The 127,754-nt window shown below is 39.0% G+C and overlaps 9 protein-coding genes across 10 annotated transcripts; 7 read left to right on the plus strand and 2 right to left on the minus strand.

Moving 5' to 3' along the window:
- Positions 1-1,528: 1,528 nt before the first annotated feature.
- Positions 1,529-19,906, plus strand: LOC117254724 (uncharacterized). The gene is made up of 15 exons (XM_033623120.2): positions 1,529-1,616; positions 3,207-3,263; positions 3,575-3,643; positions 4,061-4,117; positions 5,274-5,342; positions 5,608-5,691; positions 10,316-10,449; positions 10,889-10,989; positions 11,085-11,215; positions 16,252-16,386; positions 17,449-17,847; positions 18,602-18,670; positions 18,846-18,979; positions 19,104-19,204; positions 19,300-19,906. Exons 1-15 carry the CDS (start codon positions 1,577-1,579, stop codon positions 19,439-19,441), a joined length of 1,722 nt encoding a protein of 573 aa, XP_033479011.2. The 5' UTR covers positions 1,529-1,576; the 3' UTR covers positions 19,442-19,906.
- Positions 19,907-20,999: 1,093 nt separating this feature from the next.
- On the plus strand, positions 21,000-31,324 carry LOC144461835 (uncharacterized). The gene is made up of 7 exons (XM_078165519.1): positions 21,000-21,223; positions 21,754-21,843; positions 22,125-22,199; positions 23,073-23,141; positions 29,387-29,529; positions 29,641-29,741; positions 29,926-31,324. Exons 1-7 carry the CDS (start codon positions 21,106-21,108, stop codon positions 30,071-30,073), a joined length of 744 nt encoding a protein of 247 aa, XP_078021645.1. The 5' UTR covers positions 21,000-21,105; the 3' UTR covers positions 30,074-31,324.
- Positions 31,325-31,499: 175 nt separating this feature from the next.
- LOC117255098 (CD209 antigen-like protein C) lies at positions 31,500-42,645 on the plus strand. Its single transcript, XM_033623678.2, has 6 exons — positions 31,500-31,653; positions 32,242-32,331; positions 33,653-33,721; positions 39,100-39,242; positions 39,327-39,427; positions 39,606-42,645. The coding sequence occupies exons 1-6, from the start codon at positions 31,536-31,538 to the stop codon at positions 39,751-39,753; spliced, it is 669 nt and encodes a 222-aa protein (XP_033479569.2). The 5' UTR covers positions 31,500-31,535; the 3' UTR covers positions 39,754-42,645.
- A 731-nt stretch (positions 42,646-43,376) lies between these two features.
- LOC117255097 (CD209 antigen-like protein C) lies at positions 43,377-50,165 on the plus strand. Of its 2 annotated transcripts, none has more exons than XM_078165521.1 (6): positions 43,377-43,583; positions 44,099-44,188; positions 48,717-48,794; positions 49,075-49,217; positions 49,295-49,395; positions 49,556-50,165. In XM_078165521.1, the coding sequence occupies exons 1-6, from the start codon at positions 43,466-43,468 to the stop codon at positions 49,698-49,700; spliced, it is 675 nt and encodes a 224-aa protein (XP_078021647.1). In that variant the 5' UTR covers positions 43,377-43,465; the 3' UTR covers positions 49,701-50,165. The 2 variants fall into 2 exon arrangements, with proteins under 2 accessions (XP_078021647.1, XP_033479567.2); XM_033623676.2 differs by having other exon boundaries at positions 43,381-43,583; positions 48,717-48,785; positions 49,556-50,162.
- A 3,341-nt stretch (positions 50,166-53,506) lies between these two features.
- Positions 53,507-59,022, minus strand: LOC144461826 (CD209 antigen-like protein C). The gene is made up of 7 exons (XM_078165506.1): positions 58,838-59,022; positions 57,104-58,232; positions 56,766-56,855; positions 55,953-56,036; positions 55,620-55,762; positions 55,274-55,374; positions 53,507-54,828 (listed from the first exon to the last, which is right to left on the minus strand). The coding sequence occupies exons 2-7, from the start codon at positions 57,144-57,146 to the stop codon at positions 54,681-54,683; spliced, it is 609 nt and encodes a 202-aa protein (XP_078021632.1). The 5' UTR covers positions 57,147-58,232; positions 58,838-59,022; the 3' UTR covers positions 53,507-54,680.
- Positions 59,023-66,226: 7,204 nt separating this feature from the next.
- Positions 66,227-70,372, plus strand: LOC144461839 (uncharacterized). The gene is made up of 7 exons (XM_078165520.1): positions 66,227-66,462; positions 67,076-67,165; positions 67,448-67,522; positions 68,828-68,896; positions 69,137-69,279; positions 69,434-69,534; positions 69,735-70,372. The coding sequence occupies exons 1-7, from the start codon at positions 66,345-66,347 to the stop codon at positions 69,877-69,879; spliced, it is 741 nt and encodes a 246-aa protein (XP_078021646.1). The 5' UTR covers positions 66,227-66,344; the 3' UTR covers positions 69,880-70,372.
- A 16,886-nt stretch (positions 70,373-87,258) lies between these two features.
- LOC144461866 (uncharacterized) lies at positions 87,259-91,404 on the plus strand. Its single transcript, XM_078165542.1, has 7 exons — positions 87,259-87,494; positions 88,108-88,197; positions 88,480-88,554; positions 89,860-89,928; positions 90,169-90,311; positions 90,466-90,566; positions 90,767-91,404. Exons 1-7 carry the CDS (start codon positions 87,377-87,379, stop codon positions 90,909-90,911), a joined length of 741 nt encoding a protein of 246 aa, XP_078021668.1. The 5' UTR covers positions 87,259-87,376; the 3' UTR covers positions 90,912-91,404.
- Positions 91,405-95,812: 4,408 nt separating this feature from the next.
- LOC144461867 (CD209 antigen-like protein C) lies at positions 95,813-101,328 on the minus strand. The gene is made up of 7 exons (XM_078165544.1): positions 101,144-101,328; positions 99,410-100,538; positions 99,072-99,161; positions 98,259-98,342; positions 97,926-98,068; positions 97,580-97,680; positions 95,813-97,134 (listed from the first exon to the last, which is right to left on the minus strand). Exons 2-7 carry the CDS (start codon positions 99,450-99,452, stop codon positions 96,987-96,989), a joined length of 609 nt encoding a protein of 202 aa, XP_078021670.1. The 5' UTR covers positions 99,453-100,538; positions 101,144-101,328; the 3' UTR covers positions 95,813-96,986.
- Positions 101,329-108,532: 7,204 nt separating this feature from the next.
- Positions 108,533-112,678, plus strand: LOC144461868 (uncharacterized). Its single transcript, XM_078165545.1, has 7 exons — positions 108,533-108,768; positions 109,382-109,471; positions 109,754-109,828; positions 111,134-111,202; positions 111,443-111,585; positions 111,740-111,840; positions 112,041-112,678. Exons 1-7 carry the CDS (start codon positions 108,651-108,653, stop codon positions 112,183-112,185), a joined length of 741 nt encoding a protein of 246 aa, XP_078021671.1. The 5' UTR covers positions 108,533-108,650; the 3' UTR covers positions 112,186-112,678.
- Positions 112,679-127,754: the final 15,076 nt, after the last annotated feature.

Genomic DNA, 127,754 nt, shown 5'->3' on the forward strand with positions numbered 1-127,754 from the left:
TTGTGTCACTAAAAAAACATCGGGAATGATAATGTAGAGGAAGGTTTGCCTCCCCTGAGCATGTACCCAAGAATCTGCATACATTACAACTGCAGCAGTCACAGCTTCTAGTTTGAGTTGTGGAAGAAAAACAACTTTCTGAAATGAGGAAGAAGACCATTAGAGATAGTGCTCTATTTATGCAGTGATGAACATAAAAGAAGAATCAGATCAGAGACGAGCATCAACAACACCTTCATCACTCTCCAGTGGCTAAAATACACAGATGGCTTACGACGAAGAAGAACCTGAGAGCTCAATGATATATGAAAACGTCTCCGCCAGGAACGCTGCATCAAAGAGCCACTTCGTTAACGACAGTAAAGCACCTGCTGCAGTGCCTGGTGAGACAGAAATCCTAACAAATTAACAAGTTTGAAGTTCAGTTTTTAAAAGCAACACAAGCAACATCTCAATGTCAAGCATGCTGAATATTCCTTTTATGTCATTTTGACCATTTTTGCATATTTCCATCTTTTATTGGCTTCTTGTTTTATTTGACTTAATTTTCAAGAGTGTGATGTTTACTTTAAAAGAATACTTAACCCTCAAAATGAGCATTTGAGTATCAGTTACTCAGTGTGTTACCTTGAATTCGTAAAGAAATATTTGTTTTTTTTCTCATGCCTACACGGTGAACAGAGAATCCAAAAAAGGTAAACATTTGTCATGATTTAAATTAATTGTGGGCCACTTTTATCAACAGAAAAACTATTTCAAAATGTCCGCTTACAAATGTTCATGTGTCTCATTTAGCTGTATGCTCAGTACTTTACAAACACATGTATTTTCACTTAAAAAGATGCAAGCACTTCACCAACGAGTAGCCCACGCTGAGCCTACCTGAGCACACTTACACACGTAACTGAGCCCAGGAAAGCTACTCTGCCTGCATGAGACTGTTTGTACTGACGTGTTTAAATCGAAATATTTATTGAAAATGCATGTGTCTAGGAAGTACTGACCATTCAACTGGATGAATTAGACTATACTGCACAAGTGTTGTGAGTTTGTAAAGTGTGTATGATATAGATTTACTGTAGTTAAAAATGGTTGCTAATGGATTCAATTCATGACAAATGTTCACCTTTTTTGGATTCTCCGTTCACCACAGGCAAAAAAATTAAAAGAAACACGCTATGAGTAATTAATATATGAGTGATCATTTTGCAGGTTAAGTATTTTTTGAACCACTTGTAAAAGTCAGTTTAAGCTGACTCAAGATAGTATACACATATGTAAGTTTCCTCCTAATTCAACACACTAATACATGCAGCATTAATCAAATGTTCAGAAATGTTAAGTGATATGTTTACAGCAGAAAGATTAGTATAGTAACCTGCATTGATCTGCAAGTTGATAGGTGGTCCATAAGGTTGTGGTTAGGGTTGGATTATGTCTCCACAGAATAGATCTAAGACGATGTAACTTATCTGTGTGTGTGTGTGTGTGTGTGTGTGTGTGTGTTTGTGTGGTTCTACACACAGGACTGAAACTGTACAGAGTGGGAGTTTTGATCCTTGGACTCCTCTGTATCATGCAAGCTGCTCTCAATATTTCCCTCCGTCTTGCTCTCTGTAAGTCTTCTAAACTTCTTGTTACTTATTTAACATCTCACTTCTGTAACAATAAAGAGGAAATGGTAACCACCCAAGTTTCGGTAATTCTCACACAAGCTAAAACGATCACTTGCCCTGAGTGCTTTCGAGAAACCAACCCGGTCTCACTCAGAAGTCATTGAAACCTTGGTCAGTGACAGTGCCGGCCTGTGGCAAAGGCAGTGCAGGCAAATGCTAAGGGAGCAGTCATTCGTAGGGGGCACCACAAATGGGGGAAGAAAAAAAAATCAAAATGTTATCTTTCACTATTGTTTATTAATACTATTACTACTATTATATTGAAATATTACATAAGGCCATAGCAACATATAGCAAAGCCTACTAAATAATAGAGAGGCCTTTTTTTTCTGGGTTCCTGCCGTCCCCGGGCCCCCGGGCCCCCGGGCCCCTGAATCCAGCTCGTCACACTTTACCTGCTCTCTGGGGGAGATGAACAAGTTATCCATCATCAAGTGAACCCCGAAACATGCTGTATCATTTTCAGTTCAAAATGACAAACGCTCTCTGGTGCCCACTTAACTACCACTACACCACTGAGAGGAGCCGGTGGCCACAACAAACAGTTAACTGAGGTTGCATCAATTTACATTGTGAAGTGTTCAAGCTCTATTCAGTAAAAATGAATGTTGGATGATGGTAAATAATTACGTTCTCATGATTTGCTCAATGGAATCTTGTAAGTGTAGCTTTTGGCAAGAAACTGGCAAGAAATCCAACTGTTTAAAGGAGAAATTTGTTGATGTTTTCAGCACTATAAAATGGCTTTTTGCCATAAAAAGATGTTTTTCATGTGAACGAGGTTTATGTTAAAGGTTATTTCATGCATATTATTACATTTGTGCTCATACAACGGTAGTGTAATGAAAGACTGAATGACTTTTTAAAAGTGTTCATTCATTTTCTTATTGTGGAGATTTCTGTGTTTTCCTGTCACGAAAGACGAATAAATAACATTCATATTAGTATCGGCCAAGAGTTAAAAAATTGATGCATCCCTAGTTCAATTAGAAAGTTACTTTGTACATTTTATTATTATTTTACAATTTCATATATTATTTTATTGTGATTCTTCTAAACAAGTTACTATTTTTAATTATTTTATGTATTGATTATTGATTTATATGATTATTATAACACATGTACACATGGAGGAGGGGAGGGCTCACTTGCAAGGGCTGCCACCTACTGCCACCCAGGGTACCTTCCATGACATATGTCCACATGGAAAGTCCATGAACAAACGTTGATATGTGACGAGGTCGGAGTGGGGATGTGTTGGAGAAACATATTTTAATCACTGTGCAGAGGGGGTTGGGCTAAATACCCTGAAATTCATGTCAAAATTAATTTGCACCAGCGAAACAATCTGCTTTACACATGCACACAAGATTCTCACAGTGAACCTTTTATTATTTCTTTGTATTAAACAATAATTTGTACTAGATTCTTTTTTTTTTTTTTTTTTAAAAAGCCAGCTTTAATTTTATTGTGTGAATCATCTCTCTGGTTGTGGACATAATCAAATTCTGTTGGTCACTTCTCCACCAGTTAACATGGCCAAAAATGTGACTGAAGAGAGAGACGAGTTGAGGAGAATCAACTCTGGTAAGTAGGTGATGAAACTCCTCCAATGATCAGGGATTAGATCTGAAGGGTTGTACAGTTAGTCCAATCAAGGTTAAGTATAGGTGTATACGTGTTAAATATTGTAAGAGTCTCCCAGTTAAATCCTGTTAGTGAGGACTGATGAGATGATGTTATGATGTGGACAGAAACATGAGAGCCAAAGAAAAATGATATCAGGGTGACTGTTACAGTGACAAGATCCCTAATGATACAGTATTAGATTCAGAAGAGGACACATACAGTCTGTCATTGATAGATTAACACAACAGACAATGAAAATTCTGTTTCAGATATTGAGGCCAGTTGCAAAAACCTGACTGAGGAGAGAGATGACCTGAAGAGGAAGCTGAATCACTCTGGTATGTATGATGATGAAATCAACAATCAAAGTTTAGATCCCAAAGGGTGCAAGTCCAGTTTGGGGCAAATAAAACTGATTATTTTACATAAAAAGTTCCCAGTTATATATTGACACTGTGTTATAGTTTCTTTCAGAGTTAGCAACATTTAGTAACACAAAAGAAGAAAGTTAATGTGATGCTCTAGATATTGAGTACATGCTTGTGTTCTTGTTTGTTAAAGTGAAATGAAACCCTTAAAACTTAAAGCCTTTCAACCTTCATGTGATACAGCACACATGCAGATTTGTCATAGGTACCACCTTGGCCCTTTGTTTTGTAGAAAATGCAAGAAGTTTGTCTTCACATTAAATGTAACCATACAAGCTACTATGATTCTGTTGAAATTCATGTTGATTTCTTCACTCAAAATGACAGTTTCACAGCAAAATTCTCTGACTGAAGAGAGAGACAAGTTGAGGAGAATCAACTCTGGTAAGTAGGTGATGAAACTCCTCCACAGTGTTAATTTTGACAAGAACTTTTAATTTCATTTTAGTCTTAGTCACTCACCAAAGACTGGATTTAGTTAAAGTCACATTTTAGTCTTTTAGTTTTGTTTTGTTTTAGTTAAAATTTAGTCAGTGGAAATCAGTTTTAGTTTTAGTCTCATTTTAGTCTTTTGACGTAATTTGACAGTTTTGTTATACTGTAATAGATTTTGCAAAAGGATGTTTGTCACTGTAGTAAAAACTCCATTGTAAGCATACCTTTAACTATTTGTTTAGTCATTTAAACTAAGAATGTACCATTTTACTCTTGTATAATAAAAACGAATGTCTAAGGCTTGTTAGAAAAAGTGCAATACATAATCATGTCCTTCACAGGTTCTTGTTTATTTTCTGTATATTTGTACAACAAATGACTTACAACCTGCAAGAATAAAGCTCCAGTCCTCTTAAGACATCAGAAGAAGATCATAACAGCTTAACTGTTATGCCCATTTTAATTTACTATTTTCTTACAAGGGCATCAAAACCTAGCCAACACATTTAATCATATGCCCATTTTAATTCAGTGTTTGTTAACACTAGGACCGCCTGGATTACAGCGCCCCCTCCAAGGGCCGCACCGTCTGCCAGACCGTTATATGTAACTTCATTGTTTATGCTGCCCGTGTGCTCAGAAGCACACAAAAAATGCATTTTTGAGTAATTTCTGATATTTATGATAAAATAAAAAAAATATTACAGACTATAGAATAGGACTGACAACCTCTCCAATGTCTCATGTAAATTAATTAACACTATTTGTTGCCTTTTTATAATGCCTTTTTGTGTATGTATCACTACAGTGAAACCTGACACATTTTCAGCCAGTAAACCTGCAGTCCAGCATATATTAAGTCATAAGATGCGAGATGATCTCTACAATAACAGAGACCTTTCTGTTAGTTAATTTTGTTTATTGCCAAAATAATTTTTTTACCACAATAACATTTCTAGGAAAGGATGAGATCCAAACAAAAATGTTATCAGAGTCACTGTTACAGTGACAAGATCCCTAATGATACAGTATTAGATTCAGAGGAGGACACATACAGTCTGTCATTGATAGATTAACGTAATAGACAATGGAAATTCTGTTTCAGATATTGAGGCCAGTCGCAAAAACCTGACTGAGGAGAGAGATGACCTGAAGAGGAAGCTGAATGACTGTGGTGAGCATAATAATGAAATCAATAATCAAAGTTTGGATCCCAAAGGGTGCAAGTCCAATTTTTGGCAAATAAAACTGATCATTTTACATAAAAAGTTCCAAGTTAAATATTGACGTGTTATAGTTTGGTGTTATAGTTAGTAGATACCACCTTGGCTCTTTGTTTTGTAGAAAATGCAAGAAGTTTGTCTTCACATTAAATTTAACCATACAAGCTACTATGATTCTGTTGAAATTCATGTTGATTTCTTCACTCAAAATGACAGTTTCACAGCAAAATTCCCTGACTGAAGAGAGAGACAAGTTGAACAGAGCTATCCAAGGATGCCGGATGGAACTGGAAAAATTATGTGAGTATGAGGATGAAACTTTAATTAATCATCCAAAGGGGTACAAATACAATATTGGACAAATAATGATGTTGCATATGGTGGATTCCTGTCAGCGACAAAAAGACTTTTAGCTTTTGATGATTCACTGCTGTAAATTAAAAACACAGAAGAGAAAAATGGTTGTTCATAAGTAGCTGACATGCTGGACAACCCAAGCAACTTTTTAACCTGCCCAAATTTTCCATCTCGTTCCTGCTGCTGCTCATTTGGCTGTTGTGGAGGTAGAGGGCTCTGTCTCTCCTGCACTTCTTTCAGCTGTCTTACTCATTTTTTATACAAGATTTCATGAATAACCTATATTTTATACTGCAAAAATACTAATTACTAGTCCATACCCATTGAGTGCACAGTTGCCCACATACAGTTTCACATGGTGTGTGTTTGGGACATGAGTGTAACTTTCATTTCAACACTGTGGGGGACGGAGACACATTAGGTGAGTGTCTGTGCCTAAGCATCCGGCATATAATGCTGATAGATAATGTCCGGCTGCCCAGTGGCTAGCAGGTTAGACATAGTGGTTAGCTATTATGCTAGCATGCTGGCTGGAAACAGACGATTATTTTTGCTCCATTTTGAGCACATAATACTCAGTCCGTCTCCGAATCTCATGGCTGTAAGTTGCTCATAACGTAGGCTCTGGCCTCTGATGCGTTATCAAACGATTTCTGCTCACCTCCTGGAGTAGTTATCCAAAGTATAGCCGGGTACGAGATGCCATACTTGACCTCGGGGCAGCGGCGCAGCAGCCCCCTGACCTCATTGAAGGCAGCCTGCTTCACCCTCATGGAGGGTGTGTAGTTGGGGTAAATGTGGATCCGCCTGTTGTGGAAGATGGATCCCGCTGCCGCAGCTTTCCGCAGGACGTCCACCTTCTCCTGGAAGTAGAGAAACTTAACCACAATGAGTCTAGGCAGGTTACCATCTTTCCGCTTGGGCTGCAGACTCCTGTGAGCCCAGTACAACTTCGGAGAGTAGTTGAGGGCTAGCGCATCTTGTAGCATCTTAGCAACAGCAAGCTCTGGTTGCGTTTCACCAAAGCCTTCATCCATGCTAATGATTCTGCAGTTGTCTCTCCGCTGCCTAGATTCCAGGTCTTCTATCTTAGCCACCAGCTGGTTTACTTGGGAGGTGAGTGATTTCACTGTTTTTCCCAGTTCGACGACCATGTCCGAGTAGCCATTAGCCCCGTCCTCCAGGCTTGCAATGCGCGTAATTTCATCTCTTCTAAATATTGGAGGTGACATGTCCCCTGCACCCCCCCCCCCCACCCCGAAAGTTATGCCTATGGTTTGGGATACAGGTCATAGAAAATTGGAGATTAAATAGTCAACTGAACCCATTAAGAGGAGCAATGTATACAGACAGAGTTTTTGTGAATTTGATAGTATGATTGCTTTTTTGATTGTATGATTGCTAATAGTGGGATAGTTAGTGGGCTAAAACTATACATTAGTAGTTGAGGTAGCACGTTGAAAGGCAGATAGTTAAAGTGTTTATATGTTGTATTGACTTAAAAGTGGGGCGCACTGGTAGAATGACTGACTGACTGACTGACAGAATGACACACTGACAGTTTCCATGATTATGTACAGCATACCATACCATGACTTAGTCGTACCAAAAATTGGTAGACATTCGGCCACAGGGGGAGCCACAGCAATCAGTCACATTTTAGCCATTTTTAAGCATTTTTCTGTTGTTATAGCGCCACCCAGTTGCCAATTAGAGTTAACCCTATGGGCCCTAGGCGTTTTTGGGGTATTTTTACTGCCTTTACTTTAAAGCTCATATCACAGTCATTATAAAGGCTACTGTATGTAGCCTTTATAATGACTGTGATATGCTATATCTTGTTGTTTTCAGGACAATGTGGGCTATCGAGATTTGCCATCATTTCATGTCCTTCTATGTGCCTGCATTTTACATTAATTTTTATATCAATGAAAAAAACAAATCTGTATTACTAAATTCTTACATTTTTACATGTATCTCAGCATAGCAAGTTGGACGTTGACATATTCTGCCATATATGAAGAGGGGAGACTCTCTGGAATCTGGCATTATAAGAACCATGATGGTGGGACATTCTGTCACTTCACAGCTGTCCAAAACATGTGGTTTGTGCCAGGCGGACATGATTGCCAGTATTTTTTCAATTCCGCTGACTCATTCACAAGTCATTCACAAGAAACATGCAATATTTACATCTAAGATCATAGAAAAATAGTCAGCCAAGTGCAATGATGTCCTCCAAGATAATATTTGTTTTTCAGTTTCAGTTATATATTGGGGAGACATTTTGGGCATTGGTGGGGGGACATGTCCCCCTCAATGTATATGGTGACTACGGCCCTGTCAGCATGTATAATTAGGCTACAGTTGTCTGGGTGCGCAAAGGTGAAGTGGCTGGTCTTGTCATACAAAGTTTGATGGAGTGTCAACTGGACAATATGGAGATATTTGCATCTTGAAAGCCGGACTACAAATGTGGATAGACAGGGAGAAACACACGCAAGCCTAAGACGTGGTAAGATACGATATTCCTCACTATATGAAGTGACTGATAACAAGATCTGTATAATGGATTGTTAAGAAATTCGTCAGGTTTTTATTTTGTAGACAATTGATCTGGATTTATAGCATGATGGGATGACAGCACAATGATGTGTGTGGTATCACTGGAAAGCTCTCCTGCACTTTCATGTGATATGCGTGGCATTTCTGTGCGAGCCTGCATTTGCGAGTAATCCATCCAAGAGTAATGTGTGTGCAAAGCTGTATGAAAGCTCTGTTATACATAATTTTTTTCTAACTTTATCATTGTTTTTTGCTGTGAAAACATTGGACTACCGACAAGTGGTCTTGTCGGAAAGCTACAATTCCGCTGTTTCACGTGATATGTGTGGCTTCTCGCTATGACGCACAGTCACGGAGAAAATCAATAGAGAAGAACAGGTGTGAATTTGGACGCACTATGCGTCGTTCAGGCCCATAGGGTTAAATTTCTCCAGTCACCTTGAGGCGTCCTGTTCTACATATCTACCAAGTTTAGTAAAAATCAATATGGCACTTAGGCCTAAATAAGAAATTAGCTCTCTAGCGCCCCCATTTTGTTTGATGGGATCAATAATGGAGGGGTCCCCTCAGATTATGTGTGGTCATATGCCTACAAAGTTGCGTGGTAATCGGTGAAACCCTTGAGACGTTATACACCTTTATGTGATGAGCCACGCCCTCCACAATATTCATTGGCTTATAGAAGCTCAGTTTTAGTAAGTTTTCCGACTTTTGCCAAGAGGGAACTTTAGATATTGGTCCCTAGATTATGTTCACCGAGTTTCATGCAGATCGGTCAAACTTCCTAGGAAGAGATCGATTTTAAGTGTTTTTCAAAAAATTCTAACTGGCGGAAAATCTGTATAACCGGAAGTTATGGGTTCTTGAGGCAAATTTGTTCCTCATGAGGAGAGGCATCTCTGTGCAAAGTTTCATGTCTCTACGACATACGGGGCATGAAATATGCCCATTCACAGTTTGCAATTTCAATCGGTTGCTATAGCGCCCCCCTTTGGCCAATTGATGTAATATTGCTTCATTCGCATCCTCCCATGACCCTCTACCACTGTGCCAAATTTCACATGGATTGACCAAGTCAGTGAGGAGAAAAACATGGAACAGTCACACAGACAGACACACCCACAGACAGTTTTCATCATTATATAGTAAGATAAGATAAGATAAGATAGTTAAGTTTAAGTTAAGTTTATTTACTTTATTAATCCCCCTGAGGGGAAATTCAATGTTTTCACTCTTGCTTGTCAATTACACACAGGTCCGAAAGACACACACATGCACAAACAGGACTTATACATGCACAAAGTGGAGAGATGTCAGAGTGAGTAAGATATAGTAAGATAAGATTAGCAAGCCATATACTGAAAGTTTAACCAGTAAGAGAACACACACAAAGAGAAGAAGTGAATACAAGTGCACATTTTTTTACTTCTCTGTTTTACATTTCTTTACTTATCTTTTCTTCTTCTTATCACAAAGAACCAAGTGGTGCTGGGAGCAACTCCCATTTCGAGCAAATGAAGCATGAAACACTTCTGGTGCTCTTGTCTGTTCCACATTAGCCTGTAACCTATAAACTATAACCGATAACCAAGTGTGCATGCCAGTGTAATCATGCACGTGGTCTGTCACAAACAATGTGCTGTATTTTAAATATCAAAACCAATTTCTCCTTCCTCTTTCATTTATGGCCTCTTGATTTTTTTAGAGTAATTGTACATTTTAAGTTAAATTTTTAATCCATGTTGTAATTGAATTGTACGGTGTAACCCATTTTACTTTGAAGTTAAAACATATGTCCCAAACTAGAGACTACACTACAAGCTGCAAAATGAATGGTGTAATAGATTTCTAGAATTTAAAGACTGCCTTTGGGGATACTCACATATTATCCCCCTGTGGTTGGCTTCATGGGACATTTATGACTATTGTCACATTCAAATGTTTGACTTTACAGTTGTTCCTCTGTTTCCCTAAAATAACAAAGTTGTTATTTTTCACAAAGCTCCAGCGCGATGGATGTATTTTAGAGGCAGTTTCTATCACATTTCTTCTGACCAAAAAACGTGGCAAGAGAGCAGACGAGACTGTCAACAAAAAGATGCAGACCTGGTGATTATCAACAGCAAAGAAGAACAGGTGAGGGTGTGTGTGTGTGTGTGTGTGTGTGTGTGCGCACGTGCGAGAGAGTGTGAGAGAGAGAGAGAGAGAGAGAGGGAGAGAGAGAGAGAGGTGTCTCAGTATCAAAAAGACAGACTAAAGTCATGAATACATATTTAGGGCTCCATGCTTACGACGGTTTGTTGGACCATCACAAAGGGGTGGGGCTACGCAAAAGGTCAATTGCAAGATGGTACATGTCTTAGAACTTAAACTCCATGTTTTGTGTGTGTGTGTGTGTGTGTCTGTGTGTCTGTGTGTGCATGTGCCTGCATGCATCTGTGTGTAAGACAGATGTAGTGTAGAATAAAATGAAAAATACTGAATGAATGCAGGGTTAAGTGAGGTGGAGGATACAATGAAATCAGTTTAATTTCTGCTATGGTGTTTACAGTTTGTGTCTCTCTTCTCAAACAAGGATTTCACAAGACAATTCAAGAAGTACATGTGGATTGGCCTGACTGACTTACAAACAGAGGGGACATGGAAATGGGTGGATGGGACTCAAGTGACCAAAAGGTTCACACTTTTTTTTTTATTGAAATCACTGTCTTGTGTTTCTTTGGGTGTGTTGTCTAAAAGGAAAAAAATATGTTTATATATTTTCATTTCAGCTACTGGGGTCCTAAGGAGCCTAATGGTGGGAGTGGTGAAAATTGTGGGGAAATGAAGTTTGATTCGGAAAACAGCTGGAATGATGGAAGCTGTTCCCTTTCACACTTCTGGATGTGTGAAAAGAAAGTCCGTCCATAACTTTGCATCCACGCCCACCAGACAGAGCAGAAAACTCAGGACAATCAGTGCATTTCTCAATTTTCAGCTGAACATAAGAAGAGATTCAGCTGTTTTCATGTTGTTTTGGAGTTTCAGTATGAACTTAGATTTTCAAAAAAACCTCAACCTCAACTTCAATATACTTGTTTGTACACGCTCATAATTTTCAGGCGCAAGCAACATTTTCTGATTTGCCTGCCTTTGTGAATCCTGGTAATGACTGTGCTGCAGGGAAGTGGTGTGTTCACATAGGAGTACATAAAAACGAATATACAACTAGGTTCAGATGCTTGAGGTGCTTTTGCTGCAAAAAAAAGACAGAAAGACTGTAATATGCTATAGATTCATTGATTCATTGCTAGATAAATATCTGCTGTTTCCTCATTAGTTGACATCATACGCTGACTGAATTTATATCTGTGAATGTTTACCTTAAATTTCCAGTGTGTAGGATTTAAGGACATCAGTTAGCAGAAATGGTATATGATATTTGTTGTCTTTGTGTTTTCATTACACATGCGCGTGCGTACACACACACACACACACACACACACACACGTAAATATATATGCTGAGCCAGCATTTTTACCTTTCAATCAACAAGAGTACTGCGCACTCAGTTTATTTTACAGTAGGCTTAAAAATACACAAGTCTGCAATACTTAGAATGTACTGTAAAACACGTGAAAAATTGTGAAACTTGAACCCTTTTCAAATAAACTACTTTAAATGTCCAAAACCTTTTAAAGTAATCGTTCCCTAAATGTGACAAGGTTCACTTCCCCTTTTGATATATTGATATATATATAAGTTTCCTCAATTGTAAACGCTGTCAGTTGTTTCCAGATTTGAGCCAGTTAAGTCAGTTTCAGATACATTATTAGCTCCTAGTTCAGTAATTGTTCTGGGTCAGTTGTAGTTCAGGTGCACCTGATAAAAATAAAAACAAAGGGAATGTGGAGCTTGTGACATAGTCCTGCTGCACTGGTATCAAAATGAAGGAGTAAGAGAAAAGCTGTTTTCCTCATTAGAAAGGATGAAGAGGTTCAACAGTGTCTCACCATCTCCCTCGTCAAGGAGAGAATTCAGAAGATCCAAGGCACTTCAGGGACACCCTGGTCTCACTTTCTGGGGGTCAAAATATGCCACTTGGGCAGTGTCCCTGCAGCATCTGTAGAAGATGTACTTGGCTTTCAACCAACTCCAAATAAACTCATTGGTGTCATTTTTAGCAGGGAAGTCTGTTAAGAGAGGGTGTGAGACAGTTGGATGGGTCCAACAAGCACAGGACTTTGACCCCGAACACCAGTGTCCATGTCTCATGTGAAACTAAATGTAAATGTAAATGTACTTTATTTATATAGCCCTTTACAACAACCCACAGGTGAACCAAAGTGCTTTACAGAATATAACATACAATTTAAAACACAGAATAAAAGAATAAAAGAATAAAAAGAATAAAAGTATTGCCACACTACTGGGTATTAAAGGCCATCCTGAATAAATAAGTTTTAAGTCTTGATTTAAAGAGGCCCAGGTCAGAGATGGCACGCATGTCGCAGGGGAGCCTATTCCAGAGCCTGGGTGCAGCAACTGAAAAGGCTTGGTCACCCCAGTGTTTATACTTAGACCTGGGCACTTCCAGCAAAAGTTGGTTGGATGATCTCAAAGCCCTGCCATGCTCACGATCAGTTAAAATCTCAGACAAATAGGATGGGGCAAGGCCGTTGAGAGCTTTAAAAACAAACATTAAAAGTTTAAAATCAACTCTAAAATGGACAGGAAGTCAATGGAGAGAATAGAGGACTGGGGTAATGTGCTCTCATCTACTAGTGCTAGTTAACAGATGGGCAGCAGCATTTTGAACAAGTTGAAGGCGGCTAAGAGAAGACTGGGAGATGCCAACATACAGTGCATTGCAGTAATCTAGTCTGGAGCTATGGATAGCTCTCTCCAGGTCGTGACAGCTCAAGAATGATTTTACTTTGGCCAGGAGACGTAACTGATAAAAGCTTGTCTTTACAACATTGTCAATTTGTTCATCCAATTTCAAATAACTGTCAAAGATCACTCCCAGATTTCTGACAGTAGGACTGAACGATGAAGACAAGGCGCCAAAGCCAGTCATCACAGTATCCCCAAACACAATGCACTCTGTTTTGTCTTCATTTAAATGCAGAAAGTTTTGGGCCAACCACTGCTTGATGTCAGCAATACAGTCAAGTAGGGAACTTTGTGCATCAGTACCTCTAGGCTTCAATGGCAGATAGATTTGCAGATCATCTGCGTAACAATGAAAAGAAAGGTTGTGCCTGGCTATAATAGACCCAAGTGGTAACATATATAACGAAAAAAGAATAGGGCCAAGAATAGAACCTTGTGGAACCCCACATGAGAGAGAGGCACTGGAGGAGCAGGAATCACCAATCATTACAGAAAAGGTTCTATTGGACAAATAAGACGTAAACCACTTAAGTACAGTGCCGTGAAAGCCAACATAGTGATTCAGGTGTGACAGGAGGACTGTATGGTCCACTGTATCAAAGGCTGCTGTGAGATCTAGCACAACTAAGACAACAGGGCACTTGGCATCAACAGACAGTACAATATCATTGTGCACCTTTAACAAGGCAGACTCAGTGCTATGATGAGACATGAACCCAGACTGGAATTTTTCAAAAACAGAGTTGTTTTCCAGAAAGGACCGTAACTGTACAAAAACAACTTTCTCTAAAACCTTAGAGAGAAAGGGCATATGAGAAACAGGTCTAAAATTTGATAACGTGTTAGCGTGTTTAAAGGCAGCTGGGACGGCTCCTAAACTAAGGCAGGTGTTCACAAATACCAAAAGACCAGGCCCAACAGTATTAAAAGCACTTTTTAACATTTTGGCAGGATCAACATCCAAACGTCAGTTAGTAGGCGTCAAATATTTCACAATGTCAGCGAGGGAGGGGAGAGAAACCAATTCAAAGTGCTCAAACACAGCAGAGTGGGCTGGGGCAACAGACAGATCTTTATCAAAACTCTTGTTGGTAGCCTGTCTGACGGAATTCACTTTGTCAACAAAAAAGCAAAGGTTAAGGTTGAGTTAATTTTTCACATCAGTTGCTTGTCAGTCGTTAATAATTTGTTAGTCACATGAGTTGTCATGAGGACGTCATTAAAATTTTCAATATGCCACTTTAACATAATTGCAATTATGAATAAAACTGTTTTTAAGACTGGCAATGTGTAACCAGAATAGCCAGGCTGTAGTGCATAGACTGTAACACCATTCGGCAATAGTGCAAAAGTACCTGATAAGCAGCAAAATGAAATGAACTACGATACGAATTTTTATTAGTCAGTATAAAAAATGCAGACATTTTCTTTAGATTTAGCTTAGCTTTTAAGCCTGCAGTGCCTTTTTAAAAAAATAATATTTGTATGATTGTTTTAGTTTTGAAGATGCGGTTAAATATATCAATCCGATATGTATGATTCTAAACAAGAACAGGATCTTGAGCCATGAGGCCTGTGTGGAAAGTACAGAAATATTCACAGAGAAGATTCCTGTAAAGGTTTTGTACTCATACTGCTGACTTATCAGAAATAATCAGAAATAACACATTTGAAGTTGCCTAATGTGGTGTAACGATGTAATAATCAGATAATCAGTTAGGATAATGTAAAATTAAAAAATGAGACTCACTTTTTCATGTGTTTTCATGTGTATACATGTGTGTGTGTGTGTGTGTGTGTGTGACGGTTACCAGACACAACCCTTAGTGGGAATCAAAGACAGACCAGTTACAGACCAGTTACAATAACTTGACCAAAGAAAGAGACCAGTTGCAGACCATAAGACTGAGATTATAATACTGTCATGGTAAACAGATGGGAGCAGTCTCTAAGTGTTATAATAAATGATGTTGAAGTTACAGGTTTCACCAAACAGCCATTTCTCTAATTGTCAGAGAAAAAGAAAGATGTTACAGTCAATAACCAGATGTGATCTGAAGCTTGATTTCAGCAGGAACCTGGTTTTCACTGGACAACTGGGACAAGAATTCGGTCATGGCATCCAAAAGTGATTAAAGTTCAGTGTACTTTGTGTGAATAACTTGCAGGGCAACCTACTGTAAATCTACCTGCACATGATGCTATGTCTCTGCTAATATGGTGAGTATCCCAGAAGTGTCTGTTCTTTATTGGAGATGGTAAGTTACACTAATAAGATGTAGATTTGGCAAACCAACCACCAGCCCTCATCCTTGAGGTCTGTCCTGTTGGAGAACTGAAACTAACTGCCTGAAAACATTTTTGATCAGACATTAACCATACTTCTGTGTGGATCAAAGCTGCTGGTCAGAGGAAAGGTGTCACACCACAGTCCAGACTTTTTACATCCTAACTCTAGGTTACGCAGCCTATAAACTATCAGGGCTTCCCAGAACATATGAGCCAATCCACCTCCATGACATATGGCATTTTACACTTGAAGTAACCCATTCTATTATGACTTGTTTCTTGAAATATTACAGCTTTTTCTTGTGATATTATGACTTAATTCTTGAAATCTCAGATTATATAGTGGCTCTGTAACAAGAATGTCAAAGGGAGAAAGAAAAGTATGTAAGATTTCCATTAACTTTAGAGGACATTGTTTATGGTGTTGAACTGACTTGCATTGTTTTGCTTTTTTTGTGGGTGTGTGATGAAAGTAGACACACTAACATAATCATGCAGTTTGTGTCATGGAAATATAACTGAAATAATAAGGCAGAGGAAAGCCTCCCTGGAGGATGGAGATTTTCCAGGACCTGCCCATGTTACAACTGGAGCCATCAGAGCTTTTAGTGGGGGATGAGATAGAAAGATGACATCTGAAAAATGAGGAAGAAGAGGGTGGCAGCTGGTGTTGTTGCGTAAGCAGACAAACATATAAGAGAAATCAGATCAGAGAAGGGCATCATTTGAAGAAAACCCTTTGACCAACACCTTCATCACTCTCTAGTGGCTAAAATATGGAGATGATTGTCCTTGAAGAGGAATCTGAGATCTCAGTGGTTAATGAAAACCTCCATGATGCCTCAGCAGAGAATGCTGCATCAAAGATCCACTTTGTTGAAGACAATGACATGCCTGCTGCAGTGCCTGGTGAGACAGAAATCCTATCGTTTTGAGGTTCAGTTTTAAAAAGCAACACGAGTAACAACATTAGCATTAATGTTAATCATATCTGGTACACTGAACTGAAGTTTTATGTCATAAGTGATGCATTGGTTTTATTTGGTGGATATTTGTTCCCGTGGGTTTTGGTGGTCAGTGCTGGTTGATTTAGCTTGGACCACCGTAATTTTCACGTCTTTATGGATAACTATATTTTACCTTTGAAATTTGAATAGGAAAAAGATAATGCAAACCTAAGAAATTCAACACCCCAGTGTTAAGTGTTGTGTATGTAATTTTAATTTTAAAAATATTTTTGTATTGACTATTTGTGCATTGTACTGCATTATGAAAATAGCTTTAGTTACATTTTGTGCACTTGGAATCATGCTGCAAAAATGGAAACAAAGAAAATGCTGCAATACGAAACAAAAAGCCCACTGTAGCATTTTTTTTATTCATTTCAGTGACACAGTGATTTACACAGTGATTGTTCAGTCACAATCTGTGCAATAAAGAAGTGCCTTCTTTTAAAGAGATTTTTTCTTTGACCCTTAAGTAACAAAGTGATTCTGCTGGGAGAAAAATGTCATTAGTGTTCTGATCCAAAGAACTTGAGGTGTGTGTTTTGGTTGTATCCGTTAAAAAAAAAATGAAAAAATGAACTTACTATAGACAATTGTCTGTTGTAAAAAAAAAAATAAAAAAAATCCTGCACAGTAATCAAATGTTTAGAAACTTGAAGTACAGTAATATTATTATAGCAGGGACTTTAGTAAAGTGGTCTGCTTTGTTCTATGAAGTATTGGGCAATACTTAGATTGAGGTTATGGTTTCATCTCCAGAAAATAATAAATCATAGTAACATCTGGTTGTGCTTGTGTGTGCGTGTGTGTGTGTGTGTGTGTGTGTGTGTGTGTGTATGGACCCCACAGTTGGGCAAAAGGGAGAAAAATGAGTATGTGTGTGTTTCTGTGTGTTTACAGACTGGCTGTTTTGAGCTTTGGACTAAACATTTACCTGTGTGACAATTTTGTATTTCACCCTCAGGTCTTGAAGAAGTGGGGAACAGTTGCTGCAGAGATACTGCAGTGTTTCTAGTGTGTTTTGTCTCTCTGACTGGACTCATACTGTCTGTTTCTAGTGTTAATTTGTTTGTTTATACATCAAAGACAGTTACCAGACACAACTCTGAGTGGGAATCAAAGACAGACCAGTTACAGACCAGTTACAACAACAACCTGATTAAAGAAAGAGACCAGTTACAGACCAGTTACGACAACCTGATTAAAGAAAGAGACTGGTTACAGACCAGTTGCAGCAACTTGACCAAAGAAAGAGACCAGTTACAGACCAGTTGCACCAACCTGACTAAAAAGAATAACCAGTTACAGACCAGTTACAACAAGCTGGCTAAAAAAAATGGTGATCTTCAGAGAAAGCTTGAAGGTAAGCAGAGATGATATTTCTAAGGAAACTGTGGGCGACTGCTGGCTGCTGAAAAGCTGACGCTGAGCTGTGATGCTTTATATATTGCTGGAGCTGAACAGCATTGCTTGATGTCTGTGAGCTTAATTGCATTGCTGGCGTAAAAGAATACTTTGCCCACAGAATGACTGTTTGTAAATAAGTCAAGCCATGTTACCTTGAGTTCGGGTTTAATAACAGAAAAACTATATGAAAACATCCATTTACAAACTCTCACACAAAGCGTGCAGTATAATCCAAGTCTCATTTATCCAGTCGTATGCTCAGAACTTTCCAAACATACAATTTCACTAAGAATAAAAAACCTTCAATTTTGGAGTCTGTCTTTGAAGAGAGCATAGACACATTTCACTTTCAGTTCAGTTTTAAACAGTAAGGTTTTAGTGAAAATGCATGTTTTTGGAAAGTACTGAGCACCACCCTCTGTAGAGCTTTACGAATGAGGGCAGTGCATTGTCATACTAGGTGGTGATGCAGCCAGTCAGTGACATTCATTGACAGTGGAGTTTTTGATACTCCTACCATTTGTTATAGAAAGAGAATTTGTGCTAAACTAACACATGTAGAGATGATGAGATTCAGTCACAATCCATTTATAGGATCACCAGTGATCACTGTTACAATTACAAGAACGCTAATTATACACTTACAGATTAGGAAAAGGAACACTGTCATTGATAGATTAACACGATATATGATGGGAATTCTGTTTCAGGTATTGAGGCCAGTTGCAAAAACCTGACTGAGGAGAGAGAGGAACTGAAGAAGAATCTGCATGACTTTGGTAAGTACGATGATAAAATCAGACCCTTGCTGCAATTTACAGCCTGTGAGCCTTCATATAATACAGCAGACATACAGGTTTATCAGTGATACCACCTTGGCTCTTTGTTTTGTAGCAGTGCCATCTGTAAATTCTTGTTTTTAGATGTAAATTAATCTTTCTTTTTTCCACTAAGCTTCGGAAGGATGGATGTATTTCAGAGGTAGTTTCTACAACATTTCTTCTACTGAGAAAACCTGGGCAGACAGTAGAGATGACTGTCGTCGAAAAGGTGCAGACCTGGTGATTATCAACAGCAAAGAAGAACAGGTGAGGGTGTGTGTGTGTGTGTGTGTACAGTGCCGGACCTGGTACATTCGGCACCTCAGGAAAGCTTTCCCCAGTTGGCTTCATTTCTGTAACGTAAACGATTTGTGTCTTTTTTTTAAACAAGGAATTCACAAGACAATTCCAGAAGTACATGTGGATTGGCCTGACTGACTCGGAGACAGAGGGGGTGTGGAAATGGGTGGATGGGACTCCAGTGACCAAAAGGTTCACACTATTTTAAATTCTAATTGAATTAACGCCTTGTGCTTTTCTTGTTGTGTCCTCTGATAAAAGTTTATTTGTTTTTGCTTTTATTTCAGCTACTGGGGTTCTGGGGAGCCTAACAATAAAGAAGATGAAGACTGTGCTGAAATAAAGTATCATGATAAGGAAAGCAGCTGGAATGATGGAAAGTGTTCCCTTTTACACTTATGGATTTGTGAAAAGAAAGTCCTTCCATAACTCTGCATCCACGCCCATCAAACTCAGGACAATCAGTGCATTTCTCAATTTCAGCTGAACATTTGAGGAGATTTCACTGTTTTCCTGTTATTTTGGAGTTTCAGTGTGAACTTTGATCTTTGAAGCAACCTGAATATTCTCATGTGGACACACACATTATTTTTCAGGTGTAAAAAAACAGATTTAAAACCTGCTCATGACTAAAAGTGGCCCATTAATATACATAGAAACAACTGTTCTTCTAGGTTCACTGCTTTGGCTGCAGAGAATAATGAAACATGCTGTACGTTGTGCATGCTTTGATTCATTGCTGTATTAATGTCTGCTGTGTCCTGTAATTGTAATTTCATTTTCTTTGTGTATTCTTTGTGTTTTCAAATACTTCAGAATGTCTAGACCTCTTAACCTCACACCTAGATACAAAATCCTGCAGGATACGCCAGGTGTGAAACACACCCTAGGGGGTCGGAGCCAATAGCTGCGGCAGACAAAAGAGTTTGAAAACAATGGGTAGGGGCACTGCTCCCTGCCGCAGACAGAAGGGTGTGAAACACACCGTAAGAGGCGTTCCTCAGGTATAAATGTTTAGGCTTTCCTATGTTCGGGGTTCTTTTTCGTCATTCTGACCGCTCGTGTGATGACTGACCTTTTCTTTGCAAAGAAAATAAAAAACCTTGTCGGCCGGCAGAAGTCTCTATTTCATTATTCACCAGCAGCAGAGAATTTCCGCAACAGTCGGGTGTCAGACAGGATCAGATCTGGGAAATGGGTTGGCAACAGTGTATCTTGACACTATATGCAGCCATGTTCTCATGAAAGGAATGTGAGTGTTTCCTTTTAGGGTGTTTTCAAAAGAGAATTGGTGCCTCTGCTATGAATAACCCACCCCTCCACTGGTGACAAGCTTCTCACTCCATCTTTAAGGTGTCTGCTTTTTTTTGTTCATCATGTAAGAAATTCAGGTTTAACTCTCAACATTTAACTTGAAGAAACAGTCCTTCCTTTAAGTGAAGAGCAGTTCTCACCGTGCAGGAGGAAGTGTATGTTGGTACATTCACTGACCTCTGGTGACCACATGTTCTTACTTCTCTTTTAATGTCTATTGTCTAAATGTTGAGTAAGTGTTGTTATACTGGTTTAACATTTGCAACAATAATGCCAACAATGATAAAAACAGTGTGGGTGGGCTTGTTTTTAAATGAAATGTAAAATATGAGGTCTTTCTTGGATAGTAGTGTAATTGGATGGCATACTTAAATCTGTTCTGCAGACATTACTGGGTGTAGTACAGAGCTTATTTGTTCAGGATTTAGATTCAGAAAAAGGAACTTTTTTATGATGGATATTGATGATAATGTTTATTGTGAGTATAGTCGTACAGTAAGAGATAGTATGAATCTCAAAACTTAGAAAATGTCGTCTAATTGTGATGTACTGAGATATTTCCAGCTCTGGTGCAGATGTGAGAGGGTTGAGTTGAAATAACACGTCATCACTGAAGCAGTAATAACCTCTGTATGATGAAGTTGTTTTACTCAAGACAGGAAAAACATTTACTTTAAAATGAGGAAGTACATGAGTGCTTTGCAGTTTATGCAACATACAAAAGAAGAAGCAGATCACAGAAACCATCAGTAAGACATCCATCACACTCTGAGTGAAATATGGCCGTCTATGAAAATGCATCAGAGATCACTGTGGAGATGATGAACCTCTCTGATGCTTCAGCCAGGACTGCTGCCTCCAAGAGTCACAGTGATGAAGATGGTACCACAGTGCCCGGTGAGACAGAATTGCTATCAATGTTTGGCTGTTTGAAACATCAGAGTAACATCACAAGGTCACACAGGGTATACTGTCATTTAGAGATTTAAGAAAACATCGTCCAGAGAATCTGTGTTTGTAGGTTAAGTGTAGAAGTGGAAACGTCCTTTTAGTTTCATGGTCTTTATTTATTCATTTATTTTTATCAACTCTGTGACCATTTAAACATTGTTGTATTTTCATTTATTTTTTTGAATGAATATCATGTTTACCTTTTGACTGACAGTTTACCCATTTCAAAGATGATATCTAATAATAGAATTTCAACGAGACCTTTTTGGTGTTTGACAGAAAGTCAAAAAAAGAGTCTGACAACCAGCAGTCGTCCCTTTTTAGTCTTCTTGCCTTTTTGTGGAAGTTGTGTATGGTTAGTGTTTTAAGTGCTTAGAAAGCTGTTAATCAAGTAATGCACTGTGTGTGTGTGTGTGTGTGTGTGTGTGTGTGTGTGTGTGTGTGTGTGTGTGTGTGTGTGTGTTTTCCATACACAGGAGGAAAACTGCTCAGATGTGTTGCTGTGAGCTTTTGTCTCCTGTGTGTCCTACAAGTTGCTCTAAACATTTCCCTCCGTCTTGCTCTCTGTGAGTTTTATTAAATTATTACATCATATATTAATTAATATGAATTCATTTTCTAACAGCAGAGTTGAAGTTTGTCACTACAGGTGTTGCCATTTCCTGTGTGATACCATGGGTGTGTGGTTTGTTGCTGTATGACAGAATTGTTTGTTTTACAGATACATTTAACTTATAAAAATACCTACAGCTTTATGGAAAGATTCATGTTATATGGAAATTCTGTGTTAAAATGAATTGTCTCTTTAGTTGTGAACATAATCTGATACTGTTGCAAATGATGTTAGCCCCTCCACCAGGGATTGATGCCAGTTTTAAAAATCTGACTGAGGAGAGAGACGAGTTTAGGAGCATCAACCTTCGTAAGTACGATGATGAAACTACTCCAATAATTTGGATTTAATGGATCCAATACTGTGCATATAATACAGTGTTACAAGTGTTACATGTCATCAGAATAATCCCAGTTAAATCTTCTGCCAAGAGGACTGTTATGATGATCCACTGTTATTAATTTCACCTGTAAGTTATTGCTGGACATCTCACTCTAAAACCATGGGTATGAATATGTTGCTCTAACATCCTCCACAGGGTAAATGAAAACAACCAATCAGAGCCGAGGAGTCTCTAATGCAGCTGTCAATCATGTCAGTCATGACTGGTGAAATGTTGTCAAACTTTCCAACTAAGCAGCGCGGATCGAATATGAATCAAGATCAGAAACATATTTAGTGCAGTGTTTAACTGTAAAATGAGAAAGTGACTGGAAACAGTTGAGCTGAAAACAAAGCACAGCCCAGGAGCTGGAGCAAATTTATTTTTTTACAGCTAAACAGTGCACTAAAACTTATGAAAAACATTTGTGGCAAGAAATAGGCAATGCACTGACAGAATCTTGATTCATAACTGCGGTCATGCATCGACAGTTTGACTGTAGATCACGAGCAGTGATTGACATGATTGACAGCTGCGTTGGAGACTCCTCGGCTCTGATTGGTTGTTTTCTGTGAGCCACGTAAGATTCTAACAAATGCCCTCAGAAGCACCATGAGGAGAAACCTGAGTAGATCATGTGTTTTATCTACTTCTGTGTGGATGTCGTGACAGTTACAAACTGTAGCTTTAACAACTAAATGTCATTAATAGATCAGTTTAATGTGGACATTCTGTTTGAAAGTAAACTTTCTTTTTAGTTGTGAACATTCTGTTGTAAGTGACGATAACCTCTCCACTAGGTATTGAGGAGAGTTATAAAACCCTGACTGAAGAGAGAGATGAGTTGAAGAGGAAGTTGAGTAACTTTGGTGAGTATGATATGGAAATAAAAAAACTTACATATCATGTGCATAATTGCTGAATAACTGGTGACGTCAGTTGGGGTGACAATACTTTACAGAATATGTGACATTCCAGGTTTTAATTCATCATTCATATTTAATATAAAAGTAAAAATAACTCCAAGTCACAATTTTCATCCATCCATCCATCCATCCATCCATCCATCCATCCATTTTCACCCGCTTATCAAGGCCGGGTCGCAGGGACATCAGGCCGAGCAAAGCATCCTAGAAATCCCTCTCCCTAGCAACTGCTTCCTGCTCCTCCTGGGAGACCTCAAGGCCTTCCCAGGCCAGATGGGATATGTAATCCCTCCAGCATGTCCTGGGTCTGCCCCGGGGCTTCCTACCAGTGGGACGTACCCGAAACACCTCCAGCTGGAGGTGCCCAGGTGGTGCCCCGAAGGGCAAAATGTGGCAGGAGAAGATGCACCAGCAAAAGAGATGACCGTGGGCTTCAGCGGATTATCAAACAGAGAAGATTCAAGAATCTGGCAGAGATCCAGAAAGAGTGGAATGAGGCGGGAGTCACATCTTCAAAAACCACCACATTCAGACACATCCAGGAGATGGGCTACAACTGTCGGGTTCCTCGGGTCAAGCCACTTCTGAGCCTGAGCCAACGTAGGAAGCGTCTCAACTGGGCCAAGGAGAAGAAGGACTGGACTGTTGGCCAGTGGTCCAAGGTCCTCTTTTCCGATGAAAGTAAAGTGTGCCTTTCATTCGGGAATCAAGGTCCAAGGGTTTGGAGGAAGACAGGTGAGGAACAGAACCCAAGCTGCTTGAGGTCCAGTGTGAAATATCCACAGTCAGTCATGATTTGGGGTGCAATGTCTGGTGCAGGTGTTGGTAAACTCTGCTTTCTTAAATCCAAGGTCACCGCAACAGTCTACCAGAATGTTTTAGAGGACTTCATGATTCCTTCTGCTGAGGCTCTGTATGGAGATGCAGATTTCATCTTCCAGCAGGACCTGGCCCCTGCCCATACCGCCAGAAGCACCAAAACCTGGTTTGATGCCCATGCCATCACAGTGCTTAACTGGCCAGCCAACTCGCCGGACCTAAACCCCATTGAGAATCTATGGGGTATTATCAAGAGGAAAATGAGGGACACCAGACCCAAAAACAAAGAAGGGCTGACAGCAAGCATCAAGGAAATCTGGGCTTCCATAACTCCCAGGCAATGCCACAGGCTGATTGCCTCAATGCCACGGCGCATCGAGGCAGTGATTAAGGCAAAGGGATTCCCAACCAAGTATTGAAGATTTTTGAATTCCTGTTTTCGTGGATTTTATGAGCTGGAAGCCCAAATTATGTAAAAATAAACAAATAAATACTTGAAATCGTTAAAATTGTGGGCCCTGAATCTATAATCTATGAAAGTTTAACTTTTTGAATGGAATTATGGAAATGAAATAACTTTTCCATGAAATTCTAATTTTTTGGAAAGGGTCTGTACCTGAACCCCCTCGCTTGAGGCACTAACTCTCCCCCAACCCAGAGAGGGCAGTCCAGCGGTTTCCAACAGAGAACCATGGATACAGGGAACATAGTGAAAAACAACCACTACATTATAGTAGGTAAAGAGGCAACAGGATTTTTGACAGAGTAATAAATCGTCCGCATACAAGGATAGCCTATGTACCACACCCTCTCGTGTCACACCCTCAAAAGAGGTAGAAACACGTAGAGCTGCAGAGAGAGGTTCAATGGCCAGCGCGAACAGGAGAGGGGATAGGGGGCAGCCTAGAAGTGTGCCGTGTTCAAGAGCAAAATAACTTGAGCAGGTGTATATAGATATGCTCCACTTCGTGATAATAGTGGAGCCTCAGGATCAGCGGACAAGGTGGTTCCCCTTCAGTCGTACGTTGTCGGGGGGAACGATGACAACGGTCGATTAAGGGCTTATGTTTGAGGGAGAGCACATCGGTGAGCAGTTGAGCAGCAAACTCCCGGGGTCGTGGGCCGTCCTTTTACTTCTGGGACTCCTGTTACTGTATGTGGATGTTATTCCTGCATGATTGCCCTTCCAAATCCTTACACGTATCTGACAGCAGTTTCAGCTGTCAGGTCGGCCACCTGGGTCTGCAGCTGGGAGATGTCATCGGAGTGCTGGGTTGCATCTTTTTCAACTTCTTCAATGGTTTGGCTATGCACTAGCACTGGAGTTTTGATTGCTGCCATTGCTGTCTGTGTGTCTCTCTTCATTGTTAAGATTTCGTTTTTTAGGTCAGCAATAACTGACCCAAAACGAGCATCAATTGTGGCACAAAAGTCTTTTTTATTTTGGGCCATCACCTAGGGATGGACAATATATATCGTTAACGATAATATCGTCATTGTTGTTTTAACAATGTGCAAATTTACGTTATCGAGTATGCAAATGACTTCACAAAAACAACTGAAAACACATGTTGAAACCCCACACATTCACTGAACAAGAGTTACATAACTTGCGTGCAGCAGCACAACGCAGTACGCCTAGGTGGTCACATGATCTCTCACTGGCACCTTCCCGGCAGGTTAGCCTGCTGCTAAACAAACATTAGCAAGACAACATAGCAACACCGCCCACAGATGCTCCAGCAGCTTCGGAAGACGTGGGTCAGCTGTAGTGATAGGTCCCAGCCTGTCAGGTGGGAACTAAGGTCATGCTGTATTGTGTTGCAGGGGAACAATTAAAGGGTTGCTCAAGTACCTGAAGCCTGCGTGGTTCATGAGTGGTTTGCGGTTATACCAATAAATAACTAAACATGGTGTCAGAAGTAAAGTCAGACGCAAGCGTCAGTACTAGTGACTTAGTCTGCATAGGCCTATAGCGACATGCAAAAGTGTTTAGTTTTAGGTCAGGATAGTTTGCAGTACTGGAAGACCATCTACAGAGCTACCTAGCCTAGCCACAGTTAGCTGAACGAAGCGGCAACGTGGCACAGTTTCAAGTCTCCCCGCCGGAAAAGTTCACCTTCAAGGTTGAAGACTGGCCTAAATGGATTAAACGCTTCGACAGATTCCGCAGTGCTTCTGGATTGGAGATGCAAGCAGAAGAGAACCACAGGAATGTGATCTTTGAGAGAGCAAAGTTTAATCAGCAGCATCAAGAAACGGGCGAGACAGCTGACAGTTTAATTACGGCGCTGCACTGCCTGGCAGAGCACTGCTGTTATGGTGCTCTACATGATGAGATGGTGAGGGACAGGCTTGTGGTGAGTCTGCGGGACAAACGCCTGTCTGAACAGTTGCAAATGGACCTGGAATTGACGCTACGAAAGGCCGTCACCAGAGTCAAACAGAGTGAGCAGGTAAAAAAGCAGCAAGAAATGTTAAGAACATTTTTCCTTTAAAACATTGTGTCCATTAATATCATCCATGAGAAACAATTAACGAGCTATAACTCAGGCTGTTAAAAACACATATTTAAAAGAATATCATCTAATTATCGTTATCATCAAAATCCCCCAAAATATCGAGATATTATTTTTTGTCCATATCGCACACCTCTACCATCACCTCGCGAAGTGTTTTGAGAGCTGCAAGCACCTTATCAGCCACGATACTGCTCACTTCTCGGGTGTCCTCACTAGGTGGGGCTGGCGTCTCCCCCCGTCGCTGCACTCCTCATTGATTTAGGTTTCACCATAGTCAGTCACTCGGTCACTTGGGTTCCACAGACCATTAGGATTATTAAGTGAATGGCTGCAAGCTGGACAGATTTTAACTTGTTTACGGATGTTTTTAAAACAAAACTGCGGAGCTAATGGGAGATGTGACTAGTCCCTCATCCTGCCAAACTGGAAGCCCCGCACAAATGTCCACTGGGACTCAACAATGAACTGATTAAAGTTTGATGGTAAAAGGCCAAGGTGTGACCCTGTTTACATGTCATTCTTGTCAACGTGATATCTAAAGAAGGCCTTGAGGAAATTTCATCACATTTTGCAAGAATGTCCATTTGAAAGTCACAATGAACTGATTCGATTTTGGCGGTCAAAGATCGAGGTCACTGGGACCTCAAAAAACTCTTTTATTCCTTTTGGCCATAATTCAAGAATTCATATGCTAATTATTAAAAAAATTCACAACAATTTTTTTATGGGATAAAATTATGAAATGATGACATTTTATATCCAAAAGGTCAGAGGTCAGATTCACTGTGACATCATAATATTCTGCAAAAATACTTTTCTGGCCAGTATTTAACATCATATCTCAGGAACAGGAGAGGAGACATTTGGTCAGATACTGAATTGGTGACACTAATCTTAGGTTTCCATCTTGAAACTGTGCTGATTGTAGAGATCTTCCGTGCTTCCAGGTTGAAGATGTGTGTCAAGCAGCCACGTTTTAGAATATGTAGCTTCTTTGCAGTAACAACTAGATTTGATCCTGAATGCTCTGTTTCTGTTTTTTCTTTTTTTTCAAGTCAGGCTGACGTCTACGGAGCCCCTAAAGTCCCCAAAAAAGAAAAAAAACTATTTCGAGCGCACGAGAAAAGCTAACTCGAGTGCACGAGATAAGCTAACTCAAGCGCACAAGATACTAAAACATGAGCTCGACATACAGACAGGTCACTGTCTGAGTCAGTACCATGGCTGTGTACTATTTATAGACAAGGTTACGTTACAGCGCAGCCAGGCAGCATTGGCTCTCTGCCAAGTTTTCCAGCGCATCTGCTTGAATATCAAACTGTATTTTGTGAATACAAACTATATGCTGATGTTGTAAATAGTACAGGCTATAAACAGTAAGCAACATCTAAAATGATCCTCACTAATAGCGAATAATGAATTATAATGTAGCCTAATAAATCTATACAGTGCGACCACTAGATAACTGCCGGCTGCTGTCCAGTACACAAGACACACTGGTCTCTGTGAGCTCGTACATCATTTCCAGTGCATACTGCCTAATAAGGTAGGTAGTAATTGTGTAGAACAATTACTGTAAAACACTTCTGGGGGGGGGAGGGGCGGGGGAAGCACGCACACTTATCAATGATTAAGGATTTGATTTGAAGTTATTTTATAATAACATAGAGGTATAAGAGAACTAGAATGTTTTGCTAAGAAAATGAAACTTTGATAACTAAATCAAGCCATTTAAGGAGCAATATAACGCTGTCTGCAGGGACGAACGGACTGCATGATGGGGTCAAATGGATCATGTGCATAATTAACCACAAAACAAGCAAATACTTCATCTTAATGACATATAACACTCATTATGCTTCAGCTGAATCCTCTAAGCAAATGACCATGTTGAATTGAAATTAGTTTATCATGTTAAATGTCCGCAATTGTATGAAATTGCTCCAATGCCTTAACCAATCTTTGTGCATAATCACACAGCCTGGTATGCCCTGGCAAACACAGTGGGACTATTTTCTGAAAGCACAGAGCAAAGAAATGTCTTTTTTCTCCCCCGGTCTGCTGTCAGCAGGAGCGGCGGCTGCAGCAGGGATTTCAGCACCACGGACAGCACACGTACAAAGACCTGACAAGCGTCTCCTTTAAATGTGTTTGCTGCTAGAGAAATTATATATAATACATGAAGACAGTGACATATTTTCAATAAAAGACAATGAGTTGAATGTTCATTTCAAGCTTTTGTAGTACAACGAATTTCGGAATTGTGCGAGTGACGGAGAGCGGGGGGGAGTGTTTGATGCAGGAAACTCGATATGGACTTGAAAATCAATTTCGGAGTGGGGGTGGTTCGGAATGGAGGGCTGTCCCCTGTTGGGACATTATGTGCGCACAGCCTTTCACCACCTGGATCCTAAAATAAACACCTGTTTTATTACATAATCATGCTTCTGTGTTGCGCCATTCAAAAAGCAAGAATTACGGTTTAATACTCTTAATTATAACAGCCATGAGATACTAACTCAAGCGCACGAGATAAGCTAACTCGAGCGCATGAGATACTGAAACTTGCGCTCGACATACAATTATTTCCCACGCTGCAGTTAGTATCTCATGTGCACAAGAAACTATCTCGTGTGCACGAGATAGTTTTTTTTCTTTTTTGGGGACTTTAGGGGCTCTGTAGACGTCACTTCGTGGCTAAAATTCCTCATCTTAACAGGATGTTTTTGTTTGTTTTGGGTTTTTTGGCTGCTTAAAGTGCACAAGTGCACAGGTAGTACAATTAGTTTTGCAGTGCCCTTTTTATTTCTTTGTTGAATACTGAGATTTTTTTTCTTCTATCAACAGCTCTCTATTCAAACCAAGGATGGGTGTATTTCAGTGGTAGTTTCTACTATATTTCTTCAATCAACAAAACCTGGCAAGACAGCAGAGACGACTGTGTGCGAAGAGGTGCAGACCTGATGATTATCAACAGCAAAGAGGAACAGGTGTGTGTGTGTGTGTATGTGTGTGTGTGTGTGTGTGTGTGTGTGTGTGCATGTGACAGTGGTTATACATGTATATTATATGTTTTTTGTTTGTTTTGCTTTAATGACAAGGAATTCACAAGAAAATACCGACAGATAATGTGGATTGGACTGACTGACAGAGAGACAGAGGGGGTATGGAAATGGGTGGATGGCACTCTGCTGACAACAAGGTACACACATCACTCTTTTATTCAAATTTAGACATAACAGTACCTAAGCTGACAATTTCACTGTCAATAAAACATGATTTTCAATGATTGCTTTTACTTTAACTTAGTCACATTCTGTTTATTGATGTTTATTAAATGATTGTTCGTGTTCTTTATGAAAAGCATATTTGTTTTTTCATTTCAGCTTCTGGCACTCCGGGGAACCAAACAATTATGAAGGCACAAACGAAGACTGTGTGGCAGTAAACTACCATGATTACAAAAACAGCTGGAATGATTTAGAATGTGTAATTAAAAACTTCTGGATCTGTGAAAAGAAAATGACTCTGTAAATCTGGACACAAACAAACCAATGTTGTTACATCGTAAAACAGATTTATTTTCAATTGTGATTTGTAATTAATTAAAGGCACAAACATGTTTTGATTTGGGCCAGCTGTAGAAAATGTTCACATCATTTGACTAAAAAAATATCAGTCAAGGAGGTTGATTATTGATTACATTACATTATAATGCTTGAAGATCATTTGGAATGATGGTTTGTGAATTATTGCATGTGATTATTATCAAATTCTAGGCTAGCAAGAGTAGTGCAACAACAGCAAATAAATAAGTCCAGGGGCATGCTCCTCTGGGAGAAATATATTTGTATATATTTGATTTAAAGGCATCAATCTGGTGAATTCTGAGAGCCAAGTTATGATGGCAGAATATGCCTAGATTTCAACATCTTTGTGCTTTTAATGTGTGAAAAATGTTCTATTTTTTTTGGTAAACACACTAGTGGTAAGTTATGGTGAAGGGTTACACTTAAAATAGGAATTAGTGGTTAAACATTTCAGTAATCAAAAGAAAAATGACTTAACGTACCTCTGGAGGGCTGATTTATTTTATTGTTTTTTTTCTGTCTTAGCTCTTTAGAAACTACAGTTATATCATTTGGCACTACGGACGCTTCATATCCAGGCCTATAGAACAGGTCTATACCTTGTCTTTTTATTAAACAAACTAAATAGCCTTATGTTATTTATCTTATTTATACCATGGCATGTCATTTCTGTCTCTACATGGTGGCACGTTTACAGTTCTCCCGTGCTCTCTGTATCGTGCACGGCAGAGTTTCGCCCCAATGCCTACACACACATGCACACACACACACACACACACGCACACACACACACACACACACACACACACACACACACACACAGGGTGAGCACACTAGAGGGCGGCTCGGGCCACATTTTCCTGACATCAGTAAACATTTTATAATTCTCTTTATAATTTGTTTTTTGGTCACCATGTAAGATATTCAAGTTTAACTCTCAACATTACTCTGACTTTTTTAAGACAAACAGTCCTTCCTTTAAGTGAAGAGCAGGTCTTACTGTATAGGAGGAAGTCTATTTTTGTGAGCACTTCTTCTCACTTCTGTAGAACTTAAATGTCCATTGTCTAAATGTTGAGTAAATGTTCATTGAGCCTGTATCTGTTCTGACAGTTAAGTTTGTATTGTATCTTTTTGGTTATAGGAGCTTAACTTTTGTGACAATAATGCCAATAATTAAAAGGACTACTGGGTGTACAGAGCTCATTTGTTTATTTAATGTTGCTGAATTTGAGAAGGCATAGAATCTCAAAATGAAAAATATGACATCAGTGAAATTAGTGTGAAAAAAACATTTACCTTAAAATGAGGAAGTACATGAGTGCTTTGCAGTTTAAGCAGTGTACAAAAGAAGAAGCAGATCACAGAAACCATCAGTAAGACATCCATCACACTCTGAGTGAAATATGGCCATCTATGAAAATGCATCAGAGATCACTGTGAAGATGATGAACCTCTCTGATGCTTCAGCCAGGACTGCTGCCTCCAAGAGTCACAGTGATGAAGATGGTACCACAGTGCCCGGTGAGACAGAATTGCTATCAATGTTTGGCTGTTTGAAACATCAGAGTAACATCACAAGGTCACACAGGGTATACTGTCATTTAGAGATTTAAGAAAACATCATCCAGAGAATCTGTGTTTGTAGGTTCAGCGTAGAAGTGAAAACGTCCTTTTGGTTTCATGGTCTTTATTTATTTATTTATGTTTTTTTTATTTTTAACTCTGTGACCATTTAAACATTGTTGTATTTTCATTTATTTTGTATGAATGTCATGTTTACCTTTTGACGGACAGATTACCCATTTCAAAGATGATATTTATTACTGGAATTTTGATCACATGGCTGTGACATTATACCAACGAGACCTGTTTGATGTTTGATAGAAAGTCAAAAAAGAGTCTGACAACCAGCAGTCATCCCTTTTTAGTCTTCTCGCCTTTTTGCGGAAGTTGTATATGGTTAGTGTTTTAAGTGTTTAGAAAACTGTTAATCAGGTAATGTATGTGTACGTGTGTGTGTGTGTGTGTGTGTGTGTGTGTGTGTGTGCGCGCGCGCGCGTGTGTGTGTGTGTGTGTGTGTGTGTGTGTGTGTGTGTTTTCCATACACAGGAGGAAAACTGCTCAGACATGTTGCCGTGAGCTTTTGTCTCCTGTGTGTCCTACAAGTTGCTCTAAACATTTCCCTCCGTCTTGCTCTCTGTGAGTTTTATTAAATTATTACATCATATATTAATTAATATGAATTCATTTTCTAACAGCAGAGTTGAAGCTTATCACTACAGGCGTTGCCATTTCCTGTGTGATACCACGGTTGTGTGGTTTGTTGCTGTATGACAGAATTGTTTGTTTTACAGATACATTTAACTTATAAAAATACCTACAGCTTTATGGAAAGATTCATGTTATATGGAAATTCTGTGTTAAAGTGAATTGTCTCTTTAGTTGTGAACATAATCTGATTCTGTTGCAAATGATGTTAGCCCCTCCACCAGGGATTGATGCCAGTTTTAAAAATCTGACTGAGGAGAGAGATGAGTTGAGGAGCATCAACCTTCATAAGTACGATGATGAAACTACTCCAATAATTTGGATTTAATGGATCCAATACTGTGCATATAATACAGTGTTACAAGTGTTACATGTCATCAGAATAATCCCAGTTAAATCTTCTGCCAAGAGGACTGTTATGATGATCCACTGTTATTAATTTCACCTGTAAGTTATTGCTGGACATCTCACTCTAAAACCATGGGTATGAATATGTTGCTCTAACATCCTCCACAGGGTAAATGAAAACAACCAATCAGAGCCGAGGAGTCTCTAATGCAGCTGTCAATCATGTCAGTCATGACATGATTGACATGATTGACATGATTGACAGGATTGACAATTGACAATCTGACACAACCTGTCTGACAATCTGACACAACCTGTCGGTCATGACTGGTGAAATGTTGTCAAACTTTCCAACTAAGCAGCGCGGATCAAATATGAATCAAGATCAGAAACATATTTAGTGCAGTGTTTAACTGTAAAATGAGAAAGTGACTGGAAACAGTTGAGCTGAAAACAAAGCACAGCCCAGGAGCTGGAGCAAATTTATTTTTTTACAGCTAAACAGTGCACTAAAACTTATGAAAAACATTTGTGGCAAGAAATAGGCAATGCACTGACAGAATCTTGATTCATAACTGCGGTCATGCATCGACAGTTTGACTGTAGATCACAAGCAGTGATTGACATGATAGACAGCTGCGTTGGAGACTCCTCAGCTCTGATTGGTTGTTTTCTGTGAGCTACGTAAGATTCTAACAAATGCCCTCAGAAGCACCATGAGGAGAAACCTGAGTAGATCATGTGTTTTATCTACTTCTGTGTGGATGTCGTGACAGTTACAAACTGTAGCTTTAACGACTAAATGTCATTAATAGATCAGTTTAATGTGGACATTCTGTTTGAAAGTAAACTTTCTCTTTAGTTGTGAACATTCTGTTGTAAGTGACGATAACCTCTCCACTAGGTATTGAGGAGAATTATAAAACCCTGACTGAAGAGAGAGATGAGTTGAAGAGGAAGTTGAGTAACTTTGGTGAGTATGATATGGAAATAAAAAAACTTACATATCATGTGCATAATTGCTGAATAACTGGTGACGTCAGTTGGGGTGAAAATACTTTACAGAGTATGTGACATTCCAGGTTTTAATTCATCATTCATATTTAATATAAAAGTAAAAATAACTCCAAGTCACAATTTTCATCCATCCATCCATCCATCCATCCATCCATTTTCATCCGCTTATCCAAGGCCGGGTCGCGGGGACATCAGGCCGAGCAAAGCACCCTAGAAATCCCTCTCCCCAGCAACTCCTTCCTGCTCCTCCTGGGAGACCTCAAGGCGTTCCCAGGCCAGATGGGATATGTAATCCCTCCAGCATGTCCTGGGTCTGCCCCGGGGCTTCCTACCAGTGGGACGTACCCGAAACACCTCCAGCTGGAGGCGCCCAGGTGGCATCATGATCAGATGCCCAAACCACCTCAACTGACCCCTTTCGACACAAAGGAGCAGTGGCTCAACTCCAAGTTCCCTTTGGATGTCCAAGCTCCTCACCCCACCCCACAGAGGAAACTCATTTCGGCTGCTTGTATCCGCGATCTCAATCTTTCTGTCATTACCCAGAGCTCATGACCATAGGTTAGGGTTGGGACGTCGATGGACCAGTAAATTGAAAGATTTGCCTTCCGGCTCAGCTCCCTCTTCACTACGATGGACCGGTGCAACAACTGCATCACTGCAGAAGCTGCACCAAACTGCCGATCCATCTCATGCTCCATTCTGCACTTACCCGTGAATAAGGCCTAGATATACTTGAACCCCCTCGCTTGAGGCACTAATTCTCCCACAACCTGCATGCTGTGATGGAGTCAACTGAACCACATCATCTGTGAAAAGCAGAGATGCAATTCTGAGGTCCTCAAACCAGACCCCTCCCTCCCCCTGGCTGCGCCTGGAGATCCTGTCCATGAAAATCACAAACACGATCAGTGACAAGGGAACAAGCCAAGGCCAACACCCACTAAGAACATGTTTGACTCTATGCCGAGTATGTGGACACAGCTCTCACTTTGGTCATACAGGGACCTGATGGCTCGTAGCAGCGAGCCCGGTACCCCCTAATCCTGCAGTACCCCCCACAAGACCCCCCGAGGGATCCTTCTCTGCTGAGCACAGCCTGAGACAAGTCCTGCTTTCCCTTCCTGAGGCATCAAACAGTCTGTGAGAACTTCCTTGAGGCCAACCAAAAGTCCTTCTCCATAGCCTCCCCAAACTCCTTGCACATCCAGGTTTTTGCTTCAGCAACCACCACAGCTGCAGCCCTTCTGGCCATACAGTACCTGTCTGTTTCTCCGTCATTGCCCACATGAACATTAAAGTCCTCCAGAAGAACTATGGAGTACCCAGTCGGCACCCCCACCAGGACACCGCCCAGAGACTCCAAGGAGGCCGGGTACTCCGCACTGCTGTTCAGTGTATACGCACAAACAACAGTCAGAGACCTTCTCTTAGCGACCCACAGTCACATCAAGGCAACCCTCTTGTTCTCCGAGGTGAAACTCAACACAGTGGTGCTCAGCCAGAGGCTTGTGAGTATCCCCACAATTGTCCAACACCTCTCACCCTGTGCAACTCTGGAAAAAGCAGGACTTCCACCCCTCTCCAGGAGTTTAGCTCCAGAACCAGTGCTGTGCATGGAGGTGAGCCCAACTATATCTAGTTGGTACTGCTTCACCTCCCGCACCAGCTCCGGCTCCTTCCCCACCAGAGAATTGACATTCCACGACCGCAGAGCCAGTCCACGATGCCTGGGATCAGCACGCCCGGGGCCCTGCCCCTGCCTGCTGCCCAGCACAAAATGCACCTGACACCAATGCCAGTCCCTGCAGGTGGTGGGCCCACAGGGTGGCGGCCCCATGTTACTCATTTAGGCTGAGCCCGACGGGGCCCCATGGCCCAAGACCCGGTCACCAGATGCTTGCAGGTTTATTTCTGTGTGACAGAGTGGTTTGTGTTGACAAATATCAAACAAACTATACCTGTCACTAATTCATTTCATTTCATTTATTCCTTTTGACCCCTCCCCGGGGTATAAGGGGCAGACAAAAAAAATAACATTAACAAATCAGAACAGGCGGCAGCCAATGTACAACAAAATAAATAAAACAGAATTTGTGTACATACATACAAGTCAAAGCAAATCAAGAGAAACTATTCAAGATTTTCTTTAAAAGTTTCAACAAATTTGACAAGACCTTTACTTTTCGAGATGACATTAACTTTTGAAACTTATAAATATTTGGATTTGCTCTATAGAACTGTCCGACCAACTCTCTTCTCTCTTTATCAAAAAAAGAACACACAAGTACATAATGATATTCGTCTCCTCGATTGCCAGTCAAACAAAGAGTACATTTCCGGGGGACATTTTCACGATCATACCTGCGCTCAGAGATAGGTAACTTATGATTTCCTCACCGAAACTTAGACAAACAAACTCTTTCGGCAGGTCTTAACATAATCAGATAAGGTTCAAAAGTGAAATCAGTTTTAAACAATTTATAACTATCACATAAAGGGTTACTTTGTAATTTCTCATGCCAGCTCTGTAGTTCCATGTCAGATAATCCACGTTCAGTCATTAATTTTAAATATTTAGGGTTCATCCGTCCAGCGTCATGCCATAAGTACAATAAACCACAATCATCAGGAATATTTTTAACTTTGGAAATCCATTTACACTGAAAAATATTGTCATCATACAAAGTCTTGAAAACAATAAACACAGTCAAAGAGATTTTTGCTGTATTATGACTAATTAAATGTACCCAAAAGTTAATTATTCTCATGTTTACCTTTAAATCTAAACTATTTCGACCAAACTCTCCATAAATAATACAATTTGCTGTGCGTTTATTAACATTAAGTAAACGTTTCAAGAAAGATCTGTGAAGCATTTCAATTTGGTCAAGTTTATGAAATCCCCAGACTTCACTTCCATATAAAAGAATAGGCACTATAAGCTGGTCAAATAACTCACATTGTATATCAACGGGTAACTGTAATCTAGTAACTCTGTTTTCCAAGGAGAATAAAGCTCTTTTAGCTAGTTTAACTTGCTTAGCTATTGCTTTATCAAATTGTCCATTAAAATTAAATAACATTCCAAGATAGTCATACTCAAAAGTAACTTCTAATTTATCTGAACCAAATTCTGGGAGTATCCGTAATTTCCCCCTAGAGAAAATAACAACCTTTGTTTTGTCTGTGTTGACAGTTAAATACCAGTTTTTACAATAAGAAGCAACTGCATTTAATGCGGCCTGTAATTCTGAAGGAGTCTCTGCCGGTACAATCGTATCATCCGCGTAAAGCAGGACATATAATTTCAAATATATCCTTATTTCACCATTCATCACAATGCGGCATTCAGTTGAGAAAAGTTGTAGTCCATTGTACCATTGACTCACATATTTTTCAAAGTCATTTAAATATAGTGCAAACAATAGTGGTGATAAATTATCCCCCTGACGCACTCCTACATTACATACAAATTGTTCAGATAAATCATAACCAGCTCTAACACAAGATTTGGCATTCTCATAAATATTATGTATCACATTTAGTACTCTTCTGTTTATACCAAGTGCAACTAATTTAAACCGTAGTGATGACCTATCTACCAAATCAAACGCTTTTTTATAATCAACAAAAGCACAATACAGTCTTTTTTTCTTATACAAGTACAATTCAACCAGTGAGTGAAGAACAAAAATATGGTCAAGGGTTGAAAAGCCTTTCCTAAACCCTGCCTGCTCTTCTTCAAGAATTCTTTCAGACTCTATATAAGCAGTTAGTCTGTAATTTATTACAGCCGTAAAAAGCTTACCAATACAACTAAGCAAAGTAATACCTCCGTAATTTTCAGGATCATCTACTGGTCCCTTGTTTTTGTATAATGGTTTTATCACTCCTAAACACCAGTCAGTGGGGAGAGTTTCTTAAAATATTCAGCAAAGGTTTCTATAGATACATTTCCTAATCTTCCAGATAGTTTACCTGCATTTAGAATAGACCAATATTCATTACTATGAGATTTCTTAAGTGTACGAAGTTTCCTATGTAAAAAATCATAGAACTGCCTTGAACATTTCCATATGATGGATTTATACTTTCTAGCTATACATTTTATTTCAACTTTACATTGAGCAGAGCGGTTAAATTTAAATATATTCATAGATTTAAAATATTTTCTACGGGCCTCAACACATTCAGCATTAAACCAGGGTTTTCTCTTCATACACTGATGAAGAATGTGAATTCTGTCATATAGTGATTTGTTGTGGACATGCTCTGATTCTTTTGAAAATCATTGTAATCTCTCTACTCAAAATGGCAGCTTCACAGCAGAGTTCCTTGACTGAAGAGAGAGACGAGCTGAAGAGGAAGCTGAATGACCTTGTTAAGTTTAGGACGAGTCTCATACAAGATCTGATGAATCTAATTCAAAGTGGAAGACCAATACTAATGTGGCTCAGTATATACATCTTTTGTCATTAATTCCTCTATTCAAATTGATTGAGAAGAAAACATGTGCAGTAGCAAAACACAACAAACACGCAATTTACTAACACAAAATAGTTGCTACACATCAGTGAGGATCTAATATGCTTTTCCTTATTTTGTGTCAGGAGTTCATATTAAACGTCACTTAAGTTTCAAAATGTATGTCAAAGTAATCCCTGTGAGCAAAAACCTCAGGCCTCAGACCACTCTGAATAATGTGTTTCAAGAAAGCACTGTGCATGTTTATGAGTGTAGACATAAAGCATTATGACTACATTATAATTCACATTAATGGAATACGGAACGTCTGTTATAAAGTGATTGGTTGTGGACCATTCTCGGAACCCATCGGCTATTCGGTGTCTGACTTCCGGAAGACAGTGATACAGCCTCTGGGGGCAGACCCCTGATTTTTTGGCATTCCGGTTTGATTTGGGCGGAGGAGGCGAATTTCCGTTTCCGACTTCCATTTATATTTAAGTAAATATGCTGAACCATCGCGATGGATTCATAGTTTGCAGTGCCGCCTCGTTAGTTCACCGCACGGACCGTTTAACCTGGCAACAACTGCAGCCGGCTCAAACGTGATTGATCAATATCATGCGGACTTCAAAAACAGCCTACAACCGGAAACCAGGGCTCTTCCGCTCTTCTTCTGGAGGCAAGATCTCCGGGGTTTGCCTACAGACTCTACATTCTCTGAATGTAGAATAAAACAGAAACAGAGTGTTCAGGATCAAATCTAGGTGTTACTGCAAAGAAGCTACATATTCTAAAATGTGGCTGCTTGACACACATCTTCAACCTGGAAGCATTTATATGTCTTTTTCTTTCTTCTATCAACAGCTCACTATTCAAACCAAGGATGGGTGTATTTCAGTAGTAGTTTCTACTATATTTCTTCAATCAAGGAAACCTGGCAAGACAGCAGAGATGACTGTGTGCGAAGAGGTGCAGACCTGATGATTATCAACAGCGAAGAGGAACAGGTGTGGGTGTGTGTGTGTGTGTATGCATGTGACAGTGGTTATACATGTATATTATATGTTTGTTTGTTTTGCTTTAATAACAAGGAATTCACAAGAAAATACCGACAGATAATGTGGATTGGACTGACTGACAGAGAGACAGAGGAGGTATGGAAATGGGTGGATGGCACTCTGCTGACAACAAGGTACACACATCACTCTTTAATTCAAATTTAGACATAACAGTACCTAAGCTGACAATTTCACTGTCAATAAAACAAAATTTTCAATGATTGCTTTAACTTTAACTTAGTCACATTCTGTGTATTAATGTGTTGATAGTTCGTGTTCTTTATGAAAAGCATATTTGTTTTTTCATTTCAGCTTCTGGCACTCTGGGGAACCAAACAATTATGAAGGCACAAACGAAGACTGTGTGGCAGTAAACTACCATGATTACAAAAACAGCTGGAATGATTTAGAATGTGTAATTAAAAACTTCTGGATCTGTGAAAAGAAAATGACTCTGTAAATCTGGACACAAACAAACCAATGTTGTTACATCGTAAAACAGATTTATTTTCAATTGTGATTTGTAATTAATTAAAGGCACAAACATGTTTTGATTTGGGCCAGCTGTAGAAAATGTTCACATTATTTGACTAAAAAAATATCAGTCAAGGAGGTTGATTAGACATTATTGATTACATTACATTATAATGCTTGAAGATCATTTGGAATGATGGTTTTTGAATTATTGCATGTGATTATTATCAAATTCTAGGCTAGCAAGAGTAGTGCAACAACAGCAAATAAATAAGTCCGGGGGCATGCTCCTCCGGGAGAAATATATTTGTATATATATTTGATTTAAAGGCATCAATCTGGTGAATTCTGAGAGCCAAGTTATGCTTTTAATTTTAAGTTGTGCTTTTAATGTGTGAAAAATGTTCTATTTTTATTGATAAACACACTAGTGTTATTTATGGTGAAGGGTTACACTTAAAATACGGCTAAGGATTAGTGGTTAAACATTTCAGTCATCAAAAGAAAAATGACTTAACGTACATCTGGAGGGCTGATTTATTTTATTTTATTTTTTTCGTCTTAGCTCTTTAGAAACTACCATTATATTATTTGGCGCTACGGACGCTTCATATCCAGGCCTATAGATCAGGGGTCCGTTTCACAAAGCAGGTTTAGTGAAAACTCAGAGTCTGTTAACCCTGAAATGAGGGAAACTCTGTGTTTTCTGTTTCAAAAAGGGAGGTAACTCAAACCAGAGAAAGAGGGAGGTAACTCTAGCCTGTTTCAGAGAGAGAGGTAACTTAAGCTCTTGGTCAGTTACCGTAGTAACAGACTCTATGAACCTAACCTGGTCGGGAGCAGGTTTTTCTCAATGAACCTCGAGTTTCTCTCTGTCTCCGCCCTCTTTGAGAGCCACACACTGCATTGGATTTCCTCATTCATTCAATCAGCAGGCAAGTTTTGGTGTAGCCTAGTTCTGCCGACTGTCATTTTAAAAAATCATTAAAAAAATCAGAGTCAGTATATTAGAAGTCCATTAGGCACAGTAGGTGGCGACTTTTTTCACTAACATGGCATGTCCTTTTGATAACGATTGTGTGGATGAAGGTGCAGCATTACTGCGCAGAGAATTAAATATTCGTTGGGAGATGGTTATCAGACTGCGCATAGATGTTCTAGCATTTCCACACAATTATCTTTTTGAGCTGTACCGTTTCACGTCACAGTCCATCATCTACATACACAACCTAATCCGTCCTTACATTTGCAACATTACCAATCGTAGTCATGCTCTCACATCCCAGCAGATATTGTGTGTTGCACTGCGTTTCTTTGCAAATGGAAGTTTTTTGTACAATGTCGGAGATGCTGAGCACTTGAGTAAGGCAACTGTATGCACGGCGGTTAGAAAAGTGTGCTCGTTTTACTGGCATCTGCCTTCTTTCTGTTGGCTGAGTAGAAGTCTGTGTTAGTTTAAATAGGCTTAATTATTTAACAGAACATAATATAGATGAGAAGACATTTATGTGTGTGAAAACAGCATTATGTTGGGGATAAAACAACTGCACAGTCAAACAGCCACTTAATATTTACTTTGCAATGTAAAACATGATCAAAATGAGGTACCCCCATGAGATTATGCCGAGGTCTTACCTGTTTGAACAATGTTTTTATATTTCATCCTAAGCTGCTGCCAAGTGCGCTTCTCCCCCGCGGGATTGCAGCTAAATGAAATAAATTAATAGGCTACCATTCAAGCAGTTTTCCCCTGTAATATTATTGTGATTGCAAAGGACTACATTTAAACTTACGCACTGACCCAAGCAGCAATGTTCTCCCACGCCGTCTCCCTCTCCTTTGCAGCTGCAGCGGTGTTGCACTTCTTTTTGAAAACGTGTTCAAACTCACCGTATGAGCGCATTAAGATTTATAATTCTAGTGGGGTGAAAAACGCAGCCCTCCTCTTCCCTGTTGCCATGGTGACTCGTCGAATCGGAGCTCCATTTATGCTGGCTTTTTATAGTTGTGGTGCACGCGCTTAACTCCAGGTGAAACTACTCCGAGTTGATTAAACTGATTCAAATCAGCTGTTCTGGAACCGGAAACTCAGAGTTTCCTATCTCAGAGTAGATCAACTCAGAGTTCAGGATTAGACTCAGAGTTTGTTGAACCTGCTTTGTGAAACGGACCCCAGGTCCATGTCTTTTTATTAAACAAACTAAATAGCCTTATGTTATTTATCTTATTTATACCACGGCATGTCATTTCTGTCTGTACATGGTGGCGCATTTACAGTTCTTCTGTGCTCTCTGTATTGCGCACGGCGGAGTTTCGCCCCGATGCGCGCGCGCGCGCGCACACACACACACACACACACACACACGACATATAGTAGTTATATGGCAACAATGCATCTTGACGCTATGCAGTCATGTTCTCATGAAAGGAAATTTCCAACAAAGAAATGGCACCTCTGCTGTAAATAACCCACCCCTCCACTGATGACCAGCTTCTCACTCCATCTTTTGAGATATCTGCTTTTAAAGTATGAACCCTTTCCTGACATGGTGAAAATGTATCATATGACTTTCTTCCTGTTGAGTATATGCTGCACAATAACTACAACCGATGGTTTCGCTTCTGTTGTCTTTTCTAATTACGTAGGGGGCAGAAGCAGAGAAGGAAAATATCAACAGACAAGTCAGAAATGGATCAGAAAATAACATTTGAGCAGCACTAGATGCCTATTCAAAATAACAGGTGTAACCAAGTCATGGTTTAAGAGACGTTGTTGTGAACATGACAGACACACTTCTGTTGTTTTTCAGGGATTAGATCAGTTCTCACTGTTTGCAGCACCTGTTTTAGAAAACCCACCATCTTACCTCCAATTCTTCCAGCCAGGGTTGGAAATTAGCACCAGTCACCAGCCAAATATGCAAATATCTGCTAGATTTGCTTCAGTCAGCCCAAACACCATGGTAATCTATTGAGTGGCTGTTAGATTTTGGAATCTACTAGCCACAATTGCAGGTAGACAAAAGTGAATTTCCAACAGTGATGACTTGTTTTGTGTTTCAACAGCAGATAGTATTCTGTGTTGCGTGTTGTGACTATATCACAATAACAGCAATGAAAAGTTCGTCCCAGTGTGCTAACAGATCAGGAATTAGCTAGTAAACATTTTATAATTCTCAATGAAATAATTTCACAGTTGATGCATTGTCTCTCGTGTTTTTTGTTCATCATGTAAGAAATTCAGGTTTAACTCTCAACATTACTGTGACTTTTTTAAGACAAACAGACCTTCCTTTAAGTGAAGAGCAGTTCTCACTGTACAGGAGGAAGTCTATTTTTGTGAGCACTTCTTCTCACTTCTGAGTAAATGTTCACTGAGCCTGTATCTGTTCTGACAGTTAAGTTTGTATTGTATCTTTTTTGGTTATAGGAGCTTAACTTTTGTGACAATAATACCAATAATTAAAAGGACTACTGGGTGTAAAGAGCTCATTTGTTTATTTAATGTTGTTGAATTTAAGAAGGCATGGAATCTCAAAATGAAAAATATGACATCAGTGAAATTAGTGTGAAAAAAACATTTACCGGTACTTTAAAATGAGGAAGTACATGAGTGCTTTGCAGTTTAAGCAGCGCACAAAAGAAGAAGCAGATCACAGAAACCACCAGTAAGACATCCATCACACTCTGAGTGAAATATGGCCGTCTATGAAAATGCATCAGAGATCACTGTGGAGATGATGAACCTCTCTGATGCGTCAGCCAGGACTGCTGCCTCCAAGAGTCACAGTGATGAAGATGGTACCACAGTGCCCGGTGAGACAGAATTGCTATCAATGTTTGGCTGTTTGAAACATCAAAGTAACATCACAAGGTCACACAGGGTATACTGTCATTTAGAGATTTAAGAAAACATCATCCAGAGAATCTGTGTAGGTTCAGTGTAGAAGTGGAAACGTCCTTTTAGTTTCCTGGTCTTTATTTATTTATTTATTTTTATCAACTCTGTGACCATTTAAACATTGTTGTATTTTCTTTTTTTGTATGAATGTCATGTTTACCTTTTGACGGACAGATTACCCATTTCAAAGATGATATTTAATACTAGAATTTCGATCACATGGCTGTGACATTATACCAACGAGACCTGTTTGATGTCTGACAGAAAGTCAAAAAAGAGTCTGACAACCAGCAGTCGTCCCTTTTTAGTCTTCTCGCCTTTTTGTGATAGTTGTGGTTAGTGTCCTAAGTGCTTAGAAAACTGTTAATCAGGTAATGCACTGTGTGTTTGTGTGTGTGTATGTGTGTGTGTGTGTGTTTTCCATACACAGGAGGAAAACTGCTCAGATGTGTTGCCGTGAGCTTTTGTCTCCTGTGTGTCCTACAAGTTGCTCTAAACATTTCCCTCCGTCTTGCTCTCTGTGAGTTTTATTAAATTATTACATCATATATTAATTAATATGAATTCATTTTCTAACAGAGTTGAAGTTTGTCACTACAGGCGTTGCCATTTCCTGTGTGATACCATGGTTGTGTGGTTTGTCGCTGTATGACAGAATTGTTTGTTTAACAGATACATTTAACTTATAAAAATACCTACAGCTTTATGGAAAGATTCATGTTATATGGAAATTCTGTGTTAAAGTGAATTGTCTCTTTAGTTGTGAACATAATCTGATTCTGTTGCAAATGATGTTAGCCCCTCCACCAGGGATTGATGCCAGTTTTAAAAATCTGACTGAGGAGAGAGACGAGTTGAGGAGCATCAACCTTCATAAGTACGATAATGAAACTACTCCAATAATCTGGAAGAGAGGATGGGACTTTCTATGGTTGAATTCATGATTTATTATCATGCATTATCATGCAGTATTTTCAACTTCCTGAAGTCTAGTGTACATTAGGTGACAGTTTGCGTCTCTGGTCTGTATTTGCTTGAGAGAATAGTTCTTTAAATGCTGTAGTTAGTAACTTAAAAAAAAATACATTGTGTAATATTTGCTGAAACTGTCACTTATCCACAGTGTTACATAAGACAGATATTCTGTAAAGAATTAAAATCACGTACTCTTTCTCCTCGTATTGCTTCTAATGGCAGTATCACACAGTAAATGAAAACAACCAATCAGAATCGAGGAGCCTCTAACGCAGCTGTCAGTCATGGCTGGTGAGCTGCTATCAAACTTTTCAACTAGGCAGCGCAGATCAAATATGAATTATACAACAGTTAGTTCCGGCCCTGCAATCTGATTGGTCGAGAGACAGTAAAACTGTGACGATATTGGAGTACAACATCACGGTTATTTCACTGTGTATGTATCACTCCGCCTCACAGCTGATTGCAATCAACAATCAAATCAAAACTGATGGTTAGTGTCAGTTAGGTCAGCAGTTACGTTACATCCCTGGAAAAGTATTTAAACAAACTTCCACCAGATGCAAATGCCCTTTATCTGAAGCCCAGGATGACAGCAGCTCACACAGACAATATCTGGTACACTAAAGCTCCACTGGGAATAAAGTTACTCGCACAGATGCTGCCGAAGTTGTGTAAAGAGGCAGGGACAACAGCTATCTACACCAATCTCAGCCTCAGGGCGACTGCCATACAGAAGCTGTCAGATGCGGGACCTGAAGCGAGGGAGATCATGACAGTGAGTAGGCACAGGTATGATGTTGTTTTAACGTAGCCTATGTGTAAAGTTAGTCTTCTAATTAGGAGTCGGGCCCTAAAGTATAACGTTTGTCTTGCAGGTCTGAGAGCTCGTTAAAAAGCTACTGGAAGCCATCCATGGAGAGCAGGAAACGATGGAGCAACACACTGTCAGATCAGAAGGCAGAGTCGGCGTTGCCTGTGAAGCCACAGTCCACCATGCAGTCACCAGAGACTTATTTCACCGGCTGCACAATTAATGGAAATGTGCAGATAAATGTGTATAAAGAGTAAGTGCCTGGCGCACCATGTTTATGTTAACGTTACATAGCAACGGTGACAGCGGAGGGTCCTGAGGGAACTATTTTTGTTGGCGGAAGACAAATAAAATGCTTAAATTATCTATTTTGTCCTCATTTTTCAACATTTCTTAATCAGCCTTGCTTATTTAACTGTTCAACTGTTGTATAAAAGCAATATCACACTCGAGCTCATGATGTTATACTCATATATCGTCACGGCTGTGATTGTCGGCCTCGTGCCTATGACCGAATCACAGCCGTGATGATATACGAGTATAACATCACTCCCTCTCGTGTGAAATTTCTTAATCAAGATTCTGCCACTGCATTAACTATTTCTCACATCAGATGTTTTCAGAAACATATATACTGTTTAGCTGTAGAATGAGAAAGTGAGTTTGTGACCCGGCCACTATGTTGGAAACAGTTGAGCTGAAAACAAAGCACAGCCCAGGAGCTGGAGCAAATTTTCCATTTTACAGCTAAACAGTGCACTAAAACTTCTGAAAACAATTGTGGCAAGAAATACGTGACGCAATAATAGAATCTGGATTCATATTTGATCAGCGCTGCTTAGTTTGACAGTATGACCAGCATTCATATTTTATCAGCTTGATCAGGTTGCTGGCTGAGACTCCTCGGTTCTGATTGGTTGTTTTCTGTGAGCCGCAGTAGATTCTAACAAGTGCTTTAGAGGCCGTTTACACGTACACGGTGATTTTGATGAACGGAGACATCTTCCTTCGTTTGTGCCCTTCGTTTACACGCAAACGGAGATTTCTCCTCTGAAAACGAGTCTTTCTAAAAACTCCGGCCAGAGTGGAGATTTTGGAAAACTCTGGTTGCTCTTTTGCATGTAAACTGAGATAAACCGAGATAAACGGAGTTATAGGCAGCCGACGTCACAGTATGCGCCGGAAGTTGCGCCTGTGTCAAAAGTGCGACCTATGTTGCTATGGTGACAATGGATACATGGAAGGCTTAAGCTTGTCGTTACACTGCCACCTACAGGTTTGGCATGCTCTTGTGTATATACAGTACAGGCCAAAAGTTTGGACACACCTTCTCATTCAATGCGTTTTCTTTATTTTCATGACTATTTACATTGTAGATTCTCACTGAAGGCATCAAAACTATGAATGAACACATGTGGAGTTATGTACTTAACAAAAAAAGGTGAAATAACTGAAAACATGTTTTATATTCTAGTTTCTTCAAAATAGCCACCCTTTGCTCTGATTACTGCTTTGCACACTCTTGGCATTCTCTCCATGAGCTTCAAGAGGTAGTCACCTGAAATGGTTTCCACTTCACAGGTGTGCCTTATCAGGGTTAATTAGTGGAATTTCTTGCTTTATCAATGGGGTTGGGACCATCAATTGTGTTGTGCAGAAGTCAGGTTAATACACAGCCGACAGCCCTATTGGACAACTGTTAAAATTCATATTATGGCAAGAACCAATCAGCTAACTAAAGAAAAACGAGTGGCCATCATTACTTTAAGAAATGAAGGTCAGTCAGTCCGGAAAATTGCAAAAACTTTAAATGTGTCCCCAAGTGGAGTTGCAAAAACCATCAAGCGCTACAACGAAACTGGCACACATGAGGACCGACCCAGGAAAGGAAGACCAAGAGTCACCTCTGCTTCTGAGGATAAGTTCATCCGAGTCACCAGCCTCAGAAATCGCAAGTTAACAGCAGCTCAGATCAGAGACCAGATGAATGCCACACAGAGTTCTAGCAGCAGACCCATCTCTAGAACAACTGTTAAGAGGAGACTGCGCCAATCAGGCCTTCATGGTCAAATAGCTGCTAGGAAACCACTGCTAAGGAGAGGCAACAAGCAGAAGAGATTTGTTTGGGCCAAGAAACACAAGGAATGGACATTAGACCAGTGGAAATCTGTGCTTTGGTCTGATGAGTCCAAATTTGAGATCTTTGGTTCCAACCGTCGTGTCTTTGTGAGATGCAGAAAAGGTGAACGGATGGATTCCACATGCCTGGTTCCCACTGTGAAGCATGGAGGAGGAGGTGTGATGGTGTGGGGGTGTTTTGCTGATGACACAGATGGGGATTTATTCAAAATTGAAGGCACACTGAACCAGCATGGCTACCACAGCATCCTGCAGCGACATGCCATCCCATCCGGTTTGCGTTTAGTTGGACAATCATTTATTTTTCAACAGGACAATGACCCCAAACACACCTCCAGGCTGTGTAAGGGCTATTTGACCAAGAAGGAGAGTGATGGAGTGCTGCAGCAGATGACCTGGCCTCCACAGTCACCGGACCTGAACCCGATCGAGATGGTTTGGGGTGAGCTGGACCGCAGAGTGAAGGCAAAGGGGCCAACAAGTGCTAAACACCTCTGGGAACTCCTTCAAGACTGTTGGAAAACCATTTTAGGTGACTACCTCTTGAAGCTCATGGAGAGAATGCCAAGAGTGTGCAAAGCAGTAATCAGAGCAAAGGGTGGCTATTTTGAAGAAACTAGAATATAAAACATGTTTTCAGTTATTTCACCTTTTTTTGTTAAGTACATAACTCCACATGTGTTCATTCATAGTTTTGATGCCTTCAGTGAGAATCTACAATGTAAATAGTCATGAAAATAAAGAAAACGCATTGAATGAGAAGGTGTGTCCAAACTTTTGGCCTGTACTGTATACACGGGTAAGTGTAAACGAAGATCTTTTTGAAAATGGAGATGGTGGAATGTCCGTTTATGAAAATAGCTGGCAAGGTGTAAACGCCCTCTTAGAAGCACTGTGAGGAGGAACCTGATTAGATCATGTGTTTTATCTACTTCTGTGTGGAAGCGGTTACAGTTTCAGCAAATATGACAATAAGTTATTTTTTAATAAAGTTACAAACTGTAGCTTTAATGACTAACTGTCATTAATAGATCAGTTTAATGTGGACATTCTGTTTGAAAGTAAACTTTCTCTTTAGTTGTGAACATTCTGGTGTAAGTGACGATAACCTCTCCACTAGGTATTGAGGAGAATTATAAAACCCTGACTGAAGAGAGAGATGAGTTGAAGAGGAAGCTGAGTAACTTTGGTGAGTGTCGTAAGGAAACAAAAAAAGGAACATATCATGTGCATAAAAAATAGTCACATGCTGTTACAGAGTATGTGGTCAGGCCTCACAACGTTCTAAATAATGTGTTTCCAATACATTTCAGACAAGCTTTCATCAGCTTGTGACTAAAATTACTTGTCCTAACGTTTTTGTTTGTTTGTTTTGTGTTGTTTTGTTTTGAGCAGGTAAAAGTGCACACATGCGTTCAAAGTAGTTTTTCAACGTATTTTTGTTGTTTAGAAATGTCTGTTCTTTCCTCTAACAACAGATCATTATTTGAACCAAGGATGGGTGTATTTCAGTGGTAGTTTCTACTATATTTCTTCAATCGAAAAAACCTGGCAAGACAGCAGAGATGACTGTGTGCAAAGAGGTGCAGACCTAATGATTATCAACAGCGAAGAGGAACAGGTGTGTATGTGTGTGTGTGTGTGTGCACTTGCATGCGTGAGACATTGTTTAAATATGAATTTCTCTTTTAAAACAAGAATTTCACAGGACAATACCAAAAGATAATGTGGATTGGACTGACTGACAGAGAGACAGAGGGGGTATGGAAATGGGTGGATGGCACTCTGCTGACAACAAGGTACACACATTACTCTGGAGTTTTAAGAGATTATAATTTCACTGTCAACAAAAAATAATATTTAATTGTTGTTTTAACTTAAACTTGTCCACATTCTGTGTGTTGCTGTTCATGAAATGCTTCTGTTTTGTGTTAAAAGCATATTTGTGTTTACTTTCAGCTTCTGGAGATCTGAGGAACCCAACAATAATGGCGGAAATGAAGACTGTGTAGAAACAAATGACAGTGATCACCGAAATACCTGGAATGATGCATCATGTGAAACAAAAAAATTCTGGATCTGCGAAAACAAAATGGCTGTATAACTCAGGGCATAACCAAACCCTTATGATGTTGTCTCATCATTAAACATATTTATATTCCACTGTGATTTTGAAATTTTTTTGAGGGCAACAACAAATGACATCGTCCTGCAGATAGGGGCATCGGAGTAGAAAACGCTTTGTTGTGTACAAACAACATATTTTGTCCTTTAATTTTAGGGGCTGATGTGCCTTTCAGTGTGAGATTTGTACATATATTTTTAATGTGTCTGTATTTGTTTCTTTGAGTGCGATTGTGTCCAGACAGACTCCAGGTAAAGATCATCAGGTGACTGGGTTTTTGCTCATGCTTGCTGTCTTTTAAGCCCCCTTGTTTTATCTGGAGATACAGATGCATTTTTATTTCTTTGGGTCTAAATTTTACTACTTTTATATTGGATTGTCTTGCTTCTGCATTTCATTTATTTCTTTAAAGGTACTTTGCATTTGATGCTAGATAAGTTCTGTGTAAATAAATGTATGACATTATTGCTGTTTGGTTCTTCTTTACACTTTATGTACATACATTTTATTTCCCTGGGTTAAAACAACAGCTTCAACTCACCTGATCACCTGATGTTCTCATGGTTCAGAATAACCCCATCAGTTATTGTGGATCTTAAATGATATTGACAAATTTCACCAGAACACTTCTTTTATGAAGAGAAATCAAATATGTACATACATATATTATAATCATGACCTGCAATTCTCCCACAACAGAAGAGAAAATTTTCTATTTTTATACACTCAATCAGCAAGTTTTCTAACACAATACTGGCATATAAAGACGTAGCCCTTTGCACACCAAGACCATTTTTTATTGAGATATGAAAAGATTTTTTAATCCATATTAATCCAGTATTACTGGATCTCAGTGCTGCATTTGATACGGCTGACTACAACATATTGTGACATCAACTGGAAATCTGGGTGGGACTTTCTGGCACGGCACTAATCTGGTTCAGTTCCCACTTAAAGGATAGAGACTACTTTGTGTATATAAATAATTATACATCTGAGTGTACAAAAATGACGTGGAGTTCCCCAAGGCTCCATTCTGGGACCTCTACTGTTTAACATCTACATTCCTCCACAGTCTCAGATTATGGTGGAAAAAATCCATCCATCCAGCCAGCCATTTTAATCTGCTTAGCCAGAACTCAGGGGGCAGCGGGATGACCAAAATACTCCAAATGTCCTTCTCCCCAACAAAGCTTCCTCCTGGGGGATCCTGAAGTGTCAGCAGGGTCAGATAAGGTATAATCCCTCCAGCATGTTCTGAGTCTACCCCAGGGCCTCCTACCAGTTCGACCTGCAGGAGACATCCATGAGGCATACTGTTTGATGGCCAAACCACCTCAACTGGCCCCTTTTGACACAAAGGAGCAGCGGCTCTATGCTGAGCTCCCCTACGGATGTCTGAGCTCCTCACCCTATCTCTGAGGCTGAGGCCAGTTACCCTCCGGAGGAAGCTCATTTCTGCTGCTTGAATCTGCAATCTCATTCTTTCTGTAACTACCGAAATCTCATGACCATAGGTGAGGGTTGGGACTCAAATGGACTAGGAAATCAAAAGCTTCGCTCTCTGGCAAAGGTGAGGAAATAAAACAAAATGTTACCATAATTATGCAGATGACACACAAATTTACATAACCATATTACCAGGGACTTTGGTCCAATACAAGCTCTGACTGAGTGCATTGAACAAATCAATTATTGAATGTGTGACATTTTTCTCCAACTAAACAAAGGCAAAACTGAGTTAACTGTTCTTGGAGCCAAGTAGCAACAATTAAAAGTCAGTGCTCAGTTGACGGACCAAGCCAGAAATCTTCATTTAGTCATGGACTCAGACCTGAATCTCAATAGCCACATTAAGACAATTGCAAAGTCAGTCTATTATCACCTTAAGAACATATCAAGGATAGAACGACTTGTGTCTCGGCCAGATTTACAAAAAAAACCCCACTGTCCATGCATTTATTTTCACTAGACTTGACTACCATAACTGTCTTTGCCGAAAAAAACTGATCAGACAGCTGCAGCTGATTCAAAACGCTCCTGCTTGAGTTCTCACTAAGACCAAGAAACTGGATCACATCTGTCCAGTTCTGTTCTATCAGTTTCAAAATACTACTGTTGGTTTACAAAAGCACTGGATGGTTTAGGTCCGATTCAATATGAAATCAAAAGCTGCATTTAAGTCTGCCTTGAGAGATGCGGGGGAGCATTTGATGACTGTGATAATGAGACCAATTTCTCAAGAATAAACATTTGATTCCCAACCACAGAAGTGTAGATTTAAATGTCATGATTCTCTACATGCAGGATACCTGATTACAGACTGAACTTTACGGTCTTTCACAGTTATGAGATACAAATCTGCATGTTTCCAAATTTCTTGTGATAACATCAACACAGCAGCAAAAAATGCGCTGCCTGAGGAAATCAAAGGAAGTGGAGGTTTGTCACTGAGGGTGATGAACATGATACTTTAATGATGGAACTCACTAACACTAGAAAAGAAGTTGGATGTCGACCTGGTGTTTAGACGAGGACACATATGAGCACACATATGTATTATATTACATCATAAACCTATGGCAGTAAGGGTAAGGACATCCTTATGTTGCTGTGTCATTTTAAAAACACACACCTAGTGTCAACAACAACAACAACAACAACAACAAAAACCTGACTTCATCAGTCTCTATTTCTTAGGCTAGATCTCCTTCTTTTCTATACTTTGACAAGAGAAATCACATTTATTCAGGGAAATCATTAAGGGATGATGGCTTTTAGACATCATTTTGTTATCTGTTTCTCTGAACACTGAAGGTACAGACGACAACTTGATCAAGAAGTTAATAGAAGGACATCATCAAAACACACAGACAAATAGTGTTTTCAGATAGATCAATTAAACAAACTACAAAAAAGATGGAATAGGCTTTCCAAGACCTACCAAAGAATAACAAAATGATAATGTATTGGACACCAGGGACAGTGGTGACAGGGGCAGTTGAATTCCTTTCAATAAGAAACAAGTTGGAGTGATTACATCACTCTGCACATATTCAGTGAGATTGTCTTCTTGTTTACAAAAAAGCAGCCACATTTAAAAATTCCCAGAGAAAATAATTGGCAAATGTTTTGTGAATGGGTTTGTTTGTTTTTTGGTGTTATTTGTTTTTGTTGGGTTTAGTTTTTTGTTTTGTTTTTTTCTTTTTTTCTTTGTTTGTTTTGGTGTTGTTGTTTGTTTGTTTGTTTTTAGGTAAAATTTTAACTTTGGATACTGTGCTGAGATCAAATGTCAAGGAGTCCAAACAAGTCTCATCAGAATCAGCGTCTTTCAAGCTAAAAATAAAAATGATACACATTTGTTAAACTAACAGTCAGGGTAGTTTACAGTAGGTGAGGCTGGGGATACTGGGACAGTTTTAACGCCTTGTTACAACCATCTCTGAACCAAGTACCTCCATTTGTATTTAAAAAACCTGAAGACCTGAACAGACTTGATTACATGCTAAGTTAATGATGATCAGTTGCATGCTAAGTCAGTGGAAAAGCAGGTCATAAGATAACAGGAAAAAAACAGCAAGAGGCAGAACATTTCCTGAGGATGGCACAGATGGAAAAAAAATCAGTGCCAAATAATTTTAACTGTGCTGATAATATTCAGTATAACAGCACGACCTCCAGTGTGATATTGCTTTTATACAACAATTCTACAAGCACCATTTTAACGATAAAAAGCCGCAACAGCTTATGATTTGTTTGTTTATTTAATGATATATTTAGCTCCACCAACACACATAGTCCAGCAACTGGAACAATACTGTTGCCAAGCAACACACATAACACTCCTGCGCACAAGCTTGCTACTTAGTGTAAGCTAGGTCTACACTTTACCACAGACCAGCTACTTTGTATCATGTAAGCTACATCTGTGTGTTTCCATTTATTTTGCGACCAATGAATGAATAGTCACAGTAACATGAACAATAAATAATCTTTTCATTTTGAGTATTTGTTTGATTAATTATGTTTATTTATAGACATGTTACAACCATCCCTGGCATATGTGACAACTGTCTCTGTACACTGGGAACAGTGGAGTACACAGTTGTAACAGTGGAGTGACTGTATTTAAAACAATTTTGCAAACTGTGCATAGCTCAGAAATCCAATAACTCCATTGTTTTAGTAGCTGATGCTTCAAAGCTTATAATATAGCAAAATTGGCTCTTTCAGGATAAACGGTTTTTGATTTATTTTCTGAATAAATCAAAAACCATTTATCCTGAAATAGCCAATTATAATATAAATGCAAAATCAACTTCTAACCTATCATAAAATAGATACAATTTATTCATAAATACACAATGTGTTGGGCTGTACACAAAGCAGTGAGTAAAGCAATCATAGATTTACAAAAGCTCCTCTTGACACTGCTGATGAGTCATTAAAGGGTCTACCGAAGGTTAGACAATTAAACAAATGAAATGTATCTGCACTCTGATGTGATTATATACACTTTAAAGACTTGATGTTGTCAGAAGTGATTGCAGAGTTGAACTTGTGACGATTGCAATATAATCAGGTTTTATATGAAGATGATAATGATGGCTACTGACAAAATAATTAATTTAGTAATGAATCGATCAATATATTAATGATATATTTCTGTCTTCACTAATTTTTTGAACAATAGCAGACATTTTGACTTGTCAGGAAAGCACAGTGTAACACTAATGGCTCTGTTCTATTCAAGTGTCCCAACAAATGGTGACACTGTGACAGTGAGCCAACACACCAGGACCCTGAAAGTGAAGCAGTTACATGGACTTTAGCCATCATTCATTTTATTATTGACACCTGTGTTTTTCCTGTGGTGACATGTTGGTGTTCGTACATGATGATGAGACACTTCCCCTGCAGCTTATCGATCGCCAGTCTAGGGCAGATTTGGATGCTGAGTCATGGAGCCACCACCTTCTCACAGATCCAGAAGTTTTGCTGTTTACATGGTGAATCATTCCAGTTGTATTCCCTGTCATAAAGCCTTATTTCTCCACAGTCTTCATCAATGCCTTGATAGCTGTTGGGCTCCCCAGCGTTCCAGTAGCTGAAAACAAACATCAAAGAATGTTCTTAGCAGGAAACACAACCAAAGAAGCTGGAGTGAAGTCTTGGCGGGTCGCCTGAGTGTTTCAGCATTACAAAAAATAATTTTAGTTTTTTGGTGACCCAAGGTGTAAAAGAGTTTATTTGAACAGTGGTGCAACAGCTTGGCCTAAAGAAAGTTAAACTGCTCAAATCTTTGATCAGCCCTGAATGAAACACCTAGAAGAAGCTGAGTGATTCATAATTTCCACCTCTGCAACACATAAAATCAAAGGTGGTGCAGGACTTCCTCCCCACTCACCTACTGGAGTGCTGCTCAGCGGCAGTGCACTCAGTACTGCCACCAGCTGGAAGTACTGGTGGCAGTAGTAGGAAGACCAGTTCCTTAATATATAGCAATACTACATATTAATCATTATCTTTAATAAAAAAAGGAATTTATGAACCTTGTGTTCAGTGCAGTCCCATCCACCCATGTCCATGTCCCCTCTGTCTCACTGTCAGTCAGTCCAATCCACCTGAGCCCTTTGAACTTTCTTGCAAATTCCTTGTTTACAGTAAGAGCGAGAGAAAGAGAGAAAAAAAAAAAAACAATATAAAACATAAATGAAATATTACAATTTTAGCCACTCTCCACCCAATCTGGAAATACATCGGTAAAACAAAAAAAAAAAAAAAAAAAAAAAAGGATTTTTTTTCTTCCTTTACAATGTAAATTGCAGAATCTGTCTTGAGAGATTACTTGACCTTTGATTTGACTTCCCCTTTTTCTCTCACAGCCAAATTACTCACCTGTTCTTCTCTGCTGTTGATAATGATCAGGTCTGCACCTCTTTGCAGACAGTCGTCTCTACTGTCTTGCCAGGACTTGTTAATAGAAGAAATGTAATAAAAACTGTGGTTGAAATACACCCATCCTTGTTGGGAGTGATTATCTGTTGAAGAAAGCAAAATAATAATAATGATAAATAAAAATGATGCTAATAAAGTTCACATAGGAAGTAGTATAAGAATATAAGAACAAAAAAACATGTTGGCCTAACAGGAGGTAGAAAAACATTTTTATAATGCATCTTTTTATTCCCATGTTAATGAGAATGTATTTGGTTTCTTCCTCGTACTCACCAAAGGTGATCATCTTCCTCTTCAAATCTTCTCCCTCTTCAGTCAGATTTTTGATAATGGCCTCATAATCTAGCATTTTTGCATCTGTAAGAGCAGAAAGATACATTTGTTCTACTGTAGTTAACCCTCCGTAATAAATGCTGTGTTTTAGTTGGGTGCCTCAACACACATGAATAAACCTGAGCTCACTGAATAAAAGAGAGTCTCAGATTTCCATTCATACCCAATTTATTCAATACCAAGACTGTTTAGGGACCCAGGATGCAGAAATTAGGCAGAACATAACATGTTTATACTGCATGATTTTTGCCCCAAACTGCATCATATCAATATAAAGGGAACATGTCTGTAAAGAGGAGACTCGTGGGTACCCACAGCTCCCATTTTTATTCAGATATCCTGAGGTGAGAGGTCGAGGGACCTCCATGAAAATGGTCACGCCCATCTTCCTCTTTGCCGAGAAGGTGGCGTGATATGGTCGATAACACTGGATTCCTTAGGTACCTATAGTCCCATATATCCCATATATCAACACTGAGGTTAGGGTGTCATGGGAAAAGACACCTACTCTTGTGTTAATTCTAGTTTATGTACACACCATACAGTATGCATGTGTATGTTTGGTGTGGGGCTGTGTTCATTTCATCTGCAATTCATTACTCCTGAAACTAAGTTGGCTCCACACTATACAGTATGTCACATAATCATCATAGCTGGTAAGTGTGTTTGTAGTTCCAAGCTTTGGTCTTGTAATGTTGAGATGGTGAATTTAAGTCTCAGGGTGAAATTACAGAGAAATGTAAGATCACTCACAGAGAGCAAGACGCAGGGAAATGTTGGCAGCAGCTTGTAGGATACACAGGAGTCCAAAGCTCAGAGCAACCAGTCTGAAGAGTCTGTCCTCTGTGTGCGGAAAATCAAACATGCAAAACCACCATAATTATTATTAGGCAGTCAGGTGTGATATTGTGTTCTCTGATCTGCTTTCATTTCACTTCTTGTACACCCTCTCCTCATTAAATAGATTAAAAATTAACTTCATATGTAGCTTGTTGCCTAATTATGATATTTTCTGAATCAAAACCCCCACACCTGACTCTGATAAAAATGATGCCCTCCAAACTCACGCTCTGTTACTGAAAATGACTTACTCCTGGATGAAGCATCAGGCACGCTGTCATGGTCCAAAGTCATCTCAGCCTCCTCTTTGAGACAAAACTCAAAATATTTAACACACCAAAATATGACAAAGATGTGTAACAGTGTCTTCTGAGAACTGCGCTGAACTGCTTCTTCTTCTTCTTCTTCTTCTTCTCTGTTTCTGATTACCCCAGAGATAACACATTTATCACCTCCGCCCTTCAGCAACCTCACTATCTCTTACACTTGCACATTCAAGACGATTTCCTCCATAGATTCATATCAAATAAAAACATCACAAGGTCATCAGGACGCACACACATCCATAACTTATTTATAGGTGCTTTAATTAGGTAAAAGTTAACTTTAATTTAATTTAATTTATGGATACATTTATATACTGTAGGTAGAATAAGTATTATTCGAATTACAACCTGCAGGAACTGAATCAGAGTAGCAATAATATTATCACAATCTTGTAATGATTCTCAGTGATCGAAGCAGTGAAACCAGCAGTAAATGAATGTGTGTGTTTGTCGAGGCTTATCTGTTTGTGTCTGTGTTAATGAGCCACTTTATGAGCAGCTTGTTTATAATCAGTGTTTCAGTTGTCTTGGAGTTTGGTGGCCAAGTTTTAAGACCACTGTCTTTTCATAGATCCAAAGCCGTTCATTATTTTAGCTTTTTTAATCATCATAGAACTTTATTTCTCTTCATGTCTGCCTTCATGACTGTTGGTGCCCCAATAGCTGACATCTTTAACATCTTTGACCTGTCTTTTTTTATGATCTTTCAAAGGTTCATATGATTTAACTACACACTTTCTGACAAACTGTTTCTATAAAGGTTAAGTCACTTCAAATTACATTATAACACATTCATAATTTCATCAGAGTAGAAATGTCAATTTTAAAAAAATCCTTCATAGGTTATATGAAATTTTAGAAGCAGGGCCGTGCCTGACCAATTTGGCACCCTACGCAAGATATTTGCTGCACTTTTCTCCACTGGCAGTTTGTGTGTGGGAGGGAGATCCACTTGAGGCTGCATCACTTGGTGCTGAGGTGGATGAGGTGGCTGCAGTTACATTAGTAGGCCCAGGATTTGCAGAGGTGGGGGACAAATACTTCAGAAGTGCATCTAAAAAGAGGTGATACATATTTTTGACAAACTGGGCTTTTACAATATATTAATCAAATAGCTGTTGATTGTGAAACCATCATGGCATAACCATAATAGCACCTAACATTACAGCCTGCCTCGATCTAATGACATTTTAAACACAGCAAACAGCCAAAATATAAAAAATGGAACTGTAACATCACAAATTGGACAAATCTGAAAATTGGAAAACATAAATATACAGTATATGAATATATGCCTGGTTGGTAAACAGTGAGTGGTTTGTGCAGCAGCACACTAAACATTAAAAGAAAAGATAGGCCAATATATTCAATTATGTTGCTTATTCATTCCATCAAACACTTTGAGTCTTTCTTTCCAGCTTTCTCTAAGATGGGAGCAACATTAACTGACATTAACTCTAGATGAATGCTTAAAGTATTCCTCAAACAAGTGGCTAATGAAGTCGCAGTAACACTGACGTTACGTAGTAACGTTAGTAGCCTAACCGCTAACCATTAGCGGCTAATGAGCTGATGTTAGCTTGCAAGTGCTTAAGTAACTGTAACTTACGTTGTGTTTCTACCATTTTAAATGAAGTGTTCATCACATCACATCATTACCTCGGTCTCGTTCACGTTTCTCCTCCTCTTCTTGTATTTGTTTTTGTACTGCGCCCCAGAGAGCTTCTGCCTCTTCATGACGATGGCACCCGGCTGTCAGTTTGTCACTCAGCAGCATCACATTACAGAAGACGGCAGGTAGCGGGGGGAGGAGGAAAGGGGCGCGGTTAGGGACCGTGGCGAAATTGATGCTGCCTGCCAGAGAGGTAGAAGGATGCCAAGCAGGCAGAAATTTAAATTAGAAATATTATTTCATCATTACTTAAAGACGTATGGCTATATGTACTGTTGTTGTTTTGTAGGGTATTCTTGTCTATTTTTTCGAATAGAATGGGAAAGAACAAAAAACACCTCACTCCCTGGCGCCCTCTGGCATGCTGGCGCCTATAGCATTTGCCTGACCTGCCCTATGGGCGGTACGGCCCTGTTTAAAAGGAGTCCTGCTCAGGATGACCCTGACAATGTGCATGTCAAATTCCATATGATTTTACTGTAATTTTAATTTGAATTACAGTATTTTTAAAGGGAAAGGCAACTTAAATGACACTAGAGCAGTCATAATTTCCTCATGTTCATTTATCATAATCCCCCTCTGATTACATCAGGTGCAGGACAATGACAACAGCATGACTCTGTTTGTTGTAAGGTTCCAATATGAGTTGCTCAACAGGTCATGTTAAAGATTATGTGTATGTATATTGTTTTAAAATAGTGTTTTATGTACCCCTTAACTTTGGGCACCTGCCCCTCTGAGGGTGTCTGCATGGGCCTGTTATACACAGTGTCACCAGCAGAGGGCGGTACGCACCCATCTAAGGGAACTTCCAGAAACAAATGGGAACGTCCAATCAAACAAGACTTCAGTTTTAAATGAGAGACAATAGTTCCTTCTCCCTGTTACTGAAACCCACAACAAACACCAAAACTGACCCAACGGTGTAGGAAAACAAACTTTCTGTTGAGGGCGTCGAAGGAGAGGATTGAGAGTGAATCACCTTATCATCTTACTTCATCTTTGGTTGTTGGATTCAGTAGTTTTGGAATAATCTGATTTGTGACTGAATCAGAATGGCAAGTAGTAGGCTAGTGGTTCATTGGTGGATGATGAAACGGAGGCTGAATGGACACAAATTGTGAGTAATGGGAGAGAAAGTAGGTACAGAAATAGCCAGATGACACAGTCAGGAAAAAGGGCATTAGAAGAGGACGAGGAAAGGTGAATTGTGAGAAAAAGATTATGATGGAAGAATTTAAGGTAATTCTTATATAGAAGGTGGGAAATGAGATAACATCGGTCAGCCCAATTACTCTGACGAACGGTTTGAGGAAGGCATTTGGAGATACTGGCCTACTGAAAACACAACCTGTGAAAATTGCACTACAAGAAGATGTTCAGCCCTATGTAGTGGCCACGGCACGCCGAGTCCCTATACCCCTGTTAAAGGCAGTGAAGGAGGAGCTGGACAGGATGGAGGCCAACGACATCATTGAGGCTATAACAGAACCAACTGAGTGGTGTGCGCCGATGGTGGCTGTCCTGAAAAAGACTGGAAAATCATGCATATGTGTTGACTTAAAGAGACTGAATAAAGCTGTCAAGAGAGGTTCATTCTGCCGACATCTGAAGAGATGATAGCTCAGCTGAGTGGCTCCACAGTTTTCTCTTCCTTGGACACAGCTTCTGGATTCTGGCAAATCCCTCTGGATAAGGATAGCCACAGGCTAACCACGTTCATAACACCTTATGAAAGGTACTGCTTCAAACGTCTCCCATTTGGGATTACCAGCACCCTAGAGATCTTTCAAAGAAAAATGGTGGAGACACTGGAAGGGTTGCAGGGAGTTGCAGTCTACATGGATGACATTGTTATCCATGGGAGGGATATGGGTGAGCACAATGAGGGGCTGCAGAAAGTCATGGACTGTCTAGAGTCAGCAGGCCTGAGGTTAAACACAGAGAAGTGCATGCTGAGAAAGACTGAGTTACACCAAAGAGCATGGATACCAAGAGGCGACGCTCCGTTACATTTCTGCTAACAGCCACTAGGGGCGCTACCCGCCATTTTGGGCTGTTGAGCTTGGACTGTTGCGCCCAGACAACATGGAAGATGTCAAGGAGAGAGGAGAAAAAAAGTAAAAGAAAACAGTGTAGTGCAATTAACTGCAACAACTATCGGTGGAACACTCCGCACCTGGCCTTCCACCGTTTCCCGAAGGATCCCGACAGAGGTGTACGTTTTAAAGTGTTTTAATATCAATTTAATATGCCAGTTTTGGTGGGAAGATATATGTATATATATATATATATATATATATATATATATATATATATATATAGGTCTATATATGGCCTCTTGGACCATTTATATCAGAACTGATTGCTGCTTTAGCATTAAAATATATCATATTAAAATAGCTTATATATTATTATTATTATTATTATTATCATTATTATTATTATTACTGTCCCCTTACTGTACAAACTGTAAATAAATCTTTATTCCTGACTATGTGACGTCACCATTAATGTGTTTCTAGTTAAAATATTGATTTTTTTTTTTTTTATTGATTTTTTTTTTGGTAGATTGGCTTATGGGGTGATTTTGAAGGAGTAATTAAGTTAATCTTCTCATAAGTGGATGTAATATGTAGAGATGCCATCTCGGCCGTTTTTCCTCATTTTGTTTTTTTTTAAAGTCTATATTTTGCTGTGAAAAAGCAGCTGTGACCAAGCTATCACGAGATGAGTAGCATTGTAAACATAATTAATAGCAATATTCTTCAGTTTGTCTGTGTGTTTTTGTATGCAAGTGGGTCTGCTGCGGTCTGCTGACGGTCCAAAATGGCGGCGGTAGGACGAAACCATGGGCGAGTCTGTTGCTATGGGGTGTTCTATTGAGCTTCGCCTTTTGGTATCCATGCTCTTTGGTTACACTTCCTGGGTCAGGTGATCAACAAAGATGGCGTGCGACCTGACCCAGTTAAAGTGTCAGCAATCAATAAGCTCACCCCGCCTGAAAATGTCCAAGAGCTAAGGAGAGCCCTTGGAATGATAAACTACCTGTGGAAATATATTCCTGACCTCGCCACAGTTGGTCAACCACTGTATGAACTGTTAAGATCAAAATCAGTTTGGATGTGGGGTCCCGTGCAGCAGGCAGCCTTCGATAAAATCAAAGCGCTTCTCACAACGTCACCTACCTTAGTGTATTATGTTATGCTAACAGGAGCACAGTGGTCTCAGCTGATACTAGCAGCTATGGGATTGGGGGCATGCTGTTGCAGCTCCATGGTGAAGATTGGAGACCAGTCTGTTCGAGGCGACTGAGTGATGCTGAGACAAGGTACGCTCAAATAGAAAAAGAGTGCCTGGCATCTGTGTGGGCATGTGAGAGATTTAAGAAATACCTTTATGGCCTGCCTGCATTCAAACTGATCACTGACCACAAACCATTCATTCCACTAATTAACTCCTGAGACCTTGATAACACACCAGTCCGCTGCCAGAGACTCCTCATACGGCTGATGAGGTTCAACCTGGAGGCTGAATACGCTCCGGGGAAAACACTTGTTGTGGCGGACATGCCATACAGGAGCCCGTGGATGGCATCTGAGCATAGACAGCCACTGATGAACAACTCCAAGAGGTAATCAGGTACATTAGGAATGGCTAGCCTGAACACATAACACACACACAGAGCTGTGTAAGAGAGTATTTTCCTGTGAGAAATGAACTATCTGTGCATGATGGGTTGGTACTCAGAGGGAGCAGGATAGTGATACCTGGGTCCATGAGGTCAGAAATGCTAGAACGAATACATGATGGTCATCAAGGGCTTAACAAATTCAGAATGAGAGCAGACACTTCAGTGTGGTGGCCTGGTATCGCTTCACAAATCACACACAAAGTGGAGAACTGCATGTACGGGAGCATAGGAGAGCACAGAACAAGGAGCCTCCCCTGTCAACACCTCTCCCAGACAGGCTGTGGAAGAAAATTGACATAGATCTATGTGAAGATGACAAAGAAAACTTTCTTGTCATAGCAGACTACATCTCCAGATACCTGGAGATACTCCACATGCCAACCACAGGTAACTGCACTGTAACTGTAAGTGCACAGGTAACTTTAAAGCTTAAAGCTACATTTGCCTGGTATGGAATACCGGAAGAGGTTGTCAGTGATAATGGGCCGCAGTTCAGCAGTGATGCTTTCAGAGACTTTGCCTGTGAGATGGACTTTAAGCATGTGACCTCTAGCCCCCACAACCCACAGGGCAATGGATATGCTGAACCTGTAGTACAAACAGCCAAGAGAATACTGAGACAAAAAGATCCTCTACTGGCCCTTATGCTTTACAGATCCTCACCACACAGCAGCACTGGTGTCAGTCCGGCTGAACTGTTTTCACAGAATTCACAAACTGTCAGACAGCTATATGCTACTCATCTGAGGAAGCAAATAGCCCTGGCAGATGTCAAGCTCCAGTGTGAGAAGAGGAAGCTGCAGGACATGGAGCTTGATAAATTAAAAGAAAAACCTTAAGGAAATTGGACTTAGAAATTAAGAAACTAGAGAAAGAAGTAAGTGATTTTAATGCACATTGTAAGCATGAAGCAATGTATTAATCAATGTTATTTCTCTCTTTCTCTCCCCAGCTCCAATCAGACAGTGACTGATCACATTATTTCTCATTTAATAACTGCTACACTTTTATAGCTCGTTTTTAGTTAAAATAGCTGCCTTTATAACGTGTTTTGTTAAAATAGCTGCCTTTATAAGGTGTTGTTAAAATAGCTGCCTTTATAAGGTGTTTTGTTAAAATAACTGCCTTTTAATGAGTTTTTTTTGTTGTTGTTGTTAAAATAGCTGCCTTTTATAGCAGGGTTTTTGTTAAAATAGCTGCTTTTTTTGCAGTTCTTATTAAATAGCTGCTCATAGCAGGGTTGTTCAAAAAAGCTCCTTTTTGCAGTTTCATTAAATAGCTGCTTATAGCAGGAATGTATTCATGTTTTGATTTTTTAAAAAGTATAAATCGCTTAAGATAAAAGCAAGTAATCTGAGGAAGCAGATAGCACTGGCAGATGTCAAGCTCCAGTGTGAAAAGAGAAAGCTGCAGGACGTGGAGCTTGACAGACAAAAGAAAGACCTTAAGGAAACTGGACTTGGAAATTAATAAACTAGAGAAAGAAGTAAGTGACTTTAATGCACATTGTAAGCATGACTGTGATGCAATGTATTAATCAATATTATTTCTCTCTTTCTCTCCACAGCTCAAAGCAGACAGTGACTGATTTTAGTATTTTTCATTTAAATAAAATGAGGTCACAGAATATTGTGGTTTCATCTTCATGTTTTCATTCATTAATGTAAAGTACACTGGAGTTATTGGTCCAGTTAACTGGGAATATAATTTGGGAAGGTCATACAGTTATGACACCTAACCACTAATTGTGTTAATGCCAAATACACCTACCTGTATGTTTATTCCAACAATTAATCCTTATATTGGTAAGGATATGTGCATGTCAATGTATGCTTGGGCAATGACAAAAAGAATGTTTTAAATGTTAAATTTTTTATTATTGTAGGCTTAATGTATTTTGTTCAAAAATGAGGCAAATACGTACATAAGAACATGAAATGACGGTAAAACACATTGATTTCCGATCGCAGTGACAGCTGACTGGACAGATAAGGCACCAGGCTAAACTAAGCCTGGTTGTTAGCCTGGTCAGGACCAGGCTAAGTGCACAGAATAAATCTCCATGGCAACATATGTGCCTCTGCTTTCGAACAACCGAATCAACGCTAAATTAAACCAGGATAACCAACATATCCCGGCTCAATCCCTTATCTAGGTTTCGCACAACAGGCCACTGATACTCAGGCAAGCCCAGACTATAGCTCTCCTGGTCCAAAGGACACCCCTGATGGACTGTCTCAAACTAGGTCTGGTAAAGTTGTTAAACCTGTTCAGAGACTTGATCTGTGAAGGACATTATGGTCAAGCTGTTAAAATAAACAACCAAACAAACAAAAGAGGTTTAACTGTTTAGTGAAATAAGTTAATTATTATCTGTTTGATAAATGAATAACAAATAACTTTGTGTTTTGTTTTTTTTCTTGGAAAAAAGAGGAGTTTTGTTTAAGAATACAAAATTATATATGGTTGTTTTGAAGGGAAATACTATACAGAGTTGTTTGATGATAAGACACTCTATGGTTGGTGAATATCTGTTTGTAGACCACAATGAGAAGCTGCTGTTATTCACAATTCATGATCTATGTTTCTAAGCATCAGCATGGATGCTGTTTAAAAGGGGGAGATGCCAGAGAATATGTTTTACGACATGCGTTGCGACAGTTACGGCAGTTTTTGATAGTTGCATGTTTTTGACGGCAGTTCGTGTGTGTGGGGAGATCTGTTAAGAGAGTATGGTGTCAATAAAGAGTCAACGTGCTGAAACTACAAGAACTCTCTTTACTTTAAAATAAACCAACACGTTTATTAGCCTACACAAACGAAGACTGTGTGGCAGTAAACTACCATGGTAACAAAAAAAGCTGGAATGATTTAGAATGTTTTACTGAAAACTTCTGGATCTGTGAAAAGAAAATGACTCTGTAAATCTGGACAAAACCAAACTGGTGTTGTTACATCATTTTCAACTGTGATTTGTAAAAATGTTTAAGACACAAACATGTTTTGATCTTTAATTTAAAGGACTTGTTGCACTTTTCAGTGTGAAATGTGTAGGCCTACATATATTTTCAGTGTGTCTGTACATGTTTCCTTGGTTTCTGTTGTGTCTTCTCACAGTCCAAACAGACCCCAGGTTAAAATCAACAAGGGTTTTGGGTTTTTGCTCGTGCTTGCTATCTTTGAATCCCTCTTGTATTATCTGGTGATACAGATGCAGTTTTTGTTTTCCTTTGGGCCTTAATATGGTTGTGTTTGTGGGTTTTTGTGTTGTTCTTGTTTGTCTTTTTTTGCATTTCACATGTTTTTTTTTTAAAGTAGCATTTATTGCTCAAAGAGTGCCATGTAAATGATAGTATGATATTGTTGTTTTACCATTGTTGTTTTCTTCTTTTCACTTTAAATCTTATTTCCCTGTGTTAGAACAACAGCTTCAAAAGTTGGTGTTCTCAGAATTCAGAATAACCTGGTTAAAACTTCTTGATTAAGAATATGCCATTTAGTAGCTACTGATACAAATTAGAGGCACTTTTGTTTTTTAAGATACGCTTGTATGAAACTGAGAAAAGATCTGATTGATAAAATTTCTATATATAGGAGGAAGTTTATTTTTGTGGCCACTTTTCTACTTTCTCACCTCTGTAGAAAGAAAAACATGATGTCAATGAAATAAGTGTGGGGAAAAAAAACATTTACTCTTAAATCAGGAAGTACATGAGTGCTTTGCAGTTTAAGCAGCGTACAATAGAAGAAGCAGATCACAGAAACCATCAGTAAGACATCCATCACACTCTGAGTGAAATATGGCCGTCTATGAAAATGCATCAGAGATCACTGTGGAGATGATGAACCTCTCTGATGCTTCAGCCAGGACTGCTGCCTCCAAAAGTCACAGTGATGAAGATGGTACCACAGTGCCTGGTGAGACAGAATTGCTATCAATGTTTGGCTGTTTGAAACATCAAAGTAACATCACAAGGTCACACAGGGTATACTGTCATTTAGAGATTTAAGAAAATATCATCCAGAGAATCTGTGTTTGTAGGTTAAGTGTAGAAGTGGAAACGTCCTTTTAGTTTCCTGGTCTCTTATTTATTTATATTTATCAACTCTGTGACCATTTAAACATTGTTGTATTTTCATTTATTTTGTATGAATGTCATGTTTACCTTTTGACGGACAGTTTACCCATTTCAAAGATGATATTTAATACTAGAATTTCGATCACATGGCTGTGACATTATACCAACGAAACCTGTTTGATGTCTGACAGAAAGTCAAAAAAGAGTCTGACAACCAGCAGTCGTCCCTTTTTATTCTTCTCGCCTTATTGTGATAGTTGTATATGGTTAGTGTTTCAAGTCCTGCCAGAACGGTGCTTTGGTATTCTTATTATTATTTAGGCTTCAAGGACTTTGAGTGAAGGAAATAGAACACAGTCAAGAAAACTGTTAATCAGGCAAAGCACTGAGTGTGTGTGTGTGTGTGCGTGCGTGCGTGCGTGCGTGTGTTTGTGTGTGTTTTCCATACACAGGAGGAAAACTGCTCAGACGTGTTGCCGTGAGCTTTTGTCTCCTGTGTGTCCTACAAGCTGCTCTAAACATTTCCCTCCGTCTTGCTCTCTGTGAGTTTTATTAAATTATTACATCATATATTAATTAATAAGAATTAATTTTCTAACAGCAGAGTTGAAGTTTGTCACTACAGGCGTTGCCATTTCCTGTGTGATACCATGGTTGTGTGGTTTGTCGCTGTATGACAGAATTGTTTTGTTTAACAGATACATTTAACTTATAAAAATACCTACAGCTTTATGGAAAGATTCATGTTATATGGAAATTCTGTGTTAAAGTGAATTGTCTCTTTAGTTGTGAACATAATCTGATTCTGTTGCAAATGATGTTAGCCCCTCCACCAGGGATTGATGCCAATATTAAAAATCTGACTGAGGAGAGAGACGAGTTGAGGAGCATCAACCTTCGTAAGTACGATGATGAAACTACTTCAGTAATTTGGATTTAATGGATCCAATACTGTGCATATAATACAGTGTTACAAGTGTTACATGCCATCAGAATAATCCCAGTTAAATCTTCTCCCAAGAGGACTGTTATGATGATCCACTGTTATAAATTACACCTGTAAGTTATTGTTGGACATCTCACTCTAAAACCATGGGTATGAATATGCTGCTCTAACAGCCTCCATAGGGAAATTTGGAAACTGGCTGAAGAGATTTTCTTCAATTCAGTGAGAAGATTAACTGAATGAGTAAATACTGGTTTAGTAGGTGGTCAAAAAGACCGCTCCAAATCAATGCTTACTTACACAGGAGCATTCAAAACATTTAAAGGCTACAGGAAAGAAAGAAGAAAGCTCACATCATACTAGAAGAGAGGATGGGCCTTTCTATGGTTGAATTCATGATTTATTATCATGCAGTGTTTTCAACAGGTAAACCTTCCTGAAGTCTAGTGTACATTAGGTGACAGTTTGCGTCTCTGGTCTGTAGCTGTCTGAGAGAATAGTTCTTTAAATGCTGTAGTTAGTAACTTAAAAAAAATACATTGTGTAATATTTGCTGAAACTGTCACTTATCCACAGTGTTACATAAGACAGATAGTCTGTAAATAATATCAATGCTCTCTGCTTCCTCATATTGCTTCTAATGGCAGTACCACACAGTATCATGAAAACAACCAATCAGAATTGAAGGGCCTCTAACGCAGCTGTCAATCATGGCTGTTGAGCTGCTGTCAAACTTTCCAACTAGGCAGCGCAGATCAAATGTGAATCAAGATTCTGTCACTGCATTGTCTCATTTTCACATCAGATGTTTTCAGAAACATATTTTAGTGTGCTGTTTAGCTGTAAAATGAGAAAGATAGTTTGTGACCTGGCTGCTATGTTGGAAATAGCCAAGTCAAAAACAAAGCACAGCCCAGGAGCTGGAGCAAATTTTCCATTTTACAGCTAAACACTGAAGCACAAAAACTTCAGAAAACATCTGTGGCAAGAAATAGGCAATGCGGTGACAAAAACGTGGTTCATATTTTATCAGCGCTGTCTGAACCTGATTAGATCATGTGTCTTATCTACTTCTGTGTGGACGCAGTTACATTTTCAGTGAATATGACAATAAGTTATTTTTACTAAAGTTACAAACTGTAGCTTTAATGACTAACTGTCATTAATAGATCAGTTTAATGTGGACATTCTGTTTGAAAGTAAACTTTCTCTTTAGTTGTGAACATTCTGGTGTAAGTGACGATAACCTCTCCACTAGGTATTGAGGAGAATTATAAAACCCTGACTGAAGAGAGAGATGAGCTGAAGAGGAAGCTGAGTAACTTTGGTGAGTGTCATAAGGAAACAAAAAAATAGTCACATGCTTTTACAGAGTATGTGGTCAGGCCTCAGAATGTTCTAAATAATGTGTTTCCAATATGTTCGAGACAAGCTTTCATCAGCTTGTGACTAAAATTGTTTTGTTTTCAGCAGGTAAATGTGCACACGTGCATTCAAAGTAGTTTTTCAACGTATTTTGTTTGTTTATTGAATAATAAGAAATGTCTGTTCTTTCCTCTAACAACAGATCATTATTTGAACCAAGGATGGGTGTATTTCAGTGGTAGTTTCTACTATATTTCTTCAATCGAGAAAACCTGGCAAGACAGCAGAGATGACTGTGTGCAAAGAGGTGCAGACCTAATGATTATCAACAGCGAAGAGGAACAGGTGTGTGTGTGGTGTGTGTGTGTGTGTGTGTGTGTGTGTGTGTGTGTGTGTGTGTGTGTGTGCGTGCGTGCGTGTGTGCGTGTGCGCGCACTTACATGCATGAGACATTGTTTAAATATGAATTTATTATTGTGTGTTTCTCTTGTAAAACAAGAATTTCACAAGACAATACCAAAAGATAATGTGGATTGGACTGACTGACAGAGAGACAGAGGGGGTATGGAAATGGGTGGATGGCACTCTAGTGACAACAAGGTACACACATTACTCTTTTATTTATGTTCAAGCACAATAGTACCTGGGTAGACCCTGGAGTTTTAAGAGATTATGATTTCACTGTCAACAAAACTTAATATTTAATTGTTGTATTAACTTTAACTTGTCCACATTCTGTGTGTTGCTGTTCATGAAATGCTTGTGTTTTGTGTTAAAAGCATATTTGTGTTTACTTTCAGCTTCTGGAGATCTGGGGAACCCAACAATAATGACGGAAATGAAGACTGTGTAGAAACAAATGACAGTGATCACCGAAAAATGTGGAATGATGCAACATGTGAAACAAAGAAATTCTGGATATGCGAAAACAAAATGGCTGTATAACTCAGAGCATAACCAAACCCTTATGATGTTGTCTCAACATAAAACAGATTTATATTCCACTGTGATTTAAAAAAAAACAAAAAAACTGAAGGCACAAACAAATGACATCGTCCCACACAGGCGGGTGTCAGATTAGAAAATGCTTCTTTGTGTACAAACAACATATTGTGTTCTTTAATTTCAGGGGCTGATGTGCCTTTCAGTGTGAGATTTGTACATATATTTTTAATGTGTCTGTATTTGTTTCTTTGAGTGCTATTGTGTCCAGATAGACTCCATCAGGTGATTGTGTTTTTGCTCATGCTTGCTATCTTTTAAACCCCCTTGTTTTATCTGGAGATACAGATGCATTTTTATTTCTTTGGGTCTAAATGTTGTTGGATTTACTACTTTGATGTTGGACTGTCTTGCTTCTGCATTTCATTTATTTCTTTAAAGGTACTTTGCATTTGATGCTAGAAAAGTTCTGTGTAAATAAATGTATGAAATTATTGCTGTTTGGTTCTTCTTTACACTTTATGTGCATACATTTTATTTCCCTGAATTAAAACAACAGCTTCAATTCACCTTGATGTTCTCATGGTTCAGAATAACCCCATCAGTTATTGTGGATCCTAAATGATATTGACAAATTTCACCAGAACACTTTTTTTATGAAGAGAAATTAAATACATACATATATTATAATCATAACCTGGCTGCAATTCTCCCACAACAGAAGAGAATATTTTATTTTTTTATACACTCAACAAGCAAGTTTTCTAACAAAATACTGACATACAAAGACGTAGACCATTTTTTATTGAGATATGAAAATATGTTTTAATCCATTACCCCCAAAAAATTAAAGTTATGTAGAGAAACCTCGTATACTGAGTCCAGTGTATTTTATGATTCTATTCACAGCAAAATTCATAATACGAGACAAAATGGAAAGGCACCTTTGTTCCCTTGGCACTACACTGTTTTGATGTCTTCCAGTAAGGTTTCTGACCACACAGCACTCAGACTGTTCTTGTTAAGGTCTTCAGTGACATCCACATAAACACAGACAGTGGCATAATTTTATTTACAGTATTACTGGATCTCAGTGCTGCATTTGATACGGCTGACCACCAATGTTCCCTCTAATTTTGAAAACTCCTGAGCAGACATTCAGCTCCTCTGATCACCTACTTGAGTGACTGTGTGCGACATCTGACGGGTACACACACTGCATCCACATAGCGGTGCCATGGCATCACCTCTCCAACCCCAAATATCATTACAAGTGAATATTACTATAAAGATTAATAATAAGATTATTTTAACAACATGAACTACTGAATATCTACTACTGAAAATGTGCTCCATAAAAGTCACTTGGAGACAATACACAAACATTTAAGAGTTATGGCAACACAAAGAGCAAACAACTCTTTGGAATACAAAATAAGTAACACTCTTTAATAGTAATTGCCAACTACTCTAGGCCTCTAAACTGCAACAAATGTAATATGCTAGATCAAAAACTAAATGTAAACTTAAATTGTAGTTGTACTACTAAATACAGTGCCACTGTACTGGATGAAAACATTTTCCTGGCAAAAAATATTAGTGGCCAGGCAGCGCAATGAGTGCATGTAAACATACATTGTAAACAAAAATTGTAGGAGCGCTACTACTACATACAGTGCTGTACTGGATGAAGTTTTTACTGGTAAAAACATATTGCTGGCCTGGACAGGTAGTGCAGAAAAATATCAGAATATGTTTATGTTGTGTTTGTGTGCATACATATTCTGTGTGTGTGTATGTGTAAACTCGCCTTGTACTTTTGCTTCACGTCTTGCACATCTCGCAAACAACTCCATTCTCGCTTGAAAAAGAAAAAATATCGCAGCGTTTCACCGTTGGCGTTCGCTCGTCTGTTTGTATATACTCCAACAGACACTCCACCTTAAACGACACGTTTTTTCTTTAGATTTCCAGAGGACGAAGCGCCACAGCCCACACATTTAGCCATAGCTACGATGCTATGGCTAACGGCTAATAACAAATACGACAGCAGCGAATACCCAGCATAATGCCATTCATTGGCTGTCATGCTGAACAACTGTTGCAGGTATTGGCTGGGCAGCGCCTGGTGGGTGTGTTTTTTTAATCATCACTGACTGACAGTTCACTCTCATCTGTCATTCATTGCACAGACAAACACCCACAGTGGAGTACGTATTTACTGTTCAAGTCACAAGACAGCGCATATTAGAAAAAATAAATAAAAATAAAAAACAGTAGAAGCTGGTCAGGGATATTTGAGCACACAACTTTTTTGTTGCTCCTGGGGGATCCTGAAGTGTCAGCAGGGCCAGATAAGGTATAATCCCTCCAGCATGTTCTGGGTCTACCCCAGGGCCTCCTACCAGTTCGACCTGCAGGAGACATCCATGAGACATCCTGTTTGATGGCCAAACCACCTCAACTGGCTCCTTTTGACACAAAGGAGCAGCGGCTCTATGCTGAGCTCCCCTACGGATGTCTGAGCTCCTCACCCTATCTCTGAGGCTGAGCCTCAGGAAGCTCATTTCTGCTGCTTGAATCTGCAATCTCATTCTTTCTGTAACTACCCAAATCTCATGACCATAGGTGAGGGTTGAGACTCAGATGGACTAGTAAATCAAAAGCTTCGCTCTCTGGCAAAGGTGAGGAAATAAAACAAAATGTTACCATAATTATGCAGATGACACACAAATTTACATAACCATATTACCAGGGACTTTGGTCCAATACAAGCTCTGACTGAGTGCATTGAACAGATCAATTATTGAATGTGTGACATTTTTCTCCAATTAAACAAAGGCAAAACTGAGTTAACTGTTCTTGGAGCCAAGAAGCAACAATTAAAAGTCAGTGCTCAGTTGACGGACCAAGCCAGAAATCTTCATTTAGTCATGGACTCAGACCTGAATCTCAATAGCCACATTAAGACAATTGCAAAGTCAGTCTATTATCACCTTAACAACATATCAAGGATAGAACGACTTGTGTCTCGGCCAGATTTGGGAAAAAAAAACACTGTCCATGCATTTATTTTCACTAGACTTGACTACCGTAATTGTCTTTGCTGATCTCCCTAAAAAAAACTGATCAGACAGCTGCAGCTGATTCAAAACGCTCCTGCTTGAGTTCTCACTAAGACCAAGAAACTGGATCACATCTGTCCAGTTCTGTTCTATCAGTTTCAAAATACTACTGTTGGTTTACAAAAGCACTGGATGGTTAAGGTCCGATTCAATTTGAAATCAAAAGCTGCATTTAAGTCTGCCTTGAGAGATGTGGGGGAGCATTTGATGACTGTGATAATGAGACCAATTTCTCAAGAATAAACATTTGTTTCCCAACCACAGAAGTGTAGATTTAAATGTCATGATTCTCTACATGCAGGATACCTGATTACAGACTGAACTTTACAGTCTTTCACAGTTATGAGATACAAATCTGCATGTTTCCAAATTTCTTGTGATAACGTCAACACAGCAGCAAAAAATGCGCTGCCTGAGGAAATCAAAGGAAGTGGAGGTTTGTCACTGAGAGTGATGAACATGATACTTTAATGATGGAACTCACTAACACTAGAAAAGAAGTTGGATGTCGACCTGGTGTTTAGACGAGGACACATATGAGCACACATATGTATTATATTACATCATAAACCTATGGCAGTAAGGGTAAGGACATCCTTATGTTGCTGTGTCATTTTAAAAACACACACCTAGTGTCAACAACAACAACAACAACAACAACAAAAACCTGACTTCATCAGTCTCTATTTCTTAGGCTAGATCTCCTTCTTTTCTATACTTTGACAAGAGAAATCACATTTATTCAGGGAAATCATTAAGGGATGATGGCTTTTAGACATCATTTTGTTATCTGTTTCTCTGAACACTGAAGGTACAGACGACAACTTGATCAAGAAGTTAATAGAAGGACATCATCAAAACACACAGACAAATAGTGTTTTCAGATAGATCAATTAAACAAACTACAAAAAAGATGGAATAGGCTTTCCAAGACCTACCAAAGAATAACAAAATGATAATGTATTGGACACCAGGGACAGTGGTGACAGGGGCAGTTGAATTCCTTTCAATAAGAAACAAGTTGGAGTGATTACATCACTCTGCACATATTCAGTGAGATTGTCTTCTTGTTTACAAAAAAGCAGCCACATTTAAAAATTCCCAGAGAAAATAATTGGCAAATGTTTTGTGAATGGGTTTGTTTGTTTTTTGGTGTTATTTGTTTTTGTTGGGTTTAGTTTTTTGTTTTGTTTTTTTCTTTTTTTCTTTGTTTGTTTTGGTGTTGTTGTTTGTTTGTTTGTTTTTAGGTAAAATTTTAACTTTGGATACTGTGCTGAGATCAAATGTCAAGGAGTCCAAACAAGTCTCATCAGAATCAGCGTCTTTCAAGCTAAAAATAAAAATGATACACATTTGTTAAACTAACAGTCAGGGTAGTTTACAGTAGGTGAGGCTGGGGATACTGGGACAGTTTTAACGCCTTGTTACAACCATCTCTGAACCAAGTACCTCCATTTGTATTTAAAAAACCTGAAGACCTGAACAGACTTGATTACATGCTAAGTTAATGATGATCAGTTGCATGCTAAGTCAGTGGAAAAGCAGGTCATAAGATAACAGGAAAAAAACAGCAAGAGGCAGAACATTTCCTGAGGATGGCACAGATGGAAAAAAAATCAGTGCCAAATAATTTTAACTGTGCTGATAATATTCAGTATAACAGCACGACCTCCAGTGTGATATTGCTTTTATACAACAATTCTACAAGCACCATTTTAACGATAAAAAGCCGCAACAGCTTATGATTTGTTTGTTTATTTAATGATATATTTAGCTCCACCAACACACATAGTCCAGCAACTGGAACAATACTGTTGCCAAGCAACACACATAACACTCCTGCGCACAAGCTTGCTACTAAGTGTAAGCTAGGTCTACACTTTACCACAGACCAGCTACTTTGTATCATGTAAGCTACATCTGTGTGTTTCCATTTATTTTGCGACCAATGAATGAATAGTCACAGTAACATGAACAATAAATAATCTTTTCATTTTGAGTATTTGTTTGATTAATTATGTTTATTTATAGACATGTTACAACCATCCCTGGCATATGTGACAACTGTCTCTGTACACTGGGAACAGTGGAGTACACAGTTGTAACAGTGGAGTGACTGTATTTAAAACAATTTTGCAAACTGTGCATAGCTCAGAAATCCAATAACTCCATTGTTTTAGTAGCTGATGCTTCAAAGCTTATAATATAGCAAAATTGGCTCTTTCAGGATAAACGGTTTTTGATTTATTTTCTGAATAAATCAAAAACCATTTATCCTGAAATAGCCAATTATAATATAAATGCAAAATCAACTTCTAACCTATCATAAAATAGATACAATTTATTCATAAATACACAATGTGTTGGGCTGTACACAAAGCAGTGAGTAAAGCAATCATAGATTTACAAAAGCTCCTCTTGACACTGCTGATGAGTCATTAAAGGGTCTACCGAAGGTTAGACAATTAAACAAATGAAATGTATCTGCACTCTGATGTGATTATATACACTTTAAAGACTTGATGTTGTCAGAAGTGATTGCAGAGTTGAACTTGTGACGATTGCAATATAATCAGGTTTTATATGAAGATGATAATGATGGCTACTGACAAAATAATTAATTTAGTAATGAATCGATCAATATATTAATGATATATTTCTGTCTTCACTAATTTTTTGAACAATAGCAGACATTTTGACTTGTCAGGAAAGCACAGTGTAACACTAATGGCTCTGTTCTATTCAAGTGTCCCAACAAATGGTGACACTGTGACAGTGAGCCAACACACCAGGACCCTGAAAGTGAAGCAGTTACATGGACTTTAGCCATCATTCATTTTATTATTGACACCTGTGTTTTTCCTGTGGTGACATGTTGGTGTTCGTACATGATGATGAGACACTTCCCCTGCAGCTTATCGATCGCCAGTCTAGGGCAGATTTGGATGCTGAGTCATGGAGCCACCACCTTCTCACAGATCCAGAAGTTTTGCTGTTTACATGGTGAATCATTCCAGTTGTATTCCCTGTCATAAAGCCTTATTTCTCCACAGTCTTCATCAATGCCTTGATAGCTGTTGGGCTCCCCAGCGTTCCAGTAGCTGAAAACAAACATCAAAGAATGTTCTTAGCAGGAAACACAACCAAAGAAGCTGGAGTGAAGTCTTGGCGGGTCGCCTGAGTGTTTCAGCATTACAAAAAATAATTTTAGTTTTTTGGTGACCCAAGGTGTAAAAGAGTTTATTTGAACAGTGGTGCAACAGCTTGGCCTAAAGAAAGTTAAACTGCTCAAATCTTTGATCAGCCCTGAATGAAACACCTAGAAGAAGCTGAGTGATTCATAATTTCCACCTCTGCAACACATAAAATCAAAGGTGGTGCAGGACTTCCTCCCCACTCACCTACTGGAGTGCTGCTCAGCGGCAGTGCACTCAGTACTGCCACCAGCTGGAAGTACTGGTGGCAGTAGTAGGAAGACCAGTTCCTTAATATATAGCAATACTACATATTAATCATTATCTTTAATAAAAAAAGGAATTTATGAACCTTGTGTTCAGTGCAGTCCCATCCACCCATGTCCATGTCCCCTCTGTCTCACTGTCAGTCAGTCCAATCCACCTGAGCCCTTTGAACTTTCTTGCAAATTCCTTGTTTACAGTAAGAGCGAGAGAAAGAGAGAAAAAAAAAAACAATATAAAACATAAATGAAATATTACAATTTTAGCCACTCTCCACCCAATCTGGAAATACATCGGTAAAAAAAAAAAAAAAAAAAAAAAAAGGATTTTTTTTCTTCCTTTACAATGTAAATTGCAGAATCTGTATAATAATGATAAATAAAAATGATGCTAATAAAGTTCACATAGGAAGTAGTATAAGAATATAAGAACAAAAAAACATGTTGGCCTAACAGGAGGTAGAAAAACATTTTTATAATGCATCTTTTTATTCCCATGTTAATGAGAATATATTTGGTTTCTTCCTCGTACTCACCAAAGGTGATCATCTTCCTCTTCAAATCTTCTCCCTCTTCAGTCAGATTTTTGATAATGGCCTCATAATCTAGCATTTTTGCATCTGTAAGAGCAGAAAGATACATTTGTCCTACTGTAGTTAACCCTCCGTAATAAATGCTGTGTTTTAGTTGGGTGCCTCAACACACATGAATAAACCTGAGCTCACTGAATAAAAGAGAGTCTCAGATTTCCATTCATACCCAATTTATTCAATACCAAGACTGTTTAGGGACCCAGGATGCAGAAATTAGGCAGAACATAACATGTTTATACTGCATGATTTTTGCCCCAAACTGCATCATATCAATATAAAGGGAACATGTCTGTAAAGAGGAGACTCGTGGGTACCCACAGCTCCCATTTTTATTCAGATATCCTGAGGTGAGAGGTCGAGGGACCTCCATGAAAATGGTCACGCCCATCTTCCTCTTTGCCGAGAAGGTGGCGTGATATGGTCGATAACACTGGATTCCTTAGGTACCTATAGTCCCATATATCCCATATATCAACACTGAGGTTAGGGTGTCATGGGAAAAGACACCTACTCTTGTGTTAATTCTAGTTTATGTACACACCATACAGTATGCATGTGTATGTTTGGTGTGGGGCTGTGTTCATTTCATCTGCAATTCATTACTCCTGAAACTAAGTTGGCTCCACACTATACAGTATGTCACATAATCATCATAGCTGGTAAGTGTGTTTGTAGTTCCAAGCTTTGGTCTTGTAATGTTGAGATGGTGAATTTAAGTCTCAGGGTGAAATTACAGAGAAATGTAAGATCACTCACAGAGAGCAAGACGCAGGGAAATGTTGGCAGCAGCTTGTAGGATACACAGGAGTCCAAAGCTCAGAGCAACCAGTCTGAAGAGTCTGTCCTCTGTGTGCGGAAAATCAAACATGCAAAACCACCATAATTATTATTAGGCAGTCAGGTGTGATATTGTGTTCTCTGATCTGCTTTCATTTCACTTCTTGTACACCCTCTCCTCATTAAATAGATTAAAAATTAACTTCATATGTAGCTTGTTGCCTAATTATGATATTTTCTGAATCAAAACCCCCACACCTGACTCTGATAAAAATGATGCCCTCCAAACTCACGCTCTGTTACTGAAAATGACTTACTCCTGGATGAAGCATCAGGCACGCTGTCATGGTCCAAAGTCATCTCAGCCTCCTCTTTGAGACAAAACTCAAAATATTTAACACACCAAAATATGACAAAGATGTGTAACAGTGTCTTCTGAGAACTGCGCTGAACTGCTTCTTCTTCTTCTTCTTCTTCTTCTCTGTTTCTGATTACCCCAGAGATAACACATTTATCACCTCCGCCCTTCAGCAACCTCACTATCTCTTACACTTGCACATTCAAGACGATTTCCTCCATAGATTCATATCAAATAAAAACATCACAAGGTCATCAGGACGCACACACATCCATAACTTATTTATAGGTGCTTTAATTAGGTAAAAGTTAACTTTAATTTAATTTAATTTATGGATACATTTATATACTGTAGGTAGAATAAGTATTATTCGAATTACAACCTGCAGGAACTGAATCAGAGTAGCAATAATATTATCACAATCTTGTAATGATTCTCAGTGATCGAAGCAGTGAAACCAGCAGTAAATGAATGTGTGTGTTTGTCGAGGCTTATCTGTTTGTGTCTGTGTTAATGAGCCACTTTATAAGCAGCTTGTTTATAATCAGTGTTTCAGTTGTCTTGGAGTTTGGTGGCCAAGTTTTAAGACCACTGTCTTTTCATAGATCCAAAGCCGTTCATTATTTTAGCTTTTTTAATCATCATAGAACTTTATTTCTCTTCATGTCTGCCTTCATGACTGTTGGTGCCCCAATAGCTGACATCTTTAACATCTTTGACCTGTCTTTTTTTATGATCTTTCAAAGGTTCATATGATTTAACTACACACTTTCTGACAAACTGTTTCTATAAAGGTTAAGTCACTTCAAATTACATTATAACACATTCATAATTTCATCAGAGTAGAAATGTCAATTTTAAAAAAATCCTTCATAGGTTATATGAAATTTTAGAAGCAGGGCCGTGCCTGACCAATTTGGCACCCTACGCAAGATATTTGCTGCACTTTTCTCCACTGGCAGTTTGTGTGTGGGAGGGAGATCCACTTGAGGCTGCATCACTTGGTGCTGAGGTGGATGAGGTGGCTGCAGTTACATTAGTAGGCCCAGGATTTGCAGAGGTGGGGGACAAATACTTCAGAAGTGCATCTAAAAAGAGGTGATACATATTTTTGACAAACTGGGCTTTTACAATATATTAATCAAATAGCTGTTGATTGTGAAACCATCATGGCATAACCATAATAGCACCTAACATTACAGCCTGCCTCGATCTAATGACATTTTAAACACAGCAAACAGCCAAAATATAAAAAATGGAACTGTAACATCACAAATTGGACAAATCTGAAAATTGGAAAACATAAATATACAGTATATGAATATATGCCTGGTTGGTAAACAGTGAGTGGTTTGTGCAGCAGCACACTAAACATTAAAAGAAAAGATAGGCCAATATATTCAATTATGTTGCTTATTCATTCCATCAAACACTTTGAGTCTTTCTTTCCAGCTTTCTCTAAGATGGGAGCAACATTAACTGACATTAACTCTAGATGAATGCTTAAAGTATTCCTCAAACAAGTGGCTAATGAAGTCGCAGTAACACTGACGTTACGTAGTAACGTTAGTAGCCTAACCGCTAACCATTAGCGGCTAATGAGCTGATGTTAGCTTGCAAGTGCTTAAGTAACTGTAACTTACGTTGTGTTTCTACCATTTTAAATGAAGTGTTCATCACATCACATCATTACCTCGGTCTCGTTCACGTTTCTCCTCCTCTTCTTGTATTTGTTTTTGTACTGCGCCCCAGAGAGCTTCTGCCTCTTCATGACGATGGCACCCGGCTGTCAGTTTGTCACTCAGCAGCATCACATTACAGAAGACGGCAGGTAGCGGGGGGAGGAGGAAAGGGGCGCGGTTAGGGACCGTGGCGAAATTGATGCTGCCTGCCAGAGAGGTAGAAGGATGCCAAGCAGGCAGAAATTTAAATTAGAAATATTATTTCATCATTACTTAAAGACGTATGGCTATATGTACTGTTGTTGTTTTGTAGGGTATTCTTGTCTATTTTTTCGAATAGAATGGGAAAGAACAAAAAACACCTCACTCCCTGGCGCCCTCTGGCATGCTGGCGCCTATAGCATTTGCCTGACCTGCCCTATGGGCGGTACGGCCCTGTTTAAAAGGAGTCCTGCTCAGGATGACCCTGACAATGTGCATGTCAAATTCCATATGATTTTACTGTAATTTTAATTTGAATTACAGTATTTTTAAAGGGAAAGGCAACTTAAATGACACTAGAGCAGTCATAATTTCCTCATGTTCATTTATCATAATCCCCCTCTGATTACATCAGGTGCAGGACAATGACAACAGCATGACTCTGTTTGTTGTAAGGTTCCAATATGAGTTGCTCAACAGGTCATGTTAAAGATTATGTGTATGTATATTGTTTTAAAATAGTGTTTTATGTACCCCTTAACTTTGGGCACCTGCCCCTCTGAGGGTGTCTGCATGGGCCTGTTATACACAGTGTCACCAGCAGAGGGCGGTACGCACCCATCTAAGGGAACTTCCAGAAACAAATGGGAACGTCCAATCAAACAAGACTTCAGTTTTAAATGAGAGACAATAGTTCCTTCTCCCTGTTACTGAAACCCACAACAAACACCAAAACTGACCCAACGGTGTAGGAAAACAAACTTTCTGTTGAGGGCGTCGAAGGAGAGGATTGAGAGTGAATCACCTTATCATCTTACTTCATCTTTGGTTGTTGGATTCAGTAGTTTTGGAATAATCTGATTTGTGACTGAATCAGAATGGCAAGTAGTAGGCTAGTGGTTCATTGGTGGATGATGAAACGGAGGCTGAATGGACACAAATTGTGAGTAATGGGAGAGAAAGTAGGTACAGAAATAGCCAGATGACACAGTCAGGAAAAAGGGCATTAGAAGAGGACGAGGAAAGGTGAATTGTGAGAAAAAGATTATGATGGAAGAATTTAAGGTAATTCTTATATAGAAGGTGGGAAATGAGATAACATCGGTCAGCCCAATTACTCTGACGAACGGTTTGAGGAAGGCATTTGGAGATACTGGCCTACTGAAAACACAACCTGTGAAAATTGCACTACAAGAAGATGTTCAGCCCTATGTAGTGGCCACGGCACGCCGAGTCCCTATACCCCTGTTAAAGGCAGTGAAGGAGGAGCTGGACAGGATGGAGGCCAACGACATCATTGAGGCTATAACAGAACCAACTGAGTGGTGTGCGCCGATGGTGGCTGTCCTGAAAAAGACTGGAAAATCATGCATATGTGTTGACTTAAAGAGACTGAATAAAGCTGTCAAGAGAGGTTCATTCTGCCGACATCTGAAGAGATGATAGCTCAGCTGAGTGGCTCCACAGTTTTCTCTTCCTTGGACACAGCTTCTGGATTCTGGCAAATCCCTCTGGATAAGGATAGCCACAGGCTAACCACGTTCATAACACCTTATGAAAGGTACTGCTTCAAACGTCTCCCATTTGGGATTACCAGCACCCTAGAGATCTTTCAAAGAAAAATGGTGGAGACACTGGAAGGGTTGCAGGGAGTTGCAGTCTACATGGATGACATTGTTATCCATGGGAGGGATATGGGTGAGCACAATGAGGGGCTGCAGAAAGTCATGGACTGTCTAGAGTCAGCAGGCCTGAGGTTAAACACAGAGAAGTGCATGCTGAGAAAGACTGAGTTACACCAAAGAGCATGGATACCAAGAGGCGACGCTCCGTTACATTTCTGCTAACAGCCACTAGGGGCGCTACCCGCCATTTTGGGCTGTTGAGCTTGGACTGTTGCGCCCAGACAACATGGAAGATGTCAAGGAGAGAGGAGAAAAAAAGTAAAAGAAAACAGTGTAGTGCAATTAACTGCAACAACTATCGGTGGAACACTCCGCACCTGGCCTTCCACCGTTTCCCGAAGGATCCCGACAGAGGTGTACGTTTTAAAGTGTTTTAATATCAATTTAATATGCCAGTTTTGGTGGGAAGATATATGTATATATATATATATATATATATATATATATATATAGGTCTATATATGGCCTCTTGGACCATTTATATCAGAACTGATTGCTGCTTTAGCATTAAAATATATCATATTAAAATAGCTTATATATTATTATTATTATTATTATTATCATTATTATTATTATTACTGTCCCCTTACTGTACAAACTGTAAATAAATCTTTATTCCTGACTATGTGACGTCACCATTAATGTGTTTCTAGTTAAAATATTGATTTTTTTTTTTTTTATTGATTTTTTTTTTGGTAGATTGGCTTATGGGGTGATTTTGAAGGAGTAATTAAGTTAATCTTCTCATAAGTGGATGTAATATGTAGAGATGCCATCTCGGCCGTTTTTCCTCATTTTGTTTTTTTTTAAAGTCTATATTTTGCTGTGAAAAAGCAGCTGTGACCAAGCTATCACGAGATGAGTAGCATTGTAAACATAATTAATAGCAATATTCTTCAGTTTGTCTGTGTGTTTTTGTATGCAAGTGGGTCTGCTGCGGTCTGCTGACGGTCCAAAATGGCGGCGGTAGGACGAAACCATGGGCGAGTCTGTTGCTATGGGGTGTTCTATTGAGCTTCGCCTTTTGGTATCCATGCTCTTTGGTTACACTTCCTGGGTCAGGTGATCAACAAAGATGGCGTGCGACCTGACCCAGTTAAAGTGTCAGCAATCAATAAGCTCACCCCGCCTGAAAATGTCCAAGAGCTAAGGAGAGCCCTTGGAATGATAAACTACCTGTGGAAATATATTCCTGACCTCGCCACAGTTGGTCAACCACTGTATGAACTGTTAAGATCAAAATCAGTTTGGATGTGGGGTCCCGTGCAGCAGGCAGCCTTCGATAAAATCAAAGCGCTTCTCACAACGTCACCTACCTTAGTGTATTATGTTATGCTAACAGGAGCACAGTGGTCTCAGCTGATACTAGCAGCTATGGGATTGGGGGCATGCTGTTGCAGCTCCATGGTGAAGATTGGAGACCAGTCTGTTCGAGGCGACTGAGTGATGCTGAGACAAGGTACGCTCAAATAGAAAAAGAGTGCCTGGCATCTGTGTGGGCATGTGAGAGATTTAAGAAATACCTTTATGGCCTGCCTGCATTCAAACTGATCACTGACCACAAACCATTCATTCCACTAATTAACTCCTGAGACCTTGATAACACACCAGTCCGCTGCCAGAGACTCCTCATACGGCTGATGAGGTTCAACCTGGAGGCTGAATACGCTCCGGGGAAAACACTTGTTGTGGCGGACATGCCATACAGGAGCCCGTGGATGGCATCTGAGCATAGACAGCCACTGATGAACAACTCCAAGAGGTAATCAGGTACATTAGGAATGGCTAGCCTGAACACATAACACACACACAGAGCTGTGTAAGAGAGTATTTTCCTGTGAGAAATGAACTATCTGTGCATGATGGGTTGGTACTCAGAGGGAGCAGGATAGTGATACCTGGGTCCATGAGGTCAGAAATGCTAGAACGAATACATGATGGTCATCAAGGGCTTAACAAATTCAGAATGAGAGCAGACACTTCAGTGTGGTGGCCTGGTATCGCTTCACAAATCACACACAAAGTGGAGAACTGCATGTACGGGAGCATAGGAGAGCACAGAACAAGGAGCCTCCCCTGTCAACACCTCTCCCAGACAGGCTGTGGAAGAAAATTGACATAGATCTATGTGAAGATGACAAAGAAAACTTTCTTGTCATAGCAGACTACATCTCCAGATACCTGGAGATACTCCACATGCCAACCACAGGTAACTGCACTGTAACTGTAAGTGCACAGGTAACTTTAAAGCTTAAAGCTACATTTGCCTGGTATGGAATACCGGAAGAGGTTGTCAGTGATAATGGGCCGCAGTTCAGCAGTGATGCTTTCAGAGACTTTGCCTGTGAGATGGACTTTAAGCATGTGACCTCTAGCCCCCACAACCCACAGGGCAATGGATATGCTGAACCTGTAGTACAAACAGCCAAGAGAATACTGAGACAAAAAGATCCTCTACTGGCCCTTATGCTTTACAGATCCTCACCACACAGCAGCACTGGTGTCAGTCCGGCTGAACTGTTTTCACAGAATTCACAAACTGTCAGACAGCTATATGCTACTCATCTGAGGAAGCAAATAGCCCTGGCAGATGTCAAGCTCCAGTGTGAGAAGAGGAAGCTGCAGGACATGGAGCTTGATAAATTAAAAGAAAAACCTTAAGGAAATTGGACTTAGAAATTAAGAAACTAGAGAAAGAAGTAAGTGATTTTAATGCACATTGTAAGCATGAAGCAATGTATTAATCAATGTTATTTCTCTCTTTCTCTCCCCAGCTCCAATCAGACAGTGACTGATCACATTATTTCTCATTTAATAACTGCTACACTTTTATAGCTCGTTTTTAGTTAAAATAGCTGCCTTTATAACGTGTTTTGTTAAAATAGCTGCCTTTATAAGGTGTTGTTAAAATAGCTGCCTTTATAAGGTGTTTTGTTAAAATAACTGCCTTTTAATGAGTTTTTTTTGTTGTTGTTGTTAAAATAGCTGCCTTTTATAGCAGGGTTTTTGTTAAAATAGCTGCTTTTTTTGCAGTTCTTATTAAATAGCTGCTCATAGCAGGGTTGTTCAAAAAAGCTCCTTTTTGCAGTTTCATTAAATAGCTGCTTATAGCAGGAATGTATTCATGTTTTGATTTTTTAAAAAGTATAAATCGCTTAAGATAAAAGCAAGTAATCTGAGGAAGCAGATAGCACTGGCAGATGTCAAGCTCCAGTGTGAAAAGAGAAAGCTGCAGGACGTGGAGCTTGACAGACAAAAGAAAGACCTTAAGGAAACTGGACTTGGAAATTAATAAACTAGAGAAAGAAGTAAGTGACTTTAATGCACATTGTAAGCATGACTGTGATGCAATGTATTAATCAATATTATTTCTCTCTTTCTCTCCACAGCTCAAAGCAGACAGTGACTGATTTTAGTATTTTTCATTTAAATAAAATGAGGTCACAGAATATTGTGGTTTCATCTTCATGTTTTCATTCATTAATGTAAAGTACACTGGAGTTATTGGTCCAGTTAACTGGGAATATAATTTGGGAAGGTCATACAGTTATGACACCTAACCACTAATTGTGTTAATGCCAAATACACCTACCTGTATGTTTATTCCAACAATTAATCCTTATATTGGTAAGGATATGTGCATGTCAATGTATGCTTGGGCAATGACAAAAAGAATGTTTTAAATGTTAAATTTTTTATTATTGTAGGCTTAATGTATTTTGTTCAAAAATGAGGCAAATACGTACATAAGAACATGAAATGACGGTAAAACACATTGATTTCCGATCGCAGTGACAGCTGACTGGACAGATAAGGCACCAGGCTAAACTAAGCCTGGTTGTTAGCCTGGTCAGGACCAGGCTAAGTGCACAGAATAAATCTCCATGGCAACATATGTGCCTCTGCTTTCGAACAACCGAATCAACGCTAAATTAAACCAGGATAACCAACATATCCCGGCTCAATCCCTTATCTAGGTTTCGCACAACAGGCCACTGATACTCAGGCAAGCCCAGACTATAGCTCTCCTGGTCCAAAGGACACCCCTGATGGACTGTCTCAAACTAGGTCTGGTAAAGTTGTTAAACCTGTTCAGAGACTTGATCTGTGAAGGACATTATGGTCAAGCTGTTAAAATAAACAACCAAACAAACAAAAGAGGTTTAACTGTTTAGTGAAATAAGTTAATTATTATCTGTTTGATAAATGAATAACAAATAACTTTGTGTTTTGTTTTTTTTCTTGGAAAAAAGAGGAGTTTTGTTTAAGAATACAAAATTATATATGGTTGTTTTGAAGGGAAATACTATACAGAGTTGTTTGATGATAAGACACTCTATGGTTGGTGAATATCTGTTTGTAGACCACAATGAGAAGCTGCTGTTATTCACAATTCATGATCTATGTTTCTAAGCATCAGCATGGATGCTGTTTAAAAGGGGGAGATGCCAGAGAATATGTTTTACGACATGCGTTGCGACAGTTACGGCAGTTTTTGATAGTTGCATGTTTTTGACGGCAGTTCGTGTGTGTGGGGAGATCTGTTAAGAGAGTATGGTGTCAATAAAGAGTCAACGTGCTGAAACTACAAGAACTCTCTTTACTTTAAAATAAACCAACACGTTTATTAGCCTACACAAACGAAGACTGTGTGGCAGTAAACTACCATGGTAACAAAAAAAGCTGGAATGATTTAGAATGTTTTACTGAAAACTTCTGGATCTGTGAAAAGAAAATGACTCTGTAAATCTGGACAAAACCAAACTGGTGTTGTTACATCATTTTCAACTGTGATTTGTAAAAATGTTTAAGACACAAACATGTTTTGATCTTTAATTTAAAGGACTTGTTGCACTTTTCAGTGTGAAATGTGTAGGCCTACATATATTTTCAGTGTGTCTGTACATGTTTCCTTGGTTTCTGTTGTGTCTTCTCACAGTCCAAACAGACCCCAGGTTAAAATCAACAAGGGTTTTGGGTTTTTGCTCGTGCTTGCTATCTTTGAATCCCTCTTGTATTATCTGGTGATACAGATGCAGTTTTTGTTTTCCTTTGGGCCTTAATATGGTTGTGTTTGTGGGTTTTTGTGTTGTTCTTGTTTGTCTTTTTTTGCATTTCACATGTTTTTTTTTTAAAGTAGCATTTATTGCTCAAAGAGTGCCATGTAAATGATAGTATGATATTGTTGTTTTACCATTGTTGTTTTCTTCTTTTCACTTTAAATCTTATTTCCCTGTGTTAGAACAACAGCTTCAAAAGTTGGTGTTCTCAGAATTCAGAATAACCTGGTTAAAACTTCTTGATTAAGAATATGCCATTTAGTAGCTACTGATACAAATTAGAGGCACTTTTGTTTTTTAAGATACGCTTGTATGAAACTGAGAAAAGATCTGATTGATAAAATTTCTATATATAGGAGGAAGTTTATTTTTGTGGCCACTTTTCTACTTTCTCACCTCTGTAGAAAGAAAAACATGATGTCAATGAAATAAGTGTGGGGAAAAAAAACATTTACTCTTAAATCAGGAAGTACATGAGTGCTTTGCAGTTTAAGCAGCGTACAATAGAAGAAGCAGATCACAGAAACCATCAGTAAGACATCCATCACACTCTGAGTGAAATATGGCCGTCTATGAAAATGCATCAGAGATCACTGTGGAGATGATGAACCTCTCTGATGCTTCAGCCAGGACTGCTGCCTCCAAAAGTCACAGTGATGAAGATGGTACCACAGTGCCTGGTGAGACAGAATTGCTATCAATGTTTGGCTGTTTGAAACATCAAAGTAACATCACAAGGTCACACAGGGTATACTGTCATTTAGAGATTTAAGAAAATATCATCCAGAGAATCTGTGTTTGTAGGTTAAGTGTAGAAGTGGAAACGTCCTTTTAGTTTCCTGGTCTCTTATTTATTTATATTTATCAACTCTGTGACCATTTAAACATTGTTGTATTTTCATTTATTTTGTATGAATGTCATGTTTACCTTTTGACGGACAGTTTACCCATTTCAAAGATGATATTTAATACTAGAATTTCGATCACATGGCTGTGACATTATACCAACGAAACCTGTTTGATGTCTGACAGAAAGTCAAAAAAGAGTCTGACAACCAGCAGTCGTCCCTTTTTATTCTTCTCGCCTTATTGTGATAGTTGTATATGGTTAGTGTTTCAAGTCCTGCCAGAACGGTGCTTTGGTATTCTTATTATTATTTAGGCTTCAAGGACTTTGAGTGAAGGAAATAGAACACAGTCAAGAAAACTGTTAATCAGGCAAAGCACTGAGTGTGTGTGTGTGTGTGCGTGCGTGCGTGCGTGCGTGTGTTTGTGTGTGTTTTCCATACACAGGAGGAAAACTGCTCAGACGTGTTGCCGTGAGCTTTTGTCTCCTGTGTGTCCTACAAGCTGCTCTAAACATTTCCCTCCGTCTTGCTCTCTGTGAGTTTTATTAAATTATTACATCATATATTAATTAATAAGAATTAATTTTCTAACAGCAGAGTTGAAGTTTGTCACTACAGGCGTTGCCATTTCCTGTGTGATACCATGGTTGTGTGGTTTGTCGCTGTATGACAGAATTGTTTTGTTTAACAGATACATTTAACTTATAAAAATACCTACAGCTTTATGGAAAGATTCATGTTATATGGAAATTCTGTGTTAAAGTGAATTGTCTCTTTAGTTGTGAACATAATCTGATTCTGTTGCAAATGATGTTAGCCCCTCCACCAGGGATTGATGCCAATATTAAAAATCTGACTGAGGAGAGAGACGAGTTGAGGAGCATCAACCTTCGTAAGTACGATGATGAAACTACTTCAGTAATTTGGATTTAATGGATCCAATACTGTGCATATAATACAGTGTTACAAGTGTTACATGCCATCAGAATAATCCCAGTTAAATCTTCTCCCAAGAGGACTGTTATGATGATCCACTGTTATAAATTACACCTGTAAGTTATTGTTGGACATCTCACTCTAAAACCATGGGTATGAATATGCTGCTCTAACAGCCTCCATAGGGAAATTTGGAAACTGGCTGAAGAGATTTTCTTCAATTCAGTGAGAAGATTAACTGAATGAGTAAATACTGGTTTAGTAGGTGGTCAAAAAGACCGCTCCAAATCAATGCTTACTTACACAGGAGCATTCAAAACATTTAAAGGCTACAGGAAAGAAAGAAGAAAGCTCACATCATACTAGAAGAGAGGATGGGCCTTTCTATGGTTGAATTCATGATTTATTATCATGCAGTGTTTTCAACAGGTAAACCTTCCTGAAGTCTAGTGTACATTAGGTGACAGTTTGCGTCTCTGGTCTGTAGCTGTCTGAGAGAATAGTTCTTTAAATGCTGTAGTTAGTAACTTAAAAAAAATACATTGTGTAATATTTGCTGAAACTGTCACTTATCCACAGTGTTACATAAGACAGATAGTCTGTAAATAATATCAATGCTCTCTGCTTCCTCATATTGCTTCTAATGGCAGTACCACACAGTATCATGAAAACAACCAATCAGAATTGAAGGGCCTCTAACGCAGCTGTCAATCATGGCTGTTGAGCTGCTGTCAAACTTTCCAACTAGGCAGCGCAGATCAAATGTGAATCAAGATTCTGTCACTGCATTGTCTCATTTTCACATCAGATGTTTTCAGAAACATATTTTAGTGTGCTGTTTAGCTGTAAAATGAGAAAGATAGTTTGTGACCTGGCTGCTATGTTGGAAATAGCCAAGTCAAAAACAAAGCACAGCCCAGGAGCTGGAGCAAATTTTCCATTTTACAGCTAAACACTGAAGCACAAAAACTTCAGAAAACATCTGTGGCAAGAAATAGGCAATGCGGTGACAAAAACGTGGTTCATATTTTATCAGCGCTGTCTGAACCTGATTAGATCATGTGTCTTATCTACTTCTGTGTGGACGCAGTTACATTTTCAGTGAATATGACAATAAGTTATTTTTACTAAAGTTACAAACTGTAGCTTTAATGACTAACTGTCATTAATAGATCAGTTTAATGTGGACATTCTGTTTGAAAGTAAACTTTCTCTTTAGTTGTGAACATTCTGGTGTAAGTGACGATAACCTCTCCACTAGGTATTGAGGAGAATTATAAAACCCTGACTGAAGAGAGAGATGAGCTGAAGAGGAAGCTGAGTAACTTTGGTGAGTGTCATAAGGAAACAAAAAAATAGTCACATGCTTTTACAGAGTATGTGGTCAGGCCTCAGAATGTTCTAAATAATGTGTTTCCAATACGTTCGAGACAAGCTTTCATCAGCTTGTGACTAAAATTGTTTTGTTTTCAGCAGGTAAATGTGCACACGTGCATTCAAAGTAGTTTTTCAACGTATTTTGTTTGTTTATTGAATAATAAGAAATGTCTGTTCTTTCCTCTAACAACAGATCATTATTTGAACCAAGGATGGGTGTATTTCAGTGGTAGTTTCTACTATATTTCTTCAATCGAGAAAACCTGGCAAGACAGCAGAGATGACTGCGTGCAAAGAGGTGCAGACCTAATGATTATCAACAGCGAAGAGGAACAGGTGTGTGTGTGGTGTGTGTGTGTGTGTGTGTGTGTGTGTGTGTGTGTGTGTGTGTGCGTGCGTGCGTGTGTGCGTGTGCGTGTGCGCGCACTTACATGCATGAGACATTGTTTAAATATGAATTTACTATTGTGTGTTTCTCTTGTAAAACAAGAATTTCACAAGACAATACCAAAAGATAATGTGGATTGGACTGACTGACAGAGAGACAGAGGGGGTATGGAAATGGGTGGATGGCACTCTAGTGACAACAAGGTACACACATTACTCTTTTATTTATGTTCAAGCACAATAGTACCTGGGTAGACCCTGGAGTTTTAAGAGATTATGATTTCACTGTCAACAAAACTTAATATTTAATTGTTGTATTAACTTTAACTTGTCCACATTCTGTGTGTTGCTGTTCATGAAATGCTTGTGTTTTGTGTTAAAAGCATATTTGTGTTTACTTTCAGCTTCTGGAGATCTGGGGAACCCAACAATAATGACGGAAATGAAGACTGTGTAGAAACAAATGACAGTGATCACCGAAAAATGTGGAATGATGCAACATGTGAAACAAAGAAATTCTGGATATGCGAAAACAAAATGGCTGTATAACTCAGAGCATAACCAAACCCTTATGATGTTGTCTCAACATAAAACAGATTTATATTCCACTGTGATTTAAAAAAAAACAAAAAAACTGAAGGCACAAACAAATGACATCGTCCCACACAGGCGGGTGTCAGATTAGAAAATGCTTCTTTGTGTACAAACAACATATTGTGTTCTTTAATTTCAGGGGCTGATGTGCCTTTCAGTGTGAGATTTGTACATATATTTTTAATGTGTCTGTATTTGTTTCTTTGAGTGCTATTGTGTCCAGATAGACTCCATCAGGTGATTGTGTTTTTGCTCATGCTTGCTATCTTTTAAACCCCCTTGTTTTATCTGGAGATACAGATGCATTTTTATTTCTTTGGGTCTAAATGTTGTTGGATTTACTACTTTGATGTTGGACTGTCTTGCTTCTGCATTTCATTTATTTCTTTAAAGGTACTTTGCATTTGATGCTAGAAAAGTTCTGTGTAAATAAATGTATGAAATTATTGCTGTTTGGTTCTTCTTTACACTTTATGTGCATACATTTTATTTCCCTGAATTAAAACAACAGCTTCAATTCACCTTGATGTTCTCATGGTTCAGAATAACCCCATCAGTTATTGTGGATCCTAAATGATATTGACAAATTTCACCAGAACACTTTTTTTATGAAGAGAAATTAAATACATACATATATTATAATCATAACCTGGCTGCAATTCTCCCACAACAGAAGAGAATATTTTATTTTTTTATACACTCAACAAGCAAGTTTTCTAACAAAATACTGACATACAAAGACGTAGACCATTTTTTATTGAGATATGAAAATATGTTTTAATCCATTACCCCCAAAAAATTAAAGTTATGTAGAGAAACCTCGTATACTGAGTCCAGTGTATTTTATGATTCTATTCACAGCAAAATTCATAATACGAGACAAAATGGAAAGGCACCTTTGTTCCCTTGGCACTACACTGTTTTGATGTCTTCCAGTAAGGTTTCTGACCACACAGCACTCAGACTGTTCTTGTTAAGGTCTTCAGTGACATCCACATAAACACAGACAGTGGCATAATTTTATTTACAGTATTACTGGATCTCAGTGCTGCATTTGATACGGCTGACCACCAATGTTCCCTCTAATTTTGAAAACTCCTGAGCAGACATTCAGCTCCTCTGATCACCTACTTGAGTGACTGTGTGCGACATCTGACGGGTACACACACTGCATCCACATAGCGGTGCCATGGCATCACCTCTCCAACCCCAAATATCATTACAAGTGAATATTACTATAAAGATTAATAATAAGATTATTTTAACAACATGAACTACTGAATATCTACTACTGAAAATGTGCTCCATAAAAGTCACTTGGAGACAATACACAAACATTTAAGAGTTATGGCAACACAAAGAGCAAACAACTCTTTGGAATACAAAATAAGTAACACTCTTTAATAGTAATTGCCAACTACTCTAGGCCTCTAAACTGCAACAAATGTAATATGCTAGATCAAAAACTAAATGTAAACTTAAATTGTAGTTGTACTACTAAATACAGTGCCACTGTACTGGATGAAAACATTTTCCTGGCAAAAAATATTAGTGGCCAGGCAGCGCAATGAGTGCATGTAAACATACATTGTAAACAAAAATTGTAGGAGCGCTACTACTACATACAGTGCTGTACTGGATGAAGTTTTTACTGGTAAAAACATATTGCTGGCCTGGACAGGTAGTGCAGAAAAATATCAGAATATGTTTATGTTGTGTTTGTGTGCATACATATTCTGTGTGTGTGTATGTGTAAACTCGCCTTGTACTTTTGCTTCACGTCTTGCACATCTCGCAAACAACTCCATTCTCGCTTGAAAAAGAAAAAATATCGCAGCGTTTCACCGTTGGCGTTCGCTCGTCTGTTTGTATATACTCCAACAGACACTCCACCTTAAACGACACGTTTTTTCTTTAGATTTCCAGAGGACGAAGCGCCACAGCCCACACATTTAGCCATAGCTACGATGCTATGGCTAACGGCTAATAACAAATACGACAGCAGCGAATACCCAGCATAATGCCATTCATTGGCTGTCATGCTGAACAACTGTTGCAGGTATTGGCTGGGCAGCGCCTGGTGGGTGTGTTTTTTTAATCATCACTGACTGACAGTTCACTCTCATCTGTCATTCATTGCACAGACAAACACCCACAGTGGAGTACGTATTTACTGTTCAAGTCACAAGACAGCGCATATTAGAAAAAATAAATAAAAATAAAAAACAGTAGAAGCTGGTCAGGGATATTTGAGCACACAACTTTTTTGTTGCTCCTGGGGGATCCTGAAGTGTCAGCAGGGCCAGATAAGGTATAATCCCTCCAGCATGTTCTGGGTCTACCCCAGGGCCTCCTACCAGTTCGACCTGCAGGAGACATCCATGAGACATCCTGTTTGATGGCCAAACCACCTCAACTGGCTCCTTTTGACACAAAGGAGCAGCGGCTCTATGCTGAGCTCCCCTACGGATGTCTGAGCTCCTCACCCTATCTCTGAGGCTGAGCCTCAGGAAGCTCATTTCTGCTGCTTGAATCTGCAATCTCATTCTTTCTGTAACTACCCAAATCTCATGACCATAGGTGAGGGTTGAGACTCAGATGGACTAGTAAATCAAAAGCTTCGCTCTCTGGCAAAGGTGAGGAAATAAAACAAAATGTTACCATAATTATGCAGATGACACACAAATTTACATAACCATATTACCAGGGACTTTGGTCCAATACAAGCTCTGACTGAGTGCATTGAACAGATCAATTATTGAATGTGTGACATTTTTCTCCAATTAAACAAAGGCAAAACTGAGTTAACTGTTCTTGGAGCCAAGAAGCAACAATTAAAAGTCAGTGCTCAGTTGACGGACCAAGCCAGAAATCTTCATTTAGTCATGGACTCAGACCTGAATCTCAATAGCCACATTAAGACAATTGCAAAGTCAGTCTATTATCACCTTAACAACATATCAAGGATAGAACGACTTGTGTCTCGGCCAGATTTGGGAAAAAAAAACACTGTCCATGCATTTATTTTCACTAGACTTGACTACCGTAATTGTCTTTGCTGATCTCCCTAAAAAAAACTGATCAGACAGCTGCAGCTGATTCAAAACGCTCCTGCTTGAGTTCTCACTAAGACCAAGAAACTGGATCACATCTGTCCAGTTCTGTTCTATCAGTTTCAAAATACTACTGTTGGTTTACAAAAGCACTGGATGGTTAAGGTCCGATTCAATTTGAAATCAAAAGCTGCATTTAAGTCTGCCTTGAGAGATGTGGGGGAGCATTTGATGACTGTGATAATGAGACCAATTTCTCAAGAATAAACATTTGTTTCCCAACCACAGAAGTGTAGATTTAAATGTCATGATTCTCTACATGCAGGATACCTGATTACAGACTGAACTTTACAGTCTTTCACAGTTATGAGATACAAATCTGCATGTTTCCAAATTTCTTGTGATAACGTCAACACAGCAGCAAAAAATGCGCTGCCTGAGGAAATCAAAGGAAGTGGAGGTTTGTCACTGAGAGTGATGAACATGATACTTTAATGATGGAACTCACTAACACTAGAAAAGAAGTTGGATGTCGACCTGGTGTTTAGACGAGGACACATATGAGCACACATATGTATTATATTACATCATAAACCTATGGCAGTAAGGGTAAGGACATCCTTATGTTGCTGTGTCATTTTAAAAACACACACCTAGTGTCAACAACAACAACAACAACAACAACAAAAACCTGACTTCATCAGTCTCTATTTCTTAGGCTAGATCTCCTTCTTTTCTATACTTTGACAAGAGAAATCACATTTATTCAGGGAAATCATTAAGGGATGATGGCTTTTAGACATCATTTTGTTATCTGTTTCTCTGAACACTGAAGGTACAGACGACAACTTGATCAAGAAGTTAATAGAAGGACATCATCAAAACACACAGACAAATAGTGTTTTCAGATAGATCAATTAAACAAACTACAAAAAAGATGGAATAGGCTTTCCAAGACCTACCAAAGAATAACAAAATGATAATGTATTGGACACCAGGGACAGTGGTGACAGGGGCAGTTGAATTCCTTTCAATAAGAAACAAGTTGGAGTGATTACATCACTCTGCACATATTCAGTGAGATTGTCTTCTTGTTTACAAAAAAGCAGCCACATTTAAAAATTCCCAGAGAAAATAATTGGCAAATGTTTTGTGAATGGGTTTGTTTGTTTTTTGGTGTTATTTGTTTTTGTTGGGTTTAGTTTTTTGTTTTGTTTTTTTCTTTTTTTCTTTGTTTGTTTTGGTGTTGTTGTTTGTTTGTTTGTTTTTAGGTAAAATTTTAACTTTGGATACTGTGCTGAGATCAAATGTCAAGGAGTCCAAACAAGTCTCATCAGAATCAGCGTCTTTCAAGCTAAAAATAAAAATGATACACATTTGTTAAACTAACAGTCAGGGTAGTTTACAGTAGGTGAGGCTGGGGATACTGGGACAGTTTTAACGCCTTGTTACAACCATCTCTGAACCAAGTACCTCCATTTGTATTTAAAAAACCTGAAGACCTGAACAGACTTGATTACATGCTAAGTTAATGATGATCAGTTGCATGCTAAGTCAGTGGAAAAGCAGGTCATAAGATAACAGGAAAAAAACAGCAAGAGGCAGAACATTTCCTGAGGATGGCACAGATGGAAAAAAAATCAGTGCCAAATAATTTTAACTGTGCTGATAATATTCAGTATAACAGCACGACCTCCAGTGTGATATTGCTTTTATACAACAATTCTACAAGCACCATTTTAACGATAAAAAGCCGCAACAGCTTATGATTTGTTTGTTTATTTAATGATATATTTAGCTCCACCAACACACATAGTCCAGCAACTGGAACAATACTGTTGCCAAGCAACACACATAACACTCCTGCGCACAAGCTTGCTACTTAGTGTAAGCTAGGTCTACACTTTACCACAGACCAGCTACTTTGTATCATGTAAGCTACATCTGTGTGTTTCCATTTATTTTGCGACCAATGAATGAATAGTCACAGTAACATGAACAATAAATAATCTTTTCATTTTGAGTATTTGTTTGATTAATTATGTTTATTTATAGACATGTTACAACCATCCCTGGCATATGTGACAACTGTCTCTGTACACTGGGAACAGTGGAGTACACAGTTGTAACAGTGGAGTGACTGTATTTAAAACAATTTTGCAAACTGTGCATAGCTCAGAAATCCAATAACTCCATTGTTTTAGTAGCTGATGCTTCAAAGCTTATAATATAGCAAAATTGGCTCTTTCAGGATAAACGGTTTTTGATTTATTTTCTGAATAAATCAAAAACCATTTATCCTGAAATAGCCAATTATAATATAAATGCAAAATCAACTTCTAACCTATCATAAAATAGATACAATTTATTCATAAATACACAATGTGTTGGGCTGTACACAAAGCAGTGAGTAAAGCAATCATAGATTTACAAAAGCTCCTCTTGACACTGCTGATGAGTCATTAAAGGGTCTACCGAAGGTTAGACAATTAAACAAATGAAATGTATCTGCACTCTGATGTGATTATATACACTTTAAAGACTTGATGTTGTCAGAAGTGATTGCAGAGTTGAACTTGTGACGATTGCAATATAATCAGGTTTTATATGAAGATGATAATGATGGCTACTGACAAAATAATTAATTTAGTAATGAATCGATCAATATATTAATGATATATTTCTGTCTTCACTAATTTTTTGAACAATAGCAGACATTTTGACTTGTCAGGAAAGCACAGTGTAACACTAATGGCTCTGTTCTATTCAAGTGTCCCAACAAATGGTGACACTGTGACAGTGAGCCAACACACCAGGACCCTGAAAGTGAAGCAGTTACATGGACTTTAGCCATCATTCATTTTATTATTGACACCTGTGTTTTTCCTGTGGTGACATGTTGGTGTTCGTACATGATGATGAGACACTTCCCCTGCAGCTTATCGATCGCCAGTCTAGGGCAGATTTGGATGCTGAGTCATGGAGCCACCACCTTCTCACAGATCCAGAAGTTTTGCTGTTTACATGGTGAATCATTCCAGTTGTATTCCCTGTCATAAAGCCTTATTTCTCCACAGTCTTCATCAATGCCTTGATAGCTGTTGGGCTCCCCAGCGTTCCAGTAGCTGAAAACAAACATCAAAGAATGTTCTTAGCAGGAAACACAACCAAAGAAGCTGGAGTGAAGTCTTGGCGGGTCGCCTGAGTGTTTCAGCATTACAAAAAATAATTTTAGTTTTTTGGTGACCCAAGGTGTAAAAGAGTTTATTTGAACAGTGGTGCAACAGCTTGGCCTAAAGAAAGTTAAACTGCTCAAATCTTTGATCAGCCCTGAATGAAACACCTAGAAGAAGCTGAGTGATTCATAATTTCCACCTCTGCAACACATAAAATCAAAGGTGGTGCAGGACTTCCTCCCCACTCACCTACTGGAGTGCTGCTCAGCGGCAGTGCACTCAGTACTGCCACCAGCTGGAAGTACTGGTGGCAGTAGTAGGAAGACCAGTTCCTTAATATATAGCAATACTACATATTAATCATTATCTTTAATAAAAAAAGGAATTTATGAACCTTGTGTTCAGTGCAGTCCCATCCACCCATGTCCATGTCCCCTCTGTCTCACTGTCAGTCAGTCCAATCCACCTGAGCCCTTTGAACTTTCTTGCAAATTCCTTGTTTACAGTAAGAGCGAGAGAAAGAGAGAAAAAAAAAAAAACAATATAAAACATAAATGAAATATTACAATTTTAGCCACTCTCCACCCAATCTGGAAATACATCGGTAAAACAAAAAAAAAAAAAAAAAAAAAAAAGGATTTTTTTTCTTCCTTTACAATGTAAATTGCAGAATCTGTCTTGAGAGATTACTTGACCTTTGATTTGACTTCCCCTTTTTCTCTCACAGCCAAATTACTCACCTGTTCTTCTCTGCTGTTGATAATGATCAGGTCTGCACCTCTTTGCAGACAGTCGTCTCTACTGTCTTGCCAGGACTTGTTAATAGAAGAAATGTAATAAAAACTGTGGTTGAAATACACCCATCCTTGTTGGGAGTGATTATCTGTTGAAGAAAGCAAAATAATAATAATGATAAATAAAAATGATGCTAATAAAGTTCACATAGGAAGTAGTATAAGAATATAAGAACAAAAAAACATGTTGGCCTAACAGGAGGTAGAAAAACATTTTTATAATGCATCTTTTTATTCCCATGTTAATGAGAATGTATTTGGTTTCTTCCTCGTACTCACCAAAGGTGATCATCTTCCTCTTCAAATCTTCTCCCTCTTCAGTCAGATTTTTGATAATGGCCTCATAATCTAGCATTTTTGCATCTGTAAGAGCAGAAAGATACATTTGTTCTACTGTAGTTAACCCTCCGTAATAAATGCTGTGTTTTAGTTGGGTGCCTCAACACACATGAATAAACCTGAGCTCACTGAATAAAAGAGAGTCTCAGATTTCCATTCATACCCAATTTATTCAATACCAAGACTGTTTAGGGACCCAGGATGCAGAAATTAGGCAGAACATAACATGTTTATACTGCATGATTTTTGCCCCAAACTGCATCATATCAATATAAAGGGAACATGTCTGTAAAGAGGAGACTCGTGGGTACCCACAGCTCCCATTTTTATTCAGATATCCTGAGGTGAGAGGTCGAGGGACCTCCATGAAAATGGTCACGCCCATCTTCCTCTTTGCCGAGAAGGTGGCGTGATATGGTCGATAACACTGGATTCCTTAGGTACCTATAGTCCCATATATCCCATATATCAACACTGAGGTTAGGGTGTCATGGGAAAAGACACCTACTCTTGTGTTAATTCTAGTTTATGTACACACCATACAGTATGCATGTGTATGTTTGGTGTGGGGCTGTGTTCATTTCATCTGCAATTCATTACTCCTGAAACTAAGTTGGCTCCACACTATACAGTATGTCACATAATCATCATAGCTGGTAAGTGTGTTTGTAGTTCCAAGCTTTGGTCTTGTAATGTTGAGATGGTGAATTTAAGTCTCAGGGTGAAATTACAGAGAAATGTAAGATCACTCACAGAGAGCAAGACGCAGGGAAATGTTGGCAGCAGCTTGTAGGATACACAGGAGTCCAAAGCTCAGAGCAACCAGTCTGAAGAGTCTGTCCTCTGTGTGCGGAAAATCAAACATGCAAAACCACCATAATTATTATTAGGCAGTCAGGTGTGATATTGTGTTCTCTGATCTGCTTTCATTTCACTTCTTGTACACCCTCTCCTCATTAAATAGATTAAAAATTAACTTCATATGTAGCTTGTTGCCTAATTATGATATTTTCTGAATCAAAACCCCCACACCTGACTCTGATAAAAATGATGCCCTCCAAACTCACGCTCTGTTACTGAAAATGACTTACTCCTGGATGAAGCATCAGGCACGCTGTCATGGTCCAAAGTCATCTCAGCCTCCTCTTTGAGACAAAACTCAAAATATTTAACACACCAAAATATGACAAAGATGTGTAACAGTGTCTTCTGAGAACTGCGCTGAACTGCTTCTTCTTCTTCTTCTTCTTCTTCTCTGTTTCTGATTACCCCAGAGATAACACATTTATCACCTCCGCCCTTCAGCAACCTCACTATCTCTTACACTTGCACATTCAAGACGATTTCCTCCATAGATTCATATCAAATAAAAACATCACAAGGTCATCAGGACGCACACACATCCATAACTTATTTATAGGTGCTTTAATTAGGTAAAAGTTAACTTTAATTTAATTTAATTTATGGATACATTTATATACTGTAGGTAGAATAAGTATTATTCGAATTACAACCTGCAGGAACTGAATCAGAGTAGCAATAATATTATCACAATCTTGTAATGATTCTCAGTGATCGAAGCAGTGAAACCAGCAGTAAATGAATGTGTGTGTTTGTCGAGGCTTATCTGTTTGTGTCTGTGTTAATGAGCCACTTTATGAGCAGCTTGTTTATAATCAGTGTTTCAGTTGTCTTGGAGTTTGGTGGCCAAGTTTTAAGACCACTGTCTTTTCATAGATCCAAAGCCGTTCATTATTTTAGCTTTTTTAATCATCATAGAACTTTATTTCTCTTCATGTCTGCCTTCATGACTGTTGGTGCCCCAATAGCTGACATCTTTAACATCTTTGACCTGTCTTTTTTTATGATCTTTCAAAGGTTCATATGATTTAACTACACACTTTCTGACAAACTGTTTCTATAAAGGTTAAGTCACTTCAAATTACATTATAACACATTCATAATTTCATCAGAGTAGAAATGTCAATTTTAAAAAAATCCTTCATAGGTTATATGAAATTTTAGAAGCAGGGCCGTGCCTGACCAATTTGGCACCCTACGCAAGATATTTGCTGCACTTTTCTCCACTGGCAGTTTGTGTGTGGGAGGGAGATCCACTTGAGGCTGCATCACTTGGTGCTGAGGTGGATGAGGTGGCTGCAGTTACATTAGTAGGCCCAGGATTTGCAGAGGTGGGGGACAAATACTTCAGAAGTGCATCTAAAAAGAGGTGATACATATTTTTGACAAACTGGGCTTTTACAATATATTAATCAAATAGCTGTTGATTGTGAAACCATCATGGCATAACCATAATAGCACCTAACATTACAGCCTGCCTCGATCTAATGACATTTTAAACACAGCAAACAGCCAAAATATAAAAAATGGAACTGTAACATCACAAATTGGACAAATCTGAAAATTGGAAAACATAAATATACAGTATATGAATATATGCCTGGTTGGTAAACAGTGAGTGGTTTGTGCAGCAGCACACTAAACATTAAAAGAAAAGATAGGCCAATATATTCAATTATGTTGCTTATTCATTCCATCAAACACTTTGAGTCTTTCTTTCCAGCTTTCTCTAAGATGGGAGCAACATTAACTGACATTAACTCTAGATGAATGCTTAAAGTATTCCTCAAACAAGTGGCTAATGAAGTCGCAGTAACACTGACGTTACGTAGTAACGTTAGTAGCCTAACCGCTAACCATTAGCGGCTAATGAGCTGATGTTAGCTTGCAAGTGCTTAAGTAACTGTAACTTACGTTGTGTTTCTACCATTTTAAATGAAGTGTTCATCACATCACATCATTACCTCGGTCTCGTTCACGTTTCTCCTCCTCTTCTTGTATTTGTTTTTGTACTGCGCCCCAGAGAGCTTCTGCCTCTTCATGACGATGGCACCCGGCTGTCAGTTTGTCACTCAGCAGCATCACATTACAGAAGACGGCAGGTAGCGGGGGGAGGAGGAAAGGGGCGCGGTTAGGGACCGTGGCGAAATTGATGCTGCCTGCCAGAGAGGTAGAAGGATGCCAAGCAGGCAGAAATTTAAATTAGAAATATTATTTCATCATTACTTAAAGACGTATGGCTATATGTACTGTTGTTGTTTTGTAGGGTATTCTTGTCTATTTTTTCGAATAGAATGGGAAAGAACAAAAAACACCTCACTCCCTGGCGCCCTCTGGCATGCTGGCGCCTATAGCATTTGCCTGACCTGCCCTATGGGCGGTACGGCCCTGTTTAAAAGGAGTCCTGCTCAGGATGACCCTGACAATGTGCATGTCAAATTCCATATGATTTTACTGTAATTTTAATTTGAATTACAGTATTTTTAAAGGGAAAGGCAACTTAAATGACACTAGAGCAGTCATAATTTCCTCATGTTCATTTATCATAATCCCCCTCTGATTACATCAGGTGCAGGACAATGACAACAGCATGACTCTGTTTGTTGTAAGGTTCCAATATGAGTTGCTCAACAGGTCATGTTAAAGATTATGTGTATGTATATTGTTTTAAAATAGTGTTTTATGTACCCCTTAACTTTGGGCACCTGCCCCTCTGAGGGTGTCTGCATGGGCCTGTTATACACAGTGTCACCAGCAGAGGGCGGTACGCACCCATCTAAGGGAACTTCCAGAAACAAATGGGAACGTCCAATCAAACAAGACTTCAGTTTTAAATGAGAGACAATAGTTCCTTCTCCCTGTTACTGAAACCCACAACAAACACCAAAACTGACCCAACGGTGTAGGAAAACAAACTTTCTGTTGAGGGCGTCGAAGGAGAGGATTGAGAGTGAATCACCTTATCATCTTACTTCATCTTTGGTTGTTGGATTCAGTAGTTTTGGAATAATCTGATTTGTGACTGAATCAGAATGGCAAGTAGTAGGCTAGTGGTTCATTGGCGGATGATGAAACGGAGGCTGAATGGACACAAATTGTGAGTAATGGGAGAGAAAGTAGGTACAGAAATAGCCAGATGACACAGTCAGGAAAAAGGGCATTAGAAGAGGACGAGGAAAGGTGAATTGTGAGAAAAAGATTATGATGGAAGAATTTAAGGTAATTCTTATATAGAAGGTGGGAAATGAGATAACATCGGTCAGCCCAATTACTCTGACGAACGGTTTGAGGAAGGCATTTGGAGATACTGGCCTACTGAAAACACAACCTGTGAAAATTGCACTACAAGAAGATGTTCAGCCCTATGTAGTGGCCACGGCACGCCGAGTCCCTATACCCCTGTTAAAGGCAGTGAAGGAGGAGCTGGACAGGATGGAGGCCAACGACATCATTGAGGCTATAACAGAACCAACTGAGTGGTGTGCGCCGATGGTGGCTGTCCTGAAAAAGACTGGAAAATCATGCATATGTGTTGACTTAAAGAGACTGAATAAAGCTGTCAAGAGAGGTTCATTCTGCCGACATCTGAAGAGATGATAGCTCAGCTGAGTGGCTCCACAGTTTTCTCTTCCTTGGACACAGCTTCTGGATTCTGGCAAATCCCTCTGGATAAGGATAGCCACAGGCTAACCACGTTCATAACACCTTATGAAAGGTACTGCTTCAAACGTCTCCCATTTGGGATTACCAGCACCCTAGAGATCTTTCAAAGAAAAATGGTGGAGACACTGGAAGGGTTGCAGGGAGTTGCAGTCTACATGGATGACATTGTTATCCATGGGAGGGATATGGGTGAGCACAATGAGGGGCTGCAGAAAGTCATGGACTGTCTAGAGTCAGCAGGCCTGAGGTTAAACACAGAGAAGTGCATGCTGAGAAAGACTGAGTTACACCAAAGAGCATGGATACCAAGAGGCGACGCTCCGTTACATTTCTGCTAACAGCCACTAGGGGCGCTACCCGCCATTTTGGGCTGTTGAGCTTGGACTGTTGCGCCCAGACAACATGGAAGATGTCAAGGAGAGAGGAGAAAAAAAGTAAAAGAAAACAGTGTAGTGCAATTAACTGCAACAACTATCGGTGGAACACTCCGCACCTGGCCTTCCACCGTTTCCCGAAGGATCCCGACAGAGGTGTACGTTTTAAAGTGTTTTAATATCAATTTAATATGCCAGTTTTGGTGGGAAGATATATGTATATATATATATATATATATATATATATATATATATATATATATAGGTCTATATATGGCCTCTTGGACCATTTATATCAGAACTGATTGCTGCTTTAGCATTAAAATATATCATATTAAAATAGCTTATATATTATTATTATTATTATTATTATCATTATTATTATTATTACTGTCCCCTTACTGTACAAACTGTAAATAAATCTTTATTCCTGACTATGTGACGTCACCATTAATGTGTTTCTAGTTAAAATATTGATTTTTTTTTTTTTTATTGATTTTTTTTTTGGTAGATTGGCTTATGGGGTGATTTTGAAGGAGTAATTAAGTTAATCTTCTCATAAGTGGATGTAATATGTAGAGATGCCATCTCGGCCGTTTTTCCTCATTTTGTTTTTTTTTAAAGTCTATATTTTGCTGTGAAAAAGCAGCTGTGACCAAGCTATCACGAGATGAGTAGCATTGTAAACATAATTAATAGCAATATTCTTCAGTTTGTCTGTGTGTTTTTGTATGCAAGTGGGTCTGCTGCGGTCTGCTGACGGTCCAAAATGGCGGCGGTAGGACGAAACCATGGGCGAGTCTGTTGCTATGGGGTGTTCTATTGAGCTTCGCCTTTTGGTATCCATGCTCTTTGGTTACACTTCCTGGGTCAGGTGATCAACAAAGATGGCGTGCGACCTGACCCAGTTAAAGTGTCAGCAATCAATAAGCTCACCCCGCCTGAAAATGTCCAAGAGCTAAGGAGAGCCCTTGGAATGATAAACTACCTGTGGAAATATATTCCTGACCTCGCCACAGTTGGTCAACCACTGTATGAACTGTTAAGATCAAAATCAGTTTGGATGTGGGGTCCCGTGCAGCAGGCAGCCTTCGATAAAATCAAAGCGCTTCTCACAACGTCACCTACCTTAGTGTATTATGTTATGCTAACAGGAGCACAGTGGTCTCAGCTGATACTAGCAGCTATGGGATTGGGGGCATGCTGTTGCAGCTCCATGGTGAAGATTGGAGACCAGTCTGTTCGAGGCGACTGAGTGATGCTGAGACAAGGTACGCTCAAATAGAAAAAGAGTGCCTGGCATCTGTGTGGGCATGTGAGAGATTTAAGAAATACCTTTATGGCCTGCCTGCATTCAAACTGATCACTGACCACAAACCATTCATTCCACTAATTAACTCCTGAGACCTTGATAACACACCAGTCCGCTGCCAGAGACTCCTCATACGGCTGATGAGGTTCAACCTGGAGGCTGAATACGCTCCGGGGAAAACACTTGTTGTGGCGGACATGCCATACAGGAGCCCGTGGATGGCATCTGAGCATAGACAGCCACTGATGAACAACTCCAAGAGGTAATCAGGTACATTAGGAATGGCTAGCCTGAACACATAACACACACACAGAGCTGTGTAAGAGAGTATTTTCCTGTGAGAAATGAACTATCTGTGCATGATGGGTTGGTACTCAGAGGGAGCAGGATAGTGATACCTGGGTCCATGAGGTCAGAAATGCTAGAACGAATACATGATGGTCATCAAGGGCTTAACAAATTCAGAATGAGAGCAGACACTTCAGTGTGGTGGCCTGGTATCGCTTCACAAATCACACACAAAGTGGAGAACTGCATGTACGGGAGCATAGGAGAGCACAGAACAAGGAGCCTCCCCTGTCAACACCTCTCCCAGACAGGCTGTGGAAGAAAATTGACATAGATCTATGTGAAGATGACAAAGAAAACTTTCTTGTCATAGCAGACTACATCTCCAGATACCTGGAGATACTCCACATGCCAACCACAGGTAACTGCACTGTAACTGTAAGTGCACAGGTAACTTTAAAGCTTAAAGCTACATTTGCCTGGTATGGAATACCGGAAGAGGTTGTCAGTGATAATGGGCCGCAGTTCAGCAGTGATGCTTTCAGAGACTTTGCCTGTGAGATGGACTTTAAGCATGTGACCTCTAGCCCCCACAACCCACAGGGCAATGGATATGCTGAACCTGTAGTACAAACAGCCAAGAGAATACTGAGACAAAAAGATCCTCTACTGGCCCTTATGCTTTACAGATCCTCACCACACAGCAGCACTGGTGTCAGTCCGGCTGAACTGTTTTCACAGAATTCACAAACTGTCAGACAGCTATATGCTACTCATCTGAGGAAGCAAATAGCCCTGGCAGATGTCAAGCTCCAGTGTGAGAAGAGGAAGCTGCAGGACATGGAGCTTGATAAATTAAAAGAAAAACCTTAAGGAAATTGGACTTAGAAATTAAGAAACTAGAGAAAGAAGTAAGTGATTTTAATGCACATTGTAAGCATGAAGCAATGTATTAATCAATGTTATTTCTCTCTTTCTCTCCCCAGCTCCAATCAGACAGTGACTGATCACATTATTTCTCATTTAATAACTGCTACACTTTTATAGCTCGTTTTTAGTTAAAATAGCTGCCTTTATAACGTGTTTTGTTAAAATAGCTGCCTTTATAAGGTGTTGTTAAAATAGCTGCCTTTATAAGGTGTTTTGTTAAAATAACTGCCTTTTAATGAGTTTTTTTTGTTGTTGTTGTTAAAATAGCTGCCTTTTATAGCAGGGTTTTTGTTAAAATAGCTGCTTTTTTTGCAGTTCTTATTAAATAGCTGCTCATAGCAGGGTTGTTCAAAAAAGCTCCTTTTTGCAGTTTCATTAAATAGCTGCTTATAGCAGGAATGTATTCATGTTTTGATTTTTTAAAAAGTATAAATCGCTTAAGATAAAAGCAAGTAATCTGAGGAAGCAGATAGCACTGGCAGATGTCAAGCTCCAGTGTGAAAAGAGAAAGCTGCAGGACGTGGAGCTTGACAGACAAAAGAAAGACCTTAAGGAAACTGGACTTGGAAATTAATAAACTAGAGAAAGAAGTAAGTGACTTTAATGCACATTGTAAGCATGACTGTGATGCAATGTATTAATCAATATTATTTCTCTCTTTCTCTCCACAGCTCAAAGCAGACAGTGACTGATTTTAGTATTTTTCATTTAAATAAAATGAGGTCACAGAATATTGTGGTTTCATCTTCATGTTTTCATTCATTAATGTAAAGTACACTGGAGTTATTGGTCCAGTTAACTGGGAATATAATTTGGGAAGGTCATACAGTTATGACACCTAACCACTAATTGTGTTAATGCCAAATACACCTACCTGTATGTTTATTCCAACAATTAATCCTTATATTGGTAAGGATATGTGCATGTCAATGTATGCTTGGGCAATGACAAAAAGAATGTTTTAAATGTTAAATTTTTTATTATTGTAGGCTTAATGTATTTTGTTCAAAAATGAGGCAAATACGTACATAAGAACATGAAATGACGGTAAAACACATTGATTTCCGATCGCAGTGACAGCTGACTGGACAGATAAGGCACCAGGCTAAACTAAGCCTGGTTGTTAGCCTGGTCAGGACCAGGCTAAGTGCACAGAATAAATCTCCATGGCAACATATGTGCCTCTGCTTTCGAACAACCGAATCAACGCTAAATTAAACCAGGATAACCAACATATCCCGGCTCAATCCCTTATCTAGGTTTCGCACAACAGGCCACTGATACTCAGGCAAGCCCAGACTATAGCTCTCCTGGTCCAAAGGACACCCCTGATGGACTGTCTCAAACTAGGTCTGGTAAAGTTGTTAAACCTGTTCAGAGACTTGATCTGTGAAGGACATTATGGTCAAGCTGTTAAAATAAACAACCAAACAAACAAAAGAGGTTTAACTGTTTAGTGAAATAAGTTAATTATTATCTGTTTGATAAATGAATAACAAATAACTTTGTGTTTTGTTTTTTTTCTTGGAAAAAAGAGGAGTTTTGTTTAAGAATACAAAATTATATATGGTTGTTTTGAAGGGAAATACTATACAGAGTTGTTTGATGATAAGACACTCTATGGTTGGTGAATATCTGTTTGTAGACCACAATGAGAAGCTGCTGTTATTCACAATTCATGATCTATGTTTCTAAGCATCAGCATGGATGCTGTTTAAAAGGGGGAGATGCCAGAGAATATGTTTTACGACATGCGTTGCGACAGTTACGGCAGTTTTTGATAGTTGCATGTTTTTGACGGCAGTTCGTGTGTGTGGGGAGATCTGTTAAGAGAGTATGGTGTCAATAAAGAGTCAACGTGCTGAAACTACAAGAACTCTCTTTACTTTAAAATAAACCAACACGTTTATTAGCCTACACAAACGAAGACTGTGTGGCAGTAAACTACCATGGTAACAAAAAAAGCTGGAATGATTTAGAATGTTTTACTGAAAACTTCTGGATCTGTGAAAAGAAAATGACTCTGTAAATCTGGACAAAACCAAACTGGTGTTGTTACATCATTTTCAACTGTGATTTGTAAAAATGTTTAAGACACAAACATGTTTTGATCTTTAATTTAAAGGACTTGTTGCACTTTTCAGTGTGAAATGTGTAGGCCTACATATATTTTCAGTGTGTCTGTACATGTTTCCTTGGTTTCTGTTGTGTCTTCTCACAGTCCAAACAGACCCCAGGTTAAAATCAACAAGGGTTTTGGGTTTTTGCTCGTGCTTGCTATCTTTGAATCCCTCTTGTATTATCTGGTGATACAGATGCAGTTTTTGTTTTCCTTTGGGCCTTAATATGGTTGTGTTTGTGGGTTTTTGTGTTGTTCTTGTTTGTCTTTTTTTGCATTTCACATGTTTTTTTTTTAAAGTAGCATTTATTGCTCAAAGAGTGCCATGTAAATGATAGTATGATATTGTTGTTTTACCATTGTTGTTTTCTTCTTTTCACTTTAAATCTTATTTCCCTGTGTTAGAACAACAGCTTCAAAAGTTGGTGTTCTCAGAATTCAGAATAACCTGGTTAAAACTTCTTGATTAAGAATATGCCATTTAGTAGCTACTGATACAAATTAGAGGCACTTTTGTTTTTTAAGATACGCTTGTATGAAACTGAGAAAAGATCTGATTGATAAAATTTCTATATATAGGAGGAAGTTTATTTTTGTGGCCACTTTTCTACTTTCTCACCTCTGTAGAAAGAAAAACATGATGTCAATGAAATAAGTGTGGGGAAAAAAAACATTTACTCTTAAATCAGGAAGTACATGAGTGCTTTGCAGTTTAAGCAGCGTACAATAGAAGAAGCAGATCACAGAAACCATCAGTAAGACATCCATCACACTCTGAGTGAAATATGGCCGTCTATGAAAATGCATCAGAGATCACTGTGGAGATGATGAACCTCTCTGATGCTTCAGCCAGGACTGCTGCCTCCAAAAGTCACAGTGATGAAGATGGTACCACAGTGCCTGGTGAGACAGAATTGCTATCAATGTTTGGCTGTTTGAAACATCAAAGTAACATCACAAGGTCACACAGGGTATACTGTCATTTAGAGATTTAAGAAAATATCATCCAGAGAATCTGTGTTTGTAGGTTAAGTGTAGAAGTGGAAACGTCCTTTTAGTTTCCTGGTCTCTTATTTATTTATATTTATCAACTCTGTGACCATTTAAACATTGTTGTATTTTCATTTATTTTGTATGAATGTCATGTTTACCTTTTGACGGACAGTTTACCCATTTCAAAGATGATATTTAATACTAGAATTTCGATCACATGGCTGTGACATTATACCAACGAAACCTGTTTGATGTCTGACAGAAAGTCAAAAAAGAGTCTGACAACCAGCAGTCGTCCCTTTTTATTCTTCTCGCCTTATTGTGATAGTTGTATATGGTTAGTGTTTCAAGTCCTGCCAGAACGGTGCTTTGGTATTCTTATTATTATTTAGGCTTCAAGGACTTTGAGTGAAGGAAATAGAACACAGTCAAGAAAACTGTTAATCAGGCAAAGCACTGAGTGTGTGTGTGTGTGTGCGTGCGTGCGTGCGTGCGTGTGTTTGTGTGTGTTTTCCATACACAGGAGGAAAACTGCTCAGACGTGTTGCCGTGAGCTTTTGTCTCCTGTGTGTCCTACAAGCTGCTCTAAACATTTCCCTCCGTCTTGCTCTCTGTGAGTTTTATTAAATTATTACATCATATATTAATTAATAAGAATTAATTTTCTAACAGCAGAGTTGAAGTTTGTCACTACAGGCGTTGCCATTTCCTGTGTGATACCATGGTTGTGTGGTTTGTCGCTGTATGACAGAATTGTTTTGTTTAACAGATACATTTAACTTATAAAAATACCTACAGCTTTATGGAAAGATTCATGTTATATGGAAATTCTGTGTTAAAGTGAATTGTCTCTTTAGTTGTGAACATAATCTGATTCTGTTGCAAATGATGTTAGCCCCTCCACCAGGGATTGATGCCAATATTAAAAATCTGACTGAGGAGAGAGACGAGTTGAGGAGCATCAACCTTCGTAAGTACGATGATGAAACTACTTCAGTAATTTGGATTTAATGGATCCAATACTGTGCATATAATACAGTGTTACAAGTGTTACATGCCATCAGAATAATCCCAGTTAAATCTTCTCCCAAGAGGACTGTTATGATGATCCACTGTTATAAATTACACCTGTAAGTTATTGTTGGACATCTCACTCTAAAACCATGGGTATGAATATGCTGCTCTAACAGCCTCCATAGGGAAATTTGGAAACTGGCTGAAGAGATTTTCTTCAATTCAGTGAGAAGATTAACTGAATGAGTAAATACTGGTTTAGTAGGTGGTCAAAAAGACCGCTCCAAATCAATGCTTACTTACACAGGAGCATTCAAAACATTTAAAGGCTACAGGAAAGAAAGAAGAAAGCTCACATCATACTAGAAGAGAGGATGGGCCTTTCTATGGTTGAATTCATGATTTATTATCATGCAGTGTTTTCAACAGGTAAACCTTCCTGAAGTCTAGTGTACATTAGGTGACAGTTTGCGTCTCTGGTCTGTAGCTGTCTGAGAGAATAGTTCTTTAAATGCTGTAGTTAGTAACTTAAAAAAAATACATTGTGTAATATTTGCTGAAACTGTCACTTATCCACAGTGTTACATAAGACAGATAGTCTGTAAATAATATCAATGCTCTCTGCTTCCTCATATTGCTTCTAATGGCAGTACCACACAGTATCATGAAAACAACCAATCAGAATTGAAGGGCCTCTAACGCAGCTGTCAATCATGGCTGTTGAGCTGCTGTCAAACTTTCCAACTAGGCAGCGCAGATCAAATGTGAATCAAGATTCTGTCACTGCATTGTCTCATTTTCACATCAGATGTTTTCAGAAACATATTTTAGTGTGCTGTTTAGCTGTAAAATGAGAAAGATAGTTTGTGACCTGGCTGCTATGTTGGAAATAGCCAAGTCAAAAACAAAGCACAGCCCAGGAGCTGGAGCAAATTTTCCATTTTACAGCTAAACACTGAAGCACAAAAACTTCAGAAAACATCTGTGGCAAGAAATAGGCAATGCGGTGACAAAAACGTGGTTCATATTTTATCAGCGCTGTCTGAACCTGATTAGATCATGTGTCTTATCTACTTCTGTGTGGACGCAGTTACATTTTCAGTGAATATGACAATAAGTTATTTTTACTAAAGTTACAAACTGTAGCTTTAATGACTAACTGTCATTAATAGATCAGTTTAATGTGGACATTCTGTTTGAAAGTAAACTTTCTCTTTAGTTGTGAACATTCTGGTGTAAGTGACGATAACCTCTCCACTAGGTATTGAGGAGAATTATAAAACCCTGACTGAAGAGAGAGATGAGCTGAAGAGGAAGCTGAGTAACTTTGGTGAGTGTCATAAGGAAACAAAAAAATAGTCACATGCTTTTACAGAGTATGTGGTCAGGCCTCAGAATGTTCTAAATAATGTGTTTCCAATATGTTCGAGACAAGCTTTCATCAGCTTGTGACTAAAATTGTTTTGTTTTCAGCAGGTAAATGTGCACACGTGCATTCAAAGTAGTTTTTCAACGTATTTTGTTTGTTTATTGAATAATAAGAAATGTCTGTTCTTTCCTCTAACAACAGATCATTATTTGAACCAAGGATGGGTGTATTTCAGTGGTAGTTTCTACTATATTTCTTCAATCGAGAAAACCTGGCAAGACAGCAGAGATGACTGTGTGCAAAGAGGTGCAGACCTAATGATTATCAACAGCGAAGAGGAACAGGTGTGTGTGTGGTGTGTGTGTGTGTGTGTGTGTGTGTGTGTGTGTGTGTGTGTGTGTGTGTGCGTGCGTGCGTGTGTGCGTGTGCGCGCACTTACATGCATGAGACATTGTTTAAATATGAATTTATTATTGTGTGTTTCTCTTGTAAAACAAGAATTTCACAAGACAATACCAAAAGATAATGTGGATTGGACTGACTGACAGAGAGACAGAGGGGGTATGGAAATGGGTGGATGGCACTCTAGTGACAACAAGGTACACACATTACTCTTTTATTTATGTTCAAGCACAATAGTACCTGGGTAGACCCTGGAGTTTTAAGAGATTATGATTTCACTGTCAACAAAACTTAATATTTAATTGTTGTATTAACTTTAACTTGTCCACATTCTGTGTGTTGCTGTTCATGAAATGCTTGTGTTTTGTGTTAAAAGCATATTTGTGTTTACTTTCAGCTTCTGGAGATCTGGGGAACCCAACAATAATGACGGAAATGAAGACTGTGTAGAAACAAATGACAGTGATCACCGAAAAATGTGGAATGATGCAACATGTGAAACAAAGAAATTCTGGATATGCGAAAACAAAATGGCTGTATAACTCAGAGCATAACCAAACCCTTATGATGTTGTCTCAACATAAAACAGATTTATATTCCACTGTGATTTAAAAAAAAACAAAAAAACTGAAGGCACAAACAAATGACATCGTCCCACACAGGCGGGTGTCAGATTAGAAAATGCTTCTTTGTGTACAAACAACATATTGTGTTCTTTAATTTCAGGGGCTGATGTGCCTTTCAGTGTGAGATTTGTACATATATTTTTAATGTGTCTGTATTTGTTTCTTTGAGTGCTATTGTGTCCAGATAGACTCCATCAGGTGATTGTGTTTTTGCTCATGCTTGCTATCTTTTAAACCCCCTTGTTTTATCTGGAGATACAGATGCATTTTTATTTCTTTGGGTCTAAATGTTGTTGGATTTACTACTTTGATGTTGGACTGTCTTGCTTCTGCATTTCATTTATTTCTTTAAAGGTACTTTGCATTTGATGCTAGAAAAGTTCTGTGTAAATAAATGTATGAAATTATTGCTGTTTGGTTCTTCTTTACACTTTATGTGCATACATTTTATTTCCCTGAATTAAAACAACAGCTTCAATTCACCTTGATGTTCTCATGGTTCAGAATAACCCCATCAGTTATTGTGGATCCTAAATGATATTGACAAATTTCACCAGAACACTTTTTTTATGAAGAGAAATTAAATACATACATATATTATAATCATAACCTGGCTGCAATTCTCCCACAACAGAAGAGAATATTTTATTTTTTTATACACTCAACAAGCAAGTTTTCTAACAAAATACTGACATACAAAGACGTAGACCATTTTTTATTGAGATATGAAAATATGTTTTAATCCATTACCCCCAAAAAATTAAAGTTATGTAGAGAAACCTCGTATACTGAGTCCAGTGTATTTTATGATTCTATTCACAGCAAAATTCATAATACGAGACAAAATGGAAAGGCACCTTTGTTCCCTTGGCACTACACTGTTTTGATGTCTTCCAGTAAGGTTTCTGACCACACAGCACTCAGACTGTTCTTGTTAAGGTCTTCAGTGACATCCACATAAACACAGACAGTGGCATAATTTTATTTACAGTATTACTGGATCTCAGTGCTGCATTTGATACGGCTGACCACCAATGTTCCCTCTAATTTTGAAAACTCCTGAGCAGACATTCAGCTCCTCTGATCACCTACTTGAGTGACTGTGTGCGACATCTGACGGGTACACACACTGCATCCACATAGCGGTGCCATGGCATCACCTCTCCAACCCCAAATATCATTACAAGTGAATATTACTATAAAGATTAATAATAAGATTATTTTAACAACATGAACTACTGAATATCTACTACTGAAAATGTGCTCCATAAAAGTCACTTGGAGACAATACACAAACATTTAAGAGTTATGGCAACACAAAGAGCAAACAACTCTTTGGAATACAAAATAAGTAACACTCTTTAATAGTAATTGCCAACTACTCTAGGCCTCTAAACTGCAACAAATGTAATATGCTAGATCAAAAACTAAATGTAAACTTAAATTGTAGTTGTACTACTAAATACAGTGCCACTGTACTGGATGAAAACATTTTCCTGGCAAAAAATATTAGTGGCCAGGCAGCGCAATGAGTGCATGTAAACATACATTGTAAACAAAAATTGTAGGAGCGCTACTACTACATACAGTGCTGTACTGGATGAAGTTTTTACTGGTAAAAACATATTGCTGGCCTGGACAGGTAGTGCAGAAAAATATCAGAATATGTTTATGTTGTGTTTGTGTGCATACATATTCTGTGTGTGTGTATGTGTAAACTCGCCTTGTACTTTTGCTTCACGTCTTGCACATCTCGCAAACAACTCCATTCTCGCTTGAAAAAGAAAAAATATCGCAGCGTTTCACCGTTGGCGTTCGCTCGTCTGTTTGTATATACTCCAACAGACACTCCACCTTAAACGACACGTTTTTTCTTTAGATTTCCAGAGGACGAAGCGCCACAGCCCACACATTTAGCCATAGCTACGATGCTATGGCTAACGGCTAATAACAAATACGACAGCAGCGAATACCCAGCATAATGCCATTCATTGGCTGTCATGCTGAACAACTGTTGCAGGTATTGGCTGGGCAGCGCCTGGTGGGTGTGTTTTTTTAATCATCACTGACTGACAGTTCACTCTCATCTGTCATTCATTGCACAGACAAACACCCACAGTGGAGTACGTATTTACTGTTCAAGTCACAAGACAGCGCATATTAGAAAAAATAAATAAAAATAAAAAACAGTAGAAGCTGGTCAGGGATATTTGAGCACACAACTTTTTTGTTGCTCCTGGGGGATCCTGAAGTGTCAGCAGGGCCAGATAAGGTATAATCCCTCCAGCATGTTCTGGGTCTACCCCAGGGCCTCCTACCAGTTCGACCTGCAGGAGACATCCATGAGACATCCTGTTTGATGGCCAAACCACCTCAACTGGCTCCTTTTGACACAAAGGAGCAGCGGCTCTATGCTGAGCTCCCCTACGGATGTCTGAGCTCCTCACCCTATCTCTGAGGCTGAGCCTCAGGAAGCTCATTTCTGCTGCTTGAATCTGCAATCTCATTCTTTCTGTAACTACCCAAATCTCATGACCATAGGTGAGGGTTGAGACTCAGATGGACTAGTAAATCAAAAGCTTCGCTCTCTGGCAAAGGTGAGGAAATAAAACAAAATGTTACCATAATTATGCAGATGACACACAAATTTACATAACCATATTACCAGGGACTTTGGTCCAATACAAGCTCTGACTGAGTGCATTGAACAGATCAATTATTGAATGTGTGACATTTTTCTCCAATTAAACAAAGGCAAAACTGAGTTAACTGTTCTTGGAGCCAAGAAGCAACAATTAAAAGTCAGTGCTCAGTTGACGGACCAAGCCAGAAATCTTCATTTAGTCATGGACTCAGACCTGAATCTCAATAGCCACATTAAGACAATTGCAAAGTCAGTCTATTATCACCTTAACAACATATCAAGGATAGAACGACTTGTGTCTCGGCCAGATTTGGGAAAAAAAAACACTGTCCATGCATTTATTTTCACTAGACTTGACTACCGTAATTGTCTTTGCTGATCTCCCTAAAAAAAACTGATCAGACAGCTGCAGCTGATTCAAAACGCTCCTGCTTGAGTTCTCACTAAGACCAAGAAACTGGATCACATCTGTCCAGTTCTGTTCTATCAGTTTCAAAATACTACTGTTGGTTTACAAAAGCACTGGATGGTTAAGGTCCGATTCAATTTGAAATCAAAAGCTGCATTTAAGTCTGCCTTGAGAGATGTGGGGGAGCATTTGATGACTGTGATAATGAGACCAATTTCTCAAGAATAAACATTTGTTTCCCAACCACAGAAGTGTAGATTTAAATGTCATGATTCTCTACATGCAGGATACCTGATTACAGACTGAACTTTACAGTCTTTCACAGTTATGAGATACAAATCTGCATGTTTCCAAATTTCTTGTGATAACGTCAACACAGCAGCAAAAAATGCGCTGCCTGAGGAAATCAAAGGAAGTGGAGGTTTGTCACTGAGAGTGATGAACATGATACTTTAATGATGGAACTCACTAACACTAGAAAAGAAGTTGGATGTCGACCTGGTGTTTAGACGAGGACACATATGAGCACACATATGTATTATATTACATCATAAACCTATGGCAGTAAGGGTAAGGACATCCTTATGTTGCTGTGTCATTTTAAAAACACACACCTAGTGTCAACAACAACAACAACAACAACAACAAAAACCTGACTTCATCAGTCTCTATTTCTTAGGCTAGATCTCCTTCTTTTCTATACTTTGACAAGAGAAATCACATTTATTCAGGGAAATCATTAAGGGATGATGGCTTTTAGACATCATTTTGTTATCTGTTTCTCTGAACACTGAAGGTACAGACGACAACTTGATCAAGAAGTTAATAGAAGGACATCATCAAAACACACAGACAAATAGTGTTTTCAGATAGATCAATTAAACAAACTACAAAAAAGATGGAATAGGCTTTCCAAGACCTACCAAAGAATAACAAAATGATAATGTATTGGACACCAGGGACAGTGGTGACAGGGGCAGTTGAATTCCTTTCAATAAGAAACAAGTTGGAGTGATTACATCACTCTGCACATATTCAGTGAGATTGTCTTCTTGTTTACAAAAAAGCAGCCACATTTAAAAATTCCCAGAGAAAATAATTGGCAAATGTTTTGTGAATGGGTTTGTTTGTTTTTTGGTGTTATTTGTTTTTGTTGGGTTTAGTTTTTTGTTTTGTTTTTTTCTTTTTTTCTTTGTTTGTTTTGGTGTTGTTGTTTGTTTGTTTGTTTTTAGGTAAAATTTTAACTTTGGATACTGTGCTGAGATCAAATGTCAAGGAGTCCAAACAAGTCTCATCAGAATCAGCGTCTTTCAAGCTAAAAATAAAAATGATACACATTTGTTAAACTAACAGTCAGGGTAGTTTACAGTAGGTGAGGCTGGGGATACTGGGACAGTTTTAACGCCTTGTTACAACCATCTCTGAACCAAGTACCTCCATTTGTATTTAAAAAACCTGAAGACCTGAACAGACTTGATTACATGCTAAGTTAATGATGATCAGTTGCATGCTAAGTCAGTGGAAAAGCAGGTCATAAGATAACAGGAAAAAAACAGCAAGAGGCAGAACATTTCCTGAGGATGGCACAGATGGAAAAAAAATCAGTGCCAAATAATTTTAACTGTGCTGATAATATTCAGTATAACAGCACGACCTCCAGTGTGATATTGCTTTTATACAACAATTCTACAAGCACCATTTTAACGATAAAAAGCCGCAACAGCTTATGATTTGTTTGTTTATTTAATGATATATTTAGCTCCACCAACACACATAGTCCAGCAACTGGAACAATACTGTTGCCAAGCAACACACATAACACTCCTGCGCACAAGCTTGCTACTAAGTGTAAGCTAGGTCTACACTTTACCACAGACCAGCTACTTTGTATCATGTAAGCTACATCTGTGTGTTTCCATTTATTTTGCGACCAATGAATGAATAGTCACAGTAACATGAACAATAAATAATCTTTTCATTTTGAGTATTTGTTTGATTAATTATGTTTATTTATAGACATGTTACAACCATCCCTGGCATATGTGACAACTGTCTCTGTACACTGGGAACAGTGGAGTACACAGTTGTAACAGTGGAGTGACTGTATTTAAAACAATTTTGCAAACTGTGCATAGCTCAGAAATCCAATAACTCCATTGTTTTAGTAGCTGATGCTTCAAAGCTTATAATATAGCAAAATTGGCTCTTTCAGGATAAACGGTTTTTGATTTATTTTCTGAATAAATCAAAAACCATTTATCCTGAAATAGCCAATTATAATATAAATGCAAAATCAACTTCTAACCTATCATAAAATAGATACAATTTATTCATAAATACACAATGTGTTGGGCTGTACACAAAGCAGTGAGTAAAGCAATCATAGATTTACAAAAGCTCCTCTTGACACTGCTGATGAGTCATTAAAGGGTCTACCGAAGGTTAGACAATTAAACAAATGAAATGTATCTGCACTCTGATGTGATTATATACACTTTAAAGACTTGATGTTGTCAGAAGTGATTGCAGAGTTGAACTTGTGACGATTGCAATATAATCAGGTTTTATATGAAGATGATAATGATGGCTACTGACAAAATAATTAATTTAGTAATGAATCGATCAATATATTAATGATATATTTCTGTCTTCACTAATTTTTTGAACAATAGCAGACATTTTGACTTGTCAGGAAAGCACAGTGTAACACTAATGGCTCTGTTCTATTCAAGTGTCCCAACAAATGGTGACACTGTGACAGTGAGCCAACACACCAGGACCCTGAAAGTGAAGCAGTTACATGGACTTTAGCCATCATTCATTTTATTATTGACACCTGTGTTTTTCCTGTGGTGACATGTTGGTGTTCGTACATGATGATGAGACACTTCCCCTGCAGCTTATCGATCGCCAGTCTAGGGCAGATTTGGATGCTGAGTCATGGAGCCACCACCTTCTCACAGATCCAGAAGTTTTGCTGTTTACATGGTGAATCATTCCAGTTGTATTCCCTGTCATAAAGCCTTATTTCTCCACAGTCTTCATCAATGCCTTGATAGCTGTTGGGCTCCCCAGCGTTCCAGTAGCTGAAAACAAACATCAAAGAATGTTCTTAGCAGGAAACACAACCAAAGAAGCTGGAGTGAAGTCTTGGCGGGTCGCCTGAGTGTTTCAGCATTACAAAAAATAATTTTAGTTTTTTGGTGACCCAAGGTGTAAAAGAGTTTATTTGAACAGTGGTGCAACAGCTTGGCCTAAAGAAAGTTAAACTGCTCAAATCTTTGATCAGCCCTGAATGAAACACCTAGAAGAAGCTGAGTGATTCATAATTTCCACCTCTGCAACACATAAAATCAAAGGTGGTGCAGGACTTCCTCCCCACTCACCTACTGGAGTGCTGCTCAGCGGCAGTGCACTCAGTACTGCCACCAGCTGGAAGTACTGGTGGCAGTAGTAGGAAGACCAGTTCCTTAATATATAGCAATACTACATATTAATCATTATCTTTAATAAAAAAAGGAATTTATGAACCTTGTGTTCAGTGCAGTCCCATCCACCCATGTCCATGTCCCCTCTGTCTCACTGTCAGTCAGTCCAATCCACCTGAGCCCTTTGAACTTTCTTGCAAATTCCTTGTTTACAGTAAGAGCGAGAGAAAGAGAGAAAAAAAAAAACAATATAAAACATAAATGAAATATTACAATTTTAGCCACTCTCCACCCAATCTGGAAATACATCGGTAAAAAAAAAAAAAAAAAAAAAAAAAGGATTTTTTTTCTTCCTTTACAATGTAAATTGCAGAATCTGTATAATAATGATAAATAAAAATGATGCTAATAAAGTTCACATAGGAAGTAGTATAAGAATATAAGAACAAAAAAACATGTTGGCCTAACAGGAGGTAGAAAAACATTTTTATAATGCATCTTTTTATTCCCATGTTAATGAGAATATATTTGGTTTCTTCCTCGTACTCACCAAAGGTGATCATCTTCCTCTTCAAATCTTCTCCCTCTTCAGTCAGATTTTTGATAATGGCCTCATAATCTAGCATTTTTGCATCTGTAAGAGCAGAAAGATACATTTGTCCTACTGTAGTTAACCCTCCGTAATAAATGCTGTGTTTTAGTTGGGTGCCTCAACACACATGAATAAACCTGAGCTCACTGAATAAAAGAGAGTCTCAGATTTCCATTCATACCCAATTTATTCAATACCAAGACTGTTTAGGGACCCAGGATGCAGAAATTAGGCAGAACATAACATGTTTATACTGCATGATTTTTGCCCCAAACTGCATCATATCAATATAAAGGGAACATGTCTGTAAAGAGGAGACTCGTGGGTACCCACAGCTCCCATTTTTATTCAGATATCCTGAGGTGAGAGGTCGAGGGACCTCCATGAAAATGGTCACGCCCATCTTCCTCTTTGCCGAGAAGGTGGCGTGATATGGTCGATAACACTGGATTCCTTAGGTACCTATAGTCCCATATATCCCATATATCAACACTGAGGTTAGGGTGTCATGGGAAAAGACACCTACTCTTGTGTTAATTCTAGTTTATGTACACACCATACAGTATGCATGTGTATGTTTGGTGTGGGGCTGTGTTCATTTCATCTGCAATTCATTACTCCTGAAACTAAGTTGGCTCCACACTATACAGTATGTCACATAATCATCATAGCTGGTAAGTGTGTTTGTAGTTCCAAGCTTTGGTCTTGTAATGTTGAGATGGTGAATTTAAGTCTCAGGGTGAAATTACAGAGAAATGTAAGATCACTCACAGAGAGCAAGACGCAGGGAAATGTTGGCAGCAGCTTGTAGGATACACAGGAGTCCAAAGCTCAGAGCAACCAGTCTGAAGAGTCTGTCCTCTGTGTGCGGAAAATCAAACATGCAAAACCACCATAATTATTATTAGGCAGTCAGGTGTGATATTGTGTTCTCTGATCTGCTTTCATTTCACTTCTTGTACACCCTCTCCTCATTAAATAGATTAAAAATTAACTTCATATGTAGCTTGTTGCCTAATTATGATATTTTCTGAATCAAAACCCCCACACCTGACTCTGATAAAAATGATGCCCTCCAAACTCACGCTCTGTTACTGAAAATGACTTACTCCTGGATGAAGCATCAGGCACGCTGTCATGGTCCAAAGTCATCTCAGCCTCCTCTTTGAGACAAAACTCAAAATATTTAACACACCAAAATATGACAAAGATGTGTAACAGTGTCTTCTGAGAACTGCGCTGAACTGCTTCTTCTTCTTCTTCTTCTTCTTCTCTGTTTCTGATTACCCCAGAGATAACACATTTATCACCTCCGCCCTTCAGCAACCTCACTATCTCTTACACTTGCACATTCAAGACGATTTCCTCCATAGATTCATATCAAATAAAAACATCACAAGGTCATCAGGACGCACACACATCCATAACTTATTTATAGGTGCTTTAATTAGGTAAAAGTTAACTTTAATTTAATTTAATTTATGGATACATTTATATACTGTAGGTAGAATAAGTATTATTCGAATTACAACCTGCAGGAACTGAATCAGAGTAGCAATAATATTATCACAATCTTGTAATGATTCTCAGTGATCGAAGCAGTGAAACCAGCAGTAAATGAATGTGTGTGTTTGTCGAGGCTTATCTGTTTGTGTCTGTGTTAATGAGCCACTTTATAAGCAGCTTGTTTATAATCAGTGTTTCAGTTGTCTTGGAGTTTGGTGGCCAAGTTTTAAGACCACTGTCTTTTCATAGATCCAAAGCCGTTCATTATTTTAGCTTTTTTAATCATCATAGAACTTTATTTCTCTTCATGTCTGCCTTCATGACTGTTGGTGCCCCAATAGCTGACATCTTTAACATCTTTGACCTGTCTTTTTTTATGATCTTTCAAAGGTTCATATGATTTAACTACACACTTTCTGACAAACTGTTTCTATAAAGGTTAAGTCACTTCAAATTACATTATAACACATTCATAATTTCATCAGAGTAGAAATGTCAATTTTAAAAAAATCCTTCATAGGTTATATGAAATTTTAGAAGCAGGGCCGTGCCTGACCAATTTGGCACCCTACGCAAGATATTTGCTGCACTTTTCTCCACTGGCAGTTTGTGTGTGGGAGGGAGATCCACTTGAGGCTGCATCACTTGGTGCTGAGGTGGATGAGGTGGCTGCAGTTACATTAGTAGGCCCAGGATTTGCAGAGGTGGGGGACAAATACTTCAGAAGTGCATCTAAAAAGAGGTGATACATATTTTTGACAAACTGGGCTTTTACAATATATTAATCAAATAGCTGTTGATTGTGAAACCATCATGGCATAACCATAATAGCACCTAACATTACAGCCTGCCTCGATCTAATGACATTTTAAACACAGCAAACAGCCAAAATATAAAAAATGGAACTGTAACATCACAAATTGGACAAATCTGAAAATTGGAAAACATAAATATACAGTATATGAATATATGCCTGGTTGGTAAACAGTGAGTGGTTTGTGCAGCAGCACACTAAACATTAAAAGAAAAGATAGGCCAATATATTCAATTATGTTGCTTATTCATTCCATCAAACACTTTGAGTCTTTCTTTCCAGCTTTCTCTAAGATGGGAGCAACATTAACTGACATTAACTCTAGATGAATGCTTAAAGTATTCCTCAAACAAGTGGCTAATGAAGTCGCAGTAACACTGACGTTACGTAGTAACGTTAGTAGCCTAACCGCTAACCATTAGCGGCTAATGAGCTGATGTTAGCTTGCAAGTGCTTAAGTAACTGTAACTTACGTTGTGTTTCTACCATTTTAAATGAAGTGTTCATCACATCACATCATTACCTCGGTCTCGTTCACGTTTCTCCTCCTCTTCTTGTATTTGTTTTTGTACTGCGCCCCAGAGAGCTTCTGCCTCTTCATGACGATGGCACCCAGCTGTCAGTTTGTCACTCAGCAGCATCACATTACAGAAGACGGCAGGTAGCGGGGGGAGGAGGAAAGGGGCGCGGTTAGGGACCGTGGCGAAATTGATGCTGCCTGCCAGAGAGGTAGAAGGATGCCAAGCAGGCAGAAATTTAAATTAGAAATATTATTTCATCATTACTTAAAGACGTATGGCTATATGTACTGTTGTTGTTTTGTAGGGTATTCTTGTCTATTTTTTCGAATAGAATGGGAAAGAACAAAAAACACCTCACTCCCTGGCGCCCTCTGGCATGCTGGCGCCTATAGCATTTGCCTGACCTGCCCTATGGGCGGTACGGCCCTGTTTAAAAGGAGTCCTGCTCAGGATGACCCTGACAATGTGCATGTCAAATTCCATATGATTTTACTGTAATTTTAATTTGAATTACAGTATTTTTAAAGGGAAAGGCAACTTAAATGACACTAGAGCAGTCATAATTTCCTCATGTTCATTTATCATAATCCCCCTCTGATTACATCAGGTGCAGGACAATGACAACAGCATGACTCTGTTTGTTGTAAGGTTCCAATATGAGTTGCTCAACAGGTCATGTTAAAGATTATGTGTATGTATATTGTTTTAAAATAGTGTTTTATGTACCCCTTAACTTTGGGCACCTGCCCCTCTGAGGGTGTCTGCATGGGCCTGTTATACACAGTGTCACCAGCAGAGGGCGGTACGCACCCATCTAAGGGAACTTCCAGAAACAAATGGGAACGTCCAATCAAACAAGACTTCAGTTTTAAATGAGAGACAATAGTTCCTTCTCCCTGTTACTGAAACCCACAACAAACACCAAAACTGACCCAACGGTGTAGGAAAACAAACTTTCTGTTGAGGGCGTCGAAGGAGAGGATTGAGAGTGAATCACCTTATCATCTTACTTCATCTTTGGTTGTTGGATTCAGTAGTTTTGGAATAATCTGATTTGTGACTGAATCAGAATGGCAAGTAGTAGGCTAGTGGTTCATTGGTGGATGATGAAACGGAGGCTGAATGGACACAAATTGTGAGTAATGGGAGAGAAAGTAGGTACAGAAATAGCCAGATGACACAGTCAGGAAAAAGGGCATTAGAAGAGGACGAGGAAAGGTGAATTGTGAGAAAAAGATTATGATGGAAGAATTTAAGGTAATTCTTATATAGAAGGTGGGAAATGAGATAACATCGGTCAGCCCAATTACTCTGACGAACGGTTTGAGGAAGGCATTTGGAGATACTGGCCTACTGAAAACACAACCTGTGAAAATTGCACTACAAGAAGATGTTCAGCCCTATGTAGTGGCCACGGCACGCCGAGTCCCTATACCCCTGTTAAAGGCAGTGAAGGAGGAGCTGGACAGGATGGAGGCCAACGACATCATTGAGGCTATAACAGAACCAACTGAGTGGTGTGCGCCGATGGTGGCTGTCCTGAAAAAGACTGGAAAATCATGCATATGTGTTGACTTAAAGAGACTGAATAAAGCTGTCAAGAGAGGTTCATTCTGCCGACATCTGAAGAGATGATAGCTCAGCTGAGTGGCTCCACAGTTTTCTCTTCCTTGGACACAGCTTCTGGATTCTGGCAAATCCCTCTGGATAAGGATAGCCACAGGCTAACCACGTTCATAACACCTTATGAAAGGTACTGCTTCAAACGTCTCCCATTTGGGATTACCAGCACCCTAGAGATCTTTCAAAGAAAAATGGTGGAGACACTGGAAGGGTTGCAGGGAGTTGCAGTCTACATGGATGACATTGTTATCCATGGGAGGGATATGGGTGAGCACAATGAGGGGCTGCAGAAAGTCATGGACTGTCTAGAGTCAGCAGGCCTGAGGTTAAACACAGAGAAGTGCATGCTGAGAAAGACTGAGTTACACCAAAGAGCATGGATACCAAGAGGCGACGCTCCGTTACATTTCTGCTAACAGCCACTAGGGGCGCTACCCGCCATTTTGGGCTGTTGAGCTTGGACTGTTGCGCCCAGACAACATGGAAGATGTCAAGGAGAGAGGAGAAAAAAAGTAAAAGAAAACAGTGTAGTGCAATTAACTGCAACAACTATCGGTGGAACACTCCGCACCTGGCCTTCCACCGTTTCCCGAAGGATCCCGACAGAGGTGTACGTTTTAAAGTGTTTTAATATCAATTTAATATGCCAGTTTTGGTGGGAAGATATATGTATATATATATATATATATATATATATATATAGGTCTATATATGGCCTCTTGGACCATTTATATCAGAACTGATTGCTGCTTTAGCATTAAAATATATCATATTAAAATAGCTTATATATTATTATTATTATTATTATTATCATTATTATTATTATTACTGTCCCCTTACTGTACAAACTGTAAATAAATCTTTATTCCTGACTATGTGACGTCACCATTAATGTGTTTCTAGTTAAAATATTGATTTTTTTTTTTTTTATTGATTTTTTTTTTGGTAGATTGGCTTATGGGGTGATTTTGAAGGAGTAATTAAGTTAATCTTCTCATAAGTGGATGTAATATGTAGAGATGCCATCTCGGCCGTTTTTCCTCATTTTGTTTTTTTTTAAAGTCTATATTTTGCTGTGAAAAAGCAGCTGTGACCAAGCTATCACGAGATGAGTAGCATTGTAAACATAATTAATAGCAATATTCTTCAGTTTGTCTGTGTGTTTTTGTATGCAAGTGGGTCTGCTGCGGTCTGCTGACGGTCCAAAATGGCGGCGGTAGGACGAAACCATGGGCGAGTCTGTTGCTATGGGGTGTTCTATTGAGCTTCGCCTTTTGGTATCCATGCTCTTTGGTTACACTTCCTGGGTCAGGTGATCAACAAAGATGGCGTGCGACCTGACCCAGTTAAAGTGTCAGCAATCAATAAGCTCACCCCGCCTGAAAATGTCCAAGAGCTAAGGAGAGCCCTTGGAATGATAAACTACCTGTGGAAATATATTCCTGACCTCGCCACAGTTGGTCAACCACTGTATGAACTGTTAAGATCAAAATCAGTTTGGATGTGGGGTCCCGTGCAGCAGGCAGCCTTCGATAAAATCAAAGCGCTTCTCACAACGTCACCTACCTTAGTGTATTATGTTATGCTAACAGGAGCACAGTGGTCTCAGCTGATACTAGCAGCTATGGGATTGGGGGCATGCTGTTGCAGCTCCATGGTGAAGATTGGAGACCAGTCTGTTCGAGGCGACTGAGTGATGCTGAGACAAGGTACGCTCAAATAGAAAAAGAGTGCCTGGCATCTGTGTGGGCATGTGAGAGATTTAAGAAATACCTTTATGGCCTGCCTGCATTCAAACTGATCACTGACCACAAACCATTCATTCCACTAATTAACTCCTGAGACCTTGATAACACACCAGTCCGCTGCCAGAGACTCCTCATACGGCTGATGAGGTTCAACCTGGAGGCTGAATACGCTCCGGGGAAAACACTTGTTGTGGCGGACATGCCATACAGGAGCCCGTGGATGGCATCTGAGCATAGACAGCCACTGATGAACAACTCCAAGAGGTAATCAGGTACATTAGGAATGGCTAGCCTGAACACATAACACACACACAGAGCTGTGTAAGAGAGTATTTTCCTGTGAGAAATGAACTATCTGTGCATGATGGGTTGGTACTCAGAGGGAGCAGGATAGTGATACCTGGGTCCATGAGGTCAGAAATGCTAGAACGAATACATGATGGTCATCAAGGGCTTAACAAATTCAGAATGAGAGCAGACACTTCAGTGTGGTGGCCTGGTATCGCTTCACAAATCACACACAAAGTGGAGAACTGCATGTACGGGAGCATAGGAGAGCACAGAACAAGGAGCCTCCCCTGTCAACACCTCTCCCAGACAGGCTGTGGAAGAAAATTGACATAGATCTATGTGAAGATGACAAAGAAAACTTTCTTGTCATAGCAGACTACATCTCCAGATACCTGGAGATACTCCACATGCCAACCACAGGTAACTGCACTGTAACTGTAAGTGCACAGGTAACTTTAAAGCTTAAAGCTACATTTGCCTGGTATGGAATACCGGAAGAGGTTGTCAGTGATAATGGGCCGCAGTTCAGCAGTGATGCTTTCAGAGACTTTGCCTGTGAGATGGACTTTAAGCATGTGACCTCTAGCCCCCACAACCCACAGGGCAATGGATATGCTGAACCTGTAGTACAAACAGCCAAGAGAATACTGAGACAAAAAGATCCTCTACTGGCCCTTATGCTTTACAGATCCTCACCACACAGCAGCACTGGTGTCAGTCCGGCTGAACTGTTTTCACAGAATTCACAAACTGTCAGACAGCTATATGCTACTCATCTGAGGAAGCAAATAGCCCTGGCAGATGTCAAGCTCCAGTGTGAGAAGAGGAAGCTGCAGGACATGGAGCTTGATAAATTAAAAGAAAAACCTTAAGGAAATTGGACTTAGAAATTAAGAAACTAGAGAAAGAAGTAAGTGATTTTAATGCACATTGTAAGCATGAAGCAATGTATTAATCAATGTTATTTCTCTCTTTCTCTCCCCAGCTCCAATCAGACAGTGACTGATCACATTATTTCTCATTTAATAACTGCTACACTTTTATAGCTCGTTTTTAGTTAAAATAGCTGCCTTTATAACGTGTTTTGTTAAAATAGCTGCCTTTATAAGGTGTTGTTAAAATAGCTGCCTTTATAAGGTGTTTTGTTAAAATAACTGCCTTTTAATGAGTTTTTTTTGTTGTTGTTGTTAAAATAGCTGCCTTTTATAGCAGGGTTTTTGTTAAAATAGCTGCTTTTTTTGCAGTTCTTATTAAATAGCTGCTCATAGCAGGGTTGTTCAAAAAAGCTCCTTTTTGCAGTTTCATTAAATAGCTGCTTATAGCAGGAATGTATTCATGTTTTGATTTTTTAAAAAGTATAAATCGCTTAAGATAAAAGCAAGTAATCTGAGGAAGCAGATAGCACTGGCAGATGTCAAGCTCCAGTGTGAAAAGAGAAAGCTGCAGGACGTGGAGCTTGACAGACAAAAGAAAGACCTTAAGGAAACTGGACTTGGAAATTAATAAACTAGAGAAAGAAGTAAGTGACTTTAATGCACATTGTAAGCATGACTGTGATGCAATGTATTAATCAATATTATTTCTCTCTTTCTCTCCACAGCTCAAAGCAGACAGTGACTGATTTTAGTATTTTTCATTTAAATAAAATGAGGTCACAGAATATTGTGGTTTCATCTTCATGTTTTCATTCATTAATGTAAAGTACACTGGAGTTATTGGTCCAGTTAACTGGGAATATAATTTGGGAAGGTCATACAGTTATGACACCTAACCACTAATTGTGTTAATGCCAAATACACCTACCTGTATGTTTATTCCAACAATTAATCCTTATATTGGTAAGGATATGTGCATGTCAATGTATGCTTGGGCAATGACAAAAAGAATGTTTTAAATGTTAAATTTTTTA

This window comes from Epinephelus lanceolatus, chromosome 3, assembly GCF_041903045.1.
Source record: "Epinephelus lanceolatus isolate andai-2023 chromosome 3, ASM4190304v1, whole genome shotgun sequence".
NCBI classification, from domain to species: domain Eukaryota; kingdom Metazoa; phylum Chordata; class Actinopteri; order Perciformes; family Serranidae; genus Epinephelus; species Epinephelus lanceolatus.

What these genes read in the sequence shown, in the direction of transcription:
- LOC144461867 (XM_078165544.1), bottom strand. Translation starts at nt 99,452, where the DNA reads ATGACTTTGGACCATGACAGCGTGCCTGATGCTTCATCCAGGA. An exon ending in GCCTGATGCTTCATCCAGGA is followed by an intron (nt 99,162 to 99,409) that starts GTAAGTCATTTT and finishes TTCCGCACACAG; the next exon opens with AGGACAGACTCTTCAGACTG. An exon ending in TCAACAGCAGAGAAGAACAG is followed by an intron (nt 97,681 to 97,925) that starts GTGAGTAATTTG and finishes ACTGTAAACAAG; the next exon opens with GAATTTGCAAGAAAGTTCAA.
- LOC117255097 (XM_078165521.1), top strand. Translation starts at nt 43,466, where the DNA reads ATGGCCGTCTATGAAAATGCATCAGAGATCACTGTGGAGATGATGAAC. An exon ending in AGATGGTACCACAGTGCCCG is followed by an intron (nt 43,584 to 44,098) that starts GTGAGACAGAAT and finishes TTCCATACACAG; the next exon opens with GAGGAAAACTGCTCAGATGT. An exon ending in GGCACTCTGCTGACAACAAG is followed by an intron (nt 49,396 to 49,555) that starts GTACACACATTA and finishes GTTTACTTTCAG; the next exon opens with CTTCTGGAGATCTGAGGAAC.
- LOC144461839 (XM_078165520.1), top strand. Translation starts at nt 66,345, where the DNA reads ATGGCCGTCTATGAAAATGCATCAGAGATCACTGTGGAGATGATGAAC. An exon ending in TTCCCTCCGTCTTGCTCTCT is followed by an intron (nt 67,166 to 67,447) that starts GTGAGTTTTATT and finishes AAATGATGTTAG; the next exon opens with CCCCTCCACCAGGGATTGAT. An exon ending in GGCACTCTAGTGACAACAAG is followed by an intron (nt 69,535 to 69,734) that starts GTACACACATTA and finishes GTTTACTTTCAG; the next exon opens with CTTCTGGAGATCTGGGGAAC.
- LOC144461835 (XM_078165519.1), top strand. Translation starts at nt 21,106, where the DNA reads ATGGCCGTCTATGAAAATGCATCAGAGATCACTGTGGAGATGATGAAC. An exon ending in GAGGAAGTTGAGTAACTTTG is followed by an intron (nt 23,142 to 29,386) that starts GTGAGTATGATA and finishes TTCTATCAACAG; the next exon opens with CTCTCTATTCAAACCAAGGA. An exon ending in TCAACAGCAAAGAGGAACAG is followed by an intron (nt 29,530 to 29,640) that starts GTGTGTGTGTGT and finishes TTTAATGACAAG; the next exon opens with GAATTCACAAGAAAATACCG.
- LOC144461868 (XM_078165545.1), top strand. Translation starts at nt 108,651, where the DNA reads ATGGCCGTCTATGAAAATGCATCAGAGATCACTGTGGAGATGATGAAC. An exon ending in GAGGAAGCTGAGTAACTTTG is followed by an intron (nt 111,203 to 111,442) that starts GTGAGTGTCATA and finishes CTCTAACAACAG; the next exon opens with ATCATTATTTGAACCAAGGA. An exon ending in GGCACTCTAGTGACAACAAG is followed by an intron (nt 111,841 to 112,040) that starts GTACACACATTA and finishes GTTTACTTTCAG; the next exon opens with CTTCTGGAGATCTGGGGAAC.
- LOC117255098 (XM_033623678.2), top strand. Translation starts at nt 31,536, where the DNA reads ATGGCCATCTATGAAAATGCATCAGAGATCACTGTGAAGATGATGAAC. An exon ending in GAGGAAGTTGAGTAACTTTG is followed by an intron (nt 33,722 to 39,099) that starts GTGAGTATGATA and finishes TTCTATCAACAG; the next exon opens with CTCACTATTCAAACCAAGGA. An exon ending in GGCACTCTGCTGACAACAAG is followed by an intron (nt 39,428 to 39,605) that starts GTACACACATCA and finishes TTTTCATTTCAG; the next exon opens with CTTCTGGCACTCTGGGGAAC.
- LOC117254724 (XM_033623120.2), top strand. Translation starts at nt 1,577, where the DNA reads ATGCAAGCTGCTCTCAATATTTCCCTCCGTCTTGCTCTCT. An exon ending in TCAACAGCAAAGAAGAACAG is followed by an intron (nt 10,450 to 10,888) that starts GTGAGGGTGTGT and finishes TTCTCAAACAAG; the next exon opens with GATTTCACAAGACAATTCAA. An exon ending in CATGCCTGCTGCAGTGCCTG is followed by an intron (nt 16,387 to 17,448) that starts GTGAGACAGAAA and finishes TTTCACCCTCAG; the next exon opens with GTCTTGAAGAAGTGGGGAAC.
- LOC144461826 (XM_078165506.1), bottom strand. Translation starts at nt 57,146, where the DNA reads ATGACTTTGGACCATGACAGCGTGCCTGATGCTTCATCCAGGA. An exon ending in TTCCCTGCGTCTTGCTCTCT is followed by an intron (nt 56,037 to 56,765) that starts GTGAGTGATCTT and finishes CTGCTCTTACAG; the next exon opens with ATGCAAAAATGCTAGATTAT. An exon ending in GGGACTGCACTGAACACAAG is followed by an intron (nt 54,829 to 55,273) that starts GTTCATAAATTC and finishes GTTTGTTTTCAG; the next exon opens with CTACTGGAACGCTGGGGAGC.
- LOC144461866 (XM_078165542.1), top strand. Translation starts at nt 87,377, where the DNA reads ATGGCCGTCTATGAAAATGCATCAGAGATCACTGTGGAGATGATGAAC. An exon ending in AGATGGTACCACAGTGCCTG is followed by an intron (nt 87,495 to 88,107) that starts GTGAGACAGAAT and finishes TTCCATACACAG; the next exon opens with GAGGAAAACTGCTCAGACGT. An exon ending in GAGGAAGCTGAGTAACTTTG is followed by an intron (nt 89,929 to 90,168) that starts GTGAGTGTCATA and finishes CTCTAACAACAG; the next exon opens with ATCATTATTTGAACCAAGGA.